Genomic DNA, 106625 nt, shown 5'->3' with positions numbered 1-106625 from the left:
TTTTTGGGTAAAAATAAGCGAACCATTAATTCGTTTAGGAATAAGTCAGGAGGAAATAGATAGAATAACGAGTGAGGTGTATGGTAATGAAGAATATAAAAGAATTTTGAGAGAATGGGATGAATTAAAGAGTGATATAGAAGTTTTAATATCAGATCACAAACAAATTAAGAATACCTTAAAGGATGTCGGTGCGAATGTTGTGAAAGTGATAGATAAATTAGAATTAGTAGGAGAAGATATTAAAGGAATGAAAGCTTGTGGACATGGACTTACATCAGTTTCAGAAGAAGATGTTTTGACAAAAACCCTTGTTAGTTGTAACTTTGAAAGTGAAATTAGGCATCATTATAAAAAATTTTTGCATGGAACACGAGAATGGGTTTTTAAAGAGTTTTTAGATTGGTTCGAAGACGACAGTTCTCAAAATCGTGCATTTATTATTTCTGCTGTTGCTGGAATGGGAAAGTCTGTAATTGCAGCTACTTTATGTAAACGTTATCCGCAATATTTGACTGCAGTTCATTTCTTTCAACACAACAACAGTCGTTACAATAAAGCCAATGTACTTCTTCAATCTTTATCGATGCAAATAAGTCGTAAGTTTCCTTTTTACAAACAACTTCTTGTAAAAAAACTTTCGGGTCAACTGTGTGAGCCTTTGAATAACATGAATGTGGAAGGATTATTTTCCCTTCTTTTTACTGAGTTGTTTTGTAAAATCTCAGAACTTCCCAAGCGAATGTTAGTTGTGCTGGATGCTCTTGATGAATGTGGTTATCCAGAAAGAGATGACCTTGCTAATTTGATTGCTAATCACTTGTACAAACTTCCGCATTGTTTTCGCTTTGTAATTACCACCAGACCTAACGAAGTTTCTTTGAATAAGTTTGAAAAATTAAATCCACTGTTCATTAACTGCAGAGATAAGCGCAATTTAAACGATATTAATTTTTTGATTGAAGAAAGAATTGGCTCTACTGACAGCATTCTTGGTTTTAAAAATTTTTTGGCAGAAAAGGCTGACGGACTTATGTTGCTTGCATCACTTCTTACCAGTGAAGTCAAAAATCAGGATTTGTTGAAAGGTTCCATACCAAAAGATCTCAATGAATATTACGAAATTTGCTTAACAAGATTAAGTAAGGAATTAAATTCGTTTTATATCAGTAACGAAAAGTTTCAGTCAATTTTAAATGCTCTGGCTGTTGCTAAAGAACCTCTTCCTTGGGAAATGATCGATGACGTTCTTTGTTTGAATTCGAATCGCATATCACTTGGGGTTAGAAAAATTATCTCTTGTCTGTTTGTTACCAATGAAGAAGAATGTGTTTCGTTTTTTCACAAATCTTTAAATGATTGGTTGTTGGATGATAGAAAACATGATTACTCAGTAAAAACTTCTTGTGGTCATCGACTTGTTTTAGAATTTTGTTTAAAATCTTTGGTTAACCTCAAAGCTGAAGGTGTAAACTATGACATCATCAAACATGCGTCAGTGAGGTATTCAGTTAAGCATTGGTTGCTTCATTTACTTGATATTTCTGATAATGACTACATCGTTGAAAATGTTGCTAAATATCTTGTTGACTTGGAAGTTTTAGTTGCTTCTGTGTTGGTTGATGGTCGTGAAATTTTAAACATTTTTTCCTTTTTCAACGCACATGATGTGTACTTTCATATTTCTGAGTATATTCGATTGTTATTTTATGAAGTTTATTCTGTAATGACGCACTCTGTGCTCTCTGATAATGAATTAATTTGTTTGCAATACGTTGCCAACGAAGTCAAAGATCTTTCGTCTCAAGCCACCACAATGCTTCAAACACGTTTCAAAGGCTTACCATATGTAGAGTGCAGAGACACGGGTTTTGTAAAGGCTCGATTACTACGTTTAAATCAAATTTTGATTTCTGTTGATGTTTCACAAAATCATGATTACGTCGTCTGTGGTTATGAAGGATTTATCGTGCAACTTTTTTCTTTGAGAACAAACAGGTGTTTATGGATAAAAAATATTGCTGGTCAGTTAAAGGAATATGAAGAGAAAGACTTTTGCGTTGTCTTTCATCCATTCGAAGATTTGATTTTTGCTTCTCAGCTTGATAAGATATTAGATATTAATGGTAAAATTTCCTCTAGTCCGTTCCATTGTGATGATTCTACTTCTAAGTTCTTTACCAACAAATGTTTTTCTAAGGATAAATACACAATGGTCACTAGTTACAAATATACTTTTACAGTATGGGACGTTAAGAAAGGTGAGAAGAAACGCAGTATTAGATGTAATAAAGTGACCTCACTGTGTTTTTCTAAATCTGGAAGGTATTTGTGTGTTATTAAGAAAGGAAAAGTGCTTCAAATATTTGATGTAGCGAATAATTATGAAACATTCGTTTGTGACGATCATTTACCATGTGCTAAGTACAGTATTTGTTTTATTTTGTTTACTGTTGGTCTTGATTCTTGGTGTTGTGGCCATCCTTATTTTATCGATAAACATTTCATTGTAAATCCCACCGGTGAGAAACTTCCTGACGTAGATCCTGCTTCTCAAACTTCGTTTTTTCCTCTTGATCCTTTTGATGACAACAGATCTAACTTTTCCTTTAAGGGTGCAGAAATGTATTATTTTATTTTGAACAACGACAATGTTCTTTGGTTTAAATACGGATATGACTTTCATCTTATTACAATACCTCGTGTATGTTTAACTACGAGTTGCAGTTTAAGTAACCAAAAATTTTGCTCAAATGGAAAATTTCTGTATCGGAGCAATGAAGAAAATTCAAGGGTAATTATATACAATCTCAACACATTTGACTTTGTTGTCAAGGAACGTTTTGTTAGTGACATGGCTGCCGTAGAAAATGGAGTTATTTTGCTTACGGTAAAAAATATTCCTGAGCTTTGGAATAATGATTTGACAAAACTTGTTTATAGTTTTGATGAACTAAAAAGTACAAACAAAATTTTTAAGGTGAGTGATGTATCATTTGCTTGTCAGAAAACTGATTCTTTTGTGTTTTTTAATGTTGAAAACAAGCGAAAAGAAATATCAGTGAATTTTAATAATTATCGAAATGTGCACGTGTTTGCATGTAGCTCTAAGTATCACGTGTTTTCTAAAGTTGAAGTTAAGGATGAGATAATTTACTGTATGTGGCATGAAGACAAACTTGTTAATGGTTGAGATGACGTAATTAAGGAGGAAATCACCAATTTAATCTCCGATAAAGTCATTGGAAAGCACATGCGTGATATGACTCGCTGTATAACTTACGCTGCTTTTTCACCTTCAGCAGATAATTTATTAGTAAGTTACATGCGTAAGTATGTGAAAGTATTTGATGTTAAAAACATACAAATTATTTATAATTATTTTGAGGTTTCCTTGGATCCAAAGTTTTTCTTTGTTGATGATAGGTATATAATTAGTAATTACTTAGATTTGATTGATTTGAAATATTTTAAGATTGTAGATTTATATCTCTCGTGTATGAATATAATTCCAAGAAATTTTTATTACTGTCGTAAACGCAAACTTGCTTTACTTTTTTCTTCCTTAAAGGTCCCGGTACATTGCGTAAAAATCATTTTGCCACGTGGATAAATTTGATCTTTCCTGATAAAATTTCTCACCATTTTGGATAATGACTATATTATCTTTACGAAAATCTTGTTCTGTTTTTATGCATGATCCCTATCATTGTTGACATTTGAATTACTGTCTTTTTGCGTATGATTTCATGAAACGACCTTTGTCTAAGATTGATTGTTTTGTATAGAGACAGCAGTGTACGATAATGTCAACATTGAGAGAGATCATGTATAAAAGCTTAAGTTAATCAATTAAAGATGAAAATTCAATGGCAATAAAGACAAACCATAAACACAAATGATTTCGTGTCGAAAATAATAATTTTTTCTTGCACAAGAAAATAATTTTATTGACTTTTATCTTATCACACAAACATATAAATGCAAACTATTGTTAGTTATTGTACCATAGGTTATATTTTGTTTATATTTACACCATGTAAGCATATAGTTTTCATGCAAATGTATTCAGTGTAGGATGGTTTTAATATTGCACGTTTTTCCATAGTCTTTTACACCAAAAAAAAGTTGTTACTAATTAAATCAATACTATCTTGCACTGAAATAATTTCTTAATACTTTTTAATTATTGCATTTTGATATACAAAATATCTATGTGTTAATTTGTTAAGAGAGACAAAGACAGCCCAATTGTTTATTTCGGTTATATGAATATTTTCATCTTTATCAATTTAAAAAACGTAAATTTATAATAAAACAATGGTACCTTTAATAATTTTTTCAAGAAAAACTAAAAATTTGGCTGTCTTTCTCACTGACTGTTAAAAAGTAAATCATAAACTCCACAAGAAAATGACTTATGATTGACGTTCATCATAGTGATAAACAATTTAACCATTCAGATGGAACACTCCAAACCATGTGTTACTGTACGAACAGGAAAAGTTAACAAAAGTCAAAGAAAGTTTTGCAATATAGAGAGAAAGAAAACAGACGACAATGTTGTATATGGAAGGATGTTTAATGAGAAGTTTTTAACTTTTAATGAAAAATCAATATCAAGCATTGTTAAAGTTTGAACACTTTTACTTTGTGAATCGATACTTTATGGGAATTATTTTTAACAACATCAACTCAAACATCAGTGGACATACTGCAAGTGCTTTTCCAAAGTTTGATATGTTTATGGCTTGTCTATAAAATTCAACGTCTTCTCTTAATTCAAACGATTATACAAGGAGGAGAAGCTTTATTTCAGGAAGTGACGTAATGAGAGAAATGGCAAATTTATGTACCGTGGTTCTCTGTCGATTTATTGTTGTAATTTGTAACATCACCCTGGTCACGTGTTCATCAAAATGTCATCTGTGGTCATAATTTGAAGATATGAACTTTTTCTTTTTTAAAATGGTGAAGCTGCTTGTTCATTTTGTTCACTTGTTATAAAACTGTAACAAGAAAATTATTATCTCATGTGGACGCTTTGATGTGAACATAACGCATAAGTAATCATGAGAGTGAATAAAAAGAATTTGATTTATTACATTGTGGCTATTTGAGATGGCTAAAAGGATTTATTTGCTGCAACTATAATTGAAGCTGCTTCTCGATGGAAACACACTGTCATTTTGAATACTATCGCACTCAATTGCCTTTGCGCATGCTCTGAAATATATAAATATACATGAATGATACTAGAACATTGGTGATATGATCTAAGATCTAAGCAGCAACATGTCGTGAAAATTCAAGCAAACATCAACTATGGATAGTTGTAGAATGAAAGTGATCAGTTTAGTTCATATGAATGGTCAACAAATCATTCACAACAAAAGTAACTTCAACATCTAAGAACTACATCAAATTATGAGAATGAAAAACATGGAAAAATTTCAACGTCTTTCTTTCTAAAGATGTCATATTTCTAAATCCACTGTTTTATTTTTATGTAGTGAACAATTTTAGATCATTTAATTTATTTCATTTTGTTGTGTACATATCTACGTATAGTTAATAACTTCCCATAAACGGACATGTACCGTAAGCAGACATTAGGTCGTGGTCTCAAGGATGTCCGTTTACGAGTAGCTTGACTTTATGCAGACTTTTCATTTCTGCACTTTTTCTTTACATTTCTAGATTTTTCTTTTGCTTTTTAGATTTTAAATGCTAAATAAATGAATTGGGATTCATAATTAAACACCATTTTTTAGACTAATAGTAATTTTCCAACTGCCATGTGAACATCACCGGTGCTTTAGAAAAGGTTTGTCTTATTTTGAATTCAAAAATACCAATTTTTAAAATTGGCATTCATTAGTCGTACAATAACTTTCACTCACATTCAGCAACATTATTTGTTGGTAACTGTCATTTTGTAAAGCAAGATGAAAAATAACCGTATTGTATCGAAACAGAACAATTGCAGTTAGTATTTTAAAGACTCGTTGGGATTCATTCATTTAGCACTTATAAAAAATTATTTAGAAAGAAACTTTCTTTTTGCTCAGTGTTTTGTTGAACTTTGTTTTTTAGCACATATTAGCATAGTTTTATTATATTAGTATGTTAATGTAGGAGATAATCATTGTATAAATATGTTTTGTGCAAAATTGTTACAATATATGTGTGTTGATCTATATAGTGTCGTCCCTTAATAAGCTCCAGAAATTTTTGCTCAGTTTTCCGCTTCGTGGCTGTTTTATTCGTTAGTAGTATAGAGACTGCCAGTTCTAGCACACTTCTCAGTTTGAGAAAGAGTATACACAAATCTAAGTGCCCCAGCCCTAGTTCGCGTACGTGGTTCACATAGTAAGCACATAGTAAGCGCATACATCGACACAAAAATCACAAGACAGCCAAGGCCAAACCCTGGACAACGGCAGGAGCCAAAAACGGCCACAGAGAAATTCTCATATAGAATATATGTCTTGACACATCATGAGGCATCATGAAAGAACAAGTGTGCGTGGTTTTTGCCCGGAAAGCTCACCACATGTGGGTGAAGCTCAATGGGTGAATACTGTGGACTTCATATGAGGCGATTAAGGGAAGGCGGGTGACTTCCACAACCATGTCGTAAGTGTGGGGGCGGAACACAGGCAGAAACTATCCTTTGTCAAGCCTGCGGGGCGAATAGGGTGCATTATATGATCGTTTATGCCGAGAAACAAGCAAGAAAGAGTTTTGCTAGAGTACTGGTCGAATTAATTTCAACATTTTGAATTAATTTTGTTTTAGAGATTTATCGCACGTAGGATATAGCACTAAAATTTGCAAAAGTCGAGATGAATACTGTCGAGAGACTTCTGCAACTATATGACCAAGTCGAACGGACACGCGCTGAAAGCCTCCCTTAAGGCTCTTCAACCGCCCACTGACCCGACAACCACGCCAAGAAATGTCACTCCGCCTATCCCCAAACCGCGCAAGCCCACACCTGCCGAGCCTACCGATGATGAGATGGACGCATACATCAATGAGCTTCTGGCTGAATTTAAACCACGACGCCCCACAAGGGCTCCTCCCCCACCAACCACGGAACTTAAGCGGGATGAAACAAAGGCCTTCAGGTGCCGAAGGGACACCCCTCCGAACGCGATTTGATGGCTTTCCTCAAAAGCGCCCAGCCCTACATCAAACGCAAACTCGTCGAGGAGCTATTAGCTCTACGAGGAGTTAAGTTCCAGTTGGCTGTAGAGTTTGAGTTTCGGAAGGATGAAGCAAATGGTACTGAAGTGCTTCAAGCACCAGTGTTCTGGACAAAGCAGATCACGCTGCTACAGGCGCATGAGATTCGGCAAGCCTTACATGAAGCCTTCCCAGCAATCCTGGAGGGATTGTAAAAATTCACTCGGGAAGGGTCTGGGTGGATAGGGGAGCGTGTCAAAACACTCTGGCTTGACATCGCTCACTACCAGCCTTTATGACGAGGCTCATACCTTCCTCTCTCCACCACGGTCAAGAATAAGAATGCAATCGTCAACGTGAAAAACAAAGACGATGACTGCCTCCGCTGGTCTCTAAGGGCTGCGCTGTTTCCTGCAGCTAGAAATCCGCAACGGCCGGGCAAGTATCCCACTAAAGACGGTAGATTGATAGATAGATCATTTTATTTTAACAAGCTTACCATTGTCAACATACAAGTTGATTTCCACATGGGGCATGTGCAATAATGAAAATTACAATAGAATAGTGAACTACTTACATTTTACGATACACATGACACTAAAATGTACATTAAATGAAGTATAGCTAGGTTAGAAAGCTATTTACAATTAGTTGAGTACATATTTGTTTGCGGAAAGTGGGAAGCGATTTTTCTTTGAAAGGTCGCTAGAGAACTAATTTCTTTAAGTTCATTTGGCAATAAGTTCCAGACTTGTGGCCCATTAAATGCGAGACTTTTTTCATGCTATTGGTTCGTGGCTGAGGTAAGCATAGTGTTTTTTTAAAACCGCGAAGTATATAATCATTTGATTCGCTTTTGAATCTAAATAAACTAGTAAGTGATTTTGGACCCAAGTTGTTAAGCAATTTGAACATGAGCTTTGCTTTACTTTTTTTCCTTTAAATATCAAGAGGTTCCCAAACTAAAGCTCTCAAAGCAATTTCGTGATGAACAACATTACTCATGTTTGCGATGATTCTAGCAGCTCGATTTTGAAGTTTTTGTAAGCGTTTGGATTGAGTTTCGCCGAAAACGTCCCATACTTCACAGCAGTAAGTAAAGTAAGGATGTATAAGAGCGTTGTAAATGGAAAGAAGAGTGTCTTTATGGACATAGTCTTTAGCCCGACAAAGAGCTGATATCCCTGAGGCAATCTTCTTACAAATATTGTCAGTATTTTTCTTCCACGACAAGTGCTGATCGAGTGTCACACCAAGAGACTTAGAATCCCAAACTTGTTTTATTGTTTTACCATAATTTCTAATTAGCAGCAATTTTAAAAAACACTTGAGAAAAACGACGATTTTTTTGAGAGCAAACATGTTTCGACATTATCAGAATGCCATCTTCAGTGCAGAATGATTAGTGTTAAGTAATATGATACATAATATGATTTGAGTAAATTAATTACATTGAGTATAAATTTTTAAAATTATATTACGTAAGTTCTAAAAATAAGTATTAAGAATTTATAACAAAAGTATTATTATAAAGTAAATATAGTGTTGTAGTGGTGAACTTGGATATTTAAATCGGGATTAGTTTTATTGATGTGTAGAGCTTCCTTGATTTTGAGTGAGAAAGTCGATTGATCAGTGTCGATGATTTTAAAACAGGAAGGTGAGAATTTGTTTTTACATGAAGGAGAGGCTTGAAGATGTTTGTAGATAGTGGAGTTTTTGTCTGTGTGAGTATGTTCCTTTATCCTGGTAGATAATTGGCGAGAAGTTTCACCAATATAACGGGAATTACATCCCGCACATGAGAATTGATAAACTACCATAGATTTGGAAAGTTCGGGAACTGGGTCTTTAAACGAAAATAAAGATTTTATTTTGAAAGATGTGAAAATAAGTTTAACGTCAATGTCAGTGCAGTAGCGTTTAATGATTTGTGTTAGTTTGCGTTGTGTGTGTCGTGAGTAATCACCTATGTAAGGTAGTTTGAAATAACGTTTATTGTCAGGTTGTTGTATATCGTTAGTGTTAGTTGTGGAGTTAAATGAGTCAGTGCTTTTCTTGTTGTCCAAATAGTGTTGTATAGTGTTGTTGATGAAATGAAAGGAAAAGAATTACGTTGAGAGTGAATATTAGTTTCTTTAAATCACGTTGAAAGCCGATGTCTGTGTTGTTGAGTTTCCGTGCTCTGTCGGTCAGTGTTCGTATCAGTCCAATTTGTAATTTAATGATGTGAAACTAAAAAGTTAGTCAGTAGTCCTGTATATGTTGGTTTGTGGTACGTAGAGGTCATACAGTTTTCATGTGATTTAGTTAGTAAGATGTCAAGAAAGGGTAACTGATTGTCTTGTTCGGTTTCGTATGTAAAGTTTATGCTTTGATGTTGTTTGTTGATGTATTCGTAAAAGAGTAATGCTTCGTCTTTGTTATGAAAAATACAAAAAATGTCGTCAACGTATCTGCGGTAAAATAAAGGTTTGTTGTTGCTGTAGTTATTTAACCAGTTTCGTTCGTGAAAACCCATGAAAATGTTGGCTAGAATGGGTGCCAAGGGTGAGCCCATACTTACCCCGTCAATTTGGTCGTAGTACTTACCGTTAAATAAAAATGAGTCTCGGCCGTAGTGATGTTAAACAATAGTTTTAGTTCTGTTCTGCTCATTTTGAATGTAGGGTTGTTGGTAAAAATTAAATCAGTAGCAATGTCTATGGTTTCGGTCAGTGGTATGTTGGTAAAAGGCTTTCAACGTCAAAAGAAATAAAGAATTTGTCATGTGGAGCGTTAGTGTTAAAAGATAAAAATCATCGATAAAACTAAAAGAATCTTTAGCAAGGTATTAGGGTTGGAGTAAAGAGCTGAGGTATTTGGCTAATTTATAGTTATACGAATTGATTGAAGAATTTATAGGTCTGATAGGAGGTATGTCATTGATATTGTTTAATTTATGAAGTTTAGGTAAACCATATAATCGAGCTGGCTGTGAACCTTTAGGGTACATCTCGAAATGATTTTTCGTCTATAGAGTTTTTTTTCTTTAAGTTACGTAGCAGTCGTTGTAACTTTGCTTCACGGGAAATTGTAGGATCATGATCGAGTGGTTTGAACTTAGATAAATTGTTAATTGTAGTGAGGCAAGAGTTAATGTATACCTGACGATCCATAATGCTTACACTATTGCCTTTGTCAGGTTTAAGAACAATGATTTTGTCATTATTACGGATGTTCCTTAGAATTTTATGTTTCTTCAGGTCTTTAGGAGTTGGATGGTAGGAAGTTACGTACGTGTGTGCCAAGTGACCAAGTTCCGTTTTTAGTATTGAATAGTCCTCTTGTTTGATAAGTTTATTTCTTAATGAATAGTGGATACGTTCGAATGTTGCCAGAATGTCGGAGGAGTGGATTTTTGGAGGTTTGATGCTAAAGTTGAGACCGTTTATTAGAGCGTTAAGTTCATCTTCACTTAGCTTTACAGATGATAGGTTGGTGACAGTGTCTTTATGAGTGAATGGTATAGCCTTGTTTTTCGTCAAATTATTTAGTTTCTTACGGTGTGTCGAAAATATTTTGTTTAGTTGTTTGTCGACATTCTTTTTGAGGGCTTTATTCAAGATATGCCAGTCAATTGGGTTAAGAAAGCTTTTGATTTCTTCTGTTTTGTTCGTCAGGTCCCTATCGAGTGTCCGTAGTTCTTTAGATCTCTTCGTTATCGTAGTTCGTAGTAAACGCTTTCGAATGTGGTATGTATCTCGATTGTCAACATTAGGCAGTGGAAAACACAGGAACTTTGGAAAAACTCCAAGTGAATTGCAATCTTTAAGGAAGGCGATATCAAGTTCAGCCTTGCGTTTCTTAGTTGTAAACTTTTCATAATTTCAAAAATCCGATGTATTACCAACAACCCTACATTCAAATTTTTACCAACAACCCTACATTCAAAATGAGCAGAACAGAACTAAAACTATTGTTTAACATCACTACGGCCGAGACTCATTTTTTATTTAACGGTAAGTACTACGACCAAATTGACGGGGTAAGTATGGGCTCACCCTTGGCACTCATTCTAGCCAACATTTTCATGGGTTTTCACGAACGAAACTGGTTAAATAACTACAGCAACAACAAACCTTTATTTTACCGCAGATACGTTGCCGACATTTTTTGTATTTTTCATAACAAAGACGAAGCATTACTCTTTTACGAATACATCAACAAATAACATCAAAGCATAAACTTTACATACGAAACCGAACAAGACAATCAGTTACCCTTTCTTGACATCTTACTAACTAAATCACATGAAAACTGTATGACATCTACGTACAACAAACCAACATATACAGGACTACTGACTAACTTTTTTAGTTTCACACCATTAAATTACAAAATTGGACTGATACGAACACTGACCGACAGAGCACGGAAACTCAACAACACAGACATCGGCTTTCAACGTGATTTAAAGAAACTAATATTCACTCTCCAACGTAATTCTTTTCCTTTTCATTTCATCAACAACACTATACAACACTATTTGGACAACAAGAAAGCACTGACTCATCTAACTCCACAACTAACACTAACGATATACAACAACCTGACAATAAACGTTATTTCAAACTACCTTACATAGGTGATTACTCACGACACACACAACGCAAACTCACACAAATCATTAAACGCTACTGCACTGACATTGACGTTAAACTTATTTTCACATCTTTCAAAATAAAATCTTTATTTTCGTTTAAAGACCCACTTCCCGAACTTTCCAAATCTATGGTAGTTTATCAATTTTCATGTGCGGGATGTAATTCCCGTTATATTGGTGAAACTTCTCGCCAATTATCTACCAGGATAAAGGAACATACTCACACAGACAAAAATTCCACTATCTACAAACATCTTCAAGCCTCTCCTTCATGTAAAAACAAATTCTCACCTTCCTGTTTTAAAATCATCGACACTGATCAATCCATTTTCTCACTCAAAATTAAGAGAGCTCTACACATTAATAAAACTAGTCCCGATTTAAATATCCAAGTTCACCACTACAACACTATATTTACTTTATAATAATACTTTGGTTATAAATTCTTAATACTTATTTTTAGAACTTACGTTATAGTTATTAATACTTAATACTAATTGTAATTAATTTACTCATATCATATTATGTATCATATTACTTAACACTAATCATTCTGCACTGAAGATGGCATTCGAAACATGTTTGCTCTCAAAAAAATCGTCGTTTTTCTCAAGTGTTTTTTTAGAAGAGTTTGTTTTGATCTTTCACACTATATCTCATACATACACCTTCAATGTATCACAACCCGTTTTGGCTCCCTCATTCATTGTGTTGTATAATCATCCTTACTTAAGAGATGACGAACTTTTGGTTCCATCAAAATAATTTACTTCTATATTTTATTGCATGAAAAAAAGAGTTAAAGTAATATGTACTAATTACAAAACACGATCGCATTTTGTACTTAATCATTTACAAATAAATTCAAATATATAAAGATTTATCTTACGTAACGTGAATTTTTCTCACTTCATCAAGAAATTACAAAGTGTAAGTTTAATAAACAGTATTTAAGTAAAACACAGCATGTTGTGCGTCCAAAAATGCCGATTGATTAACGAAACGATTTTTACCTTCAATGGTTTATAAATAGGCATACTTTAAAAGTTGATTTTCCGATTTGAATGGCTTGCAGAATTCCAAATATAAATCACACGACTTAATTCATGCACATCATTAGTCTCATAAAAATTAGTTTAGAAAAATGCATCAGTGAGACATGGTGATCAGACATTGAAATTTCAAAATAGGTTGACTTTTATAAAGGTCTTTTTGATACATCCTGTTTTTGTAACTTTTTGGGAACACCACGTATTATGTATATATGTACGCAAAGAATGATTCAAATGGTGAGATCATCTGCTACAATTAAATTTTTCACACGTTGAATCTTGTCAATATTCTTGCATTAAAAATGTAGTAAACAGATACATCAATACTAATGACTTAATAGTTTAATATGTAATTATAATTAATAAGAATCGGATATGTTGACAGGAGCTATATTAAGGGATGAAAGCTAGTAAGAAAACGACAAAGGAAAGTAGATAGAACTTAAAGGTGTTGATGTTACTTAGATTGAAATTAAAAGACATTACAAAAAATACGACAATCTTGAAGGAAAAGTAACATATCGTAATCACGTGAAATTCTTTTTCATGTTAAGCGAAAGATAACCCAACATGAACTGTGGTATAAATAATAGTAAAGTTCATACATCTGAATATCTTGAAGCACTTTATGATATTATGGCAAAGAATGAAATCAAGGTGAAACACACTCCCAATCAAAGTGAACAGTAAATATGACGCTGTGTGTCTCTTTTTGAATTTTTTATTTAGAATGCCACTGCGTGAGTCTGGGCAAAGTTGCTGTAGTGAGCCCGCAATCAAAGAAAATGCCCTTAGCCAATCATTAGATTGGAGTTGGGATTAGGCAGTGGTCTCTTTCGTTACGTTCCTTTTCCGCTAACTTTGTATCCAAATATAACGTATTTCGTATTTATGGTAGGATCTTGTGAAGAGTTTAGGATCAAAGCTTAGATGATTATTTTGTACAGAGGGCTAGAGGAGGGGAGGGGAGGGAGGTGGATCTTTTGAATAGAGATTGAAGAGAAGACCTGGAATGTAGTCACTAGGCTGATTTGGTATTTGAGAAAAACAGGAAAAAATATGAAAAACCTATTTTTATTTAAATATAAACAACACACAAGGCTGTAAAGACCTTTGTGATGGAGGTTTTTAAAAAAAATGGCTTGGAAATGTAGTCCTGTGTTTTGGATGGAGCATCTGCACATTGACTTAGAGTGGATGTAGTAATGATGTGTAATAACGATGTTTGGGATGTAGAGTTAGATGAAGAGCTTAGAATGTAGATGTGAGCACTTAAGGATAAAAGGTTAGGCTAATCTTTTCAATGGACCTCATACATTTGATGTCTATTCGAAATTAACAAGTCATTTTGTTATACAAAGAAATGGCTACTTGCTACAAACAGCACCTTTTTCTGAGGGTTTGCAGTGAGTCAAGAACAGGTCAGTCTGCATCTAGTCTAAAATAAATAGTGAAGTCTGAAACTACTGTCATATGCCCATACCTGTTGTACAGCTCTATGCAAATTGCAGTATTAAGTGGCTTGCTCCTGCGTATGCCTTACTGTCACATCTGCTTGAAAAATTGCATAAATTGTACTGCTTTATTCAAGCTGATGGGCATAAAATATTCTATTTTGTGGGACCACCAGGCCAATAAATAATTTTTATCAAAAAAACGTCTCGTGGGAATTATCACTTATCCAATACAAAGGAAATCATTTGTATCAATCAATGGGGACATAGCTAGACAGAGAGCCAGGCCCCTTGAAAAAATTCTTGCATCTACTAAATTGTATTGTTTTATTTACATTCATTACAACGACGGTTGTGGCTCCCCTTCCTTTTTATCTCCTCCCCCTTGAGAGAAAATCCTGGCTACTGCAATAATATATCACTGCGGTTAAATAATATAGATGAAGGAATGACTAAGAAGAACTGCAAAGATGACTTCATCTTACTAAGTTCCGACTTTCCAGGCTGCTTTCGAGACTGCGGAGTAGGTCGAGATGTCTGTCTGACATTGTGCATGTATAAAATTGAAGCTTGTGTATTTAGTTTCTTTTCCTTCCTTATAACCCTACTTATAAGAATTCTATAATTTTTCAGTACTTATAACCAATTTTTTCTGCGCCAACCTCAAATATTTTTTGGACATGATCCACGAAAACCTCTTCATCTCCAAACTAAAACCTTCACTTAACACCCAAGGCAGCTCCATCCCTCTTAAGCTTTTCTAGTCTCAACACCTCAACCTAACTATACATCACATCAAACTTACACATCCATAGTAATCTAATACCTCTAACTATATAAATAACTATATTTTTTCCAACAATTCGTTGTTAACTTCCTTATTAGTCTGAAGATGTCTTGAGTCAAGACGAAACGTCACTATTTTAATAAATTTCACAAAACCAAATTGCTTATGGCTATGTTCAAAATAATATGTTGGGCTGTAATATTTATTTTAAGAATCCGTTTCCCACCTGGCACCTCACTGGCAACAATATGAATAATTTCTTATGTACATAAAAGAAAAAACATGCTCAGAAAAAGTTGTGATCTTTTATAAAAACAAGACTATAATTTCCCGTAATATTTCAATTACGGCAATACTAGAAAGCCATAGTTTCTTCACTTACAAAAATCAACACAGAAAAGAATATTTTGCCTTATATGAAGACCATGTGAGGCTTACCCATAATTTTCAAGAAATTTTATGCAATCAATCTACAAGCTTTCTCAAATTTTCGTGCATTCTTTTGCAAAAGCAAAATGTTTCTATAGTTGCGTAAAGACATTTTGAATTGAAGAACTGTTAAGCCGACCGGTGCTTTGTACCCACTTTTGTACCCACTCTATCTGCTAATTTTCAGTCTCGGATTTCAGAAAAGCAATTTGTCGTGCATTCATAATCGACACGAATACTTTTTGGCATCTTCCATTAAAAATAATTTTCTGAATCATATTGGTGACTACGTTATGCAACGTGTTGAAATGAAGAATTAGACGTTTAATTCATATGTGGTGAGTAAAATTGTATTACACATTAATTTTGAAACGATATTGTTAGCCACTCTACTTTTGTATCAAAGTTCTTCGGTTTGGCTAAATTGTGTAATACCAGGTACGCGGATACGCATTGAGCATTCTATAATGCCATATTAAATTTATTATGGGATGATTCCAAGTTCCGAGACAATAGAAATCAATGTCAACTCTTTCCCGGCGGACACGATAAACGTGGGACATAGCTATGTCCACATTGAGTTTATTGTCTATTAATTTCATTGTATACAACGTATAAAGACAAATTTACTTGTGATATTTAGCTAATGCATTTTGTATCAATTGCTCATCATTAGAGCACATTGGATATTCAATTACACGCATTGACTTATCAATAGCGCAGTAGAATATTTTTTAACACGAATGAACAATCAAGAGCACAAGTCGACTATCAATAACATTTATTTATGCCGCATAGCATAAAAATCAGGAATATTCAACTTGCTTTAACGTGCATTCAATCAAACGAAAGAAAGATCATTTATAAAAAGCAGACAATCAAATAAGCATGTATACACAACATTTGCTCATCATTAGAGCACATTGGACATTTAATTGCACGCTTTGACTGATCAGTAGAGCTATAGAATATTCATTACACGAAGGAGCAATATAGAGCACTAGTCGACAATCAATAACATTTATTAATGCTGCATTAAATCTAGAATGTTTGAGTATAGCATTCACGTGCATTGAGTAAAATCAAATGAAGGATCATCATGATAAAGCAGGCATTCAAATAAACATGTATATGCTTTGTACGAAAGACGTCTTTCCCAACAGAAATAATGTGCACATCAAGTCTGATTACAAAAATTAAACATTTTGAGAAAAAGTACTACGAAATATTTGGCGTTTGCATGACGTGTATACATGACATGTGGAAATTCTTTTTAGTTTTCGGTAGTATCTCTCACGGTAATGCCACAGTATAGAGAACATACAGTAGAGCCACTCCATTGAATTTTTCGTCCCACGCATATCGTATTATGCATGGGATTACCATATTGGCAGCCAGTCAATTGCATTGTGTGACCAATAGGATTGACGATATGGCAAACGGCAGCTTGTAAACTAATTAAATATACAGCAGCCGGTTGAATGGCGAAGTAGCCCTACTCAGAGCCCTCTATTTGAAAGAGTTGGGATAACAGTCTGGGGCGAGCGCAGAGCCGCCATTTTCGTTTCTACTTGCAATATAAACTTATAATGAAACTGTGTGAAATCGGCTAAATGAGCAAAAGAATGAAGCAATTTCGCCTTTTTTAATGGAAATTTTAAATATATCGGACTCCACAATGAAGCTTTTGGCGTTTTCGTGAATAATTACTGCAAACCAAACTCAATTTTATTGATTGAGCTAAATTTGCGGTTGACTGGTTCGTGCTTTTATCGTGCTTTGAAACTAATCTTGACCCACTTCTAAGCGTTTTTACGTATTTCAACGTATCTTCCGGTAGTTTTCAACAGCAGCACCAAGATATTTGTTTTCATTGCTTATAATTTACCAGCAATAAAGTCCATACTCGACATTTCGTTTGCATATTCTTGGTCAGGAAAACACGTTACTACACATACATAGGTTCAGATCTGAATCAATGCTTTGGCAGGTATAGGGTAAGTTTAAAATAAATCACTGCAGCTCATTTTTGACTATATCTACATTTCGAGCATGTGCAACTCTCGACCTTCGGTCTCGGGCTTGCACAGATCTACTCTCGAGTTCTCCCAAAGGTCTCCTCGGTTTGCATAAGCCTGTGCGAACACAATAAAAATCTTTTATTTGTTAAATATAGATGCATACTTTATGTAGTTTCTGCGCCAATGGTAGACGATAATTCATCGTCATTAAAATACGTTTTTTTCTTTATTGGTCGATGTAGAGTGTTTCAAATAGTTTGTACAAGCTGTATATCTAATTTATATTATAAAAGATGAATTCTCAGCAGTATATTATTTTACTGGATAGTTAATCATAAGCGTAAATTTGGACTTTATTGTCATTGCTTTCGATCGGTTGTCTGCTTCTCTAACGGCTCAGGTGTACCAGCAAAAGCAATGATCCGATGCATTTCTCGTCAATATTCTTTGCTATTTGACTTGCACTTTCTAATTACAGTCGAAACAAAAATCCACAAAAAGTGCAGAACAAGCGATCGAGGTAGAGAAAGCCTCAAAGTTTGTCAAGGTTATTTAATACTTACCTTCTGAAGTTATTCATTTCCCCTGTCCTTGCCACTTATTTTCTTTGTTAGGAAACAAATGAATTGATATTTCTTCATTTATTGAGTAATTGGCGCAAGTAACTTGATTAGGTCGGCCAGTAACACAACTTTTTCCATCGCATTTTTTGTATCGATTACTAGTGAAATACGCCATGATGATTCGATGTGCTCAACTATTTACGTCACACCCAGCCTTGTACCCAGGCGCTTTGATATTTTGCTTTGAAATATTTAATACTGTAGTTGCGCGGGACGACAGGCGTGAGCAAAAAATGGGAAATCGCTTCCACACGTAATCGGCTTGTTACAGTCACGCAAATGCGTGATGCCCACGCACGCCATGTGAAGCCCCTGGGTACGAGGCTGCGTTACACCCTCTGGTCACACCCGTTAACATACCAACAAATAGTTCGCAAAAATATGGCTGAAAATCGCAACTTTGAACGTTAATAAAATCACTTCTGGAAATCAGATTTGAATTATAATTGCAGAAATGGAATCCCAAAAAACTAGTCTTTTAATTCAGCTACTAAAAAGGGAGAGGGGCTAAAATTCGTAATATAAACACTTTAACATATTGAACATCTTTTTTAATCAATTAAAAGCTTTAATCTAAGTAAGATGAGGTTCCACTTTTATTTTTTTCATGTTTAACTTAAATCTTATGTTTTGGCACTTTATCTTAATGTTACCCTGTTAAACTTTTTTGCTGATGAGCAGTCCTTTTTGACTGCATGTATACAATGAATCAGTGGTGTACAATGAAATATTTTATAATTAAGTAATACAATAATTCAGGGAGCAACTCTACCCTTGCAAAATCTAACGTTGAACTTGTTCACTACAGTATCCAAATCCATGCAGTTCACTACCTTGATCACAATAAATTTTTAACATCATTAGCTGTCCAGATGCTTGATGGTGATTTATCACAGGCAGTAGCCGTTATACGTGTAAAACTTTCAAAATCTTATGCTCATTGCTGATTCAAAACTCAAAATTCTAAAGTTGAGTTTTCAAAAAACAACCGACAGAAAACCAATTGCGGGCGAGCGTTGAGGCCTTTACATATGGAAATTTATCTCATGTCACATTTGCATATCTGTTCTCTAATGGACATTCAAAAGCAATCAATTCACAAAAAATAATTTTTTTTTTTTAATTTGATGTCGGATAGCTGGCGTGCATGACGATTAGTGTCAATGCTAAATGCTGACATTACTACAAACCATTGAACTGCACAACAGTTTTATTGCTCTTTCTAAAAGGCTATTCAAGTTTTTGGGTGCCTGGAGCATTGCAATATTATACAGTTGTTATCGCCAATACCTTTATTTAACATTTCAAAACTTTAGATAAAAACGGTCTCCCCATCCTCGATACTTTTTGTGTATTAGAGCCCATTCCCTCATGATTCACGCCTCCCTTAACTTAAACAAACTTCCGCGACTTATATGTGATTTAAACACGTTTTAATCGGCGTCTGCCTTTTTTGTCACAGAGTCAGAAGTAGAGTTTAGAACCGTTTTCAAAATTTAAATCGCCGAAACTATGGAAATATTTTAAAAAGTAAATCTTTCACAGCTAAAAACAGTGACGTACTCCGTACAAAACTTTGATGATTGTTCAATAGAAAATCTTCTTTAAAAATGCCTAAAGATCTTTATCCTTGGTTAGCATAGTCAATTATAAAAGAGCATTGTAGAAGTATCACAAAAATGGGCAATTAATTTGTTAGGGTTTTTTAAGGGGGGGGAGCTTAGTCAGGGGCGAAACTAGAATGCTAGTAGGGGGGGGGGGTTAATATTCATATATTCATCGCTGCCCTGCTGGTTTCTTTTGGAATTAACATCACAAACGAAAGAAATCAGCTGGGAAGAGGTGAATATATGAATATATACCCCCCAACTAACGTTCTAGTTTCACCCCGGTGCTCAGTCTGCCAATTTTACGTTTACCAAAAGTCGGGAGGAGTTTAACCATACTCGCCCGGGTTTCCGCCGCCCTATGGAATCACTACGTCGACAACTGCCATGTTGGAGGTAATGTTTAGTATCAGAGATTATATAATATGTGCACGCATTGCTTTTAACTTCCTTCAAAACCAGCAAATTTTTCTGCGGAACAATCATATAGTCCAGTTTTGAACGGAACACATCATCGTAATTAAAAACTCTGTCAGTTTGTAGTGAAAGACAATTATTCTTACGCTAAAAATTGGTCTTTTGTAAGGAAAACTGTTTTTTTTACCATTGAAGTAGTTAAATTACGCGACAAAGCCCACTTGTTCTGTGAAATCATTGTGCATTTCATAAATATACTAGCTTCATGTTTAGATATTTGACTCGTATATTTTTTCATGCATACAGCCTTTTTGCTTACTTTGTACATGCCATGATGAAATTTAGATTTGCAACAAAGGAACGAATGAATAACAATAAAGCCTTCATAGTTGCTCGATCACAAAAATCAAGTACTTTACTTCATTATTCTATATACTTCATGTTTTAATACTGTTAACATGATACAATATAACATAAAGTATTTCCTTTGTTAAAGTTAATGTTAATTTAGTTCATTATATATAGATCAGTGGACACGTGACAATCGAACGATTTTACATACATCCTGTATATATATTTTTGTTGTTCTTAGTAGAAAAAGATTATTGTGAAATCAATACTAATCTTAGAATAAAGTTCATAATCTAACAGGTTATGGGCCCAGAAATAGTTCAGTAATAGTAAAGAAATAGTCCAAGACCGTATTTATGGATTGTCAATAAAGTGGCTTGTGTTCGATGGAACAGCCGAGAACTATCCGGCATGGAGCACAAAGTTACTGCATATATGCAAGCGAAAGGTTTGTACAAAGCACTCATTGGGAGAGAAGTCATACCTCAAGAAGTTACGCCGTTAACAGTCGACGCTACAAGTGAACAAAGGGCAGAATGGGAAACAAAAGTACAAGAAAGAAATCAACAAATTGATGAAATTAAAGAAAGGAGCAACACGGTATGGTGTCATATTGCATCAGCTCTTGACAACAACAGTCTTTAATACATACGACATGACTGCCTGTCGCCAGATGGTGTCGGAGATGGAGTAAAAGCGTGGCGTCTACTGCAACAAAGATTTTCTAACGTAGAAAAACCAACTGTAGTAAGTCTAGATCGACAAATATCTCGATTGCAATTAGGTGAAAGTGAAAAGTTATCCGAATACTTTATACGATCACAAGAATTAATGTCTCGACTCACTGAAGCCGGAGAAAATATATCAGAAACATTATTTAATGCTCTAGTCATTAATGGACTTCCAGAAAAATTTGAACACTTCGTGGTTCAAGAAAGTTTTAATCCAGCAGCTAACTTCTCATAACTGAGAACTCGGCTACAAAACTATGAGGATAGTCGGATTCAAAGAACGCAAGAAGAAGATAGCGCAATAGCAATGCATTCTGGAAATGCATCAGACAAAAACAAAGCCCCAATGATGCAAAAAGGAACTTGTTATGTTTGTGGACTCCCTGGTCATTTTGCCAAGCAATGTAGTAAAAGAAGTTCTGCTTTCTGTTCAAAGTGCAAGAAAAGGGGACATCTATCAAAAGCATGTAGGAGTCAGAGTAAAACCAAATAACCTTCAACAAGAAGACCAAATTCATTCTCATCATACTCTCAATGCATGAACAGTGGCACTGGAATAAATAGTGACAATAGAAGATTGAATTATATCATCATTGATACTGGTTGCACAGATCATATCATTACTGAAAAGGAACTATTCGACAACTTAAAACCATGCAATATCAAAAATGATAAAATTCCAAAGGAAAAATTAACATTTATGGAAGGTATTGGTGTCGTACCAGTAAAGCTTCTATTGAAAAATGGACAAGAAGTAGAGATGGTACAGCGAAATGTCCTTTATGTGCCAAATTATGAAGTAAACCTACTCTCCGTCAACCGAGCTGTCAAATTTCAACATAAGTTCGTATTCAAAAGAGTGAAGCAAAGTTGATGTTAAAGCATGGTCCAGAAATTGCTCTAAACAAAAATGCTGGTTTATTTAATCTGGAGATCATATTCCAAAGATCCAGCTCCTGTAATTTCATTAAAAGCAACCAGAATAAAAGAGAAATCAAAGGATATTTTCGACTGTGGCATCAACGTCTCGGACATTTGAACAAAAATGATGTCAAATGATGGGAAGACAAATTAAAGAAAGTGTGTGAAACGTGCACTTGGAAAGCAATCATGCAAACCTGTACTTAAAGAAGCTCACAATAAGTCCCAGAAACCACGCGAACTGGTATACACAGATATTCTTGGTCCATTTGAAGTGCCTAGCCTTAGTGGATGCAGATATGCAATTACCTTTGTGGACGTATACTCGAAGTATGCAGTCGTTAAATTCATGAGCATGAAATCACAAGCATTCAAAAAATTTAAAGAGTACGTAGCAGAATCAGGATTACCTCGAAAATTGAGAAGCGATAGTGGAGCAGAATATACATCGAAGCAATTCAAAGCTTACTGTTTAGAATCAAAAATAAAGCAGAAATTTACGGTACCCGAATTTAGTTAGCATATAAGCTCTTTTCCAAAGACGTTATTGAAATATTGTTTTCCTCCCTGAAAAAGTGACCCTATGTCTCAAGTTGCAGGTTAAATGTAGCGGTTAAAATGAAGTAGAATTGCACTTTTAAAAGTAGATGTTCGTAGAAAAAGTTTTCTGTTGAGTTCTCAGGGATTCTTTTTTTCTGTATATGCACACTTGAATGTGAATTATGTTCTCTAGGAATCAGCGTTCTCTGCTGTTAACACTAAAATATATTCTTAGCGATGAAAATTCATCACTTGCGTTTGTTATGCACATAAACCCGTTCACACGACCCGATTTGTCGTATCTGATTGTTTCGGTCCCGACTTTAATTTGGTTACATGCTCAGACGGTCGGTTAATTTTTTTGATATTTATGTTCGTTTAGATATTTTTATTTGTGTTATCCAGAAGATTTATCGATATATTTTTTGCATTTTGTTCTTGTTCAAATCTATGTAATTTGACTAGTCAGTTTTCTTTGATCTTGTTTGATGAAAATGAAACAAGCTCTATTTTCATACGATTTTTTAGATGGACAAATGAGACTCACTTTTTTGTGTTCCCAAGATCCGTTTTCTAGGATCCGAAAATTTGTCAGTAAACTATGCAATAAACTAACTGTTGCACAAAATTTAATCGTTTTCAAGTAACAAACAATGACATCGATTTCATTAAAGTTGAAGTACATAAATGCTTCTTTTCTCTTCTCATTGTCAATATAATAAACATGCGAATGAATTATATTAGTAAATGGGAGTGCCATTTACACTCTATGAACATACCTCTTCGTTCATTTCGAATGAGCGTAAACATACAATACATTAAAGGAAAAAAAAAACACTCCAAAAAACATCATCTTGTAAACTCAAGATTCGATTTATGAAAGCAAGAGACAAGATTTAATGCAACATTTCGACTTTAGTTCAAAGTCATTATCAAGCTAAGTGATTATTGACAAGCATGCGTGATCTTAAATAGTTGTTACAAGGAAATGACGTAAGCAATGAAAAGAAAGAAAGGCGATGAAAGGAGGTGTTACTGTCTAGAATTACATCAATGAAATTAAAAAAAAATAGCAAGTTCTTCAGAAGCCTTTAGTCCAGAATTTAGCTAAGGCTGTTTGAAACTTATATAAATCGCATCAAGGAAAAGCAAGGCAATGAGCAAGCTCCTAACCTCCTTTCATCGCCTTTCTTTCTTTTCATTTCCTACGTCATTTCCTTGTAACAATTTTTCAAAATCACACATGCTTGTAAATAATCACTTAGCTTGATAATGACTTTGAAATGAAGTCGAAATAATGCTTTGAATCTTGTTTCTTACTTTTATAAGTCGAATCTTGTGTTTACAAGATAATGTTTTCTGCAGTGTGTTTTGTCGTTTATTTTAAGAAACTGTCGGCTGGAAAAGGATTTATACAATAATTTCGTAAGAGCACAATGGTTATAAGAAATTTAAAATAAACGACAAATTTTTTTAAAGCAAACATATTTCGGCATACTTTATGTCATCTTCAGTGCGAAGTGAATAAATACAGGAAGTCTACATGATAATAAGTTATAGTGATAAAGCGGAAACATCGACTAGTTATAAATAATTATTTACAGTTGAATGTGGTGTTATAAAATGTTTGTGTTAGGTTTTATCACAAAAAAAAAATTACCAAGAAAATGAAAAATATCTGATAAGGTAGGAATAGCTATTTACAGGTCAAAGATAGTGTTAGAATCTTCTTACACTGGCCTATTACTTAACTTTTTTAGCTTCACCTCACAAAAGAATAAGACAGGACTGATTAAAACTCTTATAGACCGCATACAGAAAATTAACAACACGTCGACTTAAACGCTCTCATTGACAATCTCAAACAAAACTCCTTTCCCTCGCCTTTCATAGAAAAAATCCTTAAATCATATGACCATAACAAAAACACAAACAAAGTAAACACCAGAAACGAACCCACACCTACCCAACTCGAGACTTCTTGAAACTACCCTACATAGGCTACATTTCACAAATCACGGAACGGAAATCACACAACTTAATCACGGAACGGAAATCACACAACTTAATAAAATGCTACTGCACAGACTTACACATCAAACTAGTTTTTTCATCTTTTTAAATCAAAAATCACTTTAGCTTCAAAGATCCAATTCCCATTCTTTTAAAATACAACGTGGTTTATGAATTTTCTTGTGCTGGATGTAATTCCAGTTACATTGGGGAGACCAACCGCCACCTTTCCACACGGATAAAAGAACACACAACCACAGACAAAAACTCACACATATTCAGACACTTACTCTCGTCACTGCAAAAACAATTATACACAATCCTGCTTCCATATCTTAGACACTGCTCACCCTCCTTTCGCCCTTAAACTCAACGAAGCCCTTTATATCAAGAAGCGTAAACCCAACCTCAACAAATACAACATCTTAACACTATCTTTGAACTGTAAATAGCTATTCCTACCTTATCAGATATTTTTCATTTTCTTTGTATTTTTTTGTGATAAAACCGAACTCAAACATTTTATAACACCTTATTCAACTGTTAATATAAATTCATAACTAGTCGATATTTCCGCTTTATCACTATAACTTATTATCATGTAAACTTCCTGTATTTATTCACTTCGCACTGAAGATGACATAAAGTATGCGGAAATATGTTTGCTTTAAAAAAATTTGTCGTTTATTTTAAATGATTTATACAATACATTTGTATAGAGGAAGTCAGAAATTTTGCATCTCAGAAGTGTCAAAAATTTTGAACCTAGGAAGTTGGAAATCGGAAATTTTACATCTTGGCATCAAGTCCCTCCTCGACCATTGTACAAATTGGTTTGACGATATGACGTCAAAAAAATTCCGTCAGCTCACACGCTGCTAAACCTCAAAACAGCTCAAATGAAGCACCTGAAGGTGCGGTTTTGTTCAAAATTAAGCACCTGATTTAAAAATCTCAAAATATATTGTAACCCTTGCATACAAATAAAACTTTCAATACCAACATTCTGTGAGGAAGGAGTTCCCCTATACAGTTTCAAATCCCCACCACACACATTGAAAAAAGAATGTTTGATTATATAATTAATATTTCTCAATCACTATTTACGATTCTAACGATATGTCTTGATGTGATTATACGTCATTGAAAATCTGTCATTATATTGTAAGCTGTTTTCTTAGTTACTGGTGTTGAAATGGCTTCCGCCTTCAAGTCAGAAAATGAAGCAAACATTTTTATGTTGGGGAAATTGATTGTTGATCATGGTGGTGAAGCTTTGAGAATAACCTTGAGAAAACAAATGTCAGGTGCTGAATTATTCTTTTTCTTGAATACCACTAAAAATAGAAAAAAGCTTTTGAGAATAAAGAAAAAAATAATCAGGCACGATGCATGGATTCTTTTGTATCCAAATCCTCCAAGTTTACCTAATGAAAACGATTTTGACATTACTTTACTTTGTGTCCTTTTGCGCAATATTTGCAATTTAAAACAACCGCGTAATCCTATCTGGACAAACAAACCTAATGCCACCGATCATTCAACCGAAGCCGATATTACCCGTATAAGGTTTTTTCGTAATGAGTGTTATGCTCACATACCTAACACTTCATTTAGCTTGGGTGACTTTAAGATTTTGTGGAAGGATGTTGGCCAACCAATTGTTCGTTTAGGAATAAGTCAGCAAAAAATAGATCAATTAAACCAGGAAAGAATTCAGTTGATTGAGCGTATAATGAATATACCTGTGGCACAGGCAGGCCGATATTTTGAAGCCGATATTTTGACCAAAAACCTTGTAAGTTGTACTTTTGAGAGTGAAATTAGTAATCAATATGAGGCATTTTTACATGGAACACGGGAATGGGTTTTTGATGAGTTTTTAGCTTGGTTCGAAGACAATACTTCTCAAAATCGTGCATTTGTTATTTCTGCTGTTGCTGGAATGGGTAAGTCTGTAATTTCAGCTACTTTATGTAAACGTTATCCAAGTTATTTCGCTGCAGTTCATTTCTTTCAACACAATGACAGTCGTTTCAATGATGCCAATGTACTTCTTCAGTCTTTAGCTGGGCAAATTGCTCGTAATTTTCCTGCTTACGAAAAACTTTTAGAGGAGAAACTTAGTAATGTCTCAGAGCCTCTGCGTGACATGAATGTTGAAAGACTATTTTCCTTTCTTTTTACTGAGTTGTTTGAAAAAATCACGGAATTTCCTAAGCGGACTTTAATTATGCTGGATGCGCTAGATGAATGTGATTATCCAGAAAGCCTTCTCCTGGCTGATTTGTTAGATAATCATTTGTTCAAACTTCCGCCTTGTTTCTACTTTGTAATCACAACAAGACCTAACAAAGATTGTCATATCCTATTTGAAAAACTAAATCCGCTCTTCATCAATTTCAGTGATGATGATAACTTAAATGATGTAAAATTACTAATTGATGAAAGAATTGGTCCCTCTAACAGAGTTTTGCATCTTAAGGAAAATTTGCTAGAAAAGTCTGACGGACTTATGTTGCTTGCATCTTCTCTCCAGTAAAATTAAAATCAGGATTCGTTTAATGGATCCATACCAAAGGATCTCAATGAATATTACGAAATTTCCATAAAAAGAATAAGTGACGAATTAGATTCATTTCAAATCAGTAAAGAAAAATTTCAGTCACTTTTAAATGCATTAGCAGTTGCTAAAGAACCCCTTCCTCGGGAATTAGTTGAGGACATACTTGATTTCAATTGCCTTTCATTTGTGGTTAGAGACATTATGTTGTGCCTTTTTGCTACCAATGAAAAAAGACATGTGTCGATTTTCCACAAATCTTTATCTGATTGGCTGACTGGCGAGTGTAAACATAATTACTCTGTTAATACTACTGACGGTAATCGAGTTGTTTTAGCGTTTTGTTCAAGAACTTTAGACAATCTCAAAGCTGTCGACGTGGACTACAATAACTTTGTTAACGGGCGTCAGTAATGTATTCAGTCAAATATTGGTTTCTTCATATGCTTGCTATTTGTGATAATGATCATATCGTTGAATATGTTGGTAAATATCTTGTTGACTTAGATGTTTTACTTGCCTCTGTATCGATTGATAGACATCGTACTTTGGAAAACTTTCGTCTTATAAGCTCTCATAACATATACTTTCATCTTTTTGAGGGCACTCGATTGATATTTAATGACATTTATTGTGTTATTACGAGGCGTTTCATGAATTCCATAAATTTTTTGGAGTACGTTGTCAACGAAATCAAAGATCTTGCGCCAAAAGCTTCCACAATGCTTCAAACACGTTTCAGAGAGTCTTCTTATGTTGAGCGCCTCGATACGCATTTTGTATTAACTCCATTATTACGTTTAGCGCGAAACTTGATTTCAGTAAATGTATCGCGAAATTATGACTATGTCGTCTGTGGATATGAAGGGTTCATAGTGCAACTTTTTTCTCTGACAACAAACAGGTGTTTATGGATAAAAGATATATCTGATCAGTTAAGTCTAAGTGAATTGAAAGGATTTTGCGTTGTCTTTCATCCTTTCACCGATCTGATTTTCGTTTCCCAATTGGATAAGGTTCTAAATGTTAACAGGAAAGTTGTCTCTAGTCCTTTTCATTGTGATGATTCAACTTCTAAGTTCTTTACCAACAGTTGTTTTTCCAAGGATAAGTACACAATGGTCACTAGTTACAAAGATATTTTGACTGTATGGGACGTTGAGAAAGGTGAGAAGATGCACAGTGTCATATGCAACAATGTGACATCCCTGTGTTTTTCCAATTCAAAAAAATATTTGGGTGTTATTGATGAAAAAAACGTATTTCAAACATTTGACGTAGCGAAGGATTATAAGTTATTTGATTCTTTACCTTTTGAAAGTGATTCAGAGCGCTATTGCTATTATCATAGAAAGCTTCGTATTATTTCTACTGTTGGTCTTCATTCTTGGTCTTGTACTTTGTCTGATAATGACAAAGCTTTCGTTGTTAATCCTAGTCAAGAGGCACTTCCTGAGTTAGATCTTGAGCGTACATTTGGTTTGTCTTCGCTTGATCCCTTTGATGATAACATGTTAGGCGTTTCTTTCATTAATTTCACAGGATATCATTATTATTTATTGAATGATAACAATATACTTTTATTTGATTATGGACATGCTTCTCATCTTGTTTCAATGGCGCGCACAATTTTAACAAAATCTTTCGTTCTTGATAACCAGATAGTTTGCTCAAATGGCAACTTTCTGTATCGGAGAGATGAAAAAAAATCATGCGTAATAGTCAACAATCTCAACACAGGAGACTTTGTTAACAAAGAACGTTTTGTTAATGGCATGGTTGCCGTAGAAAATGGAGTCATTTTGCTTACGGCAAAAGCTATTCCTGAGCTTTGGAATAATGATTTGACAAAACTTGTTTATTGTTTCGATGAACTAAAAGGTACAAACAAAACTTTTGAGGTGAATGATGTATCATTTGCTTGTCAAAAAAGTGATTCTCTTGTGTTTGTCAATATTGAAAACAAACGAAAAGAAATATCTGTGAATTTTGAAAATTATCGAAATGTGCACGTAATTGCATGTAGTTCTAAGTACCACGTGTTTGCGAAAACGGTATTTGAATACAAAAACACTTACTCTTTGTGGCAAAAAGATAAACTAGTTGATGGTTGGCCAATACATAGATTTCGCAGTTTTAATCACGCAGATTTTTCACCATCAGCTGATAAATTATTAACAAGTAACGAGTATTTTTTTATAGAAGTCTTTGACATTAAAACCATGCAAGTTATTTATACTTTAAATGAGCGCAATTTGACAGGTAAGTTTGTCTTTATTGATGATAGATTTATAATTTGTAGTCGCTTAACGCTCATTGATTTGAAGTGTGGTAAGAAAATAAAATTAGATTACCCGTTTGTCAATAAAAATCGGAGTACTTTTTATTTTTGTCGTAAAAGCAAACTTGCCTTTACCTTATTTACTGACTTACAATTCCCAGTAAATTGCATGAAAATCAACTTACCCCGAGAATAAATTTCATCGTCATCTCAACTACATTAGCTGAAAGTAAATCTCATTTATTTAGTGATCATATTTTGGGTATTATGATTTCATTGTGCAACAACTTAAATTTTACATCATTTTTGTTCATTATTGGTATAAAGTCAATCATTAACAAAATTTAAAACAATCGAAAATGCAATTCACAATTGCAATGAGACATGTGTAAGTGAAAAATATTCAGTATCAACAATAAGGACGATTACGCATAAAAACTAAAATTCTCAAATGAAAAATGAAACTTAGATAACAGTAATATAGAACAGGGCAACACACAAACAAATTTTGCGTTTAAACACAATAAATTAAACACGAGGAGAAATTTACTTCAACGACAACACAGATTTATTATAAAAAAGTTCTACTACAACGCCAGCAAACTATATGTAGCTAGTTGTTAATCGAAATATATCTGAGTATTGCTATTTTACGTACTTTTATGTCTACAGTGCTTTCTGTAGGCTTTCTCCCTACATGTTAAAGCATTATTGTAGCCATATTAGTTTTTACATTGAATATTTTGGAATTGTAGAAGAACTCACATGATAATTTGCATTTTATATTAATGCTTGATAAGATATAGTAACAAAACATTATTTGTTTTCTGAGTAAAATCATTATCTAACAAAAGTCATTTTTGTCCTTTTTTGTTAAATCATTAATAATGAATTTGCATCTTTCATTGACTAATTTTTGTTTTTATGCATGATCGAATTGTTGGCACTATCATCAAAATAAGGTATCTGTTAGAACAACCAAATTGTAAAAAAATTCGTTTTATGAAATTCTTTCTCTGGATAGACGTATGTTTGCAAACCTAAGTTGGTTTAGTTGTTTTTCTGTTCGCTGAATGTAAGCAATTTCAGAATGTTTTGCTCTGAAGTCAATAATATAGAAATGAAAACAATTTTTCTATAAACTTATGTACAGCAAAACAATTCATAAAAAAACTTTTATATACTAGAAAATTAAAAAGCAAAATTTGAAGTTGTACGCATAATTACCTTGCAAATGTTTTAGTGCAAGATGGTTCAATTTTGCATGTCGCACGTTTTTAGTTATTTGCGTTAAAAACAAATTGCTAACCAACACTATCTTGCACTAAAATAATTTATAACTTTAATAGCTGAAAAGTTATGGTAATAAATGCTTTTGATAGTAAAATTTCTAAATATCAATTAAGATATTATAGCTAACAGAGACGAAGCTAGCCCAAACTTTTGTTGTACGAATATTTTTTTGTGATCATTCATGAACGTCGTGAAGTCATTAACAAAATGAATAGTAGCTTTGCCAAATTTTTTTTGAGGAACTACAAATTTGGAATAGCTTCGCCGTTGAGTGTGAAAAAATAAAATTGCATTCTTAAGAAGAAAATGACTTCATAATCTCCCTTGACCATCATGATAAACAATGGAACCATTTTGGCTGAACGCTCCGAACTTTCTTTAAATGTACCTTGCACAAGAAAATAATTTTATTGACTTTTATCTTATCACACAAACATATAAAATGCAAACTATTGTTAGTTATTGTACCATAGGTTATATTTTGTTTATATCTACACCATGTAAACATATAATTTTCATGCAAATGTATTCAGTGTAGGATGGTTTTAATATTGCACGTTTTTCGATACTCTTTTACACCAAAACAAGTTGTTACTAATTAAATCAATACTATCTTGCACTGAAATAATTTCTTAATACTTTTAATTATTGCATTTTGATATAAAAATATCTATGTGTTAAGTTGTTAAGAGAGACAAAGGCAGCCCAATTGTTACTTCGGTTATATGAATATTTTCATCTTTATCAATTTGAAAAACCTTAATTTATAATAAAACAATGGTACCTTTGCTAATTTTTTCAAGAAAAACTAAAAATTTGGCTGTCTTTGTCACTGACTGTTAAAAAGTAAATCATAAACTCTACAAGAAAATGACTTATGATGGACGTTCATCATCGTGATAAACAATTTAGCCATTGTGACTGAACACTCCAAACAGTATGAACAGGAAAAGTTAACAAAAGTGAAAGAACGTTTTGAAATATAGAGAGACAGAAAACAAACGACAATGTCGCATATAGAAGGATGTTTAATGAGAAGTTTTTAATGCTCTTAATGAAAAATTGATATCAAGTATTGTTAAAGTTTGAACACTTTTATTTTGTGAATCGATATTTTATGGAAATTCATTTTTAACAACATCAAGTCAAACATCAGTGGACATACTGCAAGTTACTTTGCCAAAGTTATATGTTTATGGCTTGTCTATAAAATTCCATCATATACTCTTAATTCAAACGATAGTACAAGAAAGAGAAGCTTTATTTCAGGAAGTGACGTAATGAAAGAAATGACAAATTTATGTACCATGGTTCTGTTTGGATTTCTTGTTGTACTTTGTAACATCACCTGGTCACGTGCTCATTGAAATATCATCTGTGGTCATAATAGCAAGATATGAACTTTTCCTTTTTTAAAGTGGTGAAGCTCCTTGTTCATTTTGTTCAATTTTTATAAAACTGAAGCGTGAAAATTATCATTTCATATAGACGTTTCGATGTGAATGTAACGGAGAAGTAATCAATCATGAGATGGAATGAAAAAAATTTGATTTTATTGCATTGTGGCTATTTGAATATGCTAAAGTGATTTTTGGAGTTGCATCATTAATTGAAGCTGTTCTTCATCCAAACACACTGCCATCGTAAAAATCATAACAGTTGGTCGCCTTTGCGCATGCTCTGAAATATTTATGTACTTGGATGATACTATAACCTGTGTGAAATGAATTAACAGCAACATGTCATGAAAATTTAAAGTAAATCTCACCTATGGATGGTTGTAGAATAAAAGTGATCAGTTTAGTTCATGTAAATGGTCAACAAATCATTCACAACAAAAGTAACTTCAACATCAAAGAACTACATCAAGTTATGAGAATGAAAAATATGGAAAAATTTCAACGTCTTTCTTTTTCAAGATGTCATATTTCTAAATCCTTTGTGCTTTATTTTTTATGTAGTGAATAATTTTAGATCACTAAATTTATTTCATATTGTTGTGTACATTGTTACGTATAGTATAGTTACGTTTTGCTTTTTAAATTTCAAATGCTCTGAATAAATGAATCCCACATATCTCAACTCCAATATTTGTATTAATCATAATTTGCCAACTGCCAGGTGAAGAATGACATTACTCGTGCTTTAAAAAAGGAGTTATCTTATCTTGAGGTAAAAAATAGCAATTTTTAAAATTAGCATTGAATAGTTGTATATAATAACTTTCATTCACTATTCAACGACATTATTTGTTGGTAACTGTCATTTTGTAAAGCATGTTGAAAAATACCCGTATTGTATCGAAACAGAACAATTGGAGTTAGTATTTTAAAGAATTGTTGGGATTCATCCATTTAGCACTTATAATAAATAATGTAGAAACTTTCTTTTTGCACTGTGTTTTGTTGAACTCTGTTTTTTAAGACGTGTTAACATAGTTTTATCTTATTAGTATTTTAATGTAGGAGATAATCGTTGTATCAATATGTTTTCTGCAAAATTGTTATAATATATGTGTGTTGATTTTATTGTGTAATAAATAGCTTTCAAATTTGTCCTTCACCAAATCTATATTGAAACTCCTGGGGACAAAACCTGCCATTTCCCCGGGGAGCGTACAGAATGTGTTTGTTATTTAGGAAAAAAGAGTATAGATTTTGACAGCTTTTCAATAAAATCAACATTTTCTTGGGAGGTTCGGCCGGCGAAATTTCGTTGCAAAATTCTACTGGTGACCACAGCATTTTTGGTCGACTTCCGAGTGTTTTCTGAATCCTTTTTTTAGCAAGATTTGATTTTCGTCGCTTAATAAGCTCGAAAAATGTTTTTGTAGTTTCAGGAGCTATATTTAGGGATGAAAGCTTGTGAGAAAACAACAAAAGAACGTAGATAGAACTTAAAAGAGTTGATGTTATTTAAATTGAAATTAATAAATATCACAAAAAATACTACAATCTTGATGGAAAAGTAACATTTATATTAATTAGTTAGCACTCTAAACTTCGTTTGATTTCTTCTTATTTGGTGAATGGTTAATTAAAATTGTATTGTTAGTCTTGATTTCGGGACTTTCGTACCAGAAGGAGAAAATGACACATATGCCATGTTGTTCGTCATGGTCGTTTTACTCAAAAACAGTTGTCATAACGTCGGGTAAATGAAGTGCATCCAACTTTAACAAATTTTTGTTCGTGTGAGTGTATGTTTCCTATACATAAGTTAGGAACCGAGGCTGTTAGCGATATACGGCACAAAGCGTCGAGGGAGGTATAGCGATTACAGCCGTGGTCCGCTATTTAACGTATTATACGATTGAAGACGTTTTCCAGGAGGAACAATTTGACTATATTTTTTGAAGAAAATTGTTTGTATAAAAACTAATTGTAATACAAACACAAAACGTGAAACCATAAACAATAAAGAAGTGTCCATTAGTGTTTGAGTGAAAACAGTGATGAATCCTAAAGGTGTTTATTTAAAATTCATATTTTTTGCATGCTGTTTTCATTTTATTCGAGCTGTGTTGTGGTTAGTAGTGATATCTGAGAAAGAGTGGCCTGGACAGGTTTAAATTTTTGTGAAGTTGCGAATTTTAAACATTTCTAGACATGATTTACTTTGAAATGAAGCGCTAACAGCACAGGACATGGATTCAAACGTAAAGCAAGTTAAACCATTCACCGTACAGTAAATGTGGAAGTTAGTGCCTAAAGTTAAAAGTTGCTTGAGAATCATCCTCTATGTCGTTGTGGGCAAGAACTTGGCTTTTTGAAGTTGTCGAGTTTAGAGAAATATGAGATGAAGTCAATTGATATTGTATCCGACATGTAACGAGCAGCCTGAGAAGCTTGTGAAGCAGGTGAATTATATTGTCGTGGATCTGAGGAAGATGATGACAATTCAAACGTTAATGAAATATGAATGCAAATTAAATATAGATTCAAAGCGTAATTCCTCAACAAAGAAGATTATGAATTTGCAAGCTGCATCCAGATACAGCCTAGAAATGCCGGGCTATATTCAGATACAGCCCGGAAACTTGGCTGTCACAGGGAATGATCTTAATACACCCATGAATTCAGGCAGTTACGCTAAATACAGCGGGCGGAACATCAAAAAAAACGACTCTATCCTTTAATAACATTACATAAATTGATGACTATATTTATAATCGCTAACTTTCATTTATACACATAAATAAATGCTTTTCATATTACAAGAGAAGAAGGTTAGGTGAAATTAAACATCATTTTGAAAAATTTTTAGAGGGAACACGGGAATGGGTTTTTGATGAGTTTTTAGCTTGGTACGAAGATGACAGTTCTCAAAATCGTGCATTTGTTATTTCTGCTGTTGCTGGTATGGGTAAATCTGTAATTGCAGCTACTTTATGTAAACGTTATCCACAAAATTTGACTGCAGTTCATTTCTTTCAACACAACAACAGTCGTTACAATAAAGCCAATGTACTTCTTCAATCTTTAGCGATGCAAATTAGTCGTAAGTTTCCTCCTTACAAACAACTTCTTGTGAAGAAACTTTCGGGTCAACTGTGTGAGCCTTTGAATAACATGAATGTGGAAGGATTATTTTCCCTTCTTTTTACTGAGTTGTTTTATAATATCTCAGAAGTTCCCAAGCGAATGTTAGTTGTACTTGATGCTCTTGATGAATGTGGTTATCCAGAAAGAGATGACCTTGCTTATTTACTTGCTAATCACTTGCACAAACTTCCGCCTTGTTTTCGCTTTGTAATTACAACCAGACCTAACGAAGTTGCTTTGAATAAGTTTGAAAAATTAAATCCACTGTACATTAACTGTAGCGATGATCGCAATTTGAAGGATATTAAATTATTGATTGAAGAAAGAATTGGCTCTACTGACTGCCTTCCTGGATTTAAAAACATTTTGGCTGAAAAAACTGACGGACTTATTTTGCTTGCATCACTTCTTAGCAGCGAAGTCAAAAATCAGGATTTGTTGAAAGGCTCCATACCGAAAGAACTCAGTGAATATTACGAAATTTGCTTAACAAGATTAAGTAAGGAATTAAATTCGTTTGATATCAGTAACAAAAGGTTTCAGTCAATTTTAAATACTTTGGCTGTTGCAAAAGAACCTCTTCCTTGGAAAATGATCGATGACGTTCTTTGTTTGAATTCGAATCGCGACTCAGTTGCGGTTAGAAAAATTATCTCTTGTCTGTTTGTTACCAATGGAGAAGGATGTGTTTCGTTTTTTCACAAATCTTTAAATGATTGGTTGTTGGATGATCGAAAACATGATTACTCAGTAAAAACTTCTTTTGGTCATCGACTTATTTTAGAATTTTGTATAAAATCTTTGGATAACCTCAAAGCTGAAGGCTTAAACTATGACGTCATTAAACATGTGACAGTGAGGTATTCAGTCAAGTATTGGTTGCTTCATTTACTTGATATTTCTGATAATGATTATATCGTTGAAAATGTTAGTAAATATCTTGTTGACTTGGAAGTTTTAGTTGCTTCTATGTTGGTTGACTCTTGTCGTACGTTTGGAAATTTTAAATTATTCAACGCACGTGATGAGTACTTTCATATTTCTGAGGACATTCGATTGTTATTTAATGAAGTTTATTCTGTAATGACGTACTCTACGCGCTTTGACAATGAAGTAAATTTTTTGCAATACGTTGCCAACGACGTCAAAGATCTGTCGTCTCAAGCCACCACAATGCTTCAAACACGTTTCAAAGGCTCACCATATCTAGAGTGCAGAGACACGGGTTTTGTAAAAGCTCGATTATTACGTTTAAATCAAAATTTGAAGTCTGTTGATGTTTCACGAAATCATGATTACGTCGTCTGTGGTTATTCTGGATTCATCGTGCAACTATTTGCATTGAGAACAAACAGATGTTTATGGATAAAGAATATTGCAGGTCAGTTTAAGCAATACAAAGAGGGAGACTTTAGCGTTGTCTTTCATCCATTCGAAGATTTGATTTTTGCTTCCCAGCTTGATAAGATACTTGATATTAATGGTAAAATTTCCTCCAGTCAGTTCCATTGTGATGATTTTACTTCTAAGTTCTTTACCAACAAATGTTTTTCTAAGGATAAGTACACAATGGTCACTAGTTACAAAGATACTTTGACAGTATGGGACGTTGAGAAAGGTGAGAAGAAACGCAGTATCAGATGTAATAATGTGACCTTACTGTGTTTTTCTAATTCTGGAAGATATTTGTGTGTTATTGAGGAAAGAAAAGAGGTTCACATATTTGATGTAGCGAATAATTATGAAACATTCGTTTACGACGATCATTTACCGTCTGGTAATTTAAGTAAGTCTGGTGTTTTGTTCACTGTTGGTCTTCATTCTTGGTGTTGTGTTTGGCCTACTTTCTTCTGGAATAAACCTTTCATTGTAAATCCCACTGGTGAAAAACGTCCTGACTTAGATCCGGATTTCCAAACTTTGTTTTTTCCTCTTGATCAGGGGCGGATCTAGGATTTTTCATATGTTAGTCAAAAATTTATGACGTCATATGTGGCCTCAAATATGACGTCATAGATGACATCATACATTGTATGCAGCGATTTATAAAACTTTAGCGATCATAAAATTGCGAAAACTAAGATGAATTCCCTTTAATCAGATGATGACAGACTGTTTCGCCCAATATCAGGGCTCTTCAGCATGCCTAGGATGATGCCCCAAATTTCAAAGCATCATCCGACATGGACAGCCCTTTAAACAGCCGAAGCCAGCAATCTGGTTATTGCATAGAATTAAATGCATGTCCTTTATACATAGTGTAATGTTTAGAATTTATCTTCCTCCTTTATTATTTATGTATTGTGCTCTCGACTATCTGTTCGTAAACAACATTTCTCATTCCTATATATATATGTATCATTCACTTTTAAGGGGCGTGTCTACAACACTACATCCCTCCTCAACTTAACGGATAACAAAGTCAGGGTTTATTGAGTTCCCATATTGTTCTGTTATTTTTCTTTGTCGAGTTGATCTCCTTGGAGCTGGCTCTTCTGGTTCTGGTTCTATGATGTGTTCTGGTTCTTCCCATTCCGGTACGCATTGGTTGTGTCTGTACGGCTGTTCGTGGATGTTGTATTCATCTTCATCAGTTGATTCTCTCGACTTGTCTCTTATCTTTTTAAAGAACGATGTGTTTCTGGTTATTTGATGGTTATGGTTCTCAGCGACTACTTTAGCTCCTCTACGATAAATCACTGTGTATGGTGTTTGCTCAAATTTTGTTGTGAATTTATCTTTCTTCCTTTGTTTTAAGAGGACTTTGTCTCCCACCCTGATATCTGATTCTTTAGTTCTTCTTTTTTTGTTTGCCAATTCTCTTCCTTTCGATTTCGCTTCAAAATCATTCGCCTGCGCCTCTTTATGTCTATTTAGCACTTTGTCCTTGGGGTTTAGCATTGGTAGGATACCTCTCAATGGTCGGTTAAATAGTATTCGAGCTGGTGGGACATTGGTTGAACAATGAGGCGTAGTGCGATAGCTGAGTAAGAATCTCGAAAGTTCTTGTGTCCAATTGCGATGTTCCGCACGGGCTGTTTTGATCGCTTTAGCTAAAGGCTTCATGAATGCCTCGGCCTCTGAGTTTCCTTGCGGCCACTCAGGGATTGATGTCTCGTGCTTCACCCCAAGTTTATGTAGATAATTGGAGAATTCCTTACTGTTGAACGGTGGACCGTTGTCAGATTTGAACTTTAATGGGATTCCACGCCCTGCAAAAACAGCATCTGTTTTAGGGATCAGTGCTTTGGCGGAGGTACTTGAGATTATTTCGGCTTCTGGGTATCGCGAGTACTTATCGATCAGCACGATGATATATTGTCCAGTAGGGAGCGGACCATAGAAATCAGCATGGATGGTTTGCCAAGGGCCCTCTGCATTTGTCGTGACAAACGTGATGTATTCTTCGGCGATGTTGCGTTTGGGAGTCTGTAATTGTGGGTGTCTGGATAAGAAGTCTGCAGGGTTCGTGTCACCTGGTCTGTAAATGACTTGAAAATTGTATTGTTGAAGTCTCAATAACCATCGCTCAATCCTGGCGGGAGGTCTAGACCGAGGATTATTATAGATAAGTTGTAATGGTTTGTGATCAGTGATCAGGGTGAACGATGCCCCAAATAGGTAGATGTGAAAGTGTTCGATACCCCACACGATAGCAAGGGCCTCCTTTTCAGTTTGCGAATATCGTTGCTCTACTGACGAAAGAGCCCGACTAGCATAGCAGATCACGTTATCGGCGTTTGTTTTAGGATCTCTTTGTGTTAATATGGCTGATAAGCCAACTGGGCTCGCATCCACTAATACCGACGTTTCTTTTGATGTATCAAAATGACTCATAACTGGACTATTGGTTAGTGCATTTTTTAACTTGTCATAAGCTGAAGAATCTGCAGCCTCATCAGCTATAATAGAAAAGAACCTATTAACCTTAATGTCGTTGACAATCTGTTCAGTAATAACCTCTCCAAAGCACTTGATCATTTTATTCTGGCTGGTCTTAGAGATGTAACTTCTATTTTTCCCACAAGATGTTAAGTGATCCCTTAAAACACCATCCCCTGAACGAACTTTAAAATTTAGTGTCTCCACAAAATTTCCAACACCCCCGGTAGAATACTGACCAACCTCTGGATGATATTTAGCATCATCACGGTGGCCACGCAAAGGCAAACCTAAACGACCACAAAAAAGAATGCAATCAGCAATAGAAGACAGCTTACATTTGTTCTGATCGATTTCCTTTTTAAGATTTCTTTCTAACATGAGCTCTATTGGTTGCGCAGACCCTGACATTTGAGCACGCAAGGCAAATAAAATTGGATTTGTTTGGGCATGCATCCCCACTTCTCCTTCATCATGGCGTTTAAAAGTAAATGCAGCATCATTCCAGCGTGAAACCGGTTTAGAAAACAAATTTGTAATCTTAGAAGCTTTACCAGGGAAGCGATGACCAAAAGCACGCATGACAAACAAAATGCACCATCTTTTGATGGGGAGTAGCATAGCCAGTCATATTTTTTTAGCCAGTCATATCTAAAGCTCCTACCACCGGTCTTAGGAAAGGAAAAATTCTCATCAGGCCTGAAAACATTTTTAATCAATTGAAGAACACCAGAAGTATCTAAGCCTTTAACTTTATCCTGGTAAGTTGCAACATCAAAATTATGCACAGAATGATACTTCTTTTCTGGACAAGATTGACTAGCGGAGGACTTAATTGGTTGTTTCAACGTGATATAAGAAGGAACTTGTTTGGCAGAAGAAAGTTTCATTGGGCTTTTTTTCAAATAACTTGGATGGCTGTTTTTCTGATGCAGTAAAAAAGTTAGAAATAATTCGAATATTACCAGAAGGAAATTTTGCCACCTTCTTGGAAAATAAGGAAGGCACCTTACTTTTTTTTCTGACGTTGTGGCTTGTGTAATGTCAGCAGACTTTCGCTTGTGTGCTCTTGCATGAAAAAGAAGAGGGACAAAATGGTTAGGCTGAAATATTCTCCAGTTCTTATGTCACCTTCATGGCAGAATAGAATATGAATTTCTTTTTCAACCCTAGTAGTATGCAAGCGGGGTTGAATAACACGATTAAATAAAAGTTTGAGCCTGTGTTGTCCACAATCCGGATAATATGTAACAATACATCTTTTCAAAACTGAAGACAGACCCAAAATACAAAGAAATGATGACCATTTACCATCATTGCAATTAAAAACAGCCTCTTTCTTCACTAAATTTTCCTTACTAGCACCGGTATCTAAGGACTCAACAGAGACAGATAAAGGTAAAAGATTTTTTATACTTCCCTTAAAAAAATCAGGATGCTCTTCAATGGCAGACAAAAAGCAGGGATGCTCACAGTAAAATGAGCATTCAGGAAAAGCTCAAGTGAGGTTAAGATTCTTAAAGTTGGAACCAATCTATCATCACCAAGCAGAGACAAAGACGCGGAACTGTACAAGCAATTCCTGAAGCTTCTGATCTAAGAAAATACATGAAGCTGATGATGAAAGAATTTTGGGTTTGGTTCCAAAATGTTCTATATATGACATTATTTGATAAATGTATTATATAATCATGTTATAATCTTATTTAGTTTTATTGAGTAATAAAATAGCTAACTGACAATAAAATCTCGCGTAAATATGATATTTACTTTATGTTTTTATATTGACAAAATCTACATTCTCTATATGAAATGTGTAATAGTGCTGACAACTATAAGCAGGAATGAATATAAGTAATTCAAATAGGATAGTTAATAGTAGAATTATAAAGAATCAAGGAATAATCAACAAGCAGGTTGAACTGAAAATTTGACAAGTTTATCTCACTGTACATTCATAAAGTTTTAAAATGCGAGTCTAAAACCACAAAATCAGCAAGTTGAAAGGTTGATGAGATTTACACAACACAAGTGACCTGTAATATACAACCAGACGTTTTGCTGGCAACTTATAGCAAGCAGACTTTGTATAGTGCTTTCGTTTTGGAAACACAGCACAATTAAGCAAAATTTTAACTTCCCTTGAGATTTATCTGCCTGCCAGCAAACCTTGCGAACGTAAACAAGGCAAGTCATCAATACCGTTTGTATGCATTTTACATTCTTACATATTGTTAGTGAAATATGAGAAAATTGTACAAAATATATAGTTTACCTCAAAGCTATGCACGATTTTTCCTTTTGATTTCGAACAGCCAAAGGAATATAAGTTTCCGCGCAATAATTTCTGCTAATGCTGTTTGACGAGCTACTTATGGCACCCAATAGTTGCTCAAGCGATATCTCATCTTGCTCATTTAGTTGCCTGGCAAGATCAACATAAAAACCTGCCAAAATTTTACAATCATCTGCCGCAAAGGCAGCTTGAACAACACCGTAATCCATATCAGATACAACTGAAACTTTTTTAAACAAAGCGTGATTGCAATTTTGCAATGTAGCGAAAGATAAGACCTTCAAAATAAATGACCCCCCGCTGTGAATCAGTCAAAGTATCAAATAGCGTAAAATAACAAAGTAAAAATACTAGTCGATAATATAAAATATGATTGTTAGAGCCCTTGAAAGTCGTCAATCCATCAGGTCTCCCCACAGATACATCAAAACTGCAAGTTTCCATGGCAATAGGCGAATTGACCAATGAGAAGACTAAGATTTGACTTTTTGATGGATCTGTGGGCTTGAGATCATATTTGAGGCTAATTACATAGCTTTCCTTAAAAAAACGGCTGTACACTCAGGCCATTAATTAATTCTGATCGTTATGCTTTCGTTTGGCTTACGATCATTGAGTTCTATAAGACCTGGAGGGGAAACGTCAGCAAAATTACTATAAATTATCAGCGCGCGGCCGCGTGGTCAAAAACATGGCGGATTTTGGTGGTCAAAGTCAGCGGAGAGACGCGGGCTCATGAAATAAAATTTTTGTCGCCCACCCTGATTTGACCACCACAATTGCGAGTATAGAAAATATCAAAACTATTTATTTTCCTAACATAAACACTTTTTTAAAATTTTATTTATTAAACTGCTAACTTCTGTGGTTTGCGGATGCTGAAATAGCGACAGAAAAGGGAACATTTCTTGACTCCGGTAAGTATTAGCACAGTATTAGTTTCACTATTTTGTTCTTAACACGATACTTGAAGAGTGTTCTACTACTAAGTTTTAATTTAAAGTTATTTTGGTCCAGTCTTGTTTGTTCTTCACTTAATCGCCCGCCAGACGTGGCGAAGCTGTCAATTTTTATCGAGTTTTGCATTCATCTTGTATCATGATCAAGGCATCAAGCTAAACTCTCCTGATTTGAATTGAGTTTACCTCCCAAAAATGGGGCATAATTTGTTCATGTTTTTTTTGAAAAGATGAAGGGAAAGTTTACAACAGAGTTGTGTTGAAATTGAATGCAGTGCCATTCAAAATTAATGAGAACTATGGTATATGTTGTATAATAAAAATAACTATTAAACTGTTTGCCTGCTCAATTTGACTGACTGTATAGTGTAGACAATTATAATGGGTTTGGAAAGTTGGATTTATGCAAACAGTTTTAAAGTACTACTTAGCGTTTCTGTAAATGAAGTATTTATTGTTATAGTAAACTGGTTGCTACTTCAAAACCAAGATAAAAGTAGTGTGTTGAGCAATGTGCTAAGATTTGTTGCATATTATGATTATATCATTAATATGCATGAAAAATTAAACATATTATTGTCTCATCTCATCAAATCCATACTTGTTGTGATTCCAGGTGATCCGCAAATTCACATTGGATGCATTGGTTACAATGAAGTTGGATGTAGAAGAAGCAAAAATAGATGGCAAAGAAATTCTTTGTGTCTTATGAAGAATTAGTAGAAATTTATAAAAAGAATTCTTTAAACAAATTGTAAACAAATTTAAATTTGCTCATGGTCAAGCAACCTAGTCAAAGAAGCAAAGTCTGTCTTCAACATGTGACCTTTCCAATTATTTAGTTTCTTTGTACAAAATACTATTTTCAAGAAACTTGATTTGTAAGTCTTTCATTAATATTTTTTTACCAAAAGATAAAAGGAACTAATTCAAAGGCTTGATGTAAAATACAAAGATTTAACAAGTTGTTTATCATTTAATTCCCAAATGTTAGTTTGTACATATAAATAATTAGTATTGGTAGCTGTAAGTTGTTTAAGCAAAACAGAAGAGTAGTAGTGCTCGAAGGGGTTAGCATTTTTGAAAAATTATATCTTGTTCATGACATATATTACTCAATTCCAAAAAACTGTAAGTAATGCACAATAATATCTATAGAACTTGATAAATTTCTTCACCTACACTGTTAAATAACTATTTTGCCTTCATGCAGCAATAGACAGAGTGTTTTTGTCAGAGAAACCAATGCACTTTAGTTTCCAAGATTGTAATTTCAATGGAAAATTAATGTAGTTCTGTTCAGTAATAGATCCAAGATTCTGCCAAGCTGTTTACAAAATACAAATTACCAAGCAACAGTGTCATGGTATTTTGAATTTTTTTCTTTTTTGTAGCTCTTCTGGTTCAACATACTTTCTTTATGAGTTTTCAGTAGATTTATCAGGTAATGACAATACACCTATGATACTTATCCATGGTAAACTTTCTGTTGACTTATGTCGTAGGACTGAAGCAAACATTTTCTCGCTTCCTTAGGAGCATTTTTACACAGATTTATCCATTTGAAGCAAGAAAAATAGGTGTACCAAACTGTTTACAAACAGTCAAACACACAAAAGCATGAAATAATGTATAAGTTTTACGAGATTGACAGGTCTAGTAAAGAATGCCGTTTGATTTTCACTTTTAAAAGGCTAAAATGTCATAAAATAACTTAAATGTTACATCCAAAATATGCGTTTCTCTACCGTTGATCTTCTTTATTTTGATGTGTGTCTGTACTATGTTTTCACGCAATGCTGAAGCATTATTTTCACATGATATGCTGTCGGTATCGTAATTGTTTTTTTTCTCACTTGTTTTCGTTCATACAAACAGTATTAGAAATCAGGAGGGAGTGAATATTGAAAAAAATTTTTAAAGTGGAAGTTTTGACCACCAAAATCCGCCATTACCGCCATGTTTTTGACCACGAGGCCCAGGCCCCTTTGCCCCTCCAGGTCTTATAGAGCTCAATGCTTACGATATGTGATAGTTGACTTAATTTTTATTAATTTTAGTATGTTGCATGAATAATTAATCACCATTTCATACGTTCGTCGCGTGATGGATTTGATGACCCTTAAATCCGCCCCTGAGTTGAAATGTCAGTGTATTTTGTGTAGAGTGGTTGAACTGTTACCGTAGTGAATCATAATGTTTCATTTAAATTGTGTACATGGAAACAGATCGGGGCAGTGCTCCATCGAAATTTGAGCGAACTCGAAGAATCTGTATGTCCAATGCTACCAGAGGCGATCCGTGCAGCGTGGATGACATACACTGGACTAATCTTTCTCTAATCGTTGTACATGGAAACTGCTAATATAATCGTTGTACATGGAAACTGCTAATATAAGGTAAAATATTTGCGATAAAAGCATTGAATGATTGTGGACAGTTGAAAAAGTTGATGGTTACAAAGTTGTCGTGAAATTCTTTATCACTGTAGTGAAATTTGAGCTCCTTATCATGTGACAACTATAATAGAAGGTATGCAGAAATCTTTCAAAATCAGTACATGGTAGTACAATGAAATAAATCACAAATCGGCTCAAGTCCGTTTGGCAGGATACATGTGACATGGATGGATTTACATGCAGGTGAATGGGGTACTACATCCCAAACACTAGATTTCACCCCCTAACTAAATTGTTCGCCCCTCTAATGAACATTTTAATTACCACTCCCCAATTTTTAGTAAAACATATCAGCAGTATGGTTGAGTTTTCAGGGCAAAATTTCTACTTTCTGCACAACCTTTGATGGCTACACTTCTAGACCACCATAAATTATAGACCCTTACATTGTCTTACATCACTTCCTTACCAGCACCCCCCCCAAAAAAAATTGCTAGCACCACCCCTGTAAAGAATATAAAAATTTGTCCTTAGAGATGTCAAACTTAAATGTATTTTCTTAATAGGTAGCATGGTCTATGTAAGTCTGAAATTAATAGGAGAAAGTAAGCATAGACGAACTCATTATTTTGGGGGGGCTCCCCAACAGCCCCCCATCTGGTTCAACTGCTCTTTAAATTACATGTTTCACTTGTAAATAAATCTACTTTATTCATATTTTTAGGTGTTTTGAAACATTTTCAGAGAGGTTAGTCAACATTAATGATCATCTCATATCTCAAGTTATTATGCTGCAACTAGGATTTTTAGTTAATGAAAAAATGTTCTAAACAGATATTATTATGGTGCAGAATCTTGAAGCTGTCTATTCTTTAGTGCATTAAAGCAATTATTGTTTGTAATTTTATGCAAATTCAGATGCAAACATAACTATTAGCTTGTGATCATTTGTTCAAATTATTTCTCATTTCAGGACTTAAGTCAGTTAAGTGGACCAAAACCAATTAAAACTCACTGACAATTGTAAGCATGGCTTTACTTGGTGAGTGCTCATTGCATATCGCTCAAAATTATGAAGTGCAAAATTAAGTTACTCAAAATGCTTAAATTCAACCTTTGTGCACTTGACCACCATTTTGCTCAAGATAACCTTGATTTGAAAATTTTTCTTTGGTGTGGTTTCTTTTAAAATTTGTAGTAGCCACAATCTGCAGGGAAGCATATGGGAACATGATGTTTGCCTTAAAATGTTACCTTAGAGAGCATTTCATTGCATATCAGCATTTCAATCAAGCTTGAGTTGCCAAGCATATCTGCCATGCTTCTAAACCATTTGATATTATCTATGAAATAATATTTACCATCCACACCACCTTGAACATGAGAATGTAGAAATCTTTTCTATTTATTTCATCAACTGTAGCACCAATTTTCAAATAAAGAAGCCCTAGTACATGTGGTCTGTGGCAAACCATGAGGTTAAAAAATGACTATACCTTTTCTTTTGTTATAGGATCTGTATTGTATGAGTTATTAGCAGAAAATACACATCGAAAAACTTCGCTCTTTTCACATGCAACCATCAACTGATAAAGAATATTCTAATACATACCATGGTGTACATTTCGCGAACTAAAGTACGGAGATCGCTCGCGTGCGGTTGTACTATTAACGTTGCGACGTATAAATGTACCTTCGTTTGAATGTTAGTGTAATAAATCACCAAAATGCGTTTTCCTCGATGAAAATGCGATTGTAACAATGTTTTGAAAATAACAAATCAGCTTATTTACCAACATTCTGTTTATAATCATGTAGCATTAATTGCAAATTTATTGGTGTGAAATAGAACGTACTTTCATAGAAGTGCGCATTTTGTGTAATTCTGTAGAATTCCGATCTTACCTTCCGAAGAATCCGAACTTTTTGATTTTCTTTCCTAGACTCGGATAATTCTCTTTGTTGAAACGCGTAGGTGGCTGTAGGTATTGTTTGAACGCGAAAATTTCCCGCCGCTCTTTGATTGGGTGATTTCGTTGATACAATCGTAGATGTAAATATGAGGGCTCTGGTAAATATACCTGTGATTGGTCGATATCAGCTTAAGCCAAAAACATTTGCAACATATCATCCCCCTCCCTTCCCCCCTTACAAAGCAAGAGTCTTGGTGCTCATGCCAGCGGAAGTAGTCGTTTCAATACGTGATTTAACATTTTTTCCTTAATCTTGTGTTTTTGTCATCGTTTATGGAGTTGTTTGGTTGTATGAATTATGAAAAATTATATGTGTGTATGAAATTTATGAAATGAAAGAGAAAAGAAATTGTCAGAATGTGCGCGCGAGCGATGCAATTTTCAAACGTCGCATGCTTCATGATTCCGTAAACACATCGTCATTAATGTCTGTAAAACGTACAGTGGTAAGTAAAGTTTTTTAATGATTTATAATATAGATTTTGAACAAAATTATCTGGCGAGTGCATTTTATTTTATATTTGGTCATAAATGAAACAGTAATTTTGAACATTTTATGAATTATGCTGTAGAATGTTGTCATTGTAATTGAGGTTTAGTTGAGAAGGACCTAAAAGACAACACATCTTTGAATATAATGGTAGCAAAATATTTAAACAAAAGCAACAACCTCAGTTTGGTTTTAATCAAATTAATGCCCAATACAATTATATTTTTCAAAACTTTGAAATACTTTGAGACTTATTATAAAGTTACCAGTCACACAACAACTCTTACTAATCTTGCATTCTCAAATATCTGTTGGAACATGGCATTTTTTGCTTCTTCACAAAACACTGTATGTGTTGGTTTTATAAATTGTTATATGTATGTATGTATGATCTCAAAAGCACCAGATTAATAATGGATTTAAAATAAGCAACAAAATTTTTTATTATAAAAATGTTTCAACTTTCCAGTCTACTGAAGTTGACTTGATGTAAGTTGATGTTTATAATAAAAAAGTTGTCGTTTATTTTAAATGCCTAATTGTTATATACGAATTGGCAATAAAAGTAAAATAATCACTCATATATTGATATATACTATTATTCCCATTTTAACTTAGGAAGAATTAGTATAAGAATTGTTTCCCTATCGATGATGGAAGTTTTCTTTTAACGAAAAATTGTTCTTTATTCCATATTTGTAGAGTGATTTACTGTAATCCAAGAAAACAAAAGTATTTTAAAATAACTTTCTCCATTACAGCTTTACCATGTCTCCTGCCATTAATGAGATAACCACTATAAAATATGGACAGATTTACTGAGGAGGGGTACAGGGTGGGACTTGCAAACTTTAGATTTAACTCCCAAAAATAAATTGCACACCCCGGTTGGAAACATTTTAACTCCCTCAATTTATAGCGAAACAAATCAGTAGTACAGTTGAACTGTGAGTTTTTCTGGGCAATGTTTCAACTTTCTTTAATATCTTTGGTGGCTGTACTACCTGACCTCCCTTAAAATCTACATTTTTGTTGTCGTCACTTCTTTACCAATTGACTATTAAATTAGCACTTTTAATTTCCAGTATTTTCTTGCGTGTAGCATTTACTGTGAAACAAATTTCTCTACCGAAGTCTTATGCTGTATATTGTGGAATAATTCTTGTGAAACCAAAAATTCTTTTATCAAATTGACTAATTTCCGTCAATTATTGAAAGAAACTAGGTAAATTAGCGTGAGTTTATACACATGATATTTAATCATATAGTATTTCTAGTCATTCAGAGATCATATGACATTCTTCCTGAGATCAATACTTTCATTTTCTAGTCATCGTATTCATTGAAGAAGACGCCTTACGAAAATTTCGATAAAATTGTGCAAAGCATTTTCATCGAAAGGTAAATATCATGTATTAAGTATTTGTTGCTCGAATTTCAGTGACATAAGTAAAGTACATGGGAACGAACTCCTGAATTTGAATTCCAGTTTGTCACAGATTGTTAAGAATATTTCCGTGAACATTCGCTATCTATATGTTGCTAAAAGTTTGAAAAATTGTATGAATGATTGTAATCAATGCGAAATTACATGCGATCCCAAAGACTAGTCAATGTAAATCACCGTTAGTTACTGCTTGTGATTAAGAGGTTAACTAAAAGCAGCTTTCACAAGATCGAAATATCTTCGAGTCTTCGACAGAAGATAAAAATCATTTAATAAACATTCGCTCCTAGAAATGTTGGGACATAACACTTCCCAAATTTGAATTTATTGTTACATGTTTCGTTGAACTAATTACTACAATGTTTGATGGATTTTTGATATTCGTTTTTTAAGTAACAATAGTTGATATATGTAATTCTACAGTTGTTTTGATGTGAAACGAACAAACGCGCGCTATGCATGATGGTTGTTGGCAAATTCTGTTTTCAAAAATCGAAAGAGTTTGTGAAAATTTATCTGTTGAAATTCAATTTTATTCTTAAGGTGTCGACAGCAGTAGACTGCATTTTATTTTATCGCTTAGAGTCATCAGTCAACATATTTATTTGAGAAATGACAAAAGGCTACTCTCTTTAACGCCTTTCACTTTTATTATGCACCACGTCTTCGTCCGCAAAGAATGATGGGGTTTTGTTACGACATAATGACGCATTTGAACATGTGATATTGTATAGTTCGCAATCTCTTACTTCGTCATAATCATTCTCGTTGAACAGAAATTATGCTCGTTATTGACTTTAATGCATGGCTATAAGCACGGTACTTATTACGTAGTTGCAACTCTAGATGATTTGTAGTCGATGTTTTTTGAAATTAAATGATATTTTAAAGTCAAAATTGACCAATTCATCTAGTTTGACGTTTTTTTTCTTTATACAGTGAATCATGAGCGCCGACGACGACGTTGATAACGTTGATCAACAAGAATTAGACAGTGTTTTATGTACTGAAGAAGGTAACATGTTTGAAATATTAAAGAATTCTTATTGAATTATCAACCTAAAGGTTAGAGTCCAACAGATCGTTTCAAAGATAACCATAAGCGTTCGATTTCTTTGATATTTATTAAAACAAAGCAAGTGACGTTTGTCGTTTCGTCTCAACTCAACACATCTTCAAATGAGATGTAATTACTTAGATAGTTAAGGTGTGAGGTTTGTGTGGATGTGTACTTACAGTGTAAAGTTGATATTGTGTATTGTAAGGAAATACATAAAGAGAGCTGAGGGGGACGTTCATTCTCCCCCTCTAACTATTCCAAAGACCAATTTAAGAGTTTTTAAGACCCGAAGAGAAATGAGGGATTTAAAGATAGTTGCTTCCTGCGAAAGGAAGAATACAGCAAAGTAAAAGTAATAAACAGGAACTTTTGAGCATCATAGTAAAGCCTAGGCAACACTATCGTCCATATCGACGAAAATTAGAATGAAAACTGCCGCAACGAAAATCTTGAACGAAAACTCAACAAAAATTTCGTTCTCGTGCATATTAGAAGAGTTGAACTTTTGACCTTTTTTGTTAACGAAAACGCTTGCAATTGGCTAATAATCTAAAACTTAATACACAAAGATGGCGGGGTGGCATGAGTTTTAATAAATCCGATGCGAGAAAAAACAATTTGTCGTCATTCGCAAGTATTTATGAGTCTGTTTTCTTTTTTCGGTTCTCGTAACTCTTTAATCAAATTCTTAAATAATCGAAGTCGATCACGTCGTTTATTAATTGGGGGAATCTAGTATCGGCGTTTGATTGTCTTGCTAAATGGTTGCTTTCAACTTCAGAAGGAGTACCTTCTTGCCAGAGGAAGACACTTTTTCTTTTGTGCTTGTTTTGTTACTGCAACGGCTACTACAAAGACACATCCAGCAATAATACCGTTTTCGTTTTAGCCGATCTTTGTAAACATGCTTGCAATTTTACGTCGTGTCTGGTATGTATTTCGTGCACGAATTTTCGTTTTGTTTTTGTTGACGTGATTATAGACGATAGTGTGGCCTAGGCTTAAGTCTATGTAATTAGTCTGAGAAGTCTTGAGTCAAGACGAAACGTCGCTTGCTTTTTTAAATAAATACTGAAAAAGTCAAATGTCGATGGCTTTCTCAAACACGATCTTTTGGGATCTTATCTTTATATTTAGAATTTGATTCACACCTGGCACCTCAATGGCAACATAGAAATTTTATAAATTCTTATTAATTGTTGTCCGCTCATATTTACGATGTATTTGACATGTTTGACGTATTTTTTAGTTGCAACCGATTGCTGAAATTCATATTCCATTGAAATCCTACAGTGGCAGTACGGCCCTACGAACGAACGATTTGTCTCTGAATCGAGACAGTAAACATCAATATGCTGCCCTGTTAAAGTGGTAGAAATCCTGCAGAGGTAATGGTTAACCCAAAGGATTGGGGAAATTTGAAAAAACAACACAGTTGAGAGAACGTTGCTAAATCGATCAGCGTACAAGGTTCGCAAAAACCTTTGGTGGAAATAAGTAGTTTGACTTCCAATGATTTATCTAATGTCAATTTTCACGTTTGTAGATGTAGATCGTCCAGGTTAGTAGAATCATGAGAAGGACTGTTTTTGTTGTTGTTGACTGACGTTTTGACTTCCTTAGCAGTAGTCACCTTTAAAGTCAAGTTGACTTTCTCAGGATTCTACTAACCATGACGATCTACATCTAGAAACACGAAACAAAACGTCCAGGTTCAAACTATTTACGTTATTACGGTTAAATTTTCGTAAATCTTAATCGTTGTTAGAGTAAAAAATTGTAACCGAGAAACTATTTTAAAATAGCTTGAGCTAAAAATGACATTAATAGATTGCTTTTGGAACGCACAAGGTTAAAATATGGTATATGTTGTTCAAACTAATAAAGTTTCAGGAAATTTGGACGATTCTTACGCGAACGTTCATCTTCCGAATCGTAGATTAATTTGTGTTTTTCCGTTTTTATGACATTTTACATAAATCATCATCAATTTCTCTGTTTATAATGATTCAGCTTTTTTTGGAAACTGAAATTCATACATAATTAAAGAGAGATATAAAAAGGTATTCAAAAACGAAAACAAAATAATCTGTGATTTGGAAGCTACTTGTTTGTGTACGCTTTTGCCAAATTCCCTGAAACTTCATTTGTCTGAACAAAGTGTGACATATTTTAATTCTATGTTTCAATTGCATTTAGCTTTGTCATTTTTGTGCGTGAGCTACTTCAAAAGCACTTCTCTGTAATACATTCCTCCGTCTAAAAAGGTTATTATTTGAAACAATTTTTCTTAACTATCAGATGAACCAATTGAAGTCCAACTACCTATTTCCACTTAAAATTTTTGCAAATATTGCGTGCTGATCAATTTAGGAAAGTTTTTCGTCACTGTCTATTTTTTTGATACCCCCGCACATACATCTCACAGTCACGGCCACCTGGTAAACGTTGATTGGTGGGGGAGGGTGTGTTGTTCATATATTCAAATGTACCTGACTGATTTTTTTTAAAGCGAGTTGTTTGATTTCTTAAACTGCCTATGAAACGAAAATTTTGCTATCTGAGTAATACTTTTATTGAAGAGATATTTTAAAATGACAATGGACATTCTAAACCAGTTTATGCATATCACTTTTAATTCTTGAGATATTGAGGTTCTTGCTATGTTCGATATATCTAACTTGTTACGTCACATTGCATAATGAGAACTAAAATTTTTAGGTATATTTACTGATACTTTACTTCACAACGACAGAGTTCCTTTCATTGTGACGGGGTTAATGGTATAAAATGGTGCCTACTAGTATCAACCTGAAGTTGTCAGGAAACTGTAGAATATTTGAAACATTGTGGGAACTCATTTTGCAGTATGACGTCAAAAGTTAAATTGGAAATCACAAAAACGTCAAAATCACGAGAATATGCATTTACTGTTTTAGAAAGTACACTGTAATTTCAAAGGTTCTAGTCATTGCAAACATAACTTATCTTGCAAAGTTTTCGTTGCATTGGCACTTTCAGTAAATTGCTTTCAAAAGAAATCAGTTTGGCGCAATTAAAAGTGTGAATAAGCCCCCTCCCCTCCCATTAACTTTCTAGGGACAGCCCTACTCACAGTTCACATGGCCTGCCCTAAAGTGATCCATTTGACAAATCTCGTTGTGCTTGATTCTGTCATTTTTCTTTAAGCTCGTTTACGATGTATTCTACTATGACTTTCAAGAGTCAATAGATTGGCTGTCTCTCACTACATACCGTTCTCGACTACATTTTCAAACAAATAAAAAAACTTTTTACTAATTTCTAAAATTTCTGACAGAGGAATCCAATCAAGTTGATGATGCCAAATCACTTCAGGAAACAAATCAAGATGAACTAAATGGACTTGAATTAATAGACCTTGAGATCAGCAATCTCTTTGAGGACAGCAGGCAGAATATGGACTGTCATCTTGATTTTATGTCGATTCCTCCAGAACTTTGATGACTGTAATTTGTTATGGCATGTCGAAATACAATTTGTCTTTTTACAACCATTGAAATTGTTACAATGATCATAAATATTACATCCATATGCAATTGTTTAGCAACCTCAATATTTGGGGAGAACGTATTCATAAATGCATGTTCTGTAGAATTAAATTCTTTTTGAAATCCATTGTTTATTATAGATTAAGACATGCATTCATAAATTCGAACCCTCCCCCCTTCCTCATCAACGAGTTTGCTTCGCCTCTGTTATGGAACAGACAGAGTAAATTAGAACATAAATAGAACATTTTTATCATTAGTCCATAGTAAAATGTAGACTTACTCAAGTAAGTTAATTAAGGTTCAAATATCGTCATGTCCAATATAATGCCAATGTCATTAATAGGAAAGTACATACAGGTTAGAGATATTATGGGGAAAAAGAACTTGATATTTTTTGTATCTAATAATTTCTAGTCAAATAAGGAGAGGCAGCCTATCTGTTGTAACCAAATAAATTTTTTGTTGTCAATAAGTTATTGGATTTGTCAAAGTTAGCCGAGAAAATCATTAAGTATACAAAAAGTAACAAATTCAATAACCATTGGGAATAATCAAGCATTGTATCTGTACAATAACTTTATTCGTTAGAATCCTTAACATATTGGCCAATGATCTATGTGTTAATTGGTTATATTTAACGAAATTTTATTACCTCTTTTTGTTTCTAAGCACAGTAGATCCGGGGATTCATCGTATATATTAATCACATTCTCTTCTCCTAGCCTTGATAACTTTCTTATGTAATCAACACCTTGGTCCTTTGGGCTTTTAATTCATGGAAAAAAATGCTTTGAAAAAAATATTTCTAAGATGTTGCTGTTTCCGTAGAGCAAGTAATATAATGACTTTAAAACAGTTATCTATAAAATGGCCATTTTCATCCGTCTAGACATTCAAATCCTGTCTTAGTTAGTTGATCCTCAACTCCTGAGTTAAAACTTGTAAAACTTTATTACACTTAGCACGAGTCCTTTTCGACTAATCTCAATGTTATCATGCACTCTATATGCGGTACATATTTATGTATTTTTATTTATATGACAATTGTTTTTAGTCAATGATGTCTACTTAGTTATATAGCTGAGATGTTCCACATAGACACACCATAGAAGAATATACAGTAGAGCCACTTTATTAAAGTTTTTCGTGCCACACATATCTTATTACGCATGTGATTACCATAGTGGCAGCCAGTCAATTGCTTTTTTTAACGAATAGGAATAATGAAATGCCTAACGGCAGCCAGTAATCTAATTAAGTATACAGCAGCCAGTTGCACACGAAGTGGACCTACTGTATATTCCCTATACCACGACGTGCGCGAGGACAAAAACATCAAAGGGCTCCGACACAAGTGACTCGTCTGTATATTCTTATTCTGCTTCTATACTATGGCATAGATGTCATTAATGTTTCATAATACTGTTTGTTGAAGTAGATCCTGACTCATTTTTCATCTTCACTCGTTATTTTAATGTGTTTATGTAACAAAACTAACATGGATAAAAATTAATGTTGCAATAAGGCATGAACTATGATCACCATTTTTTAACCAACATGTATGTGGTCGCGTTGTTTATATTAAATCTCTATTCTGTTTGTTGAGTATGTAACATGTAAAGAACTAAAGCAAGCATAATTTTGTTCACACGGTCGTCTTACTTCTAAAACAAAAGTAAATTTAGAAAAATTAAGCGATATTTTAGAACTACCTTACCGACATAACAAATTAGCTAAAGCAACATCTCGATAAAGTATGTCTAAACATGCATGAGAAATCATATCTAAATTGATATACAAACTTTCTAACCATTGAAAATAAGCTGCATGGTAAAGGAAATCAAAACCTGTTCAAAGATATGGGAGAGGTGAATGGATTGTGTGAAAACTTATGTAGCGGGGATAACATTTCCAATCATGCATCACCTACCTTTTTTGCTGACGTCACTTTTGAATAATCGCTGTGGGTCTAACAAAATGTTGTTAAGTGTATTGAGCAAACCATTCCTTTTAAAAGTAAGAACATTTGTAAAATAAGCAAATGTTAAACATAGGAAGAATGTATTTACACAGAGAAAGTACGCAACCGAATCTATTTTTGTGAAATGTGGATTCATGAAACACAGTGAGCTTTCAAAATTATACTTTTGATCGTGTTTGTTTAACAGTTTTAAGGTTTACTTTCATTGCAAAGTTTACTGTTGTATCTACAGTGTCTTTATTGATCATAAGTAATTATAATTGCGTGCAGTTGATGTTTGCCATGTATTTATAATTTACAATGGTTTATTCAATAACAAAGGTTTTTTATAATATGAACTGACTTGTGCAAGAATATACATGTATGGAATTTTGGATTAATGAAATGAAAAAATCTATTCACAGTCTCAAAAATCGTGTCTTAATCATTGGTATTCAAATCCCGTCTTAGATAGGTGATTCTCTATTCTTGAGTTAAAACTTGTGAAACTTTATAAGATTTAGCATTAGTCCTTTGGAATTTGACTGATCTCAATGTCATTATTTACTCTTCATGAGGTTCTTATTTATGTATTTTTTTTCTATAACAATTGTTTTTAGTCAGTGATGTATACTTAGTTATATAACTAGAATGTTCTATATAGATGTCATTAATGTGTTATTATACTGTTTGTTGAAGGAGATCGTGACTCACTCTTCATTTTCATTCGCTAATTAAATGTGTTTATGTAACAAAACTCACATGGATGAAAGATTGATGTAACAATAAGGTATGAATAATGTTCACCATTTTTTAACTGATATGTAGGTGGTTGCGTTGTTTAAATTAAATCTCTCATCTGTTTGTTGAGTATGTGACATGTAATGAACTAAAGCAAGCATAATTTTGTTCACACGGTCGTCTTACTTCTAAAACGAAGGTAATTTTAGAAAAATTAAGCGATATTTTAGAACTACATTATCGACATAACAAATTAGCTAAAGCATGCGCAGCATCTCGATAAAGTATGACAAACATGCATGAGAAATCATATCTAAATTGATATACCAACTTTCTAACTATTGACAATAAGCTGCATGGTAAAGAAAAGCAAAACCAATTCAAAGGTATGGGAGAGGTGAAATGGCATACTTGTCTATGGAAAAAATGGGAATCTGTGAAAAGTTATGTAGAAAGGATAGCATGTCCAATCATGCATCACCTTTCTATTTTGCCGAAGCTACTTTAGACTAATCGCTGTGTGTCTAAAAAAGTGTTGTTGATTGTATCGAGCAAACCATTAATTTTAAAAGTAAGAACAATTGTAAAACAAGCAAATGTTAAACATAGGAAGAATGTATTTACACAGAGAAAGAACGCAACCGAATCTATTTTTGTGAAATATTGATTCATACAAGACAGTGAACTTCTAAAATTATACTTTTGATCATGTTTTTTTGACAGTTTTAAGGCTTGCTTTCATTGCAACCTTTACTGTTGTATCTACAGTGTATTTATTGATCATAAGTAATTATAATTGCGTGCAGTTGATGTTTGCCAGGTATGCATAATTTACAATGGTTTATTCAATAACAAAGGTTTTTTTATAATATGAACTGACTTATGCAAGAATATACATGTATGTAATTTTTGATTAATGAAGGGAAAAAATCCATTCACAGTTTCGAAAGTCGTGTCTTCATCATTGGCATTCAAATCCTGTCTTAGATAGGTGATTTTCTATTCCTGAGTTAAAACTTGTGAAACTTTATAAGATTTAGCATTAGCCCTTTGGAAGTTGACTAATCTCAATGTTATTATGTACTCTGCATGAGATATTTATTTATGTATTTTTATTTCTATAACAATTGTTTTTAGTCAGTGATCTATACTTAGTTATATAACTAGAATGTTCTACATAGATGTTATTAATGTTTTATTATACTAATTGTTGAAAGAGATCCTGACTCACTCTTCATTATCGTTCGCTATTTAAATGTGTTTAAATAACAAAACTTACAGACATGAAATTTTGATGTAACAATAAGGTATGAATAATGATCACCATTTTTTAACTAATATGTTTCTGGTCGCGTTGTTTATATTAAATCTGCCATCCGTTTGTTGAGTATGTGACATGTAAAGAACTAAAGCAAGCATAATTTTATTCACACGGTCGTCTTACTTCTAAAACGAATTTAATTTTAGAAAAATTAAGCAATACTTTAGAACTACATTACCGACATAACAAATTAGCTAAAGCAGCATCTCGATAAAGTATGACTAAACATGCATGAGAAATCATATCTAAATTGATATACCAATTTTCTAACTATTGACAATAAGCTGCATGGGAAAGGAAAGCAAAACCTGTTCAAAGGTATGGTAGAGGTCAAATAGGATACTTGTCTACGGAAAAAATGGGAATCTGTGAAAATTTATGTAGGGGGGATAGAATGTCCAATCATGCAACACCTCCCTTTTTTGCCGACGCCACTTTTAACTAATCGCTGTGTGTCTAACAAAATGTTGTTAATTGTATTGAGCAAACCATTCATTTTTAAAGTAAGAACATTTGTAAAATAAGCAAATGTTAGACATAAGAAGAATGTATTTACACAGAGAAAGAACACAACCGAATCTATTTTTGTGAAATAATGATTTATGCAACACAGTGAACTTCTAAAATTATACTTGTGATCATGTTTGTTTAACAATTTTAAGGTTTAATTTCATTGCATCCTTTACTGTTGTATCTACAGTGTTTTTTATTGATCATAAGTAAATGTAATTGCGTGCAGTTGATGTTTGCCTTGTATTCATACTTTATAATGGTTTATCCAATAACAAAGGTTTTTTATAATATGAACTGACTTATGCAAGAGTATTCACGTATGGAATTTTTAATTAATGAAGGGAAAAAATCCATTCACAGTTTCAAAAATCGTGTCTTAATCATTGGCATTCAAATCCAGTCTTAGATAGGTGATTTTCTATTCCTGAGTTAAAACTTGTGAAACTTTATAAGATTTAGCATTAGCCCTTTGGAAGTTGACTAATCTCAATGTTATTATGTACTCTGCATGAGATATTTATTTATGTATTTTTATTTCTATAACAATTGTTTTTAGTCAGTGATGTATACTTAGTTATATAACTAGAATGTTCTATATAGATGTCATTAATGTGTTATTATACTGTTTGTTGAAGGAGATCCTGACTCACTCTTCATTTTCGTTTGCTAATTAAATGTGTTTATGTAACAAAACTTACATGGATGAAAGATTAATGTAACACTAAGGTATGAATAATGATCACCATTTTTTTACTAATATGTATGTGTTCGCGTTGTTTATATTAAATCTATCATCCGTTTGTTGAGTATGTGACACGTAAAGAACTAAAGCAAGCATAATTTTGTTCACACGGTCGTCTTACTTCTAAAACGAGGGTAATTTTAGAGAAATTAAGCGATATTTTAGAACTACATTACCGACATAACAAATTAGCTAAAGCAACATCTCGTTAAAGTATGACTTAACATGAATGAGAGACCTAATTGATATACCAACTTTCAAACTATTGACAATAAGCTGCATGGTAAATGAAAGCAAAACCTGTTCAAAGGTATGGGAAAGGTGAAATAGCATACTTGTTTATGGAAAAAATGGGAATCTGTGAAAATTTATGTAGGGGGGATAGAATGACCAATCATGCATCACCTCCCTTTTTTACCAACGCCACTTTTCACTAATCACTGTGTGTCTAACAAAATGTTGTTAATTGTATTGAGCAAACCATTCATTTTTAAAGTAAGAACATTTGTAAAATAAGCAAATGTTAGACATAAGAAGAATGTATTTACACAGAGAAAGAACACAACCGAATCTATTTTTGTGAAATAATGATTTATGCAACACAGTGAACTTCTAAAATTATACTTGTGATCATGTTTGTTTAACAATTTTAAGGTTTAATTTCATTGCATCCTTTACTGTTGTATCTACAGTGTTTTTTATTGATCATAAGTAAATGTAATTGCGTGCAGTTGATGTTTGCCTTGTATTCATACTTTATAATGGTTTATCCAATAACAAAGGTTTTTTATAATATGAACTGACTTATGCAAGAGTATTCACGTATGGAATTTTTAATTAATGAAGGGAAAAAATCCATTCACAGTTTCAAAAATCGTGTCTTAATCATTGGCATTCAAATCCAGTCTTAGATAGGTGATTTTCTATTCCTGAGTTAAAACTTGTGAAACTTTATAAGATTTAGCATTAGTCTTTTGGAATTTGACTAATCTCAATGTTATTATGTACTCTGCATGAGGTTCTTATTTATGTATTTTTATTTCTATAACAATTGTTTTTAGTCAGTGATGTATACTTAGTTATATAACTAGAATGTTCTATATAGATGTCATTAATGTGTTATTATACTGTTTGTTGAAGGAGATCCTGACTCACTCTTCATTTTCGTTTGCTAATTAAATGTGTTTATGTAACAAAACTTACATGGATGAAAGATTAATGTAACACTAAGGTATGAATAATGATCACCATTTTTTTACTAATATGTATGTGTTCGCGTTGTTTATATTAAATCTATCATCCGTTTGTTGAGTATGTGACACGTAAAGAACTAAAGCAAGCATAATTTTGTTCACACGGTCGTCTTACTTCTAAAACGAGGGTAATTTTAGAGAAATTAAGCGATATTTTAGAACTACATTACCGACATAACAAATTAGCTAAAGCAACATCTCGTTAAAGTATGACTTAACATGAATGAGAGACCTAATTGATATACCAACTTTCAAACTATTGACAATAAGCTGCATGGTAAATGAAAGCAAAACCTGTTCAAAGGTATGGGAAAGGTGAAATAGCATACTTGTTTATGGAAAAAATGGGAATCTGTGAAAATTTATGTAGGGGGGATAGAATGACCAATCATGCATCACCTCCCTTTTTTACCAACGCCACTTTTCACTAATCACTGTGTGTCTAACAAAATGTTGTTAATTGTATTGAGCAAACCATTCATTTTTAAAGTAAGAACATTTGTTAAATAAGCAAATGTTAGACATAAGAACAATGTATTTACACAGAGAAAGAACACAACCGAATCTATTTTTGTGAAATATTGATTTATGCAACACAGTGAACTTCTAAAATTATACTTTTGATCATGTTTGTTTAACAATTTTAAGGTTTAATTTCATTGCATCCTTTACTGTTGTATCTACAATGTTTTTATTGATCATAAGTAATTATAATTGCGTGCAGTTGATGTTTGCCACGTATTCATAATTTACAATGGTTTATTCAATAACAAAGGTTTTTTATAATATGAACTGACATGTGCAAGAATATACGAGTATGGAATTTTTGATTAATGAAGGGCAAAAATCCATTCACAGTTTCGAAAATCGTGTCTTAATCATTGGCATTCAAATCCTATCTTCGATAGGTGATTCTCTATTCCTGAGTTAAAACTTGTGAAACTTTATAAGATTTAGCATTAGTCCTTTGGAATTTGATTAATCTGAATGTTATTATGTATTCTGCATGAGGTTCTTATTTATGTATTTTCATTTCTATAACAATTGTTTTTAGTCAGTGATCTATACTTAGTTATATAACTAGAATGTTCTATATAGATGTCATTAATGTTTTATAATACTGCTTGTTGAAAGAGATCCTGACTCACTCTTCATTTTCGTTTGCTAATTAATTGTGTTTATGTAACAAAACTTATATGGATGAAAGATTGATGTAACAATAAGGTATGAATAATTATCACCAATTTTTAAGTAATATGTATGTGGTCGCGTTGTTTATATTAAATCTGTCATCCGTTTGTTGAGTATGTGACATGTAAAGAACTAAAGAAAGCATAATTTTGTTCATACGGTTGTCTTACTTCTAAAGCGAATTTAATTTTAGAAAAATTAAGCAACATTTTAGAACTACGTTACCGACATAACAAATTAGCTAAAGCAGCATCTCGATAAAGTATGACTAAACATGCATGAGAAATCATATCTAAATTGATATACCAATTTTCTAACTATTGACAATAAGCTGCATGGGAAAGGAAAGCAAAACCTGTTTAAAAGCATGGGAAAGGTGAAATAGGATACTTGTCTAAGGAAAAAATGGGAATCTGTGAAAATTTATGTAGGGAGGTAGCATGTCCAATCATGCTTCACCTCCCTCTTTTGCCGACGCCACTTTTGACTAATCGCTGTGTGTCTAACAAAATTTTGTTAATTGTATAGAGCAAACCATTCATTTTTAAGTATACTAAGTATACAACAGTGTTTTTATTGATCATAAGTAATTATAATTGCGTGCAGTTGATGTTTACCACGTATTCATAATTTATAATGTTTTTTTCAATAACAAAGGTTTTTTATAATATGAACTGACTTGTGCAAGAATATACATGTATGGAATTTTTGATTGATGAAGGGAAAAAACCGATTCACAGTTTCGAAAATCTTGTCTTAATCATTGGCTTTTGAATCCAGTCTTAGATAGGTGATTCTCTATTCATGAGTTAAAACTTGTGAAACTTTATAAGATTTAGCAGTAGTCCTTTGGAATTGACTAATCTCAATGTTATTATGTACTCTGCATGAGGTTCTTATTTATGTATTTTTGCTTTTATAACAATTGTTTTTAGTCAGTGATCTATACTTAGATATATAACTAGAATGTTCTACATAGATGTCATTAATGTTTTATTATACTGCTTGTTGAAAGAGATCCTGACTCACTCTTCATCTTCGTTCACTATTTATACGTGTTTATGTTACAAATTTTACATGGATGAAATTTCAATGTTACAATAAGGTAGGAATATTGATCACCATTTTTTAACCGATATGTTTGTGGTCGCGTTGTTTATATTAAATCTCTCATCCGTTTGTTTAGTATGTGACATGTAATAAACTAAAGTAAGCATAATTTTGTTTACACGGTCGTCTTACTTCTAAAACGAGGGTAATTTTAGAAAAATTAAGCATTATTTTAGAACTACATTACCGACATAACAAATTAGCTAAAGCAGCATCTCTATAAAGTATGACTAAACATGCATGAGAAATCATATCTAAATTGATATATTGACCCTCTAACCATTGGCAATAAGCTGCATGGTAAAGGAAAGCAAAACCTGTTCAAAGGTATGGGAGAGGTGAAATAGGATACTTGTTCATGAAAAAAATCTGAAAATTTATGAAAGGGGTGCATGTCCAACGCATCACCTTTGCCGACGCCACTTTTGACTGATCGCTGTTTGTCTCACAAAATGTTGGTAATTGTATTGAGCAAACCATTCATTTTTAAAGTAAAAAGATTTGTAAAATAAGCAAATGTTAAACATATAGGAAGAATGTATTTACCAAGGGAAAGAACGCAACCGAATCTATTTTTGTGAAATGTTGATTCATGCAACGCAGTGGGCTTTTAAAATTTTACTTTTAATCATGTTTGTTTAACAGTTTTAAGGTTTAGTTTCATTACAACCTTTACTGTTGTATCGACGGTGATCTTACCTATTGATCATAAGTAATTATAATTGCGTGCAGTTGATGTTTGCCACGTATTCATAATTTACAATGTTTTATTCAATAAAAAAGGTTTTATGTATTATGAACTGACTAATGCAGAATATACATGTATGGAATTTTTGATTAATGAAGGGAAAAAATCCATTCACAGTTTCGAAAATCATGTCTTAACCATTTGCATTAAAATCCCGTCTTAGATAGGTGATTCTCTATTCCTGAGTCAAAACTTGTGGAACTTTATAAGATTTAGCAGTAGTCCTTTGGAATTTGACTAATCTCAATGTTATTATGTATTCTGCATGAGGTTCTTAAGTACGTATTTTTATTTCTATAACAATTGTTTTTAGTCAGTGATGCATACTTAGTTATATAACTAGAATGTTCTACATAGATGTCATTAATGTTTTATTATACTATTTGTTGAAAGAGATTCTGACTCACTCTTCATTTTTGTTCGCTATTTAAATGTGTTTATGTAACAAAACGTACATGGATAAAAGATTGATGTATCATCAAAGTATGAATTATGATTGTCATTTTTAAACTGATATGTCTGTAGTCATGTACTAATTCAATTGATTTCAGTAGTTTTCAGTTTAATGTGCTATATATATATGTAGCAAGACACTTAATTTGCAAAGATGAGCATTTATTTACATTCATCCTTCACCCATTTACATTTATCTTTCACCATTACAAATTACACAGGTTATTCAAAATCAAACCTTTTGTATTAAAAATTATACATTAAAATGATCTAACTGCTAACCAAGCTATAGGAACATTGTATTAAATTGGTAAGCAGGACAACTTACAAAAGGAATGATATCTGAAGCCTGTTGGATATTCACGATATACCAACACTGCTAATAAGTTTATTGACATGGATTGAGGCAATATCTATCACATAAATTTGTTAGCTGTTTACACACGTCTGATAAAAAGTAGGGGCATTGATTTCTGACTTTGATTTTACCAATAAATATACCAGCTTCTTGTTTAGATATTTGACTCATTCGTATAATTTTTTTATGCATACAACCTTTGTGCTTACTTTGTACATGCCTTGTAGGAAATTATAACAAACGGTTTTATAACATCAATCAAAAAATGCTTCGCAAAAATTTATTTTACACGTGAATATAGCTAGCATATAAGCTCTCTGCCAAAGACATTATATATACATTTTTTTCTGCCTGAAAAAGTGACCATATGAATCAAGATGCAGGTTAAATGTAGCGGGTAAAATGAAGTAGAATTGCACTTTTAAAAGTAGATGTTCGTAGAAAAAGTATGTTAAATTCTCGGGGTTCTTTATTTCTGTATATGCACACTTGAATGTGCATTATGTTCTCTTGGAATCAACGTTCTCTGCTGTTAGCACTAGATTATATTCAGAGCACTGAAAATTCATGATTTGCGTTTGTTATGCATATAGGCACGTTCACACGATCCGATTTGTCCTATCTGATTGTTTCGGTTCCGACTTTAATTTGGTTACTTTCTTAGACGGTTGGATAATTTTGTTGATGTTTATGTTCGTTCAGATATTTATATTTGTGTTATCCAGAATATTTATCGATATATTTTTCGTGTTTTTTCTTCTTCACTTGTCTTTTTCAAATCTATGTAAATTGACTAGTCAGTTTTCATTAATCTTGTTTAATGAAAATAGAACAAGCTCTATTTTCATACAATTTTTTAATTAGACGAATCAGACTGTCTAAATGAAGCATTAGTCCAAATAAATTACACCTCCTATAAATTTATGAGATTTATAAGGACATGGCAATTATATTGTTTTTTGCAAGCTTCATTTGCACGATATTAGCACGTGAACACCAGCACACATAACATGCACTGAGCGTAGAAAGGCAATAAAAAGGAAAGATAATGATAATTACTGTGCATTTTTATTAAACATTGAGCACAGAGAACGTTTTGTATCAAAGAGAAGTGTCAAAGGAAGGAATAATTTCATTATGTGGCATTATGACATGAAAATATTTTTGTTTCTCATATGTTATTATTACGGAATGACCTTGGAACTTGACCTTGGGAATGGCCTTGGGACTTTACTTAATTTAATGAAAAATACAACAATAAGCAGTTGGACTACTGACTACTGTTTATTCCATGTACTGTAACTCTGGTCAAGGCTACACACATGTACACACTCGTACCTATTTTTTATGTATCTTGTACATCTGGGGACGGTTGCACGAAGCTTGGATAGCATTGCTCGTTGGATAGTAAAATTTTCAAAATGTAGAAAAAGGTGTTTATATTTTCCTTAGGGGAAAGACATTTTGTAATTTTAGAAGCAATATTTCAATGATTCCTCAGTTCAAATCACATATTATTCTCTTTTAAGAGATTTTGTAAAAGTTCAAAACAATTTGCCATCTAATGGATGAAACTATTCTTCCTTCTTGTAACCGGCCACTGGTTTTCTCTTATAATCACACTGAATTTGTACCATGGAAGCCTTACCTACTTTTTTCTGCAGGAAGCAACATTATGTCTGTCTTGAGCTCAGATATGAAAACTAATGGTTTTAAGTTGATGAGATTAATTGTTGATGTTGGTGGAGAAGCTTTGAGAATAACATTGAGGAAACACATGTCAGGTACTGATTTATTTTATGTTTTAAATGATAGAATAAATCATCGTAAGCTTTTGTCGCTAAAAGAGAAGCAAATAAAGCAACATCAATGGGATCTACTGTATCCTCCTCCTCCAATATTACCAAATGAAAATAAGTTTGACATTACTTTACTTTGTATACTCCTGCGTAATATTTGTGGTTTAAAACCCCCACGTGATCCAATATGGACGTCAGTAAATGACCCCACTGATGATTCACCAGAAGCAGATATTACCCGTATCAGGTTATTTCGTAATGATCATTTTGCTCACTTACCTGACACTTCAGTAAGCTGTGATGAATTTGAAAATCATTGGCTGGAAATAAGCAAACCATTAGTTCGTTTAGGAATAAGTCAGGAAGAAATAGATACATTGAAAAAGGAGTTAGTTGGTAATGAAGAATGCAAAAGAATTTTGAGAGAATGGGATAGATTAAACAGCGATTTAACTGATATTAAAACTGATCAGAGAGATATTAAGAAAACAGTGGAGGGTGTACAGAAAGATTTACAGCAGGTAAAAGATAGTGTCACAGTAATTAAAGACGAAGTACATGAAATACGAAATCACCCTCACTTAGGTCCAGAAGAAGATATTTTGACAAAAAACCTTGTTAGCTGTAACTTTGAAAGTGATATTAGGTATCATTATGAAAAATATTTGCATGGAACACGAGAATGGGTTTTTAAAGAGTTTTTAGCTTGGTTTGAAGACGAAAATTCTCAAAATCGTGCATTTATTATTTCTGCTGTTGCTGGTATGGGTAAGTCTGTAATTGCTGCTACATTATGTAAACGTTATCCTCAATATTTGACTGCAGTTCATTTCTTTCAACACAACAACAGTCGTTACAATAAAGCCAATATACTTCTTCAATCTTTAGCATTGCAAGTTAGTCGTAATTTTCCTGCTTACAAACAACTTCTTGTGAAAAAACTTTCAGATGAGGTCTCTCAGCCTTTGAATAACATGAATGTTGAAGGATTATTTTCTCTTCTTTTCACCGAGTTGTTTAATAATATCTCAGAAGTTCCCAAGCGAATGTTAGTTGTGCTGGATGCCCTTGATGAATGTGGTTATCCAGAAAGAGATGACCTTGCTAATTTGATTGCTAATCACTTACACAAACTTCCGCCTTATTTTCGCTTTGTAATTACAACCAGACCTAACGAAGTTGCTTTGAATAAGTTCGAAAAATTAAAGCCACTGTTCATTAATTGTAGCGATGATCGCAATTTAGAGGATATTAAATTTTTGATTGAAAAAAGACTTGGCTTTACTGACAGCCTTTCTGATGTTAAAAACAGTTTGGCAGAAAAAGCTGACGGACTTATGTTGCTTGCATCGCTTCTTACCAGTGAAGTCAAAAATCAGGATTTATTGAAAGGTTTCATACCAAAAGATCTCAGTGAATATTACGAAATTTGCTTAACAAGATTAAGTAAGGAATTAGATTCGTTTCATATCAGTAACGAAAAGTTTCAGTCAATTTTAAATGTTCTGGCTGTTGCTAAAGAACCTCTTCCTTGGAAAATGATTGATGACGTTCTTTGTTTGAATTCGAATCGCATATCACATGGTGTTAGAAAGATTATCTCTTGTCTGTTTGTTACCAATGAAGAAGGGTGTGTTTCGTTTTTTCACAAATCCTTAAATGATTGGTTGTTGGATGATCGAGAACATGAGTACTCAGTAAAAACTTCTTGTGGTCATCGACTTGTTTTAGAATTTTGCTTAAAATCTTTGGATAACCTCAAAGCTGGAGGTGTAAACCATGACGTCATTAAACATGTGACAGTGAGGTATTCAGTCAAGAATTGGTTGCTTCATTTACTTGATATTTCTGATAATGACTATATCGTTAAGAATGTTGGTAAATATCTTGTTGACTTAGAAGTTTTAGTTGCTTCCGTGTTGGTTGATGGTCGTCGTACTCTAGAAAATTTTAAAGAATTCAACAAACATGATGTGTACTTTCTTATTTCTAAGAACATTCGATTTTTATTTAATGAAGTTTATTCTTTAATGACGTGGTCTTCTCTCTTTGACAATGAAGTAGATTTTTTGCAGCGCGTTGCCAACGAAGTCAAAGATCTTTTCTCTCAAGCCACCACAATGCTTCAAACACGTTTCAAAGATTCACCATATCTAGAGTGCAGAGACACGGGTTTTGTAAAGTCTCGATTATTACGTTTAGATCAAGATTTGATCTCTGTTGATGTTTCACAAAAGCATGATTACGTCGTCTGTGGTTATGAAGGATTCATCGTGCAACTTTTTTCATTGAGAACAAACAGATGTTTATGGATAAAAAATATTTCTGGTCAGTTTAAGCAATATGAAGTGGATTACTTTAGCGTTGTCTTTCATCCATTCAAAGATTTGATTTTTGCTTCCCAGCTTGATAAGATAATAGATATTCAGGGTAAAATGTCCTCCAGTCCGTTCTATTGTGATGATTCTACTTCTAAGTTCTTTACCAACAAATGTCTTTCTAAAGATAAGTACACAATGGTCACTAGTTACAAAGATACTTTTACAGTATGGGACGTTAAGAAAGGAGAGAAGAAACGCAGTATTAGATGTAATGATGTGACCTTACTGTGTTTTTCTAGATCTGGAAGATATTTGTGTGTTATTGAGGAAGAAAGAGTGATTCAAATATTTAATGTAGTGAATAATTATGAAACATTGGTATACGACGATCATTTACTGCCTCTTGGTTTGACTAAGTCTGGTGTTTTCTTCCCTGTTGGTTTTGATTCTTGGTTTTGTAGTTGGTACTTTTTTTGGGGAATGAAACCTTTAGTTATAAATCCCACTGGTGAGAAACTTCCAGACGTAAGTCCGGTTTCCAACATTTCGGTTTTTCCTCTTGATCCTTTCGATGTCTACAAATTAAGCTTTTCCTTTCAGGTTTCAGCAATGCGTTATTTTGTTTTGTATAACGACAATGTTCTTTTGCTTGAATACGGACCTGGCAATTATCTTTATTCAATACCGCGTGCATGTTTAACTAGCAGTTACAGAATTTGTAAAAATAAATTTTGCTCAAATGGAAAATTTCTGTATCGGAGCAATAATAAAAATTCGTTGATAAACATATACAATCTCAACACATTTGACATTGTTGTCAAGGAATGTTTTGTTACTGAGATGGTTGCTGTAGAAAATGGAGTTATTTTGCTTACGGCAAAAAATATTCCTGAGCTTTGGAATAATAAATTGACAAAACTTGTTTATAGTTTCGATGAACTAAAAGGTACCAACAAAATTTTTGAAGTGAGTGATGTATCATTTGCTTGTCAAAAAACTGAGTCTTTTGTGTTTTTCAATGTTAAAAACAAGCGAAAAGAAATATCAGTGAATTTTGAAAATTATCGAACTGTGCACGTGTTTGCATGTAGCTCTAAGTATCACGTGTTTGCCAAAGTTGAATTTAAGGATCAGATAATTTACTGTATGTGGCATGAAGACAAACTTGTTAATGGTTGGGATGACGTAATTAAGGAGGAAATTGCCAAAGTCATTGGAAAGCGCATGCCCGATATTACTCTCGGTATAAAATACGCTGCTTTTTCACCTTCAGCAGATAAATTATTAATAGGTGAACCAGAACTGTATGTGAAAGTATTTGACATCAGAAACCTACAAATTATTTTTAGTTTCACTAAGAATTTAGGCAATGTTAAGTTCTTCTTTCTTGATTATAGATTTATAATTAATAAAGACTTTGAAGTGATTGATTTGAAATATTTTAAGAGCATGAAATTACTATGGCCGTGTGAGATGATGTCACTTACAGATTTTTATTTCTGTCGTAAACGCAAACTTGTTTTCACTTTTTCCCTTGATGTCCCGGCACATTCCGCAAAAATTATCTTGCCACGAGAATAAATTTGATCTTTGAATTAAATTTGATAAAATTTCTCCGTATGTTTGATGAGGACATGTCAACTATATTATCTTAAAGAAAATTTCATTCAGTTTTGATGCATGATCTCCAACATTGTTGACATTTCAATTAATGTCTGTTTGCGTATGGTTTAATAAAATGACCTTTGTCTAACTTTGATTTTTCTGTAAAGAGACTGTAGTTTGACGATAATGTCAACAATAAAGTAAATGGTTTGAACCCGGGAGTATCGTTACATGTTTGTAGATGTAGATTGTCCAGGTTAGTAGAGTCGTGAGAAGGACTGTTTTTGTTGTTGTTGACTGATGTTTCGACAACCTTAGCGGTAGTCATCTTCATCAATGTCAACAATTTCGGAGATCATGCAGGAAAACTGAACTTCATCAATTAAAGATGGCAATTGAAAAACAATGATGAAGGCAAACCAACAGCAGAAACGTTTTTCGTGTCAGACAATAATTTTACTTGTACAACGAAATAATTTTATTGACTTTTATCTTGTCACACAAAGATAGAAAAGGCAAACTAGTGTTTGTTATTGCACCTAAAGTTATGTTTTGTTAAAACGTCATGTAATCATAATTTTCATGCAAATGTATTTTGTGCAGAATGGTTTTAATACTGCACATGACACGTTTTTTGTTACTATTTTACACGTAAAGCAAGTTGTTAGTAATTTAATCAATTCTATCTTGCACTAAAAGCATTTTTGGATACATTTTAATTATTGCGTTTTGATATATAAATTTGGCTGTCTTTCTCACTGATTGTTAAAAAGTAATCGTAAACTCCACGAGAAAATGACTTCATGATTTACGTTCATCAACGTGATAAACAATTTAACCATTGAGACTGAACACTCCAAACCATGTGTTGCTGTACGAACAGTAAAAGTTAAAAAAAGTCAAAGAAAGTTTTGCAATGTAGAGAGAAAGAAAACAAACGATAATGATGCACATGAAAAGATGTTTAAAGACACGTTTTTAACATTAAATGAAAAATCGATGTCAGAGATTGTTAACGTTTGAACAGTTTTACTTTCAAGAATCTCAATGAATACTACGAAATTTCATTAAAAAGAATAAGTGAAGAACTAGATTCATTTCAAATCAGTAAAGAAAAATTTCAGTCACTTTTAAATACATTAGCAGTTGCTAAAGAACCTCTTCCTTGGGAATTAGTTGAGGACATACATAGACAATATAGTGAGGAGGACATGATGATGTTAGTCAAAAGAGACGTTTGTTAACGTTGTTGTCAATTTTTTTGTTTGAAAATTGGCAAACAACGAAACAATTGATTGAAATCATTGACACAGTGTGTCATTCTGTTTCAGTCAAAAAGTGATATAACTGTTCTGTTTAGTCTCAGTCAAGAATTGTCACAAACCAAAAAAAGCATTAAAGGACTTGTTCCATTGAATGTTCAACAAAATAAACTTATATTTTTCGAAAATATAAGTTTATTTACGATATATTTTTCAAAAAACTCTTTGCCCGAATCGGTTTAAATGTTTGTCGAAGAATATGTCGAAGAGTATGTTGTATAAATTATTAAAATAGTGGTATTTCGTTCGGTTACTGTTATAAGGTTTTGGGTTAAGCTTGGCAAAGATCAACACGAACGTACTTAATTCTTGCACAATTGAGAGGGTCAATTAATTATAAATTTTACCAATAAGCATGGGAAGCGCAATGTATTGTGGTTCGTAAAGATCTTGATTGGATTTATTTTGAAGAAGGTAGAGCATTTTTGAAAGCCAAGCTCATGTATATGCGGTTAGGCAAGTTAATTTTTGTTGTTAAAATTTATAGTTAAAGTCTTACATTACAGTCTAAATAAATTTAAATTCACTCTATTATTTATTCTGTGCTTTACACTGTCTTTTACTACAAAACATTCACTAGTATGAATGCTCAAGTAAATTTAAACAGGAAGTATCAAAGCAATTACATAGAAAACCAAACCACGTGCACCACTAAATGTGAAGAAACATGTGAAGAAGTAAACTGTACAATAGAAATCGACTTCATAATGGACATTCAATTTTGTGTTGAACAAGGGTCCATTTATTCTAAACACTCCAAACTATGTGTTGTTGTACGAACGAGAAAAGTTAACAAAAGCTATAAAGAGTTTGCAAATATATAGAAAGAACAACAGCTCCAGTGCTGCATGTGAAAGGATGTTTGAGGATACATCTATGACTTTTACTGAGAAATTTTAAATCAAGAATTTTTGCTCTGTGAACATCTGTACTGTAAAATAGAAATCGACTTTATAATGGGCACTCGATTTTGTGATAAACAAGTTCCCATTGATTCTCGACACCCCAAACTATGTGTTATTGTACGAGCGAGAAAAGTTAACAAAAGCTATAAAGAGTTTTGCAAATATAAAGAAAGAACAAAAGCTATAGTGCTGCATGTGAAAGGATGTTTGAGGATACATCTATGACTTTTACTGAGAAATTTTAAATCAAGAATTTTTGCTTTGTGAACACCTGTGCTTTATGAATCAATCGTATCATTTATGGGCTGCGACAAAAGAGAACTTAGTATTGTTGGACAAGCAACGCCTATGAACTTAGTTACAGTGTATTTGTAATAAAAAGTGTTAAACAATTAAAAGAACATTACTCACTCAAAGATCAGTCAGCATACTGGAAATGGATGTCCAACGAGATTTGAGATGTATTAATTTATACCATATGGAAAATTTTCACTGTCTAAATTCAAACTAAAGGAATTACTAATTTATCTACTAAAGCACTTGGTGGCATAGTTTTCTTTTTTCTCAAACCATGAAGTTTCATCTGCGAGCAGAACTGGAAGACAAAGGCTCTGTGATTTTACTGTGATATTGGTTATTGACGTTGTTGACAACACTTTTAAAACCTGAATTTGAAAAACTGGTCATCCACACGACCGTTTTCAAGGGAATTTCAAATGTTGTTAAAAAAATGTAAACATTTAAAAGGACTGAACATTTGTGAGAGAGAATAAAAGAATGTCGCATGATTACAAAGGTTTTGTAGCCAATGGGCTATCGTTTGTCGATGCTTCAACCTGGAGTGACAGTTTCATGTCTACTTTGTTTCATATAAATAATATGTCTAGACTACAGTAACATCAATATGTGAAAGTAATGTCAATCTACAACGATGAGAAGTATACGATACTTTGAACGTTTTTCTAAGGAATTTAAGTTTTTAAGGATTTTTCAATTGGTTGTTTTAAAAATTTTCTATGGTGTTTTATACGTTTTGTCAATAAATGTAGTGTAGCCAGTTCACTCATTAAGTTTTACTGTGCAAATTTATAAATTGAAAATTAATGTGACCGTATTCTAAAGAAATGAATGATGATGCTCAAAAATTTGCGTAGCAAGACTAACACGAGTGAGCTAGTTACATTATTAGTCAATGATTTATTGTTGTATGGAACTGTGTATTTGTGATATTACTGTCCATTTGAAGGAAATGAATTGTTCATTTTGTAGGACAAAAACAGGCAGTTGATATGTGTGTCAAGAATTTTGCAAAAACATATAATGAAATAATTTTAGTTGATTTTATTAACAAGTATTTGCATGACTTTTATTAATTTTGCACTGTAATATGGAATGTAATCGTAAGGAAATTGTTTTGTTGAAAAATTATTGCGTGTTGTGTGTGTGTTTGAATTATGTGACTCCAGTGATCTCTGACCTAAAATGCTGCTATAAATTATTTCATATTTATCACTAGCGTCAGTTAAGCCAAAAGACGTGCTATAAAGAAGAAAATGGTCTTATTTTTATCGACATCGAATTTTTGGCAATTTTCTAGATAGGACTGATCCTTTTTTTACGAAAATATGAATCTTCGCCAAATGTTTCCAACAAAAACAATTTAAAGATTTTGTTTTTATACACAAGTTAGAAAACAATAGAATTTGAGTGCACGCTCCCCATATTAACTAAGGGCAATTTAAATATGCTCAATTCTTCCCCCTAACATTTTAAAGATGTAAAATTGTTTAGTTGCAGATAATAGGTACCAATGTGTTATTCGTTCATTGAGTAAAGCTTCTACTGTAGTCCTTTCTTTTTGTAATCAAGTAGTCTGCGCGTGTGGTTACTAGTTCGAGCTGGTTTGGTTCTGCTGGTGTAATGGTTTGCGCTGGTAAAGGTATTTTCAATGTTTTTGCAGCGTGTAGTGGTGAAGGTCTCTGCGATCCTTGCCTTTTTGTCGTTTCTGGAAGTAGTTTTGGGGGCCATGGATTGCTGCTTATTGGTGAGATTTGGTTGAGATAGTTTTATTTGGTGTATATATGGTCATCATGAACAGTTCATTAGCATTAGTGCATATGGGTTATTGTTCTTCAACTGATGTTAAATAGTGAAAACATTTCTGCTCCTCTAGTGATTCTTTAAATTTGTAAACTTTGGTGTGATGTGGATCGTGTTGCAGAACTTTGATGATGATGATCCCAATTTTAATCCATTATGTAAGAGGTGGCCTTGTTTGGGTTTTATATCTAGTATCCTATGCTTTTTCATGTGTTAAGAAAGGTGAGCTTCTTGGGTGTGCTTGTGGCAGTTTTTTAAGGGTCCTCTAAAATCTTAGTGTACAATAACTTATGTTTTTTTCATAATGTAACTCATAATTTTTATAGGCAAGCCATAAAAATCAGCAGATCTTACTCCTCACATTTAATTTTCAACTGTCGCATTACTTTTTTGCTTGGGTGTTATATTAGTTGTAACCAACTAGGTTATCATTTAAGGTACTTCACAGTAAGCCAATATTGTCCTTTTTGTGTTTTTGCTTATCATGTATGTCATCTACACTACAGTAGAACATGTTCATTGTATTTTGTAATTTTATTTGGTTACTTTGCTGTGGGCTCTAACATATATATACATATATACGTATAAATTTGCAAAAATATTCCATGATGGTTTTGAAGATAGAAAAAGTTTTTAGGACATTTACAAGTGGAAAATCAATTGGATCTCCACGTTTTCCAATACGTGATCTAAATATACCCAACCGAAACTGAAAAGGACAGCTGGTGTAGTTTCTGGAAGTTTGTATGTAACATTTCATATACTACTACTATACCTTAAATAGTTAACGCACGCATATTTATAACAGATAAAAAATATCTACGTGAAAATTAAACTTTAGTATGAAGGAGCGTAGTACGGAATGCAAGTTTAAAATACTTCGAGATGATCTCATTTGTGACATAATATGTGGACTTAATGATAACCGTCTTCATGAACTTCTTAGAGAACCAGAATCAGCACTACAGAAAACTGCACAAATTGGACATGCTGCTGAAAAAACGAAGAGACATACGAAGGAACTTCAAAAGGAAATTAAAAGACAAAGAATATATTGACAGTATACAGAAAAGAAAATTCACGAGAAACGAAAAGAAAAACATTGGCAGAGAATCATTCAGTTATGATAAATCCCTACTAAAAGACTGTAAATTTTATTCTTACACTCACAAGCGAGGGAAATGCAAGACTTATGGAAAAAAATGCACGAAGTGCTTTAAGCTGAATCATTTTGCATGGTATTGCCAAGATAAATGCAAGACGATCAACAATTTCCATCGCCGCTATAGTGAATTTGCAGGATATGATGTCAGTTCCTTTGATTTGCATTTAATATAGACGACGAGTTTTTTGAAAATAGACATGTTTCGACATCTCATGATGCCATCTTCAGTATGAGTGAATAAATAAATAAATACAGGATTACTGAAAGTATTATGATACAGTAACAATGAGAGATATAAATTTGTATAAGTTATAAGAATAATGAGGAAATGAGATAAATTAATGGAGAGCGTGTTACAAACTAAACAAATGTTTTCTATTAATTTCATCTACTGTAGCACCAACTTTCAAATGAAGAAGCCCTAGAACCTGTGGTGTGTGGCAAACCATGAGGTTAAAAAAATGACTATACCTTTTCTTTTCTTATAGGATCTGTATTGTATGAGTTATTAGCAGAAAATAAACATCGAAAAACTTCGCTATTTTCACATGCAACCATCAACTGATAAAGAATATTCCAATACGTACCATAGTGTACATTTTGCGAACGAAGGTCCCGTCCACACTAATCCGTATTCAAACGAAAACGGAGCTGTTTTGCTCCGGATACGGCTATCGTCCACACTACAACGCCGAAAACGATCACCGAAAACGGAGCTATTCAAATACGCTTTCCAGAGTGGAGCAATTTGAAAACGATGCTTTGTGAAAACGGTGTTTCCTAGTGTGGACAGTAAAAACGATGGTAAGTTATATAGTGACGTAATTCGACCGCGAATATTTAAAATGGCGGACAGGTGTTTTGTTATGGCTTCTTTTCTGATTGTTATGATTTCTAGTCTTTTGGTGCTCTTGAAGGCACATTTATTCCTGCTAAGACGTCACCTAGATTCTACAAGAAGAAAACAAGCTATTTTAAAGCTTTTGACTTCCCAGCTTCGAGAAAATCGAAGATAAAACGTCTCTCTCGAGGCTTGCCTAAACCTCGAAGGTTTTGGACAAGACCTGGACGAAGCTCAGTGTGGTGGGACAACTTTGTCGCCAGGATTGTCGTGAAAGAAGAGTGGAGGGAAAATTTCCGAATGAGTAGGAACTCTCTGTACGCTCTAGCTTTCAAATTGAGGCCGTACATCGAAGGAAAAGAAACAAGAATGCGGTCGCCGATCGACGTGGTAAAAAAAGTTGCAATAACTTTGTACTATTTAAGTGATGAATGTCGATTGCGAAAGACTGCAAATGCCTTTGGTGTTTCACGGCAGTCTGTCTCCAAAGTAGTTCGACAAGTTTGCAAAGCGATTGCCATTCTCATTGGACCTGATTACATTCATTTGCCAACTACAGAAGAGGATGTAAAAGACTTAGTTGCAAAATTTCATGTAGCTCATGGCGATCCTCAGTGCTTAGGAGCAATTGACGGCACCCACGTCGAAATTAAGCAGCCAAAGGCAAATAGCACAGAATATATAAACAGAAAAGGACGCTACAGTCTCAACGTTCAGGCTACCTGTAACTATGATTATCGTTTTATTGATGTTGTCATTAAGTGACCAGGCCGTGTCCATGATGCTAGGGTCTTCCAAAATTCCCAAATGAACCAAGTCTTGAGAGATGGCACCATACCACAATGCAGGCGGATAGTAGTTCCTGATGAGGACCCTATTCCGGTATTCCTTCTGGGAGACCCTGCTTACCCGTTGATGCCCTACCTGATGAAGGAATATTCTAATGGTGGAGCTTACAGTCCAGGAGCAGTACTTCGGGATGACTCTGTGTCAGTTCAGGATGGTCATCGAGTGTGCGTTTGGAAGATTAAAGGCAAGGTTTGGGTGTCTTAAGAGGGCCATGGACATAAATTTGAATGATCTCCCATATGTAATATATGCATGTTTTGTTCTTCACAATTTTTGTGAGATGAGAAAAGAAAAAATTGGAGAGAACAGAGTTCTGGCATCCATTGCTTTTGATAAACATTTCCAGCCATTATCAAATACAAATAATTTTATAACAGACAGCAATGAGGCAGAAGGAAAAAGAGTCAGGAGAGTTTTAACTAAATATTTTGATCCATGATTATATTACTATTACATAGGAACCTGCAATATATGATTATTAGAAATTTGTGTTCAACACTCTCCTCACTTTAGATAATTTTTCTGGATATGTTCATCTGGTAGTTTTCTTGGCATTTATTAAATGCAGGACCCAAGCAGTAAACAATTAGGAATCGTAGTTAAGGCAGAAAACATAGCACTTCACAAGCTGATAAGTGATATGCCAGTTTCATAGCCAATGGTGCTTCATGCAAAAAACTGTTTTTCAGTGTATGCATCTTAAAATGCTTGCAAGGAATACCATTTTCTGATTTGAGAAAAGTGGTCTCCAATAAGGTGCCACATTAAAAAGGAAGTTGACTATCTTTGGAATATAGAGACTGTGAAAAAGTGAAGTGTCCATTGTCCCCAGAATCTCGAAGCGGTGTCAACTCAGTAAATGTTTGGCGGGGAGGGTAGTGAGGTTGCATGGGTGGTTGTGGTGGCTGTGGTGAATATAGCAGCTGTGGTGGGCTTAGCATTACCTGCTTCAGCATAGTAAAACCATCTGCTATGGACTCAGTTAGCTTTTCCATGTTGGTCATCATCCTTCTCATCTGAGTTGAGTTTTCTTGGTTAATCTCTTCCATTCTGTGATCAATTTTTTTTTAATTTCAAGTTCTTCCTGGGCAATACTCAGCATCTGGCTATCTGCAGGAAGCTTTCTCTTCAACTTTTCCTGTCTATAGCCCTTCAGTTTTGAATTTAATAATTCACGCCGATGCTGAATGGTACTGCTGCTCGAAGTTGTAGAATCATATGATTCGTCTTCATCTTCTGGGCTTCTGCTTTCATCATCATTTATCTCTATTAATGCAGGGGTATTTGGAACACTATCAACATTAACATCAACATCAACATCATCGATTAATGTGCTTGTTTCTATTGGGATATAAACGTATTATTAGAGTAATATGATACCGGAAATTCATATCTATAATGATGATACATCACTGGATAATTGATCATGGACTTTGGCACTAACATTTATATGTATATTAGGTTCTTTGTCTTGTTGACATTCTATATCTTTTAGTATTCTTATTCTGTTCTATTGCACTGCACGTTGTATTTGGTTATGTTATATTAAAATGGTTACTTAAACATTATAATTCTAATAGGTTATGGGCCCAGGACGCAAACTGTCCTACTTAAGATAAGTAATTTAAAAGTTAAGCAATGTCTTTTTCGGATAGCGCTCTTAAGTTCGCAAAATTGAATGGCACGAACTACCGGTCATGGGCTTTCAATATGCGGTTATATTTGGAAAGCATGGACTTGTTTAAATTCGCCGAAGGTAGTGCGATTGCTCCTAACGACGATGCCGGTGCTGATGTTCGAAGGAGATTCAATTCCTCCGCGAAAAAAGCATGGACGTATATTTGCTGGGCTATCGAGCCGGATCAGCAAGTGCACGTGAGAGAAACGATAACGGCAAAGGAAGCATGGGACGCTTTGAAAAGTCAATTTGCCAGGAAATCGTTACTTCAAAAGGTTCGTCTTCGCCAGCAATATTATTCGTCAAAATTTCATGTTGGAGGGAATATGTTGGAGCATATAAACAACTTAAAATCATTACACGAGCAACTAAAAGAAATGGGCGCAAGCATCGATGATAAGGAACTGGCAATGACACTGTTGGCCAGTTTGCCAGATAAATATAAGCCATTAATAACGGCATTGGATGCTGTTGGTGAGAATGAACTTTCTTATGAGAAAGTGAAAAACATGATACTAAATGATGAAGACAGAGCCAAAGATTCCGAGACCAGAAAAGAGGATGCATTTTCCGCGCAACGTAACAAGTTTCGAGGTGGGAAACAACGTGGTGGTCAGAATGAGAACATTTTTAATCGAAAGAAAGGCTTTCGTGGCAAGTGTTTCATTTGTGACGAGAAAGGGCATCTACCAAAAGACTGTCCGCAGAAGAAGACGAAGCAGTTTCCAAACAGTGGCAACTCTTCAATCAATAAGGGAAACAAGTCTGCTCAGCTTGCAGAAAACGAAGAAAATAGCGAGATCAATAATGGTGATGCGTTGATTTCAAATTCATCAAACATTACAAGGAATTCAGATTGGACTGTCGACAGTAGATATCATGCAGCTTTGTCACACTTTTGTCACGGAGCTCTTACCCGTGCCAGTTAGTTTCCAGTCCCCTGAAGTTGATCGGTGCGCGCGCATGTCAACCGGAAATAGGGTTTAATAAACATGGCATGGCATTGGATGGCATGAAAATCGGAAATACGACAAAGCTGGAAGTTGCATGCTATTGACAAAGTAACATTAGATCCGTTTCCTTTTCTCAATCGAAGGTAAAAACGGTAGAAAACGAGGTAATTGCATTTTATAGTTTATACTTTATCGAAAGGTTTACATTTTATCTCTTGAAACAAATGGAATTGAATGTAGACATTGATCTGGCATTAAGAATGAACAAATTGACTTTGGAGTCAGAAAAGGATGAAATAACTGTACGTCAAAGTTTGTCAGAAAATAAACTTTTAGACTGCTATGCTGAAGAAATTGTTGCAATGATAAACGCTGAAGTAAATAAGAACTGCAATGGATGCATGATTGATCACCCCTCTCATCGTGAGCATGACTGCCTCATGATGGAGCATGACGAGCGTATGTTGTTGCATTTTGATGATGCCTTGGAAAATGTGTCCGAAGAGACTGTTATGAAAGACTTTATGAAAAGCATTGAAGATGTCAAGCCACCCGTTAATGGACTTGAGATACTAAAATACACTTGTAACGACTGGCGTAAATTATTTGTTTCGGATAAAAAGAACAAACTTGAAACGCGAGTCGTTAAGCTTTTGTAAATATATATTTTTATTTATTCCTGTTCGATTCGTAAGGTCAAACAACAAACTTGAAACACGAGTCGTTAAGCTTTTGTAAATATATATTTTTATTTATTCCCGTTCGATTCGTAAGGTCAAACCATTACACATTGTTCTAAATGAAATATAAGAAACATGTATGAATTTACTGCTTACATGTTAGCACTTCTGTATACATATACGTAAGCGATGTAATATTACATAGAAAAAAACATTTTACGACAACTACAAACGAATAAAAACTTACTCGATAAGGTCTTTTATGAGACGATACATGCCCACACGAGGGTTTTACAAGATAATCATCACAGTGATCACATTTTTCTAAAAAATAAAATCGACGCCTCTGTTAAAGTTAATACAAACACTCTAAGGAACAGAAAAAAGACATACTGTACTTACTGAAGGTATAAAACGACGGTTATGGTGAGGCCATCCTTCTTCGATTGCATGTTTGGATATTGCATCTTCACAAAGGCTCTCTGTTTCGTAAGTGGTTGAGATACACTACACATGCGCTTCAGATGTGACCTTCGTTGCCATCTCGCAAATGTAAATTATAAATTACCATTGAATAGTATGACCTTGAATAATGTGGCGTGGGTAAGATCTGTGCAGTATCCTAGCTTTTAACTCTGTCCTTCTTAGATTTACAAACATTATTTTTATTTTAGTATGCGTTTGTTTTACTGGTTGCTAGAGATCGTATTAGGAGAATTTAAACCAAGAAGTTAGGGCAATCAACTGATAAAAGTGCAACGCGCGTTTGATATTGATATTGCAGTAATTGATACCACAAGCCTATCTGCCTATAGTGGTTTAAATTTATTAACTTATGCATTCAAGATGCGATGTGGCACAACAATTTTAGTTGTTTCAGGCTTACAATAACTGGTTTACTGCTGAAAGTGGCGTATATAGGTAGAAGTGTGCCGTAAGCGTAATATTATTCGAGCTATTTCATGCATCATCACTTTAGGGAATTTCCCTTTTCATCTTATGAAGGCGCAAAATATTTCAAAAACATCGAGCTTCGCGCAGTATGTATAGCTCTAAGAGGCTTTCTTGGCATGTTTCCATTAAACAGATAGAGATAGAAACAATAGCAGAGGATTTTTGCAGCTATGCAATATTAAAGTAATTTTCACACTAAACTGAAAATGAAAAGATTTTATTGAACAACGTCACTTCAAAATAAGATACAAGTTATTATGAAACGAATTCATCTAACAAAGTTAATCTTCTTCATCATTGGCAATCTCACCAAAGCTGTACTCTTTTAAAAGTCTGTTGATGAGAAACTTTCTCTTATCAATAGCTGCTTCCATAGCTTCCTGTGGATCAAAGTCGTCATTTTCTATAAACCCTTTCTTTGTATGCATTATTTTTCTGTGGATGGGATCTTTTTCAGTTGGTTTATCCACATAAGACGTTGCATATAAATACTTTCCAATTCTTTTTGAAGTTTTGGTAGAATGTTAGAATATGCTTGATTTTCAGCTGTCTGCTCATCCAGACCACTGTTCACAAGGCTTTCCTTCATCTCATCGAAATCTACATTACTTCTTTCCCTTGCTTCTTCTATCAAAGGTATCCAAGGATCAGTTTTCTCCAGTTTCAGCCTCATTTTCTATTGACATTGAACTTTCAGATTCATCTGTTGAACTTGTAGAAACATTATCTTTGAAATGCATTCCCTGACTGTCTGAATCTGATTGAGACATTTTTTCCTCATCCCTTAGTGGACAGTATTCTTTTTCGTGTCTGCGTAAGTTGAAAGCTCAATTAAATACTTTTCCACAATATCTGCAGCTCATTTCGCCGGCACTGCTTTTTTAGAAATGAGACATTTTATGTAGCAATGTGCATTTGTGGGCAAATGAGCAAGTGTGTTGAAGCAGTTATGAGCATTTGAGCAAGTGCTCATAAGTAATTATGAGCATCAATGAGCATGAGCAAGTGTGTTGAAGCAGTTATGAGCATTTGAGCAAGTGCTCATAAGTAATTATGAGCATCAATGAGCATTATCATCTGTTTAAGAGGAATTTAAACTATTGTATATTGTACCAAGTTGTTATCATGTATTCATTTATGGGTATTGCTCATTTAAACTCTCCCCTGCTTTATGATAGCAACTTGGTATAATTTATATACAATAGTTTAAACCTTTATTCGTCTTATGAGCAAGCCATAAGGAAAAAACATACAGACAGCAAGGAATTCATTATGGAAAATTGGAAAAGTTACAAACAACTCTTGTGAACTATGAATGTTGCGAACTATGAATGTAGTTACAAAATGAATGAACGATTAAAAGACATGCCTATGCTTGTGAGGATTTTAAAGTAAACCCTCAAGTGCTTTTAAAATTTTTGTCATAAATATCTGCTAAAGTATGATGTGTTCATATGTAATCAAAAGAGATTTTGTTGTTTGATTGATGTAGATAATTAGAAAATATTTAATAAAAATTGTTCATTGTCCAATGTATTCTTATTGTGTGCACTTTGTTCACTATTTTACAAATACCTCCCCATTCAAGCTAGTCGAATCATTCCGTCTTTCTTTGAATATGTCAAAATGTTTACTAGCGAGTGGTTATAAAAGTGAAAGCAGAACATGTTTGCTTTTATTTGCGAGACAATGGACGTACGTTTTAGAACACCTGCCAACTTTTATGTGTGTGGTCAAAGTCAGTCGGGCAAAAGCTATTTGGTTAGGTCGATGCTTTATAATTTAAACGAACTTTTTTATCCTGTTCCGAATAAAATTATTTACTGTTACGGCGAACGGCAAAGTGAATTTGGTGAAATGGAATCAAAAATTCCAAACATTTGCTTCGTCGAAGGATTCCCGGACAACTTATTTGATATTCTGGAAGGTTGTCAAAACTCTTTAGTGGTCGTTGACGATTTGATGTCAGAATGTTCTAGCGATCAACGAATGTCCGATTTATTTACCCGCGGGTCACATCACCGTGGCGTCTCTGTCATGTATCTAACACAAAATTTATTTCCGCCTGGTAAACAATCCCGAACAATCAGCTTAAATTCCCACTACATGATCATTTTTAAAAACCCCAGAGATTCGCTAGGTATCGCAACATTGGCACGCCAAATGTACCCAAGAAAACGAATTACCTTTTGAGTCATTTCAAGACGCCACATGCCGCCCTTACGGTTATCTTTTGCTCGATTTGCATCAACTCACATCTGACAATATGCGTGTCAGAACAAATATCTTGCCCGGTGAAAAGCAGATTGTCTATGTACATAAGTGATAAGCATCGACATCAACAATCATTTAAACATCATGTCTAAACGAATTAGGAGCAATCTTCCGTACCTGCAAGTACTTGCAAAATCTAAGCCGAAAATTCGAAAGGTTATCATCGAACATGGACCATCTGATGTCATGTTGTGCATTTGTGAATGCGCAGTTAATATGTTAAAAGGAACTGTACCGATATCTGCGAGTCAAAAACGACGCTTGTTGAGGTATAAGAAACATCTCAGAGCCTTAGCGAACAAGAGAATTTCAAGAGCTAAAAGAAAAACTTTTAAATCAAAAAGGAGGCAATCTACTGAGCGCCTTCCTACCGCCGGTTTTGAACGTACTAGGGAGTTTGCTGAAATAATGAAGCATGCCAAGCGAATGATTTTAGTACCTGAAGACGTTTATAATAAATATGAACAAAAGCAAAAATTTGAAGTTTCGCCAATTACGATGAACATGATGCAAAAAGATACTCAACTCTCACACATCCTTCACCAAGACGGTTTAAGTGACGATCAAAGGCAAAAACTTTTCAACACAAACTTTGAGCAATTCCTTAATTTGAAGAAACAAAAAGATATTCAGATACCCACAGTACGCGTGATGGATACAACCGACGGGAAAGAAAGAAACTCGGTAATAAACAATGAAGTGCGTACATTAGCTGACTCCGTCATTGTACAAAGTGTGCCGAAGACGATGCGTGAACGCGCGACAGCAATACTGCATCGTATTAAAAGACATCCTGATATAATAACTTGGGATGACTCAGGACAAGTCAAACTTGACGGTGTTATTATCCCTAAATCAAATATATCAGACCTCATTAGCGACGCCGTAAGAGGGAGAAAGAATTTCAATCCTACAGGTTCTAGAGAATTCTTTCGCGTTTTATCAAAAATAGACATTCCTCGCGATTTGGTTTGGAACGATGTAAGATGGGAAGAAGCTCAAATGGAAACTTCGCCAGATGAAGAAGACGGAATAGCCTACCACAGAGGCTCAAGAACGAAAATGACACCACCTAAAGCCACCCCTACACTAAAGAAAACTCGTTTACGTTGGATAGACTATTAAAATTTGACATGTAAAGATTTGTTTTGTTTAAATAAATAGAGCAGTTGATATCAATTTCTTGACTGTTATCATTAGAATATGCAAATAGCAAACACAGGCAATTAGTTTACACAAAGAAAATTTTATTGATAATAAACGGCTCAAGCTTTTACAACAAATTTTATACTTGACTGAATGCTATCGTTTAGGGTTACACTAGTTTCTATATGAAAATGTCTTCTAACGAAACTTGATACCTTGTTATCGTTCTCAACAGTATTACCATCAAACATGTTTACAATCTTATTCATGTTATATCCTCGCACTCTATGGCTGAGGTAAAATATACAATATTGTCCACATACATCCGTCCAGATACTTTGCAATTGACGTTTATTAAACCCCCAATCATAATGTTTCAAATAATCTCTAAAGAACTTATGATATCGCCCTGGTGGTTGTCCATAGCTATCGAAAAATTCGGCTTTTTCTTCTGAAGGAAAGTAAAAGGCAACCCAATGGGTCCCCGGTTTTCCGCTTACATCCGTGTTTTCGATAAATCCTTTTGGGTAGCTTTCGATTTCTTTAGGCAGACGGTCGGCTGGAAAACGCCGAGAAATTTTTTCCTGTTACCGGATCAGATTTCAAAGCGGCCCATATTTGTGAGGTGTTCATTTATCCAATGTAGTCATAAACGACATTTCTCTCTCCATCGATTTGTATTATATTCTCAAACTCTCCATAGCAAACGAGGCTAACTGCATGAGTTGGCGGTGTCGAGAATTGTAAGTCAATGGCCAGGTTTCCTTTTTGCACAGTGTTAAAATGTTCGGATGCACTGCACATATCGGGGGTAAAGTCCGCGCCGAACAGGGCAAAACCGTTTGGGAAATCTTCACGCGTAATGCCATTGCCTGTGTCGTAATACATTTTCCCAGTGCCTGAAAACTGCGATAGAAATGCTTCTATAAATCTTGGATTCGCGCCAAAGGACAATTTGATTGGTTTAAATGGTACAGATTCACCATTTATTGAAATGCCTAACGATGAAATGTTGAAATGTTGGAAATTGAATGGGTTCTTTTTATAAGCTCCGTTGAATGACGCACTTTCAACAAGACCGAAAACAAACGATTTAGGCACTAAACCATTGAAAAGGTTATCTTTTTGCAGCGAAGGGTTTCCAGAAGGAATAATAAAACTTTTACAGTCCACACGTCTTACGGGGTAAATGGCTGGACCTTTTTTCAAGGCAACTTCGTGAGCCAGAGATATACTAGGATTCACTTTGACTTTACGAACTTTAAGGTATGCATCTATCAGTTTCACTCTAAAGGCTGCACCGTCCACCGATGACATTAAGACAAATTCGTCACTGGTACGGTTCATGACCACTTTCAAATCAACATAGCTAAGTAAGTAACGTTCACCAAAGAAAACATCGCAAAAGATAGGACCTGCCATATCAACAATTTTACTTCCCATGATAAACTTATTTCTTGTCTTCAAACCCCTGTTTGGACTTGCGTGGGCAGGATCTGCATTATCCATCTGACCTGCAGTATCTTTGTAAAATAACGCTGCGGTGAGCTGGGATTGTTTGGCTGACGGACCATAATTTAAAAGTGTACCGAGATATGCACGATATGGATATGTTCCTGTTGCTTGTGTAACTAACTTTCCTTTTAGAAACACGTCAACTTGCTTGAACAAACTGTGCAAGAAATTGTTTACAGGTCCAACTTTAGTGTCATCATCGATATCCCCACCATCGGCTTTTGTTACTTTCGCTCTAGCTACCAATATTGTCTTAGACATGTCAACATAATCTGTGCCGGGCGCTAAAATGTAATTGGTCCATTTTCAGATACGCTGGACACAGGTTGATGATCAATCCAATGCCCTTTTCTAAACTGACTTGTGTTGGTGGGACAGAAAATAAATCAAGTTCGGTTTTGTACATTCTGCAGATTTTGGATGAACGAAATCCATATTTAGCCGAAAATGTCCTCTGCTTCTTTAGCTGCTTTACGTCTCTTGGCTGAACTGTGAATGGCAATGGAAGTCGTCGCCTTTCTCTTTTAGCTGGTTTTCTTGACCGTTTCTTTGAAGACTTTCCTCTTCCTGTTTGAGCAAACTGCTGCATTCTGTTTACAGCCATTTTCCCCACATCTTTAGCAGCCTGATTTACTCGCGATTTTGCAGACTCTTTCACACTTTTCCCAGAGATAACATCGCCTAAAACGTTTGCTCCTGTGTTAAGAGCGATTTTACCCAGAGCTTTTGCACCGCTTTTTGCCAGAGGTATTACAGCTCTAGCTAAACTGCGAAATAAGCCACCAAGACCATAACCCACTTGCCCGTATCCTCTTGGCCAAGGTGCTCCTTTAAACACTGGTGATGAACCGTATCCTCGTTGCTGGTTGAGATAATATTGAACATAACGATTTGTTAGTCATATTTCTTATGTAAAATAAGACGAAGCTTGCTTTCTGAAATGAAGTGTCACTCTCGACTTCCCTCGTTCAAATGCGATGGGGTTTCCTAACTCGTCCCTTAAGAGAATTTCAATGTCCTCAAAAGATTTTGTTTGCACGGGTATGTATTGGATATTAGTGAATGTTCTTGAAACAATGTCTCCATATTTTCCATGAATGGTAACTGCCTTTAGTAATTTTACATTGACGTCTCCAACAACTTGCGGTTGTACAATGTTACAATATACATACATCATGACGGATCCGTGCAAATCAGAAGCATAAGGGCTTTCGGTTGTTTTTAAAATCTCTACGTCTTTTCCGCCAAAACCGAGTAAGACCGACATTCGTTGATTAAATGAAATTCTGTAACCCTGGCTTACATGCACTTTAATTTTTTCTGTTCGGGGGTCAAAGCTCAATTTAATATTGTCGTTTACTTCTTTGTCAAGAGTCTCATTAACTGATTTTACTAGGTCGAAGGCTTTTTCATACAGGCCATAGTCGACAAATACCGGAGTAGGTAGACCTGTTTTGTGAGTTACATATATATGTGTATCCAAACCTTTTTTCAACGTGTACCATGTATGAGGATATGTAATTGAATACAATCCTACTTCCCAATTACCATTTAAATTCACAACGTGAGGTAATTTTACGCGATAACCCGAAATCTTATTCTCAGGAAATACAGAGAGAGATGCATTACTAGGTAATGTCAGATAGAAGTGTGTCCCGCTCATCTTTAAGGTATAATGTGAAATGAAAAAAATCATGAAAACGGTTACGTTTTATATATGTATTTCCGATGCTGGTACCCATGAATTAAATTTGTTAGGGTAACCTGACCACTTTACAAAATATTGTACATTGCCCCCTCTACCACGTTTCTTAAGTATTTTTTCAATCTCATAAACATCGTCTTTCTTGATGACTTTTTGAAGTTCTTTTTCATAAAATGTTCCTTGAAGTTCGTCCCCTTCATGATCTTTCAGTCTGTATACAGGAGGATTGCGCGGTATTTTTGACTTACAGTGAAAATTTCTTTTGAAAAATTCGGTAAATACCCCTTCTCAAAACTTCGTTTTATTTTACTTATTCGTACTTGGTCACCTATATCAAACTTATATTTTACATGCGTATGTTTATTTAATTTGCTATCACCATATAAATTTTGACGAATTCTATCTTCATTTTCACTTGTAACGTTGATCGGTTTTTCCTTAATGCTGCGATGCATGCTATGATTATAAGAATACAGTAGATCAGGAAGCATGTCAATGTATCTCATGGTTTTGTTTGCTGTGAAGTAGCGCCACATTTTAGTTTTCAGTGTACGTATCAAACGTTCAACGATGGATGCCTTCGTCTCGTTAAATGTATTAAACAAGGTAACGTTTTCTTCTGCCAAAGTTTCTTAAAGTCTCGATTAAAAACTCCGAGCCTTGATCCGTTTGAATGTGTGTCGGTTTACGTCCTGATGACAAAATCTTTTTAAAAGCTTCTACCAACGACGATCCTGTTTTCTTTTTTAATGGAACAGCCCATGCATATTTGGAAAAAACATCGATACAGATAAGAAGATAGCGATACCCATCATTATACTTTTGCAAAGCTTGCATGTCTGCAAGATCCAATTGCCACTGGTGGTCAATACCACTCACTACGACACGAATTCTTTCAAACTTTCTTTGAATAGGTTTATGCAAAGAGTATGCGTCTTGTTGCATGAGCCATTCTTTAATTCTTTCACGACTAATGTCATATATTCCTTCTGCCTTTACATCACGGTACAAACGTTCAACACCTCCGTAGCCCAACAGGACGTTTTGGATTGAAGTATACACCGGCTAAGTACTGGTCAACGTTACTTATGACAATGTTCTCGTGATAATAATTTTGCAATTAGATGTCAATTTCTTTTAACTACTCATTATCAACGGGTAGTAGTTAACTAATATATATATATATATATCATCGCAGGATCAAGTTTTTTTATTATAAAATGTATTATGTCTAAAAATAGTCATAATACATCTTATAATAAAAAAAACCGGGGGGATCGTTTTTGAGGCAGTCAGCGGTATTAAACATAAAAATAGAGAAGGGTGAGCCTGTGATAATGATATACATATTAGAATAGTGAATAAGAGTAATATAAAATATATAAACAAAAAGATTTCATAAAAAAATATATATATTTCAAATAAAATATAAAATAATTACATTGATGAAAGTCCAAAGTCCAATTATTTAAAATGATATTATGGAAATTCCAAAGTCCAATTTATTGATGATACAAATTGTCACGCTTCAATGCTTTATCCACATTAATGAAACGATAAAAGGAATCAACCTTTTCACCAAATTCTTCATCCCAAACTAATATTTAACAAAATTTTTTTTAAAAAAAATGATGATAAATAAGTAAGTGTCATATTGTTAATAAACATTGAAAAATTAAAATATGCTTACCAAAAAACTTGAGATAAAATTAATCACAAACACCAATATTAACAGGTTGAACCAAAGACGTTGTTGCTTTATGAAGACAGAAAAGAAATCCAATATGGAGAAGACCTATTATGAAGATGTTTTGACCATCATATTTCCAAAAAAATTTCAGATCTTGAATAATTGAATTAATTCTACTTTTGAGAGACATCTTCTCTCTTTGAGTGACTGAATATTTATGATACAAGTAGATATATAGAAAAGTATAAATATAGAGAAAATTGTAAAAAAATGAAATTTATTGTAAAAAATTGAAAAAAGTTGAAAAAAATTGAAAAAAAATAAATTTAAAAATGTAAAAAAATGAAAAAAAATGTAAAAAATTGCAAAACAATTTTAATCAAGAAAAAACAATTTATTACATGTTTTTACAATTTAAAATGTTATATTAAAAAAAGATTTTTTAAAATAAACCACTACATTCACCAAATGACGTGGGTTTTTCCTCTTTTTTAATAAATGAACCCATGGGTACACCACCAAATCTTGATTGAAAAGATGCATCAAATGCTAATGGGTTTTCTTTTTTACTAAGTAAATCAAATGATTTTTTAGCAGTAGATTTTCCAAACAATCCAGTAGGTGTAACAAATGTTGATTTTTCAGTTTTATTATTTTCATCAACATTGTTATTTTCATCAACATTGTTATTTTCATCAACATTGTTATTTTTTTCTAGCACATTAATTTTATCAAGTAATTTCAAATGTAATAAAACGTTTTCTTCCTCAAATTTTGTAATCATATCTTTTATTTCTTTAATTTCTTTTTGCACTAACATGTTTGTTGTTTTTATAAATAAAGATATTTCTTGTAGTCTTGTTTTTATATCCTTAGCTTCATTCATTTTTTTTGTTTTTTGTATTTTCTTTCTGTAACACAACAAAAGTTGGATTAAAAAATGAATATATTCTCATTTGAGTTTTGTTAATATCATATCTTACCTTTGTATAATTTTTTTCTTTATGAATGAAATTAACTTCTTTTTCAATTTTTTTTTGTAATTCTTTCTTTTCTTTACAGCAAGTATATGTATGATAAAAAATACAATCTGATGGGTATACTGGTAATGACGCGTTATTTAAAAGCTTTTGAGAACTTTGACAATTTTTACAATAAAAACAATATTTATAAAATAATTTTCTATATCTTTCATTTTCAAGAAAATTATCACTTTTATTTTCCAGAAAATAATCACTTTTATTTTGTTCCATTTTCAAAAATTTAATTTTCTTATAAAAAAGAAAAATAGAATAATGTGTTTTTCCTTCTTTTTATTTCTTTAAGTTCTTTCTTAACATATCTTTTATTTTCCCTCTTTTTTTTTTCTTCTTTTATCGATTGAATTTCTTCTTTAATTTTTCTTTTTAATTCTTTTTTGTCTTTACAGCAAACGTTTGCATGATAATCAATACTTTCTGCTGCAGTTGGTGTTGGTAAGTTTTTCAAACTCTAATAAATTTTGTAATCAAAACATATTTTGCAATGATAACAATATTTATAAAACAATTTGCTGTATACTGTATTGGTTTTGCTTGTATGGTGTACTTTATACGACATATTGATTTAAAGTTCTTTTTTTCTGAATAAAATCAATTTCTTTTTCAATTTCTTTTTGTAATTCTTTCTTTTCTTTACAGCATGTATATAAATGATGATGAATTAAATTTGCTGGGTATAATCCTAATGACGCGTTATATAAACGCTTTTGATATCTTTGACATTTCTCACAATGAAAACAATATTTATAAAACATTTTTCGAAATCTCTCATTTTTTAAACTAAATATATTTTTATCCATTTTTGTATATATATACAAAATAAACGATATTACTTGAAGTGTTTTTTTTTCGTCTCTTCTTCAATAAAATCAATTTCTTCTACAATTTTTCTTTTTAATTCTTCCTTTTCTTTACAGCAAACACATAAATGATGAAAAACACAATGTGTTGGATTTTTTGGTAATGAAGCACTATATAAAGCTTCCATTTGATATCTTTGACATTCTTTACAATAAAAACAATATTTGTAAAATAATTTTCTATATCTTTCATTTGCAACACTATTTTCATCCATTTTTTCCAAAATAAATCAGCTATTCTCCACTAAATGTTAGTATGAAAATGAATAAAGTTTACAATTTAATGGAGTTACAATAAACTATCATGTTTTTTTTAATTTCTATTTCTTTCTTGTATGCTTTTTTATTTTTTTTCCTTCTTTCTTTTTCTTTTTCGATAAATTCAATTTTTTTTTCAATTTTTTTCTTTAATTTTTCATTTCCTTCACAACAAAACTCTGCGTGATGCTTGATAGAATCTTCAGTTGATAATGGCGCACGTTCATAACACAATAATTTAATATTATGAGTTTGACAAAATGAACAATTAAAACAATATTTATAATGTAATTTTATGTACAGTTTAAAGATGTGATCATAGGGTATAGTGATTTTATTTATTTCTCTATTAGAATTCAGTTTCTTTATATTTTCGTCAACTATTTCTAGTTTCTTTGCAAAATATTCTTTTTCTTCTTTGTTTTCTGTGCAACAATTGTCAGCATGAAAATGAATACGTTGTAATTTACTTGGAAATGAGTATAAATTATGATGAATTTTATATTTTTGACACGCTTTACAAGAAAAGCAATAGTTATAAAATAAGTCTTTATATATTGCGTTTATGCTAGCAATAGAGATTTTTACTTAAGTTTTTATACCCTGTCTATTAGTAATTAATAAAAAATAGCAAGTTTACACTTTTATAAAATTTTGTGATAATATAAAGTGTTTTTTTCTTTTTTCCATTTTTTAAATTCATTTTTGAATTTTTTTTTATTTATTTTTTTTTCGTATTCAATATGATTTATATGGATAATAATAAATTCATTAAAAGATAATTCACTTATATATTTATAATTATTTGCAAAAATATATATATATATACATTTACTACAGTTAAATTCAGTTAAAAATTCATAAATTTTACCTATTTCATTTTTACCCATTTTATTTTATATATAAGTGTGTTTTCTTTTTACTGTTTCTTTAAACTCTATTGACATAATATGGAACAAAATCTAAAAAGAGCACAAACATATCTTTCTGAATGGGAAAAAATACCTGAAAAAAAAAAAGAAAGACTTTCTAAATGATATGATTGTTTGTAATGGGAAATTAGTTTCTTCTATTCATGATTATATTCGGATTATTGGATATATTTTGAAAAATTAACAATTGTACAATGATTTAAGAAATACTCCATACTATAATGAAGAAAAAAACGAAGAAGTGGTTTTCGATTTAAATAAATATGAAGAAAATGAACACGACTTGTTTTTAAAGAAAAACGTAGATAACGAAGTATTTATTTATTTGCTTGGTTGTTGTTATAAACATTTGTTGTGAAATTTACTATTCAATCATATCAATAGTATCGTTGCATGAAGTTTTGGTTTGTATATTATATATAAAGATATCAATGGCATCTATCCCTCCTGAAACCTTGGAAAGAATAAGTAAAGCTTACGAGGAAGAAGAAAGAGAGAGAAAAAAATTTTTAAAAGAAGTGGTGTTAGAAAATGAAGTTACTTTATGTTCATTAATTCATGGATATATCGATTTGTTAAACGATTTGTTAGTTTCATCTGATTTATATAATGATTTAAAAAAATGGCGTGGAGAGGATTTAAAATTCTCTAATATTTATGGAAGTTATTCTCAAATGTATGTGAATACAGTCAAGAAAAATGAAAAAAATCAAATTTATCTACCTTTTGGTTTTTCTGATTCCACGTATAAAGATCAACGAACAAATGAAGACATGAACAAAAATGGATGAGAACTTTTTACTTGTAGATAGTGTTTTAACCAACGAATATTTTTATAGAATTTACCATAAAAATGATGAAAAATATGATTATTTTAAAATATGTATGCAATCTATAGACAATACTGGTATATATAAAGAGGACGCTTGGATTTGTAAACAAAAAAGACATGGTTTAATAGGCCGTATTCTGTATCACGAAAATGTGCTTAAAAATGATTTCTAAATGCCAAAATTCATGACTACATAAAAATCACAGAAAACTACTTATTTTTACTGACTGAATATGATTCAAGTTGTTTACATCTCTTGAAATTGCAATCTTTGGTGTTTCAGTCCTCCAAAGTTTCATAATATTCGTTTAAAGTTTTACCTGTCGCCATCTTGTTTTATTTGTGAAACTGCTGACAATATAGCAAAATTGTGGTGCACTGTTACATGATAGCAACTATTATCATGTAATATCATTTGTAAACTAGTATTATATTATATTATATTACGAAGCATTCCATATTTTTATATTTTAAATTGAAAATCCATTTTGCAATGTCCTTACTAATTAGGAAATAATCTAGAAACTTGCTTGCATGCGCTAGAAGCTTTGCTTACATGTAAACATATTTTGAAACCGCAACTGCATTTGTTGTTATTGTGGTTAAGTATATCCTTGCTGTAACATACTGTATTGCGTATGGGATGTAAGTCACAAAACCACAATACTTCTAATAGATATTATATATATATGAGTAGTTTACACCACTGAGTAAAACTATTGTGAGTCATTGTTGGACCTCACGAACGCTCAAGAATAAAGACTCACGGTTGTAATTTCTAGGACAAAGGAGATAAAAGCTTTTATTCATACCATTGATACTATTATTAAGACACTTATCTACTTTGATATTTACGTTGGTTAATAAATTGTTTGATCAAAACAACAAAATGGCGAGCTTGCGGGGATGTGTAATCCATTTTAAAGGTGAAAATGGTCCATTGACTGATGTTACCGAGACATCTTTGAAAAAAGTTTTACATTGTCACGACCTTTGGTTACTATACAATGGTGAGCAGAAAGACATCGCTGAAAAGAACAAAAATTTGATGAACATAAATTTAATAATGAGACATTTAACTTCAGAGAAAAAAAAGATCTTGATGTATCCAAGTGTTTGAAGCATGAGAAGTGTGTGCGTGACGTGATTAACACGATATCCACTATGGCGAATCCATTTGATGACAAGTCCGTGTGCATAAGCAGTGGTGTTCAGCTTGATGATGATATTGCAGATAGTTTTTGGAGCAGAACTACTAGAGAAGGTCAATTTACTGAATTCTGCAAGAACAACATTCTTGGAAGCGACAGGGATATTTTCTCAAAGATTAAGCAGAACAAGCTCAGATCATTTCCTCAACAAGGGTAACATTGAAAGACTGTAAAGGTCAACAATTAGTTGTGAAGTCAAGCAGGAAACCTATTTGCGAAACTGCTTGTTTGTCGAAAACCCGTGAAATAAACCTGAAAGAATTGCTGTCTTACAGCCTTAGTGATTATCCGCTATCACTCTACTGTCTCAGGAGGTATGGTGAAGACTGCAAAGTCTAAGATGTTTGAAATATTGGAGCCTTTGCAAAACAACTAATGCTTGCAAATGTCGAAAACCTAGATGGAAGTGCGTTACTTGTAGATGCAATGGCAGTTTTCATGTTCTAAAGGGCAAGTGGAAGACATTTGGTGAGTTTGTTGATTCCACTTTTAGTTTCTTGGTCCAGCTTACAAAGCAGTGGAAAGTTTCAAGATTGATTTTGTGGGTGATACGTATCCTGAGATAAGCATTAAAAACACGGAGAGATCACGTCGAGCCAGCGTCCAAGGTATAATTGATTTAAATAAGAACAATCTTTCAATCTTAGTCCTTAAATAGTTTCACTATTTTTCTAAAGGTTCACAGACTGTCCATATCTTTAGCAAAGACCAAAAATTACCAAAGCAGTGGAAAAAGTTCATGAGCTCTGGTAAGAACAAAGAGTCTCTTATGGCATTTGTGTCTGATTATTGGAGTACCTATTTATCACCACAGCTCTCTGGTCTGTCCTGCTTGTATATAACCAGCAATACTAAGTGCATTCGGCTGACTCCAGGAAAATCAGCAAGTGATCCAGTTATTCCAGAAAATATTCCTGAGCTCGAGAGTAACCATGAAGAAGCAGATACTCGCTTGCTACTTCATGTTAAGCATGCAGCGCAAACTTATGATCATCTTATCGTCAAAACCCCCGATACTGATGTTCTTGTAATTTGTACTGCCATGCAGAAGAAAATTGGTAAAGATCTTTATTTATTGACCGGAACTGGTAAAAAATTTCGAGCCATAAATATCACGTCAATATCAGATGCACTCGGAGAGGATTTGTGCCAATGCTTACCGTTATTTCATGCATTCACAGGTGAGTACAATTTATATGTCCAGCAAACATCACCATAAAATGAGAAGTAAAAGGCCTCATGCGCTACAAATAATCTACAATTGGTATAATTTCTTTTTTCGGCATAGGCTGCGATTCTACGAGTGCCTTTACGGGAAAAGGGAAAGGGAAACCTTGGAAGGTACTTCATGATAACCCTGAGTTTATCGAAACATTTAAATTACTTGGTTCGACTTCTGATCTTCCTGAGGAAGTAGTGCTTTCTTTAAATAAATTTGTATGTCTTCTTTATGGCGATAAGAGTTCAGCGCGTGTTAATGCTTCAAGGTAAATATAAAATATATTTTTGCTACTATTGTCTTTTTTGCATTTGCTTTGTATTTCTTTCGGTCCTAGGTACACTCTCTTTGTATCTGGCAAGTGTTCGGACGAATGCCTTCCCCCGAATGCAGATAGCCTGCTTTTGCACATTAAGAGAGCCAACTACCAAGCAGCCATCTGGAAGAATAGTTTGCAATCGCACATTAATGTTCAACCTCCTGTGAGCCATGGATGGCACATTAAAAATGGTCAGTTAGAGATTCTTTGGATGACTGGACCTTCTGCTCCAGATACACTTATTGAGTGCGTGACATGCAAGTGTAAAGCTGGTTGCAAGAATCTTCGATGCTCGTGCGTGAGGTCTGGTTTGCAATGTACTGACATTTGCGGTTGTTCTGACTGCAGTAACTACGCCTCTAAAGATGACGGCCCAATAAAAGAGCCGGATGAGTGCGATGATAGCGATTACGATGATGCCGACGATACACATGAAAACTTCATAAACGATTTCAATGAAATGTTCTATTAAGAATGCACTGCTCAGCAGTGTGTACATCAGGAACTAGATGGCGACCAAAGGATTCTGAGTACGCAATCTCATGTGCCAATTTATTATCGTTATATTATTTACACAATAAGATGAAGGACTCCTTCACAATTCAATTTCAAGAATTGTTTTTTCATTTTTTAGTCTTTTTGTCCATCAACCAGCTATGGAAGATTAATAGCTAAACATATCATTTCAAATTAACTTAGAAGGATTGATCCCTAATCATTATTTAGCACCGTTTTTTGAATATGAGCCAGCAATTTTAGTGAATTTCACACAAAAACAATATGGCGGATATAGTAAATAAATGTCGAAATTTTGATGGCTCTAGCTCTCTTGATTGCAAGTTTTCGGGATGTAAACAGGCAGATTTATGTTAAGTGAGTACATATCAGTACATCTATGTTGTTTTTACTTAGTCATGAATTTCGGCATCTCAACCTGAACAATAATCCCCCATAGAATACGGCCTATAAGTACAGTGAAGGAATTATTAGAGAAGATAAAAATATTTTAAATATGGATAATGAAGAGAGTTTTGGTAAGAATATTATGCGGTATATGATCAGATTTTTTGATTTATCTCGTGAGACTAATCAATACTTTTTTGACGAATATTTTGAAGCTGTTAAAGAAAGAGAAAAAGATAAAAAAATGATAGCTGAAATATCGCTCGAAAATTATAGTAATCAAGTTCAAATCACAAATTATGTGTTGGAAAAAAATATCGTAGAACAAAAGATAAAGGATTTAGAAGAAAGACTTCGAATTGCTGAAGAAAAGAATAAAGATTTTGTGGAAAGAGAAGAAACATTATTTCTAACTATTGAAGAAATGAAAATAGTAATTAAATCTTTATGTGAAAAAAAAATGAATTGCTTGATATAAATAAAGCATTGCTAAAAAAACTTGAAGACAAAGACGATGCCCTAGTAGTTGATTAATACATATATATACTCATAAGTGTATTAAGTAGAAAATTTTATTATATTTTTTTATTTGAGATGGATGATGTTAACAAAAGTTTTACGCTTGTTGCATTAAAAAAATTATGTAAAGATAGTCAAAATGAAAATAAAATTTTAAGAAAAAAATTGCATTATATTCAAAACTATGAACATGATGCAGAAAAATGTGGAAGGGTTCAAGAACAAAACCATTTATTAGTATCAAGATTAAAAAAATTAGAAAAGAAAATGCTGAATTAATAACTTTAAATCTAGCATATAAAGCAAGAATCGATGTTTTGGAATATGATCAATTTTATCATGAATTTATTTGGAAAAATTTTCCTTATGAACATTTTATAACTATCGATTCAATTGATGGCAGATGTGAATAAACAACAATTTTATACGGATTTTATTTTATTTTTTTTGCATACAATTGAGGAAAAATCTCAAGAAGCGACTGCTTTAAAATTAGATGTTGAAAAATTGAATGTAGAGATTGAAACTCTTAACCACAAGATTAAAGAGCAAGATATTATCGTAAAAGAAAAAGAAAATAAAATTATAGAGTTAGAGAAATTGATAGAAGAAGAAAGAAAAAAATATTGAATGAAAATGGAAAATAATCATGATGATTGTGATACTATTTATAATTGTTTTTTGTTTATATTATGTATTATTTTTATTATTTTAATTTATGTTTGGGCGTTGATATAAAGAGCAATAAGAGCAATAAGAACGAAGAAATGGATGATTCCTACATTTGTCTTTTACTTATATCTGGTTGTATTCTTCTTAAATTGAACGAAATACATTCAACGAAAGTGGAATTTTTTAATAGCAGGATAAAGATAGTGGAAGAAAATATCAAGGAATTAAAGATTTTATTTGATGGACGTGCTTGTAGATGAATTGGTTATAACATTTCTTTTTACATTATTATTTTTTCAATAATTTTATCATGGTATATATGTTATCACTGTTATATTATTGAAGAGGATTTATGAAAAGATAAAATACCAAGAAAAGAAAATTCTGGAGATACAGGAACTTTATGAAAATACGTGTTTGTTAGAAGAAGGAACTATCTGTATTGGTGGTGGTGATGAATGGGAATAATTTAATTCATTGTTATTTTAATGGAATTTATTTGTTTCATTCGACGAAAAATTTTTAAAAAATTTTTTCTAAAATTATATATTTGACTTTTTATCAAAGAATAACGAGTTGAAAATTACTGATCAAAAAAAAATTTATAATTTTATTTTAAAATATAAATCATATCTCAGAGACTATAATAATATTTATATAAATGAACAAAAATATATAGAAAAGAATATTGGTAAAGAATTATATTTTTTTAAGGGATCATATATTAATATAACAAAAATGGAATGGGATTAATGAAAAAACATTTGTTGATAATTTTGTAAAAAAAATTTGTTGATTTTTTGTAAAAAATAAAAAATTGTCGATTTTTTGTAGGGTATATATTCATCTTATTTTTCATGTTTTGTATCATTTGATTTCATATACTTTCAAACAACACATCGATATAAGTTTTTTAAGGAAAAGATAAAACAAATGGCTCAAGAGTTTACCATTTATAAAAAAACTTTTAGAGATTTGGTAACAGTTTTACAAAGTTATACTAATGGAAAAGCAATCCTTGGAAATAAAGTATGCAGTTTTAATCGTTTTAGTAAGTTATGTTTTTTTTCAAAATCTGTTTACTCTCCATACAATGATGGGTTGTGTTGTAAAGACGAATTGCAAAAATAATTTGCAAGCATGTGAAAAATTAGCAAAGGTGTTGAATAAAATTGCTAATAAAGATGAAGGTGAAGATTTGTATGAAGTTTTGTTTTCATCTAACGAAAAACGTGTTATTTTGGAACGTGAATCAGGAAAACTTATTTTAAAAACACAAAAATCATCTCGTACTGTTGATGAAAGTGTAACTATTTGTGTTGATGATGATAATGATGAGTTGGGATGAATGTTTCAAACCAAGCGATCTAAATGATATTTCGATGATTGATTGGACGGATGAATGTTACAAAGTGTATTACAGAAAAGATGACGACTTAAAAACTATATCACAAAAATTGCGACAATTTGTTGCATCTTGTTGTGATTTATTAAAAAGTGAAGAAGAAAAGAAAAACAAAGCAAAGGAAAGGATATTAAAGAAAAAAAAAGTAAAAAAGAAAAGTCGAAAACCGTACCAAGAAAAAAAGGGAAAATGAATGAAAATGGAAATGATATTGAAAATGGTAATGACATTGAAATTGATAATGATATTGAAGCTATTTATATGTTGAAAGAGTTTCCTAATAAATTGGATATTTCAATATATGATTGCATTGTTTTTCATAGTGAAATTATGAATGAAATTTTAGAGGAAAAAATGGCAAAGAAATATGATTTTGTAGAAATTTATAAAAAATGTGGAAATGATGAAATCGAAAGAATATATAATGACATTTTTCTTTCAGTGCTTGATTATCACCATCCTCTTCCAACGATTGTAAATGATGACAATGAGGAGAACGAAGAAGAAGACTAATTTAATTAATGATGATTTTATAAAAAAAGCCGCAAGATTATTAAAAGGTGAACATTTAGAAGATAATGAACAAAATATATATAATTTGTATCAAAAGAAAAAGAAAAAATATAATTGATTAAATATAAATGTATGGAAAAGAAATGATTTGTGGAGTATTGATTTAGCTGAAATGAAAGATTTGGCAAGATATAATGATAATTTGCGATATTTGTTATGTGTAGTCGATGTTTATTCAAGATATGCATTTGTTCGTTTATTACAAAATAAATCTAGTAAAAATGTTATGAAAAAATTTGAAGATATTTTATTGAAGGGAAATGAATTTCCTAAAAAAATAGTATCGGACGAAGGAAGTGAATTTCAAGGAATTCGAAAAGAATTGTCAAAAAAATATAATTTTACAATATATAATACCTATAAACGTGAAATTAAAGCTACTCATGCTGAAAGATTTATACGAACAATAAAACAGATGATTAGAAGAACTATTGACTTGTTGCAAACGAGAAGCGAAAAAAAAATTTTTAATTATAAAAAATACTTACATTTAATTGTGGAAAGATATAACGAATCTCCTCATCGTGGATTACTTTCCGATAATCTTTCACCATATGATGTCTATTTAGGTGGAAAAAAATAGATTACATCAAAAGACTGTCTAATATTTTAAACAAAAAAAGGGATAAAAATTTAAATATATTAAAAAAAAATGATAAAGTACAAATTTCAAGAATTAAAAATAATATTTTAGAAAAGGAAAGTTTAAGACAGTGGGTTAATGAGACTTTTTATAAAAATAAAGTTTTGTTGACGGATCCTGTTACTTATAAGCTTTGTGATAACAGCGGTGAGGAAATTCAAGGGAAGTTTTATCGTGAAGAATTAAGAAAGGTTTAAAAAATGAAAAATATTACATTAATTAGTAATGTTAATAATAAAAATGGTGAAAAAAATTATATTAATAATTTTACCACAACATTACCAGGTCAAATTGATGCAATAAATAATAAAAAATACATATCTGTGTTAAATGTTTTTTATACAAAAACAGCAAAAAATATTAATGAAGATGAATGCTGGTGTGAATTGGAATTAAAATTTTCAAAATTCTCTTTATTCAAACGGATGATACTACTAAAAATATAGATAAAAGTTTATATCCAATTTTGAAGTTTAATTTACCAAGAATTAAAATACCATCTGGAATATATAACAATAAAAAAATTTTAGCGCTTTTAAATGATTATTTAAACGATTTTAATGTTTTTTTTTAATAACAAAAATGGAAAAAATAATATAATTTTAACAAATGAATATACTTGTTACTATGCTGAGGGAAAATAATCTTATATCAAAAATGGTAAAAAATATGATTTTAAGAATTATATTTGGACACGCCCCGTAATGAACAAAATAGATTATATTGATTATGCTACAGGAAATAATACCTTGGAATTTAAATTGTCTTTTTCAAAAAAATTAAGTTTTATGTTGGGGTTGGATAAAGAAGAAATAAAATATACATTTGATTCTGGATTTAATTCTAGTGAACGTAAATTTTTAAAAAAAATTAAATTATTTCACTGTCCATATCTTCCTGATGCGACAATTGGATTAAATAAACTGTTTATATATTGTGATAAAATTAATAGTGAAATTGTTGGTGATTCAAGAAGTGAATTGTTATGTATTGTCCCTTTACATTATGCAGATGAAAGTGGAGACGATTTGTTTGTGTACAATCCACCAATTATAAAAAAACAATTAATTTCTTCATTTATTAAAGATTTAACTATAAAAGTGTTGGATCATCAGGGCAACTATATACCGTTTGATTCTGGAAATATAACGTTGGAATGCCAAATTGATTGAAAAAAAATGGAAATTAAATTACGTCCTATTATAATACCTAATCATAATCATACTTTATCTCGAAATTTTTTTTGGCCAGAAATAGATATATTATATCCATTTAATTTATCAGGAATTAGTAAAAATAATAAAATTTTATATCGAATAAAAAGTTTAAAAGCAAAAAATTTCAAAAAAGGAGGATTTAAATTAAATATCTTTTCAGTTATTCCATATGATTTTTTTAATAGTACAAGCGGAAATGTACAAAAAATACCAGATCTTGGTGATTTAACTAATGTGAAAAATTGTATACCAGATAGTGTAAAAAATAGTGAGAACGAACCGAATAATATTAAATTTTTTTTATATTTAAATGGGGGATTAGCCAAATTAGATGCTGTTGCTAATTTTAATTTGCAATCAATGCAAATAATGGAGTATGAAAAAGCTCCTTCGATTCTATTTTCAAAATATATATTATTTGAATTGGAGTACGATGATTCAGATAATAAGTATATCACCGACGAAGAACTAGATATATTTCTGGACTTAAAATTTGAAGAAAAGGAATGAAGAAAGAAAAAATGATCTGTATAAATAGTATGGAAATGTATTAGAGGGTAATGGAATGAAATATTGTAGTCCACATTTTAATTATATAAAATATAAATCTAGTTCCATCACTGAAAAAAAAGGAATTTGTCCAACTACGGGTTTAAGTGATGTTGCACTTAATAATTTATTAAAAAAACAATTATCAGAATATACTGTAAAAGAGAAAGAAAAGGAAAATAAAAAAGATTTTCCAAAGAGAAAAAGAAAGAGAATTGATGATGATTTATTGAATTTTTTACAGAAATAAATTGAATTTTTTTAAAATAACATATATATTTATAAACTATTAAAAAAATTTATCATTTCATTTTATATCTTTTGTTGGTAGTGTGAACTTCTAACTAACAAAAGTAATAAAAAAATGGCAAGTGTTAGTGAAAATGAAATTGATAAAAACGATCATGTTGTAAGCAGTAATTTAAATTTATTTCAACCAGTTCCTCGAAATTACACATTTTTAGAATTTAGACCTATTTATTTAGATCCCGAACCTGACGAACCTTATGCAAAAAAATTCGAATGTATAATGTCAAAATCCGAATATGGATTGATGAGAACTGATGACTTCGATATGAGTGGTAGAATAAAATTAATGGCTGGCACTACTTTATTTAATGATTTAAACATATGCGTTTATCCAAGACCTCTAACTAACATGTGGTGTAATATAAATTTATATATTAATGATGTTTTAGTAAATAACATTACTAATCAGTATAGTAGAATTTCGTATTTAAAAAATATTTTATATACACCACATGAATCACGTGGCGATTTAGGGGCTGTAAATCTAGATATATTGGATGGGAGTGGAAAAATGGATGTAGAAGATAAAATTGCGGATAATACAGCTAATAATGATCGAGCTGATGTAAATGGGAAAAATGCACGAGTAAGCCTTATAAATAATAAGACTTGCAAAATTATAGACCAACTAGATATGACTTTGATAAATGGATATGGTAAAACAACATGGATTACATCAGGTAGTGATTTGAAATTTCAATTTGCAAGAGCAGATAAAACAAATTATTTGATGGGATTAGCTGCTGATAATCCCCAAAATTATGATATTCATCTTAAAGATTTTAAGATAAATACTAGAATGTTTAAACCAAATGAACAATTGAGTAGAGCCATAAATAAAAAACTGATACAAGAAAATAAAGAGTGTCAATATTTTGTAAATAATATGAGAGTTGTTACAAAAACTCTTCCTAATGGATCTCGAGCAATCAACTTTTATGATGTATTCACTGGGGGTTTACCATCAAGAGTTTTTATAGTTTTTCAAAAAACAACAAGATTTAATGGATCACATCAACTCAATTGTCACTTATATAAATTATTGAATTTCCGTTATTGTTGTGCACGTACTAATCGTGCAGTAACAAATGAGTATCACGGTCGAAAAGAAGCATATTGGAATTTAAAGAAAATTTTAAATAAAAAAAATGAAAAAATGAATTTTGATTATTCCCGATTTAAGTCTGAATGTGGAATTATCGGATTTGATTTATCTCCTAATCAAGATAGTTTCTGGAAGTTTTATCAATGTGAGAACACAGGGATTTTGGATTTGATATTAATTTAAAATCAGCATTAACTGAAGCATACTACGATGATATTTTTGAGAATTTAGAAATCAAATGAATTATGGATATAAAATCCCCTATATATTTTGAATATCGATTTTAATTTTGCTATTATTGTTGTGTATTCAACATGAGAAGAACAAAAAAATTATATAAATTAAAGAGAAAGAAAAAATTTAAAAAAGAAAACTTTAAACGTAATTGATATTGATTTTCCATTAAAAAAAACAAATTATATAATGTTGATCCAGTAATAAACCCAATTATTTTATAATGGATGATAAAGAAAATGTAAAATGAATGGGGAAAATATATATGGGAAAAATGAAGATAATAAAGAAAATGTGGAAAAAATTGTTAAAGAGGAAGAGAATTAAGAAAGAAAAAAATAAAGTTGATGAAGAATAATTTGATTCTGATGATGATGATGAATATGGATTTCGATGATAACGATGATAAATGATGATGAAGATGATGATGATGAAGAAAATATTTTAAATGAAGAGGTTTTAAAAGCAATTGTCAAATTAATGAATTTTCAAAACAAAAAGAAAAAGTGAAAAAAAATAATATTATTCCAAGTTTGAAATTATTTATTAATTCTAGAGTAGAAAATAGAATAAAATTAATTAAAAATAAGAATATATTTAAAATTTGATTTTATATTTTAAAAAATACTTAAAATGATAAAATAATTTTGTATGAAGAAATAAATCCATTTCATAAGAAAATAAGCAGAAGTTTTAAAACAAAAACATAGTGGGATGATATAAAACATTTATTATGTGAAGATGTTCAAACGGGGTAACTTATTAGAAGATGCTTATAACATAATTAAAAATAATGGTAAATGATAGTGTTGAGAAATTTGGTCTTGTTGACACAAGTCAAATAAATAAATTATTAGCAGAATTGAAGAGAAGATGTGAGGAAGATGATTTAATTAATGAGATAACTAATAATGCAAAAAGACATGAAGTAATAAAAGCATATGTATATTAAAAAAAGAAAGGAAAAGTAAAAGAAAAGGAAATTTAATTAATTTTTTGAATGAAGCAAGTGATTTAAGACGAGCTGAAAACGTGGACGTTGTAGATACAGATGATATAATGGATGATGGCGATACTTTAAATATAGATGGTGGGGGTACCCCTAAAAACACCAATAATAGTAAGGGGTCAAAAGCACAACATCACAATTTAATTTCAGATTTTTAATAATCAAGGCATAAACAAAAAGACTTAAAATAAATGGGAAGAAATTTAATTTTACCTACTTTGATTTAGTAAATGATTTAATATCTAATAGAAAACATTAAATCTCAAAGAACATGAATTAAGATCTATTTTACCTGGAAATAAAAAGAAAAGGAATGCCAGTTCATATATTAAAATAATAAAATTAAGGAGATGTATATAAATTCTGATGCAAGCAACACTAGAAGACGAAGTTCATAAATAATTTCCATTTTATCTACTCCTCCATCACCATTATCTCCTGCTTCAACATCGCCATCTAAGCACATATACCACCATTAAATTCCTGGAACCGTCTCTTTAAATTTAGCTCCCGATGAAAAACATTAGAAAATCAAAAATTGATAAAAATGGCGGAAGTTTTTAACAACTGATAATTTAATAAATTTGGGTGTAATAATAAAATTATAAAAAAAATTCAAAGGGTTTCTCCAGCTGATTATTACCCGAAAATAGATTTTAAAGAAGGTGGATGGATATGAAATACAGATACTAGTGATAAACCAGGTCAACATTGGGTAGCAGCGTGGAAAAATGGGAAAAATTTATATTTTTTCGATAGTTTTGGATTAACTCCAGAATATTATAAAAATAAAGGATGGAAAAAATTTGCAAATGATAAAAAATTAAATTTTGAAATATTTTCTTATAAAAGACGTCAAAATATTAATACAACAACTTGTGGGGTTTGGTGTTTGTTTTTTTTGTTACAAAAATGTTTAAAAATGAATATTTTAAATGTAATTAATCCTAATTCGACTTTAGAAAATGATAAAAAATTGTTAAGTTTATCTAAAATGTTTTTTCCAAGAATTAAAAAAGTGTATGCACGAAAATGTAAAATGAGAAGAAAAATACTCAAATATGTTGTAGTTATAAAAATATATTTAAAAAATAAAATTATATTGTTGTCATTTTATCAGGAATTACATCAATATCTTCGGATACATAACCATTTCTAATACATAATTTCCAAAACTTTTCAACAAACTCTTTCATAACATAAAGTTCATCAATTGTATAATCATTGAAATCGGGATGCATCATGAATACTCTGATAAATAGCGAGAATACAACTTCATCCAATGTAAAACGTACTTTTCGTAATCGTTCTTGTAAAATACTATGACAACTATCACTTTCTTTTTTCTTCTCTTCAAAATCTTTATATGAAACACGAAGTTCGGTAATTTTAAATCAGGCTTGCTTAGAACTTTAGAAAAAT

At 32.8% G+C, this 106625-nt stretch overlaps 5 protein-coding genes and 5 long non-coding RNA genes across 15 annotated transcripts; 8 read left to right on the top strand and 2 right to left on the bottom strand.

Annotated features, from left to right (window-relative positions):
- The first annotated feature begins 250 nt into the window (after window positions 1–250).
- LOC124446962 lies at window positions 251–5738 on the top strand. Its single transcript, XM_046997855.1, has 2 exons — window positions 251–2890; window positions 5721–5738. The coding sequence occupies exons 1-2, from the start codon at window positions 251–253 to the stop codon at window positions 5736–5738; spliced, it is 2658 nt and encodes an 885-aa protein (XP_046853811.1).
- A 7713-nt stretch (window positions 5739–13451) lies between these two features.
- Window positions 13452–13882, top strand: LOC124447231. Its single transcript, XR_006948665.1, has 2 exons — window positions 13452–13545; window positions 13618–13882. It is a non-coding gene; the product is annotated as an uncharacterized LOC124447231 (long non-coding RNA).
- Window positions 13883–34925: 21043 nt separating this feature from the next.
- Window positions 34926–37416, top strand: LOC124446951. The gene is made up of 2 exons (XM_046997840.1): window positions 34926–35004; window positions 35186–37416. Exons 1-2 carry the CDS (start codon window positions 34926–34928, stop codon window positions 37414–37416), a joined length of 2310 nt encoding a protein of 769 aa, XP_046853796.1.
- Window positions 37417–44680: 7264 nt separating this feature from the next.
- Window positions 44681–45797, top strand: LOC124447233. Its single transcript, XR_006948667.1, has 3 exons — window positions 44681–44999; window positions 45092–45242; window positions 45566–45797. It is a non-coding gene; the product is annotated as an uncharacterized LOC124447233 (long non-coding RNA).
- A 6047-nt stretch (window positions 45798–51844) lies between these two features.
- LOC124447228 lies at window positions 51845–69861 on the top strand. 6 transcript variants are annotated; one of them, XM_046998122.1, is made up of 4 exons: window positions 51845–51855; window positions 64557–64559; window positions 65557–65676; window positions 68613–69861. In XM_046998122.1, the coding sequence occupies exon 4, from the start codon at window positions 68622–68624 to the stop codon at window positions 69591–69593; it is 972 nt and encodes a 323-aa protein (XP_046854078.1). In that variant the 5' UTR covers window positions 51845–51855; window positions 64557–64559; window positions 65557–65676; window positions 68613–68621; the 3' UTR covers window positions 69594–69861. The 6 variants fall into 6 exon arrangements, with proteins under 6 accessions (XP_046854078.1, XP_046854077.1, XP_046854075.1 ...); XM_046998121.1 differs by lacking the exons at window positions 51845–51855; window positions 64557–64559 and adding exons at window positions 56151–56252; window positions 58673–58763; XM_046998119.1 differs by lacking the exons at window positions 51845–51855; window positions 64557–64559 and adding an exon at window positions 56151–56252.
- LOC124446948 lies at window positions 65589–68621 on the top strand (the record flags this gene model as incomplete). The annotated part of the gene is made up of 1 exon (XM_046997837.1): window positions 65589–68621. A coding segment is annotated over exon 1 (3033 nt), but the record flags the coding sequence as incomplete, so codon positions are not given.
- Window positions 69862–73800: 3939 nt separating the features above from the next.
- LOC124447230 lies at window positions 73801–75474 on the top strand. The gene is made up of 2 exons (XR_006948664.1): window positions 73801–74166; window positions 74582–75474. It is a non-coding gene; the product is annotated as an uncharacterized LOC124447230 (long non-coding RNA).
- Window positions 75475–80075: 4601 nt separating this feature from the next.
- LOC124447229 lies at window positions 80076–80493 on the bottom strand. Its single transcript, XR_006948663.1, has 2 exons — window positions 80358–80493; window positions 80076–80225 (listed from the first exon to the last, which is right to left on the bottom strand). It is a non-coding gene; the product is annotated as an uncharacterized LOC124447229 (long non-coding RNA).
- Window positions 80494–85117: 4624 nt separating this feature from the next.
- On the bottom strand, window positions 85118–86260 carry LOC124446928 (uncharacterized protein F54H12.2-like). The gene has a single exon (XM_046997812.1). The coding sequence runs from the start codon at window positions 86258–86260 to the stop codon at window positions 85118–85120; it is 1143 nt and encodes a 380-aa protein (XP_046853768.1).
- A 9724-nt stretch (window positions 86261–95984) lies between these two features.
- LOC124446368 lies at window positions 95985–96961 on the top strand. Its single transcript, XR_006948412.1, has 2 exons — window positions 95985–96014; window positions 96084–96961. It is a non-coding gene; the product is annotated as an uncharacterized LOC124446368 (long non-coding RNA).
- Window positions 96962–106625: the final 9664 nt, after the last annotated feature.

The sequence above is a fragment of the Xenia sp. Carnegie-2017 genome, unplaced genomic scaffold, assembly GCF_021976095.1.
Source record: "Xenia sp. Carnegie-2017 unplaced genomic scaffold, XeniaSp_v1 HiC_scaffold_22, whole genome shotgun sequence".
Taxonomy (NCBI): Eukaryota; Metazoa; Cnidaria; class Anthozoa; order Malacalcyonacea; family Xeniidae; genus Xenia; species Xenia sp. Carnegie-2017.
The sequence above is the reverse complement of the archived record's forward strand: the minus strand, read 5'-3'. Positions and strand labels throughout refer to the sequence as shown.

Excerpts from the sequence above, each read along its gene's own strand:
- LOC124447228 (XM_046998122.1), top strand. The coding sequence starts at position 68,622 with ATGCGTTATTTTGTTTTGTATAACGACAATGTTCTTTTGCTTGAATAC.
- LOC124446951 (XM_046997840.1), top strand. The coding sequence starts at position 34,926 with ATGCCGGGCTATATTCAGATACAGCCCGGAAACTTGGCTGTCACAGGG. Across the intron at positions 35,005-35,185 it reads TACACCCATGAATTCAGGCA|AGGGAACACGGGAATGGGTT; the intron begins GTTACGCTAAAT and ends AAAAATTTTTAG.
- LOC124446962 (XM_046997855.1), top strand. The coding sequence starts at position 251 with ATGAAAGCTTGTGGACATGGACTTACATCAGTTTCAGAAGAAGATGTT.
- LOC124446928 (XM_046997812.1), bottom strand. The coding sequence starts at position 86,260 with ATGTCTAAGACAATATTGGTAGCTAGAGCGAAAGTAACAAAAGCCGAT.